The sequence below is a fragment of the Cervus elaphus genome, chromosome 33, assembly GCF_910594005.1.
Source record: "Cervus elaphus chromosome 33, mCerEla1.1, whole genome shotgun sequence".
Classification (NCBI taxonomy): Eukaryota; Metazoa; Chordata; class Mammalia; order Artiodactyla; family Cervidae; genus Cervus; species Cervus elaphus.
Window position 1 is genome coordinate 66,545,871 of NC_057847.1, and position 144,179 is coordinate 66,690,049.

General features: G+C 40.1%; 1 protein-coding gene across 1 annotated transcript; it reads left to right on the forward strand.

The window, feature by feature from the left end:
* Positions 1–15,771: 15,771 nt before the first annotated feature.
* On the forward strand, positions 15,772–65,994 carry ACTR3 (actin related protein 3). Its single transcript, XM_043894060.1, has 12 exons — positions 15,772–16,202; positions 40,545–40,600; positions 44,110–44,234; positions 49,841–49,951; positions 52,903–52,998; positions 54,425–54,532; positions 57,182–57,325; positions 58,948–59,121; positions 59,555–59,647; positions 59,797–59,922; positions 63,122–63,205; positions 64,770–65,994. Exons 1-12 carry the CDS (start codon positions 16,159–16,161, stop codon positions 64,863–64,865), a joined length of 1,257 nt encoding a protein of 418 aa, XP_043749995.1. The 5' UTR covers positions 15,772–16,158; the 3' UTR covers positions 64,866–65,994.
* The last annotated feature ends 78,185 nt before the right edge of the window (positions 65,995–144,179 follow it).

The following is a 144,179-nucleotide window of genomic DNA, read 5'->3' on the forward strand; positions in this document are numbered from 1 at the left end:
GTCTGTTTCTCTTACTGCACTTTGACTCTTCAGGGGTGGGACTGCAAATTACTCATCTCTTTAATCTTAAGAGTCCAGCCTTGTTCCTGATTCATAACAGGGACATAACAAATAAATGAATAGACTAATGAGTGAGCAGAATTCTGGTTTTACTATGGTAGAAATTGGCTGTGTATAGATCATTTCTCTTTATGAACTGAATAATTATATATCTTTCAACAGAATACTATTAAGCAAAGCTAGCAGAAGCTCATCAGCATTTGAGATAAAATGGAAATCAATAAATGCTACTACAAAAAATATAATGATTGCTCTCCATGTGCAGGATTGAGGGAATCATTAAACATTTAGATGAATGTAATGTTTGGCAGATGTCCAGTGTTTTTTATTTTTCATTTGCCTTTGTGTTCATTTATAGGCTGGCAATATAAATACTGGAGAAGAAAAAGGGCAACCCACCCCAGCATTCTTGCCTGGAGAATCCCATGGACAGAGGAGCCTGGTGGGCTACAGTCCATGGGATCACAAAGAGTCGGACATGACTGAGTGACTAAACCAATATAAACACAAACATGCAATTCATCTCTTCCTTTTTTTGGCAAAGTCAAAAATATTTTTCGGTGTATTTATATTTTTTCGGCTTTTAGTTGGTAGTATTTTTGCTTCAATGAACATACCATGAACCCCCAACCACTAAGGAAGACACTGACAGTTTTATCAGTTTATAATTCAATGCAAATGCAATTTTTAATGGACTTCATTTGTTTTTTTCTTGCCTTACACTCATTCTCTGGGTAATAAATGTGTATTTTTCCCTTTGTGACTACTCCTCCTCCACTTTCTGTACACGTGGTTCTTTTTGGTGGAACTGTTTGGGGATGGGGGACATGTGACCCAGGCTTGGCCAGCTGGAGTCACAGTGAAGAGCTTAGGGAAGACGCCCGGTCCAAGGCAGCCAAGGAGAGTTAGTTAGTCCTAGTTCCTTCGAGAAGACTATTGGAAAAGATGCACTCCCTGCAGTGGGACTGATACACTGTTAGAACACAAGCCATTTTTGCCACTGTGTGAGTAAAGCTGCCTAAGAATGAAGCCAACATGATAACAAGCAAAGCCAAAAGAGAAAGAGAGGCAATTTCTGATGATGCTTTTGAACCTTTGCATCCAGCTGTGACTAAACCATTTACTGCTTGAGATTTATACTTAGTTGAGCTCTACTCACTCTAAAGAAAAAAAAAAATCCTTTTTATTCTTAAACTGGCTTGAGTTTGCATTCTCTCATTTACTATCATATGTGTCTTGATCATAAGACACTATATCTGATTTGATAGCATCACTGAACTTATTATACAAGAATTGTGTGGATTTTCAATAAAGCTCTTCTCTTCTGTGAATCTCTAGAGATATACTTAAGTAGAAGTAATCTACCAGTTTGTTGTCAGATCTTAAATAAATCATTTAATTCTCTGTACTTCAGCTTCCTCATTTGCTAAACTGGGGAGTTATACAAAGTCCCTTCTGTAAAATTATTATTCTATGGAAAAAACACTGACACAATGTTAGAGCAACTGACTGCTATTGAGGATCATAATTCTCCAACCACAAATGCTGCCATGGCATACAGTAAGTGTCAGGGGCTGCAGTAGGCGGAGGGTAGAGAAAGAAGAAAGTCCGATAAACTTCATTTTGGATAAACCCCAAACAGTCAAATAATTCATTATTTATCACAGTATCATTATTAGCTTCTTCTGTAATTGGGAGATGAGTTCCAGAAATGTGAGCACTGTCACAGGTTGTCACATTTACCAAAGGATGAAAACAGATGTATCAGGGAAAAAAATGCGTTCATAATTCAGTTTCTTCTCATCAAACTGGAACCAAATGCCCAGTTTTGGATTGAGAGAAGCCTAAACATTTTTCAAATATGTGTTTTGAAGAGATGGCAATGCCTGAGACAAACGTAGGAAAAAAGCAATGACTATTTAAAAACCTGGTCTGCTCTAAAACCAGAAGCAGTCTTAATAGAAACCAACATAATACGTTAAACTAAATGTAATTACACAGTGGGTTACATTGCAACTTCAAAGAACTCAGAATGCACTTCTTTTTATTTTTCACTTAAAAAATAATCAAGGTTCCATTTCCTGAAACATTTTTTTCTCATGTGCATGTGTTTACATGACTTCCTATTCATCCACACCTAACAAAAATCACTGCAACCTACAATGTGTTTGTGTTTTCTCTCTCAAATTTGTATTTTTAGTTTTAGGTGTTAATACGCAATGATCTGCTCCTAAGACACATTGAACTTGCTCAGGTTGAATTATCCTAAAAGTTTTCTATGACTATGTTGTGATATTTGCATTGGATTTCCAAGTTGGGTAACTCAGCAATTTTCCTCCTGCCTTATTAGATTTTTCTTAAATTACAAAAATTATTGTATATTCAGTGTAATCAGACAGAAAATAGACAGTTATACCAAAAGTTACAATTAAAAATTTAATCTTCATTCAATCTCATCTGTTAGGTCTCCATTGCTTCACGTGCAACTTTCTATATAGTTTCTGTTTATACCACATATAAACATATACATACACAGGGCTCATCCTTCCTTCCTTTCTCCCTCCCTTAATCCTCCCTTTTCCCCACCCAGTTTTCCAAATATTGGATCCCACTACAAATCAATGGCCACAAACTAGCAGCCCACAGTCAGGGAGAATGTTTTGTTGGCAAAACATTAGGGAAATTTAACATGAACAATCTGGACACCCATTCCTATGTGGTGATGATATTATTGATGCTGCACAGGCTTTCTAATTTAACATGGTCCGTTCCAGTCCCTATTATTCACGCCTCTAATAATCCACCTTTTTACATTACTGGCCTATCACCTATAAGCATTTGAATTTATATCCTCCTGGTATTACTTACCAACTTGCTTTTTGCATTTAACATTATGTCATAGTATTACTGATTAGAATAAAATTCAGTTGCCTATAACTGAAAATGCCAAATGATAGCAGCTTAAATCCTACTGGTTTCTCTTTTTCACATGTAAAATAAGTCTGGAAGTGTGTGGGCCACAGCTTAGATGGCACTTCAGAGTCATAAGTGACCTGAGTGCCTCCTATTTTTCCTTTCCACCTTCCTTGGGACCTGGCTTCTAGTCTCAATCTTAGTTTATCATCCCTACTAGCTAAGAACTCTAGTCATTTGATCTGTGTTACAGGCAGTAGAAAACTGGAGGGCAAAACCAGAATGGTGCGTCTCCTGAGTCAGTATTGCTTAAAGGCATTTTCCAGAAGTCCCGCTCAAATACTTTCACTTAGATCTCATGAGCCATAACGACCACACAGCCACACCCAGCTACATAGGAGGTGGAGAAATGTCCTTGACTGGGAACACAGGCACCAGAATAAGATCCGGGTACTGCTATCAAGGAGAAAACAAAAATATCAACCTCTGCTCCATATCCCTGCAGGTTAGTACAGACATACGGCCGAGACTGTCAGGGTCCCTCAAGATCCAGGTGCCTCTTCTTTTAAGTTAAGAGAAATTTCAGCTTTAACCTGGTCACAGAGGTACTTCAAATGAAGGCTATATTTCTAGCTCTTTAAAGTTTTAAACAATACTTCATGATCATAACCTTCTCTCCCTCCATCATCAGAGCTTTTATTTTTTTAGGATTCACCAAATGGGACTCCTAAGACTAACTTAAGCAGAGTTTAAGTTGGTTTTTTTTTTTTCAGCTTATTTTTAATTGGAGGATAATTGCTTTACAATGTTGTGTTGGTTTCTGCCATACAAAAATATGAATCAGCCATAAGTATATATACATACATACACACACATATATATATACACATTCATATCCCCTTCCACTTGAACGTCCCTCCCACCCCCTACCCCATCCCACTCCTCCAGGCTGTCACAGAGCACTGGGCTGAGCTCCCCTGAAGTTTAAGTTTTAACAGATACTGGTGGTTCATTTTGCAGGAGGCTATGGCGATTCATTTTCAAGAACTGACACAATTTTAGAGCAACTGACATACACTGTTCAATACATATCCATTTTCCTATACATTCTCAGCACTGGATTTTTTTTTTTTTTCCTCTTTTTAAATGTTGTGAATCATGGCTGAAAAATGGTATCTGTCATTGTTTGATTTGTGGTTCCCTTACTGTCAGCAATGAAAAGCCTCTTTGTCTATGTTAACTGTCCACTTAAATTTCTTCTGCAGGGAATTTGTGTTAAAACACTTTGCCAATGTTTCTGTTGGATTATTTGCCTTGTTCTTACCATTTGACTTTGTCACACATGATATAAATATTTTTCTAATCCCATAATTTCTAAAAAAAATCTTTAGCCACTGGAAAAATTATGTAACCAAACCTTTCCATGAATGGTGATGGATTTCTACTTTTACTTAAGAAAACATCTCTTCCACTTTCAGATTATTTCCCTAAATTTTCTTCTGATTTTCTAATATACTTATATTTTTATCTTTATTATCCAACTCATCCAGTCAACTATTTGTTGACCACTTATTATATGCTAGGTCCTCTTCAAATTCTAGTGGGGATGTTTTCCTAGTTGGTAAAGATGGACAATAATGCAATGAACTGATATAAAACATGAAGCATCTCACCATAGAATTAAAACATGGTGATGTGGTAGGGTGAGGCAGGCTATTTCAGACTGAGTGACCAAGAAAAGCTTCTCTGAGGAGATAAGATATAAACTGATCAGGAATAACTACTGATTAGGAGAGAAGATGAAGGTGGGAATGGCCTTGGGATGTGTGAAGAGGTGGAAGGCTGATGTAGCCAATGGCTCAAGGAGAGGAGAAAAATTTGAGAGGGAGGCAGGAATCAGAACATGGTGGGCTTAGCAAGCCAAATAGGAGTAAAGATTTTATCCTACATTGAGGATTTATAGTCCATATGGACTTTGTTTTTATATGTAATATGGTATGTGTGTAGGGAGAGTCTAACAGTGATTCTCTTTCAAATGGAGAGTTCTATTTTAAATAAACTATTCATCATTTGCAGGTGGTGGTGGGAACTAGGGTGATATTCTACAGAATCTCACCCCATTTCAAACACTGTACAAATAACATTACTAAATGAAATAGTTGTTCAATTGAAATTAAACATAGAATGAGTGTAGTTTTTGTTTTGTGTTGTTTTGCATTTTTTTTTCTTTTTTTGTTCTGGTTGTTGTTTTGGATTTTGGCCATGCAAAGTGGCAAGCAGGATCTTAATTCCCTGACCAGGGAATGAACTCATGACCCCTGCAGTGGGAGTGCTGATTCCTAACTAACCACTGCATCATCACGAAAGTCCCCATGAGCATATAATGTTTTTATCTCAGGGATGTGACTCTTCAACAAATTGTTCTAGAACTACTTTCTAGAAACATGGTCAGAAGCAGTTTTTAAGTCATCTCAAGTTAGTACAGTTCAGTTGCTCAGTCACGTCCAACTCTTTGCGACCCCATGGACTGCAGCATGCCAGGCTTCCCAGTCCATCAACAACTTCTGAAGCCTGCTCAAATTCACATCCATTGAGTTGGTGATGCCATCCAACCATCTCATACTATGTCATCCCCTTCTCCTCCTGCCCTCAATCTTGCCCAGCATCAGGGTCTTTTCCAATGAGTCAGTTTTTTGCATCAGGTGGCCAATGTATTGGAGCTTCAGCTTCAGCATCAGTCCTTCCAATGAATATTCAGGACAGATTTCCTTTACAATTGATTGGTTTGATCTCCTTGCAGTCCAAGGGACTCTCAAGAGTCTTCTCCAACACCAGAGGTCAAAAGCATCAATTCTTTCATGTTCAGCTTTCTTTAGGGCCCAGCCAACAAATCCATACATGACTAACGGAAAAACCACAGCTTTGACTAGATGAGCCCTTGTAAGCAAAGCAATGCCTCTGTTTTTTAATATGCTGTCTAGGTTGGTCATAGCTTTTCCTCCAAGGAGCAAGCATCTTTTAATTTAATGGCTGCAGTCACCACCTGCAGTGGTTTTGGAGACAAAGAAAATAGTCTGTTACTATTTCCATTGTTTCCCCATCTATTTGCCATGACGTGATGGGACTGGATGCCATGATCTTAGTTTTCTGAATGTTTAGCTTTAAGCCAACTTTTTCACTCTCTTCTTTCACTTTCATCAAGCGGCTCTTTAGTTCTTCTTCGCTTTCTGCCATAAGAATGGTGTCATTTGCATATCTGAGGTTATTGATATTTCTTCCGGAAATCTTGATTCCAGCTTGTGCTTCACCAGCCTGGCATTTCACATGTTATACTCTGCGTGTAAGTTAAATAAGCGGGTGACAATACACAGTCTTGACGTACTCATTTCCCAATTCAGAACCAGTCCATTGTTCCATGTCTGGTTCTAACTGTTGCTTCTTGACCTGCATACAGATTTCTCAGGAAGTAGGTAAGCTGGTCTGGTATTCCCATCTCTTGAAGAATTTGTCACAGTTTGTTGTGTATCACAGAGTCAAAGGCTTTGGCATAGACAATAAAGCAGATGTTTTTTCTGGAACTCTCTTGCTTTTTCTATGATTCAAAGGATGTTTGCATTTTGATCTCTGACTCCTCTGCCTTTTCTAAATCCAGCTTGAACATCTGGAAGTTCTCAGTTCATGTACTTTTGAAGCATAGCTTGGAGGATTTTGAGCATTACTTTGCTAGTGTGTGAGATAAGTGCAATTGTGCAGTAGTTTAAACATTTTTGGCATTGCCTTTCTTTGGAATTGGAATGAAAACTGACCTTTTCCAGTCCTGTGGCCACTGCTGAGTTTTCCAGATTTGATGGCATATTGAGTGTAGCACTTTCATAGCATCATCTTTTAGGACTTGAAATAGCTCAACTGAAATTCCATCACCTCCACTAGCTTTCTTTGTAGTGATGCTTCCTAAGGCCTATCTGACTTCACATTCCAGGATGCCTGGCTCTAGGTGAGTGATCATACCATCGTGGTTATCTGGATCATGAAGATCTTTTTTGGATAGCTCTTCTATGTATTCTTGCAACCTCTCCTTAATATCTTCTGCTTCTGTTAGGTCCATACAGTTTCTGTCCTTTATTGTGCCCATCTTTGTATGAAATGTTCCCTCGGTATCTCTAATTTCCTTGAAGAGATCTCTAGTCTTTCCCATTCTATTGTTTTCCTCTGTTTCATTGCACTGATCACTGAGGAAGGCTTTTTTACTTCCCCTTACTATTCTTGGGAACTCTGCATTCAGAAGGGTATATCTTTCCTTTTCTTCTTTGCCTTTTGCTTCTCTTGTTTTCTCAGCTATTTGTAAGTCCCCTCAAGACAACCATTTTGCCTTTTTGCATTTCTTTTTCTTGAAGATGGTTTTGATCACCACCTCCTGTAGAATGTCACGAACCTCTGTCCATAGTTCTTCAGGCACTCTATCAAATCTAATCCCTTGAATCTATTTGTCATTTCCACTGTATAATTGTAAGGGATTTGATTTAGGTCATACCTGAACCGTCTAGTGGTTCTCCCCACTTTCTTCAATCTACGTCTGAATTTTGCAATAAGGTGTTCATAATCTGAGCCACATTCAGCTCTTGGTCTTGCTTTCACTGACTGTATAGTGCTTCTCTATCTAAGGCTGCAAAGAATATAATCAATCTGATTTCAGTGTTGACCATCTGGTGATGTCCAAGTGTAGAGTCATCCATTGTGTTGTCGGAAGACGGTGTTTGCTATGACCAGTGCAGTCTCTCGGCAAAACTGTTAGCCTTTGCCCTGCTTCATTTTGTACTCTAAGGCCAAACCTGCCTGTTACTCCAGGTATCTCTTGGCTTCCTACTTTTGCATTCCAGTCCCTATGTTGAAAAGCCCATCTTTTTTTGGTGTTAGTTCTAGAAGGTCTTGTAGGTCTTCATAGAACTGCTCAACTTCAGCTTCTTCAGCATTACTGGTTGGGGCATAGACTTGGATTACTGTGATATTGAATGGTTGGCCTTAGAAATGAACAGAGATCATTCTGTCATTTTTGAGATTGCATCCAAGTGCTGCCTTTTGGACTCTTTTGTTGACTATGAGGGTTACTCCATTTCTTCTAAGGGATTCTTGCCCACAGTAGTAGAATAATGGTCATCTGAATTAAATTCGCCCATTCCAGTCCATTTTAGCTTGCTGATTCCTAAAATGTCGATGTTCACTCTTGCCATCTCCTGTTTGACCACTTCCAATTTGCCTTGATTCATGGATCTAACATTCCAGATTCCTATGCAATATTGCTCTTTACAGTGTTGGACTTTGCTTTTATCACCAGTCACACCCACAAATGGGTGCTGTTTTTGCTTCAGCTCCATCTCTTCATTCTTTCTGGAATTATTTCTCCACTGATCTCCAGTAGCATACTGGGCACCTGTCGACCTGGGGAGTTCATCTTTCAGTGTCATACGCTTTTGCCTTTTTGTACTGTTCATGGGGTTCTCAAAGCAAGAATACTTAAGTGGTTTGTCATTTCCTTCTCCAGTAGACTATGTTTTTGTCAGAACTCTCCACCATGAGCTGTCTGTTTTGGGTGGCCCTACAGAGCATGGCTCATAGTTTCATTGTGTTAGACAAGACTGTGGTCCATGTGAGCAGTTTGGCTAGTTTTCTGATTGTGATTTTCATTCTGTCTGCCCTCTGATGAATAAGATGCTTATTGATGCTTCCCAATGGGAGAGACTGACTGTGGGGGAAACTGGGTCTTGTTTACTGGGCAGGGGCATGCTCAGTACATCTTTAATCTAGTTTTCTGTTGATTGGTGGGGCTGTGTTCCCTCTCTTTTGTTTGACCTGAGGCCAAACTGTCAATCCACGCCCCCATTGAGACTCCTGGACACTCACAGGCAAGCCTAGCTTGGTCTCTTGTGGGCACACTGCTCCTTTTTCCTGGTGCACACTAGGTTTTGTTCGTGCCCTCCAAGAGTCTGTTTCCCCAGTCCTGTGGGAAGTTCTGTACTCAAATCCCACTGCCCTCCAAAGTCAAATTCCCTTTGTCTTCTCCTTCCCTTTGCCTGATCCCAGGTTATAAATTTGTTTTGGGCCCTAGAACTTTCTTAACATTGTGAGAATTTCTTTGGTATAATTGCCCTGCGGTTTGTGGGTTGTCTGCTCGGCGACTCTATGGTGGGGCTAATGGCAACCTCCTCCAAGAGGGCTTATGCCACATGCTGCATGATCCAGGTCTGCTGGAGCCAGAGCTCCTGTCCCCATGGCAGGGCACTGTTGACCTGTGCCTCTGGGCAAGATATGCAAACACTCAAGGGCCAAGATTTGCCACCAAGGAAGATATTTAAAGGAATGTGCAACAGGCTCTGAAGGCAAGGCTGAAGGAAACCTTCTAAAAATATTTTGGATGATGGTAGCTTTAAAAGAGTAAGCAGACAGGCCCCAAGATGACTTCTGTGAAAAGGGGGACAAACTTTAAAACTTTAGGTCTCTACATTGAAGAAAGTAGAGAAAACCACTAGACCATTCAGATGTGACCTAAATCAAATCCCTGATGACTATACGGTGGAAGTGAGAAATAGATTTAAGGGACTAGATCTGATAGACAGAGTGCCTGATGAACTATGGACAGAGGTTCATGACATTGTACAGGAGACTGGAAGCAAGACCACCCCCAAGAAAAAAAAATGCAAAAAGCAAAATGGCTGTCTGAGGAGGTCTTACAAATAGCTGTGAAAAGAAGGGATGTGAAAAGCAAAGAAGAAAAGGAAGGATATACCCATTTGAACACAGAGTTCCAAAGAACAGGAAGGAGAGATAAGAAAGCCTTTCTCAGTGATCAGTGCAAAGAAATAGAGGAAACAACAGAATGGGAAAGACTAGATATCTCTTCAAGAAAATTAGACATACCAAGGGAATATTTCATGCAAAGATGGGCTCAATAATGGTCAGAAATGGTATGGACCTAACAGAAGCAGAAGATATTAAGAAGAGGTGGCAAAAAAACACAGAAGAACTGTACAAAAAAGATCTTCATGACCCAGACAATCACGATGGTGTGCTCACTCACCTAGAGCCAGACAGCCTATAATATGAAGTCAAGTGGGCCTTAGGAAGCATCACTATGATCAACGCTAGTGGATGTGATGGAATTCCGGTTTAACTATTTCAAATCCTGAAAGATGATGCTGTGAAAGTGCTGCACTCAATATGCTAGCAACTTTGGAAAACTCAGCAGTGGCCACAGGACTGGAGAAGGTCAGTTTTCATTCCAATTCCCAAGAAAGGCAATGCCAAAGAATGTTCAAACTACCTCACAATTGCAGTCATCTCACACGCTAGTAAAGTAATGCTTTAAATTCTCCAAGCCAGGCTTCAGCAATACATGAACCGTGAACTTCCAGATGTTCAAGCTGGTTTTAGAAAAGGCTGAGGAACCAGAGATCAAATTGCCAACATATGATGGATCATTGAAAAACCAAGAGAGTTCCAGAAAAACATCTATTTCTGCTTTATTGACTATGCCAAAGCATTTGACTGTATGGATCAAAATAAACTGTGGAAAATTCTGAAAGAAATCACAATACCAGACCACCTGACCTGCCTCTTGAGAAACCTGTATGCAGGTCAGGAAGCAACAGTTAGAACTGGACATGGAACAACAGACTGGTTCCAAATAGGAAAAGGAGTACATCAAGGCTGTATAATTATCACACTGCTTATTTAACTTATATGCAGAGTACCTCATGAGAAACACTGGGCTGGAAGAAGCACAAGCTGGAATCAATATTGCTGGGAGAAATATCAATAACCTCAGATATGCAGATGACACCACCCTTATGGTAGAAAGTGAAGAGGAACTAAAGAGCCTCTTGATGAAAGTGAAAGAGGACAATGAAAAAGTTGGCTTAAAGCTTAACATACAGAAAACTAAGATCATGGCATCCAGTCCCATCACATCATTGCAAATAGCTGGGCAAACAGTGGAAACAGTAGTTGACTTTATTTTTCTGGGCTCCAAAATCACCTCAGATGGTGATTGTAGCCATGAAATTAAGACACTTACTCCTTGGAAGGAAAGTTATGACCAACCTAGACAGCATATTAAAAATGCGAGACATCACTTTGTCAACAAAGGTCCATCTAGTCAAGGTTATGGTTTTTCCAGTGGTCATGTATGGATGTGAGAGTTGGACTATAAAGAAAGCTGAGCGCCGAATAATTGATGCTTTTGAACTGTGGTGCTGGAGAAGATTCTTGAGAGTCCCTTGGATTGCAAGGAGATCCAAACAGTTCATCCTAAAGGAGATCAGTCTTGGGTGTTCATTGGAAGGACTGATGATGAAGCTGAAACTCCAATACTTTGGCCACCTGCTGAGAAGAGCTGACTCATTAGAAAAGATTCTGATGCTGGGTATGATTGAGGGCAGAAGGAGAAGGGGATGACAGAGGATGAGATGGTTGGATGGCATCACCGACTCAATGGACATGGGTTTGGGTGGACTCTGGGAGTTGGTGATGGACAGGGAGGACTGGCATGCTGCGGTTCATGGGGTCACAAAGAGTCAGACATGAGTGAGCGACTGAACTGAACTGAAATGAAGTAATAAGTAAAAGAGTCATTACTTTATAATTCAACCATATTCCTTTTGATCTTTTCATATAGTTGTTTTATAATTTGCAACATGCTTTTTAAAAATTTATGCTTTACAACAACTCTGTGAGTTAGATATTCCTATCATTTTTAAAGATGAAGAAACAGATTAACTTAAGAAGCTGACATTCAAGTCTCTTATTCCAAGGTCAGTGCTCTCTCTACACACTAAGCTATCTAAGGTCACACAACTTGAGAAAGGAGAAGCCACAGTTCATAGCCATCATCCCCTATGACCACTATGCTGCATGGGCATCTTGACCATTTACCTATCTGCCTTAATCAATGCTCCCTATAGATTTGATTGGTCTGACAATTTGCAAATAGTCACCTGTGCAACAAGTACCCAAGTTAATTAAAAAAAAAATTATTGTTTCCCACTTTAAAATAATGGAAATGGAGTGCCATGAATTTCTTGGGACGTTTTAAGATTCAGAGACATTTCCTAAATTTATATTAAAGAACAGAAATGGCCTAGGAAATATGGCAACCTGTAACCTGTATAAGCAGTCAAAATTAAACAATGCTTGTGGTATTATAACTGGAGAGTCCTGAAAAGGAGTCAGAACTGGGTTCTTGGTCTGAACTCTGTTCCCTAGTTTCCCTAAGATATTGGGAAAATCATTTAAACTCTCTGGGCTTCTGCATCACTTAGGGCTCTTAAATTTATCCAAGTAATGGAAACTGACTGCTGCTATCCTGGGCAAAAGGGGATTTATTGGCAGGATACTGTAAGATGGACAAATGTTTAAAAGGCTAGGAACTGGGTTTGGAAACTGACAAGAACAAAGCACCCGGTTGACCTGAACTAAAAGGAAAACCAGGGTACTAACAGGCAGCAATGAATTTAGGGCAGTCAAACAAACGCCACCCATCCACCACTACTTTCCTTTTCATATCGATCAAGAATCATCCCCAAGAGGCCTTCTAGCTCTGACATCCTCTGCTTCTCAGTATTTGGAGAAGAGTAAGCAGGAAGAGGGGTGCATATGCAAACAGGGTGGTCAGAAATGCTTTGGCCGGATATGCCCCAGAAGGTTCTGCATAGCAAAGAAGGCTGAGCCACCACAGCGGTACAGACGCTGACCAATGTGGCAGGCAGCAAGGAGGAAGTGGAAAGGGTCTTAAGCAGGCAAAGCGTTTGGGTAGGCGAGTTATGAGGAACCTCCACAAGTGACACTTTTCACAAGTGCTGGGAACTGAAACACTTCTAACAAGTCACTCCATTTACAGACGAGGGACAAGTTTTGACTGTGAAAGAGACTGCAGCAGGTTTCCTCACGTCTATGGAATGAGATACAGTAACTACCATGAACATGAAGTTCATATTTGAATGTAATACACCAGTAAACATTAAAGTCGCTTGAATAAACATTGAAAATGGGTAGCCCGTGGGTCAGATATGGTCTTTAAAAAATTAGTTACCAACAGATAAAAATACAGGTATTTCCAACTTTTCTTGACAAAAAGGGAGGTTTTGGCAACACAAGGCCTACATTTTTACATAGCAACAATTTTCTACTGTCTTCTGTGGGCGCTCCATGTTGCCGCACCCTCCTCATAGCCCTCTTCACTTATAAGGCTGCCTGCCTGGACCATGGGAGCATTCTAGTTTCTGAACACTGAGGTAATTACTTCCTGACAACCCACGCCAGCATCTTGGTCAGCCATTTTGAGGATCTATCTCTGCGGGCTTCCCTGAGCAGAACTTCCTTGAGTTCAGGTTCCAAACCTCTGTTCTTGAGACCCCTTTGCTAAGATCCCTTTAGTCTAGACATACTACTTGTCATCCTGGAAACAATCATTTGCTCTACCCCAACCAAACCACATCTTCGTCTTCTGCCAGGGCCAATCTTCAGGCATCTGCTCTCCCCCCAAACCTTAAATACTTGATGGTGGGAAAGGCAGCAAAGAATCCTCATATACCATCTTCTATGCATAGTGAAAAAACATAAGGCACCTGAACAAAGAACCACTTCTGTTTGACTTCTTGGAATATAATCTCTGAGGAAAGCTGCCCCTGAGGATTATTTATTTGTTTGTTTATTTCATATGAGTAGCTGTGGATGTGCTGGGCACCAGTGGGTGGTAACGATGATGACGCCCCTTAGTAAGTCTCCTTTGTACACATCCAATCCCATCTGGATGCTACTCCTCACATTTTCTATCTCTTAATGCCAACATCATATATGCTACATAAGCATTCACTTCACTCTTAACTTTGTAGAATCCATTCTTCACAAAGCAGGCAGAACATTTCTTAAGTCTCTGAGGGATTCCAAGTTGCTTTTAGGCTAAAGTTTAAGATGCTTTAAGAAGTCTACAAATCCTCACATCATTTAATTCCTATCTCAGGCTTTACCTCCCATCTGTCTTCTTCCCTGGCTCACTTCATTTTGAACACTTGGGCCTTCTTTAACTTGGTGGAAGAAAAAAAGCTCATTCTCACCTCAAGGCCTTGACTCTTGCTGTTCTCACTTCCTGGAGGGCTCCCCTTCTTCCTCACTCTCGCCCCTATCTCCTACCATCTTCCAGCCCTCAGTTTTTAAATGCTTCCCTGATAGCCCACTTGGTAAAGAATCTGCCTGTAATGTAGGAGACCCCAGTTCCATTCCTGGGTCAGGAAGATCCCTGGAGAAAGGATAGGCTACCCACTCCAGTATTCTTGGGCTTTCCTCCTGGTTCAGCTGGTAAAAGAATCCGCCTGCAATGCGGGAGACCTGGGTTCACTCCCTGGGTTGGGAAAATACCCTGGAGAAGGGAAAAGGCTACCCCCTCCAGTATCCTGGCCTAGAGAATTCCATGAACTGTATAGTCCATGGGGTCACAAAGAGTCGGACACAACTGAGTGACTTTCACTTTTGTCAGAGAAGCCTCTGCTACCTTTTGCTTTCCTCCCATTCACTCACCCCTCCTCCCCATTTCTCAGAGCCCTCTGCTTTATACTTTCTATTGCTCTTAATACAATTTGTATGTTTCTCCACTAAACTGTAAACTCTAAAGCACCGAGAACTTATCCATTTTGTGCCTACTGAATATTAACGGTCAATATTGTCCCTGCCTTAATAGAATGGGTGAGCAATTCTTATTTGCCAAATGAATGAAAAGTTTAAATTCCATTGCCCAGGTTGGTCTAACACCACTCTATGTGATCTTCTAGAGTAATCAGACATCCTTTCTTAGGAAAAATATTTTTATTTCGGTCACCTATAAGTGAATCCACCTGGTTTATCGGAAGATAAACCAGAAGAGAAAAAAGCTATTAACATTATAGGTCTCCCAGGTGAGGGGAGGTCCCAGACTAGGAACTGGGTAGAAATGCAAATTAGCAGGCCTCACTCCAGACCTAATCAGAGAACTCAAGGGGGTACGGTCCAGCATTCTGTGCTTTAACAAGCCTTCCACGGAATTCTGACGCACACTTTGAGAAGTTTAAATGCCATTGTTCTAGGCTTTCTAGTTTTGAATTTTCTTTTGTAATTAAAAATTCTGGTCCGTAATCCTTGGTTTCATCCTGCAACGAGTATCTTAAACTACTCCGGAGAGTACTTTTTTCGCCTCATTCATAGCCACCAAAGGCTTATTTGTGTAAGGTATTTACCTGTACATTCCTGTGAGGTGTGCCTTCCTCGTGGGCACAGGCCTGCCCTCCGGTTGGCCTACAATCTAACCCTTGTGGTAACACTTGTAACGTGCCACGTTGTAACAATGCACAAGTGTAACTGAAGAAAAAAAAAACCCTAAAAACAGTACCAAGGCACAAGAGCCACGGCGCAAGCCTTTGTTCCTCTCTCCTCCAACTGCTCACCCTCCGTCTGATATCGCTCTTTTCCAACCAGAAAAGGAGCCGCTCAAGTTATAAAAACGGATGGGCGCCGCTGACAAGGTTTTCAATGAGGCCGTTTTCCCCGGAGCACCGGACGATAGTTGGGGCTGTGGAATGCGGTTCCAACGCTTCCTTAACCTAGCACAGAAGTAACTGCAACTAAAAACCCCTTCCAGCTTCAGAAGGAGAATTGGAGGCTCGGGCAGACCTCCCCGCCCCTACCTGGAGAACACCCGAAGTGGACTACCTCACCTTCGGAATGGGAGCGGCAGCCGGCGGCGCACCTCACTGCGCATGCTCTCTCGCCCCGCCCGCTCGGAGGCCGGAAGGGGGAGCGCTCGAGGCCTAGGCCTGGCCCGGCCGGGGCGTCGGCACCGGCGGCCATCTTGGCTTCCCGGGGAAAGGCGGTGTGAGGGGAAGAAGTTGTAGGGTGGGGGCAGGAGTGAGGAGGAGGGGAGAGAGAGGGGGAGGAGGCCGCGGCGGGGCAGGGCGGGGACTGCCTGCCTGCCCGGGTTGCGGAAGTGGTAGCCGCTGACCGAGCCTGCTGCTCCTTCGCTACTGCTTCGGCTTCCCGGCTCCCCCCCAGACGGAGAGGGTGGCCAGGCCGTGGATGGTCAGATAGCTTCTACCTCCCGCCGCCCATCCCTGGCCCCAACCGGCACGGAGCAGACGGCGGCAGCAGCAGCAGCAGGCGAGGAGGAAGATGGCGGGACGGCTGCCGGCCTGTGTGGTGGACTGTGGCACGGGGTAAGGGGGCTGATGGGCGGGGGTGGGGAAACTGAGGCGGAGGCAGGAAAATGGCGGGGCCGGGAGATGAATGGAGCGGCAAGGTGCCGCCGCCGGCTGTGTCAGCCCGGGCCGCGCCGGGTGGCGAGGGGTGGGGCCCGCAGTCAGGGCCTCCCTCATCCCCCGCGCTTCACCCTCTGGGAGCCGGGCGGGGGCGCGGGGCCCAGAACCCCCCCGGGAGCGGCTTCCTCCGCGCGACCTCCCCCCGTCCTTCCCCCACCGCGGTGGGCAGCGCCGCCCGAGGGGCTGCGGGGACGGTCGCCTCCCCGGGGCCCGCGGTCGCGTGGGGGTGGTCGTCGAGCCCCGCGCAGCCGACCCTCCTTTGCCCCGGTGCCCCTTCCTGCCCGTGGGTTTGGAGACCGAGGGGAATGGAGCGCGGGGACCGGCAGGGCAAAGGAGCGAGAAAAGAGAAGCGCTCCTTGTAGGTTTTGCAAGATTGCTGTGACAACATTGTATCGGGGTGTGGGTGGGGAAAAGGAAGAATCGGACCCTGAAAATGGGAACCTAGATCGGGGCTTTCATTGGACCACCCACCTCCTCTTCCTTTTCGACTCCCGGTCTTTTCCATCTCCCACTACGTTCCTACCGGCCAACCAAGTCACATTTTAATTTGAGAGAAAGATGTCATGTGTTACTTCTCTTGCCTCAAAAAAGTCCCCCAGTGAGCAAGCGCGCTGCAACTTCCTTAGTTTTGTCAAAGCCGCTTCCTGCTTTCAGTCTTTTATACCCTTATAAGGTAGTTTTTCGTTTCCAACCTGAACACATCTTATTAGAACTTTCAGAATCAAGCAGTTTTCAAATAGGCTGAGTTACTGGTGCTAGGTATGAATTTCTGTGAACTTAAAAAAATATATTTGCGTTGTACGGAGAGGAAGGAAGGGAAGCACCCAGAAAAATTAAGTTGTATACGGTCATTCTGTGACCATGTCTTAAGGAGAGAAGGAAGGTAATAGAGTTGTAAAGGGAGGTACTTGCTTTTCAAGGAGTTGTTTATTATAGATCTGCAGTGTAGTTTACTAAAGTATAGAATGGTGTGGAAGTGGTCGTTCCTTTTGTATTAACAGGCGTTTTAGAGAGTTATAGCACACTTTATTCTAACGTAGAAAATATTGCCTATGTTTTAATGCAGAGTGACTGCTTTATGTTTCAATATTGGAAGTATTTTCTTTGGTGCTTGTGAATGCCGTGCTGATTACTTTTCCAATTCCCCAAATTTTGGTGGGGGGTTATGAGAACTGGATTGTTAGCCTTTCCCTTCCCTTTTTACTCTTTAGCAAACTATTGTTACTTAAAGGATGGTATACTCCTTACTCAATTTGCTCTGTGTGAAATTTCTCTATAATCCTCAGGATCATACCTTTATGAAAGTGTGGCAGTTTGTAAAGTCCCAGCCGTGCAGAAGGAAACAACCGATTTATTAATATAATAAAAAACCAGTGTCGTTTAGCCATGAAACTTCTATGTAACTTTTTGATAGATGGCTGATTAAAGTTATTTTTCTTGATCCAGTTTTATTTCCTTGAACCAGTATGTTTTTTTTTCGCCTTCCTTCTTAGTCCAGTTGGTGAGTAGTTTTATGTTAGGGTCAGTTTTAAAATTAGATTTGGCAGCTTGACTGAGAAAGAATTTTCAAGTATGTTTTGTTACAGTGAAAAATATTGCTATATAGTTAATATTCTATGCTTTAGTAATTATTGCCTTGTCAATAAAATTAGTGTAGATAATTGTTGCCCTAATAAATAGTATGGTAATATCTTAAGTAAGGTGTTAACTTTTTCTTATTTAATTTTTTCCCTTTTGAAATACAATTTTGATTATGTTTGATTTAGTATGCTGGGTATTTCATTGAGGTTAACTATCCTTAAGTGACCTCTTTCTGATAGGGCAGCCTTGCATTTAAAACACAGACTGAGTGATGAGGAGGTGTGGGGGAGAGGGGTTCAATCTATACTTAGAATGCTGCCATGCTTAGTTGTTGAGTTGTGTGGGACTCTTTGCGACCCCATGGACTGTAGCCTGCCAGGATCCTCTGTCCATGGAATTTTCCAGGCAAGAATACTGGAGTGAATTGCCGTTTCCTACTCCAGGGGATTTTCCCCACCCAGGGATCTAACCTGTGTCTCCTGAATTGGCAGACAGATTCTTTACCACTGAGCCACCTGGGAAGCCCCTTATACTTAGAATGTTTTTGCTTTAATGATCAGTTATTGATTATATTACTACATTAGCTTTGTCTCATAGGGAGAGGTTGCTGGACAGTCATGATTTAAATGGAACAGATTAATAAGAGTTCTTCTTACTTTTTTGTACCATCTGTCACTGTCTGAAATTCCACCTTTAGAGATCCATTTATTTATTTGTTTATTTTTAATTTGATTGCCCATGCGGAATGTGAAGTCTTAGTGTTCCCTGAGCAGGGATCGAACTCTTGCTCCCTGCATTGGAAACTCAGAGTGTTAACCAGCAGGGAAGTTCCAGATATACACTTATTGTGGTTTTCAGAAGGCATTTTGGTCTTTCTTGTTGCCTATTAATACAAATCCTGGAAAGTACACCTTCAACTTTAATAGCGTTTAGAAGATAGCTCATTGAAATTGGACCTTTGATAAACATCTATAAATAAGCCCTTAATAGTTTTATGTTCCAGAGTACTGTAGTTTTCCAGATGCAAATTATGCACCTACAATGTGTGTGTGCTTTTGTATTTTAGAGAATGCATTCATCAACCACAATTACTCATTTACATAAGTGAAAAATTGTAATGAATTCAGATGCTCATTATATAAGATAAGCATTTCATTTCATTATATAAGATAAATAAAAGGTGATGAAAAGAATGGCTGTCATTTCATTATATAAGGTAAGCAAAAGGTGATGAAAAGAATCGCTGTCTGTGAAATTTGGTGGGCTTAGGTAAGAAAAGCTGTGAAAGTTAGGAAACAATGACATTTAATCCCCAAATTTAGAGACCCTTCAGTGATCCTTTATTTCAGCATAAGATAAAGAATCACCCAAGCACAGATCGTAAAAGAAAGTAACTCCTTTTAAAAACAATTTAGAAAAAATATACTTCTTTCATATAGATACCATGTCTGCATACTTTTGGGTGGAATCTGTATTGGAATAGATCTGTAAAATAATCTGTAAAATAAAATTTGGGGACAAATTATTATTGATAGAGCGGGTTGCTTAAGAACTAAGGTGCGGACTCAAATGGGCTACCAGTGGTGAGGAAAACTTTTTTTTTAAAGCATTTAAAAACTATTGTAATATTTGTAAAGTTAAGATTATACTAAGTTATCTTTTGCATATTCTCCCCCAGAATTCTTCAACATTGAAGCCATATAAAAGAACTCCTTACATGCTTCTATTTTGTTATAGCTGTTTGCAGAGCTGTGCATTGTGAAATTTCTTTCCCCTTTAATGTCTTTCCTTTTTCTTTTTTCCTAATAAATACTGTATTGGTAAATTATTTCCATTAGCAGAGTTGTTATAGTCTTATTGTACATATATCCAGCTCTTGGATATATTCAGATCTAGAGTCAATTAAGCAGTTTTCCTAGTTGAGTTAAACTTGGCAATCTTGAAATGAAAGCATAAGTATTTTGTTGGAGTTGGTGGATGAGGAGCTTATATTCATCTTGTAGTCACGTTCTAGCTATTAGTACAGATAGGGTGCTCATGTTTGAGAGCAGTGAGGAAGAGCTGAGTGGGTGGGAGAAAATATAATTGGGAAGTCCATGTTTCTTACATAAATTCTGTATGTAGTATGTAACAACAACGCTCTTTTTCCAGTTGTCTTGAAGGGCAGAAACAGTCACAGTATCTAGTTGTTACCAAAACATTGATTAAAATTCTTACTACTTCATCCGTCTTGTTTTGCATGCTGTTTGCAGTAAATATAACAGACATGCTCCTGTTGAAAAATCATATTCTTACTTGGTCTTGTCTAAAATCCTTTCCATTCCTTCCAGTCTTCTTCTGCCTGCCAATTTTGTGTTGGAATATTGACTTTGGATTGGGTACATGTTGTATCCAATGAACTTTTCAGCCTTATTGTAAAAGAGTTTGGAAATTTTACTTTTAAGCACAGAAGGGAAAGATCCCTTAGTGGAGGATCTGTTGGTCAGGCTTTTTACTTATTTAATCTTGTGACAGCTATTTTTACCTCATCTTACAAGTGAGAAAATAGGATAGAGAATTTACTTTTTTGATATTATGTAGTTAAGTGTGAGAGTTGCTGTTTGTATTTAAGTTTATTTTATTTATTTATTTGTATTTAAGCCCCATGTTCTTTCTGTTAATACTGTGGGGACTCCTCTTAGGAACTATGCACATTGATTATTTGCATTAGTAAAGTTAACTCTATTTTTGCTTAAAGTAATCTTATTTAAAAAATCCTAGCCTTACTAATTAGAGAAACCTTTCTGTGCAAATCTGACTCACTTTAGATTTTTTTCTGGATATGTGAATTCCCTGACTTTTTTTTTTTTTTTGACACTTTGTTTTAGAAATGATTAAATTTAATCTCCAGAAAAAATTTACTCTCCAGGTTTTGTTTATCAGGAAATACTACAGTTAACATTTACCAAGAATTATGTATCAAGTGCTGTGCTAAATGTTCTGTGTTATCTCATTTACTTTTAATATTGGCTTGAGAAGTATTGCCTCCGTTTTTAGACTGGAAAATGTAGGTTTAGAGAAGTTAAACTACTTGACCCGAGGTATTGTAGCAAATACTTGTAGTAGAGACATTGTACTATGTAAGTCTCCTTACATAGAGGATGAGCTTTTGACAATTTTGAATCATTTAGATATTTTTTAAAAGGGAAATATATGTTGTTAAAAAGGCAGAAAGCAGTGTAACTTAAGGATTACTTGCATAGGGGGAAAAAGTGGTGTTGTCATATCAAGGCTAACTATATTAGCAGGGGGCTTTCCTGGTGACTCAGTGGTAAAGAATCTGCTTGCAGTGCCGGAGTCTCGGGTTCAGTATTCTTCCCGGGAGGGTCCTATGGACGAGGAGCATGGCAGGAGCATGGCGGTCTACAGTCCATAGGGTCGCAAAGATCCCACATGACTGAGCGACTAACACTTAAATACTTAGCAAGTTAGAAGCTCTTGGAATTATAATGAAAATGTGTAGTAAATCAGCTCTCAAGAGTCTTAATGAGACAAGAGTGAAAAATCATTAAAAAGAAATTCTAGGAGCTTTGCTGGTGGTCCAGTGGTTAAGAATCTGCCTTCCAGTGCAGAGCATTTGGGTTTCTAACCCTAGTTGGGGAACTAAGATCCCACATGCCTTAAGCCAACTACCGTGCCCTTGTGCCACAGTTAAAGATCTCACAGCCATAAGTAAATAAATATTTTTTTAAAAAGGAATTTAGAGGATGTATAAGACTGCACTCAATCAAATGTTAAGATATTTCCTTTTCTGGCAGTAGTAATTCCTGTCTTAGAGGTTAGTAAGGAAAGAAAGATTATTGTGGTCAGGATGAGTCGAGGAACTTGTAGAGAAGATACGATATAAAATTCTCCTTTAAGAATTTCGATTGAGGCAGGGGAAGGAAAATCATATATAGTACAGAGGGGGGAGAGCTGTTTGTGTTTAGTCCTCTTAGCATATGTTGCACCACTTCCCCTACCTTATGAGTTGAAGTCTGTAATAACAGTGCAGATCTAGATTATGTAAGCGAAAAGGTACTAACATTTATTGAGCTCTTCTTGTGTACCAGGTGTTCATTATATAGCAGGAAAGCTTTGATCAAAATAATTTTACTTGATAGGGCATAGTAATCTAGTACACAGATGAGTGAATGTTGAAAATAGAGTTTTTAGAGTATTTCTGGAATGGAATTTAGTTGGATCAGGTGTAGAGGAGATATTTGGGGTGAACTTACTGGACTTGCTGCATAGTAGGAATCTGAATCGTTGTTGAATGAATGAATGAATTAATTTAAATGAGTGAATGAGCAATAATTAAGGGTATGGTTTTTAAAAAGTGCATCAGAAACGCCTTTTGCCCAGTGGTTCAGAATCTTACAGGTTGGGCCTAGGAGCATTTATTTAAATAGGCTCCCTGTGTGATTTTTAAGCACCCCTCTCAATACCTGCTTTGCAGGTATTCTGGAATAGGGTGTTGGGAGTAGGAATGGAGGAGAGATCAATTTGGTAAAAGTTGTTGCTTTTGTTTGTACTTTCTTTTGGCAGTTATATTGTTTTGTATGTTTTATTTATGGTTAGCAAGGGCTTTGTACTCAGAGCTATTTTTGAGTTCAAGCTCTACCATTTTCTAGCTGTGTGACCTTGTACACTTCAGATTCTACAGATACTGTTTTTGTCAGTTGGAGATCGTAGTATCTTACGGGTTTTTGTTTTTTTGAGATAATGCATGAAGATGGTTCAACCCAGTGCTTGGCACGTAGTAAGAGTTCAGTACATTGTAATCATTACAGTTTTCAGTTCGCTCTCTTTTTTTTATTGGATTGAAAGATTCTTAAGGAAAGGAGCACATTGTCTTATGCTTCTTATTTCCTGCAGGCTTTGTCTACCATATATTTTTGCTCAGTCACAATATTTTTGTTGATTTGAAAGATGGAGGTATAGTTAGGGCTTGGCAGTTGTTTCTAGTGTATTGTCAACAGGAATCAATGAAGATTTCAGATTATGAGTTTTGAGTGGGACATGAAGGAGTTGGTTTTAAGAAGCTGAGTAAGGTTGAAATTTGGATTTGTGAGCCATAATTGGAAATGTTCTAAGAGAATTTAGAAATATAGGAACTTCAGGAATGAAGGTGGGGATTTGGCAGTAACCATTATAATTTTTAAATTGAAGCTAATAAGATGAAAATTCAAAGAGAATAGAAAGGTTGAATATTTATCTTCTTTTTTAAAAAAAATCTTGGATATGTGGTCTGGCTTCTTGAACATCACAAAAAGAAGAATAAGAGAGCTCTGTGGTTTGACATGATGAGTGATCTCATCCCACTTCTTAAGAGGCAAAGTGCTTAGAAGAGTTTAGCTCAAGGTGGGCTAAATTTTCCTCCACAGTGTTTCTCCTAGTCCAGAGTGCTCTCATCTGGGATGGTTAAAATGTTTCTTTAGGCAATATATTTTTTGAAACAAAATTCCCTTGTAATAAAAGCATTGGAATGCTCACCTGCAGTTCTTTTGGAACTTGTAGCCTCTTTTATGATACTGTGGTCTGTGATAGCCACTAACATAGAGGTAGGAGCAAAGCAGTTAAGTAATAGCATTACATTAACATGCTTTCTAGCTTACCAAGACCTTAATAATTCATGAATTATTAAGGAATGGTGCAAGATAGGGTGATGTCATTGGATTAATGTTTTAAATTTGGCTCTTAAGTGTGGTACCGATTAATACTATTTTGTGTGTTGCTTGTTTTATGTCTTTGTGCTTGGTCACTCAGTTGTTTCTGACTCTGCAGCCCCATAGGCTGTAGCCCGCCAGGCTCCTCTGTCCACAGAATTTTCCAGGCAAGAGTACTGGAGCAAGTTGCCATTTCCTGCTCCAAGGGATCTTCCCAACATAGGGATTGAACCCGCATCTGTTGTGACTCCTGCATTGGCAGACAGATTCTTTGCCACTAGCACCACCAAGAAAGTGCTTTATATCTTTATGTGTGCCTTTATATCATAAAATATATAAAAGGTGCCTACATAACTAATTTAATACCAGTGAAGAAAGACAAATAGTATCTTAATTTTTTTCAAAGAACAAAATTTTATGGAATTTTAATAATTTTCTTTCAAAAGCTTTCCAAACTGTTCATTTAAACACAAGTCATTCTTATATACTGCTTGCAACCCGGAAAGGGAACAGCCTTGGATATATATGATCACATATATTCTTTTTCATTCCTACTCCTTCTCTCCTTCCTACCTATAAGCCATACCACAAAGAATATTTTCTTCAACTGTTCTAATGCTGAGCGTTTTATCTTGAAACATTCTCCTTGAAGGCTTCTTGTCGTTTGTGAAAACACGATACTTTTGAGAAGGATGTCTTTAACACTTTTTCAGTTATAGTAATTAGTATGAATGAAAGGTTGCTAGAAGGAGGGTACGTCTTCATAAGGGGAACTAGTATGCAAAATACCTTACAGTTTAGAGTTGGTTTGGAAGCTGCATAAAAATATAAACTATGTTTTTAATATTGGTCTATGATAAAACACAAATGTTTGCTTACTTAAAGTTTTAGAGTTCATTATAATTAAATACAGTGCACTTTTTCTTCTGCTATAAGCATTTTAAAAATTAGGTTATTTTGAGGCTATAAAAATAGTATTTAATGTGTATTTGTAACGCTTTGCTTACACTTTAGTAAATTAAGAAAAGTGCCTAATTACACAGAATTTTGGAGCTGAAAAAGACTTTGAAAAATAATTTAATCCACTCATTATTTACAAATTAAACAGAGGCCCAGAGTTGAGAAATGTCTTTCAAGGCCCTTGTAAGCGTATTATTTCTGAGATAATTTTTTATAACAGTTTCAGAAACCTTGCTAAATGGGTACTATTTATACTTATCTTTTTATTTTTTTTATTTATTTATTTATTTTTTTTATACTCATCTTTTTAAAGATAAGGAATGTGAGGTATGGTGAGCTTAAGTAACTTGCTCAGTTAAGTAGTAGTCTAGAGTTTGAGCCCTGTGGCAGTCTGACTCCAGGGCCCACTGCTCTACTACCCTAACTTGGGATGTATTCAACAGGGATAGTTAAATTGTTAACCCAGTTTTTTTAAAAGTGTTCTTAAGCTACATATTTAGAAAAATAAATTTCCACTTTTATTTCTTTATTAAAAAATTTTAAAGGATACTATGTATTTATTTGTGGTTTTGCTGGGTCATCGTTGCTACTTGGGGACTTTCCTAGTTTCGGCGAGTGGGGGCTATTCCATCGGCCCGGGCTTCTCACTGCGGTGGCTTCTCTCGTTGCAGAGCACAGGCTCTCGGCACATGGGCTTCAACAGTTGGGGCTGCTCTGCTCCAGAATGTGGGCGCAGTAGTGTGGTGCACGGGCTTAAGTCACCTGCGGCGTGTGGAATCCTTCTGGACCAGGGATCTAAGTGGTGTCCCCTCTCCACTGTACAAGCAGGGATGTCCTGAATTTCTGCTTTAGAACTGCATTTTTTGGTGAGGGAGATAGGACTGTGCTGGGTCTTCCTTGCAGGGCACAGGCTTTCCCTACTTACGGCCCAAGAGGGTTCCTTTAGTTGCAGTGTACAGGCAGAGTTGCCCTCTGCATCTGGGGTCTTAATTCCCTGATCAGGGATCTAACCCCATGTACTCTGCATTGAAAGCTGGATTCTTAACCACTGGACTGCCAGGAATGTCCCAGAACTGCTAATTTTGAACAAATATGAAATATATAGGGAGGTCTTTGTGATACCAGTTCATTGATTTTTACTAACCAGAAACACATGTAAATTTACATAGCATGGAATTATTTATTTAGCCTCATGAATAATATAAGGACATATATCATATTTAACATAATAAAAGTGACAATTGTTGGTTAATACAGGACAGCTCAATTAAGGAAATGATGTCTAATTACATGTAACTTTAAAATGAAGATGAGCATATTTGTTAAGCTGCAATTTTAAGGTAAATAATTGTTGCATTTAAAAAGTCCTTCCTCACTAATGATGGCATAAAACACAGAAATGAAACGGTTGAACCTAAGAGTAAAACTAGCCTTAGAATATAGAACTATAAAAATGATTTTTGTATCAGACTCAGAGGACTTAATAATGTATATTAGGAATACAGTCTTAGGAGTAAAGTTTATAATCATAAGACAGTAAATGGTGGACATTTCACTCATGACTTTTTGATTCTATGGCCCTTGTTCTTACCTCCCTACTAGTTTAAAGGTATTAAGTTTTAGACCTAGAAGAATTGAAAGAATATTTCTGTTGATATTTAGGAGTCCAGATTCTTCCAATCAATGGTCTTGTACGTGTTTTTGTGTCAGGTTAAATAGTGACTTTCATGTAGTGAGAACAGCATTGGAGGAGATTGGAAATGCTCTTTAAATAATTACTAGTTATCTTTATAGCTAACATTCCCTGTGAACTAGATATTACCTTCTTGTTCTGAAAGTTCCTTAACACTACAAGTATGAAGAAAACTATAGCTAAGCTGAGAATTGAGATATTATGAACTTTGACATTGGGATTCATTTGTATACCTCTTTATTCATTTAAAATTGGAAAATTATTTGTTTATTTTGCAAAAATCTCTATGTGTGTGCTTTACTTTGTTATAACATGTTAAGGGTGGAAGCTGATCATTCATACTGAGGTAAAATTCTTTCAACTTTAAATTAATGGTTCTCACTACCAAGAAATTTTGGAAAACGGATTGTACTAAGTTATTAAGTTTCTTTGCATGCTAAAGTTCTAGGGTCTAGGGTCTTATTTGTTTTGCTGTATGGTTTAGAACTGTTGAAACATTTAGAGTTAAAACTACTGTTGTTTCTCCCTTATGTAGTCTATAGAGTCAAATACACCACACTTAGTACAATAAATTCAGTTTATTCTTTTCTGGAATAATTTTTGTCCTAGCTTTCTATGCATTTCATTTTTGAAATGTGGTTTTTTTCAAAGATTCTCTTTAATATTCTCATTTAATGGTTTAATGTCAGCAACTAATTGAGATCTTTAAGTAGTTTTTGCTGTGATATGTTTTTCAAATCAAAAAAAACTATTGTATTAAGTAAAAATGGTACTTTGTCAACTAATGCTTTAAATAAGGAAACAAGAATTTGTAGAATTAAAAGTAATACCCAACACGTTGGGGTGCTGCTGCTTTTATATTACAAGCATCACTGATTTTACTGTTTAAAAATATTCTTTCATAAATAAATTTATTCCTTTTAGGAAGATATAGTGAGTAATATAAATATATCCCTATTTATCAGAATCATTACCTGGTAAAATTTTGTATTTGTTTCATCTCTTTGATTTTTAAGACTAAGAGAACATTATAAATGACTCTCCTCAAGCCCACTTTTCCCCTGCCCAGAAGCGTTTAGGACTACAATAAATTAGCCATTTTTTATATAAAATATTTTTTTTTTTGCTGTTCATTTCTATCAGTCCAGGTCTTCCCTCCCTCCTGACTTGATTACATTTCCATTACTGCTCTTCTAGTCACTTTGATATAATTTCAAAAGTGCTTTTGAACTCTCTCTCTTACTGTATTCCTTTCTCAAAGCAGTTTCTAACCTTGCTGCTCAAAACCAGCATTATAGATTTTTTCTCATTGCCACTGCAGTCCAGGGAGATTTTCTGTGTATTTAACTTGCTTCCTGGGACCACAAAGGGAAAAATTTGGTTTAATTTTTCAGAGTATTATATTGCCCTTATCAGTTTCATAAATTTAATATAGCTTTGTCTTTTTCATTTTATGGTCTCTTTAAAAATCATTTAGAAATGACACTTTCTTTTTCTAAGTATAGGAAAGCTTAAAGAATAAGAGTCATGATTTCACTACCCAGGTAACCCAGTGACATGTTTTAAATTAAAGTAATATATATTCCTGTCTGTGTGTGAATTATCTCTGGAATACATAAATGATTGATTCTTAGGGTAGCAACGGACTGGTTAGTAGATAGGCCTTGTAGGGAAGCTTTTTGTGTGGTAGAGATACTAACTTTAGTACTTCTTGTTTTATTTATTAAAATTTTTATCATGTGCTAGTGTAACGTATTCAGAAATTCTTCTAAAAATAATTTATGTGCATGGTTAGACTATTTAAGACAAGTGTTAATTTGAAAAACAAAATTCTGACATACTGCTATCTGTAGGTAATCAGACTTTACTATTTCTTCTGTAGACTTTCAGAAGAAAACGTGTATATATATTCTAGCACTATATAATAGAATTATTCTTGATGTGTAGTTTTATTTCTACTCTACATGTATATGTAAATTTTTGTTTACACTTGGCATAAATACTTGACATGAAAATATCAGGGTATTCACAACATGTATTTTTCCCTGTTTAGAACTAGGTTTGAAAGTATTTTTGAGACATTTTAAAGTAACAGTGTAATGTAATTAACACTAAAATACACACACGTACATGCACAGGCACATACATACACACACACCATTTATTAAGAAAGGAAGGCTTTAGGACTCGACTAATTTTGCCTGGGAATAATCCTGTGAAAATCAAATGTGTCCAAAAGGACTGATGAAAATGGAAGATTTGAAAAGGACCTCTGAAGAAAGAAATGATTAGGATAAAACAAAAACAACAGTGAAAAGAGGATGGAGCATTTATAAGTGCTAGGGTTTATGTTTCTGTTCCCAAATACAGTTTTCAAGACTTTCTAATAGTTTTTCTTTCTGCTTCAGACATAACAGAGTGTATTGCAGGAGTTGAGGATTAAGAAAGTGAACTGTGGGTATCGAGATGAGTCTGAGAAGGTAAATAGTCATCAGATCATACATAGCATGTTGGGGAGTAGTCTTCAAACCAGTGAAATTCATTGAGGTGTTCTAAAAAGCAGAGCCTTGGTTTTTTGTACTGTTAATTCATGTGTGTGTGCAAGTCGCTCAGCTGTTCCCAGCTCTTTGCAACCGCATGGACTATACAGTCCATGGAATTCTCCAGGCCAGAATACTGGAGTGGGTAGTCTTTCCCTTCTCCAGGGGATCGTCCCAACTCAGGGCTCAATCTCAGGTCTTCCCCGTTGCAGGCGGATTCTTTACCAGCTGAGCCACAAGGGAAGCCACTGTTAATCCATGCTTGACATTTAACTGTTAATAGGCACATGCATTTAAGACTGTTATGTCTTCTTGATGAATTTATCCCTATATTATCAAAAATTTCTCTTTATTTCTGGTATTACTCTTTTTCTTAAAAGTTTCATTTGATGTTAATATAGCCACTTCAGACTTATGCTTACTATTTGCCTTTCATCCATCTTTTTTCATTCTCCATCTTTACATTTAAAGTGTGTACCATGCAGACAATATATAGTTGGGGCTCCCTCCCTCCCTCTTTCTTCCTTTCTTCTGTTCCTTTTTCTTTCATCTGTTCTGATTGTCTATCCCCTTTAATTGGAGAATATAGTCTATTACATTTAATTTAGCAATTAGTATAGTTGGATTTGGGTATGCCATTTTATTTTTCACTTAGAGTGAATAATGTAAAACTTTATGCAGAGTAGAACCCGTGCATCTCTGTAGATCTATCAATACTGACTCTCTTGCCATTCCCTCTACCCTACTGTCCTTTTATGGTATAGTTATCATAGATGTTACATCTACATATATAACCCCACAAGACAATTTAATTTTTGCTTTAAATACTCAAACGTATGTCAAAAAATTAAGCAGAAAAAAGTCCCATTTACCTGTTTACCATTTCTGATGTTTTTCATTAATACCACAGTTTCCCCTCTGTTGTCATTTCCCCTCAGTCTGAAGAACTTTCTTTAGCTCAGGTTTGATGGCAATAGTTTTTCTTTTACTAGAAAAATGTCTTTATTTCACTTTCATTGTTAAAGGATATTTTTACTCTTAAAGATTTCTGGGTTGACTGTTTTTGTACCTTTTTCAGACTTAAGGAATATTACTTTACTGTTTTTGACTTCCATAGTTTCTCATAAGAAGGTGCTGGTAATTTGAATTTTTTGTTCCTGTTAATGGAGTGTTTTTCTCTGGCTGCTTTTAAGATTTTTTTTTATCTTTGATTTTTAGTAGTTTGATTATGACATCCCTAAGGTTTCTCTGTGGTTTTTTTTTGTGTGTGTTTCTCCCCTCCCTCTCTCTTACCCATCCTTCTTCTTCCCACCCTTCCAAGAACTTCATTGTGTCACCTTTCATTCTTTGTTCCCTAAGTCTTGGAGGTCTATTCTTTTCTCTTTGTGTCTATCTTTTTAATGTTTTTCCTCTCTCTTTTCAGATTGGATAATTTTTACTCATCTGCCTTCAAGTTCACTGATTATGTCCTCTGTTGCCTCTACTTTGCTTTGCTTATTCAGAGAACTTTTTGTACCTGGCATTGCATTTTTCAGTTCTTTAATTTCCATTTGCTCTTTTTGCAGTTTTAGAGTTTCTTTGCTATTTATTATCAGTCATTGCTACTTCATTGTGATAGTCACAGCTGCTTTCATGGCTTTATCTGATAATTCTGACATTGGATTATTTCATCTTGTGTTGAGTGTCTTTTCCTTGGAAAATGGGTTACATTTTTCTGGTTCTTCTTATTAATAGAATAATTTTGGTGTGTATGAACTAACCAACCTTTTTTTATTTGTTCTCTTGTTGATGAATATATGCTTTACTCCAGTTTTGGGCTGTTAATAATAATGCTCTTGTGAACAAATGTGCACATATCTTTGTGTGGACGTATGTTTTTATTTTTCTTGGGTATATACCTAGAAGTAGAATTGCTGGATCATATGGTAAATGAATGTTTAACTGTTTTCTAAAGTAGCTATTTACAAATGATTTTGATTTTCTGTCATTTCAACTAGAAATGTATGAAATTTATTTCAGTGTACTTTTAATTTGCTTTTCTTTTTTTAAGCCCCATGGAGTTGAGCATCTTTTTGTTTGTAGCCATTTATATTTCTCAAGTGGTTAGTGTCTTTCACCTTCCCTTCCTTTATCTCCTTCTCCTTTCTCCCCCTTGTCGTCAGGGTTTAGTCCAAGGCTTTGTTCCGTTCCAGCGGGTCTTCATGTCTGTCGGGCCACACAGCTTTGGTTACTGTAACCTGTAAGTGTGAAATCAGGAAGTGTGAGCCCTCCAACTTTGTTCTTTTTCAGGATTGTTTTAGCAATTCATAGTCCCTTGAGATTGCATGTGAATTTTAGAATAGATTTTCTATTTCTCCCCCTAAAATTGTTGGAATTTTGATAGCAATCACATGGATCTGTAGATGGACTTGAGTAAATAACTTGCTATTGTGCAAGTTTGGCCTATGTCTGAGTCCTGTACCAAATAATGTTATCCAGATGGCAAATTTAAGAAAAATCCAAGCTGTTTAATCTCATGTCTGTCTGAAGGAAGATTTTTTTCTGAAGGTGTTACCGAGCAGTGAAGCCAAATGAACGGAAACATCGAGTTTGGAGCAGAGAAAGGTTTATTACAGGACCATGCAAGGAGACTGGCACCTTGTGCCCCCCAAACCCTGAATTCCTTGAAAGGTTTAAGGAAAACACTTTTAAAGGCAAAGTGATGGAGTGGTGTGTTGGCCTCTGTTCACATACATGAGGTTATTTCTGTAAGCCTCTAATAAGACAAAGATTTCTGCAACTTTTTATCTCTGTATGAATAAGGAGGTATTATACTCTAAAAGGTCAAAGAAGCCTTGAGAATCGGTTATCCTGTATATTTCAGATTATAGGCAACATTTTCTTTTTACAAAAGTGCGGAGCTAGCATGACTAAGCATAGGCAACAGAGCACAAAGGTTAAATAAAGTATATAAAAGGAACAGCTCTAATATGGAGTCAGATTTGTTGTTCCCTGTTACAAGGGAAGTTTAGAAAGATTTTGATGTGTGTATGTGTGTGAATGTTTGAAATTTAGTATAATTCTATAATTTAGTTAACTATTATTTTCCTAACATGCTTAATTATATAAGTGACTTTTTGAACACCCCAAAAAATTAGTAGAAATGTGCAAGGGCTGTGGAAAAATAAAGTGTCCTGACAGAATCTATGAATTCAAAGCAAAAATTTACCTTGTAAATGTAAGGTTAGAAATGGTTTGCTGTGATATTTGGTCAGTATTAGTTTTTAAGTCTAAGGAACAGTATTATAACTAAGAGAGGAACATGTGTATGCTTAGAGAAATTATTTTTTTTTCAAACTTTTAATTTTTTATTTTGTTTTGGGTCAAGAGAAATTCTTAATGTGAAAAAGTTTGATTTGAAATATTTACCATAAAAATTGAACTCTGCATGTATTAATGAAAAAACCAAGAACTTTTTAATTTAAATAAACTGATCACGTCCTTAATTTATAAAGTGTTTAAGTTATCAAAGGCCAATTAACTGTGAGAAACGAGTTTCTTTAAGGAAAAAAATGAGAGAGAAACTCTTTTGCCATCTACTTATACAGTGTTTCTTCTCTGTGGTGACTATGGAGAATTTTGACAGCTCATTATAAAAATACCTTAAATCAGTCATTTCAAGTTATCAGTTCAGTTCAGTTGCTCAATCGTGTCTGACTCTGCGACCCCATGAACCACAGCACGCCAGGCCTCCTGGTCCATCACCAACTCCCAGAGTCCACCCAAGCCCATGTCCATTGAGTTGGCGATGCCATCCAACCATCTCATTCTCTGTCGTCCTCTTCTCCTCCTGCCCTCAATCTTTCCCAGCATCAGAGTCTTTTCAAATGAGTCAGCTCTTCGAATCAGGTGGGCAAAATACTGGAGTTTCAGCTTCAACATCAGTCCTTCCAATGAACACCCAGGACTGATCTCCTTTAGGATGGACTGATTGGATCTCCTTGCAGTCCAAGGGACTCTCAAGAGTCTTCTCCAACACCACAGTTCAAAAGCATCAATTCTTCTGCGCTCAGCTTTCTTTATAGTCCAACTCTCACATCCATACATGACCACTGGAAAAACCGTAACGTTGACTAGACAGACCTTTGTTGGCAAAGTAATGTCTCTGCTTTTTAATATGCTCTCTATGTTGGTCATAACTTTCCTTCCAAGGAGTAAGCATCTTTTAATTTCATGACTGCATTCACCATCTGCAGTGATTTTGGAGCCCAGAAAAATAAAGTCAGCCATTGTTTCTCCATCTATTTGCCATGAAGTGATGGGACCGGATGCCATCATCTTAGTTTTCTGAATGTTGAGCTTTAAGGCAACTTTTTCACTCTCCTCTTTCACTTTCATCAAGAGGCTCTTTAATTCCTCTTCACTTTCTGCCATAAGGGAGGTGTCATCTGCATATCTGAGGTTATTGATATTTCTCCCAGCAGTCTTGAGTCCAGCTTGTGCTTCTTCCAGCCTAGCGTTTCTCATGATGTACTCTGCATATAAATTAAATAAGCAGGGTGACAATAAACAGCCTTGACGTACTCCTTTTCCTATTTGGAACTAGTCTGTTGTTCCATGCCACTTCTGTTTCTTCCTGACCTGCATACAGGTTTCTCAAGAGGCAGGTCAGGTGGTCTGGTATTCCCATCTCTTTCAGAATTTTCCAGTTTATTGATCCACACAGTCAAAGGCTTTGGCATAGTCAATAAAGCAGAACCTGATAATATTTAATATTAAGTTAGGTTAATGAAAAGCTAGTTTAAATTTGAAAGCTCTAAACAAATTTAGTATTTAGACTCTTTCCTAATTTTTTTCTTATATTTATATAAAGAAAATTTAAGTGAAGTTTTAAAGCAAACCTCTTAATAGCTATATTCTCAAATCCACTCCAGTTTATTTATATGTGCTTTATAAATATTACCGTATCTTGTATGCATTGATACGTAAAGGGTTGGAAAGCTTTTTAGATGCTAAACAACTTGTAAAATTATGTAAACTAGGACACTTCCCCTTAAATTTCTTAAAAATGGGTGAAAATATTGTCCTCTATGATGATCATCAAATATTATTATATAGTGGTCTATATATAGTGTATCTAGACTAGATGATTTTGTTCTTTGGGGGTATTATTTAAATCCAGGGCAGTAGAACATTGTGTGTGTATGTTCAGTTGCTCGGTCATGTCCTACCATTTGCCACCCCATGGACTGTAGCCCCCAAGCCCCCCAGGCTCCTCTGTCCATGGAATTTTTCAGGTAAGAATACTGGAGTGGGTTGCCATTTCCTACTCCAAGTAGAACATTAGTAAATGTTTTGGCTGCTGTTCCCCCCATTCCCCCAGATAAAAAATTATTTTGCTAGATTGTTTTAAATTTAATAGAAATGATTAAATGTTATGGTGTATCCATATAGTTGATATCTTGTCTGTAGTTACCTTCATGTTTTGGGGAAGAACATACTTGTTTTGATTATGTCTTGACTTTTGTATTAAGTTTATTATATCCTTATTTCAGTGTTTGTTTTGAGAGTAGATATTGCTCAACCTAGGGAATTTTACTTTGACCAAGAATGGAGTATTGATTTACCTGGTGAACTTGTTAAATGAAAGTTTCTTATGGTAATGTGGTTTCTACTTCAAGTTTCTTACTGTTACTCTTGGGGAATGGTATTTACACACATAAAAATAGCATAGGCTTGTATATATGTTCATCAAGTGGTTGAGAGAAGGAGTTTATTGAAGGAAAGGATGACTCTTAGTTAAAATGATCAGGAAAGGCTTCATGGAAGACTCCTAAGCTGTGATCTGAGGTTTTTGAGAGGGTGCAGTGGAGCACAGATAATATGTGAGGGTGAATGTGCAAGTCATGTAGGGGAAGATAATGGGTACAGTGGGCTTTGAGTTGGGTTCATGGAAGCAAGTGATGGGAGACACTTTTAAAGTTGAATTGAGGATTATTTTGGAGAATCTTAATGCTTAGCTGAAGGAATCAGAGTCATAATTTTTTATGACCTTATGAACAATTTAAAGCAAATCATTTTATAGACACAGAAACAAGTTTTTAATCTTGTGGGCCTTAGAGCCTCATTTGAAGATTTTTGTTAGGCAGTGCCTTTTTAGGGAGATTATCCTCCTTTGTCAGGGTCATAGAACTGGAAGGAAGTCATTCTGTTTTGTTAGGGTACTGTTGTGTATAATTGCTTGGACAGCTTTGGGAATAAAATGGAAGGGACTGGATGAAAGAATAATTAGTATTCATTTTTCCACTGTGTTGGTAAGACAGTAGTGTCTTTTAGGGTGTTATAGCCTCAGGCAGCTTTAGACTGACTTGTTTTAACCAAGTCTTTGTTTTGATAAGGTTAAAGTAGTTATCTGTTCACTGTGGATGGGGTGGGACAAGGTATACTGTTGGCCCTCTTCCTTTCAGTGTCATGGTAGCCTCTACTTTATCCAGTACTGCTTCCCAGGTGGTGCACTGGTAAAGAATCCGCCTGTCAATGCAGGAGGTGTAAGAGAGGTGGGTTCGATTCCCTGGGTCGGGAATATCCCCTGGAGTAGGAAATGTCAACCCACTCCAATATTCTTGCCTGCAAAATTCCATGGACAGAGGAGCCTGCCAGGCTACCATCTGTGGGGTCACAAAATGACTGAGTGACTGAGCACACACATACCCTCTTACTTCAAGTAGGGTACCATTAGCTTCAGTGAGTTCAGTGGGAACAGACTGTTTATATTAGTTGATGGTGGTTTTGTGCGTTTGAATAATTCTAATTCTTTTGTACCCAAACTAGAGAGGGTGTGAGCAGGTGGTTCAGTCATGCTGACCTCCATCTATTCAGTTCAGTTGCTCAGTCGTGTCCGACTCTTTGCAACCCCATGAATCGCAGCACAGTAGGACTCCCTGTCCATCAGCAACTCCCGGAGTCCACCCAAACCCATGTCCATCGAGTCGGTGATGCCACCCAGCCATCTCATCCTCTGTAGTCCCATTCTCCTGCCCCAAATCCTTCCCAGCATTAGGGTCTTTTCCAGCGAGACAACTCTTCACACGAGGTGGCCAGAGTATTGGAGTTTCAGCTTCAACATCAGTCCTTCCAGTGAACACCCAGGACTGATCTCCAAGAGAAGTGAGAAGCAAAGGAGAAAAGGAAAGATATTCCCATCTGAATGCAGAGTTCCAAAGAATAGCAAGGAGAGATAAAAAAGCCTTCCTCAGCGATCAGTGCAAAGAAATAGAGGAAAACAACAGAATGGGAAAGAGTAGGGATCTCTTCAAGAAAAGTAGAGATACCAAGGGAACACTTATGCAAAGATGGGCTCGCTAATGGACAGAAATGGTATGGACCTAACAGAAGCAGAAGATATTAAGAAGATGTGGCAAAAATACACAGAAGAACTGTACAGAAAAGATCTTCATGACTCAGATAATCACAATAGTGTGATCACTCACCTAGAGCCAGACATCTTGGAGTGTGAGGTCAAGTGGGCCTTCGAAAGCATCACTATGAACAAAGCTAATGGAGGTGATGGAATTCCTGTTGAGCTATTTCAAATCCTAAAAGATGATGCTGTGAAAGTGCTGCACTCAATATGCCAGCAAATTTGAAAAACTCAGCAGTGGCCACAGGACTGGAAAAGGTCAGTTTTCATTCCAATCCCAAAGAAAGGCAATGCCAAAGGATGCTTGAACTACCACACAATTGCACTCATCTCACACGCTAGTAAAGTATTGCTCAAAATTCTCCAAGCCAGGCTTCAGCGATACGTGAACCGTGAACTTCCAGATGTTCAAGCTGGTTTTAGAAAAGGCAGAGGAACCAGAGATCAAATTGCCAACATCCGCTGGATCATCGAAAAAACAAGAGAGTTCCAGAAAAATATCTATTTCTGCTTTGTTGACTATGCCAAAGCCTTTGACTGTGTGGATCACAATAAACTGTGGAAAATTCTTAAAGAGATGGGAATACCAGACCCTCTGACCTGTCTCTTGAGAAACCTGTATGCAGGTCAGGAAGCAACAGTTAGAACTGGACCTGGAACAACAGACTGGTTCCAAATAGGAAAAGGACCTCCATCTATTGCAGGAGTTCTATTCTATCACAGTTGAAGGTTTTACATTAAGAAGAGACTGACTTGGAAGTATAAAAAATGGGGGCACTAGCCCTCTACTGCAACCCACACTCTTGTCTGTGGAGTATGTTTTTCCCAGGGCCAGTCTTGCCTTATGAGATGTCTCACAATCTGTCTGTGGAGTATGTTCTCTCTAAATAAATCCACTTCTTACCTTTAAAAAAAAAAGGGGGCAGTGAAAGGGTTGAAAAAGCAGATATAAGAACTAATCTGAAAAATCTTCTACAGACTGACTTTCATTTATGGATACGGGGATAATTTGTACCATAGTGATAAGCCGAAGAATTGATGCTTTTGAACTGTGATATTGGAGAAGACTCTTGAGAGTCCCTTGAACTGTGAGGAGATCCAACCAGTCCATCTAAAGGAGATCAGTCCTGGGTGTTCATTGGAAGGACTGATGTTGAAGCTGAAACTCCAATACTTTGGCCACCTGATTGGAAGAGCTGACTCATTGGAAAAGACCCTGATGCTGGGAAGGATTGACTGCAGGAGGAGAAGGGGACGATAGAAGATGAGATGGTTGAATGGCATCACCGACTCAATAGACATGGGTTTGGGTGGACTCCAGGAGTTGGTGATGGACAGGGAGGCCTGGCGTGCTGCGGTTCATGGGGTCGCAAAGAGCTGGACATGACTGAGCGACTGAACTGAACTGATAAGTATTTAAAAGTTCAAATATCTGCATGGCCTTTATCTGATTATTGGGGAATGGAAAATTTGGAGAGAATGCATGAAAAGAGTAATTGGAGTTGACATGGTTTAAGTGTGTCCTTTATGCCAGGTGCTGTGCTCAATGGTTTACCTTGTTCTCCTGTTAAATACCCTGAACAGTCAGTCTTGAGTTACTGCTGTTTATTTTACAAATGAAGGAATCAAGACTTAGGAATTATTAGTAAATGATACTTGTACTCAGAAGGGCAGAGGTAATCAACTATGTGGGAGGTTGTGAAAATTTTCCTGGAAAAGCATTGGCATTTAACCTGAAACAGTGTTAATAGTGGCTCTGTGGCACGGCATGAGTTGGTCTTTTTGGAAATTGTTTGTATTTTTATGGTTTGGTAGTGTGGCGTTCTGTCAGGGCTGCTGGAAGATGTTGTCAGAAGCCAAATATTAAAGGGGGTCTTTTGTATGTCTAGCAAAGAAGTTTTATTTATTTTTATAGCGTGTACAGTATGGAATTTTTGTACAGTTGGTCAGTGGAGCAGTATCTCATTTTGAACAGTTTATGTTTTCCCCTTATTTTTAATGTTTTAGTCTGTTAGCACTCTCAGATCTTGAACTTAATTTTGGGGCTAAAATGTACCCCAAAGAGAGATCCTCCCATCATACTAAAAAATATTTCTGCTGAAACTATTAGAATCCAATAATATCACAGTAATTTACCTGCCTACTGTTTAGCAGTGTGTTTGAATATGGAGTCAAACTCTATCTGTGGAGTGTGTTTCTCAAAATATCATAATGTAAATACTTTCTTTTTAAAGCCTGCTTATAGATAACAGGTTTTTCCTTATAGCCAAAAAGTGTCCAGCTGTCTCCTAAGTAGCCCCCAACATGCTGCTTGTGGAAGCTCCGCTTTTCTAGCCATCCTTGTTGTTATTTTGTTAATGTAAGACGTTGTTTAGTCTCTCTATCGCGTCCAACTCTTTTGGTGACTGTATGGACTGTAGCTGGCCAGGCTTCTCTGTGCATGGGATTTCCCAGGCAAGAATACTGGAGTGGGTTGCCATTTCCTTCTACAGCGGATCTTGCCGACCCCGGGATTGAACCTATGTCTCCTGCATTGGCAGGCGGATTCTTTACTGCTGAGCCACCAGTGAAGCCATTGTAAGACTGTAGGTTGACTCTATTATGGCAAACACTATAAAATTTATACTTTTTTTTGAATAGTAATGAATTCAAATGGTATGAAATACTATGTGATAAAAAAATCTTTTTTACCCTTGCCTGTTACTTAGTTCTGTTCTCTAGAGACAACCAAAATTATGAATTTCTTTATACTCTTCCAGAGATATTCTGTGCTTATACAGCCAAATATGTTTTACCTGTACCCTTTACTTTTTTACAAATGTCACATTGTTCGGTACCTTGATTTTGTTCAGTTAACAAAAGCATTTTGGAGATTGTTCCATATCTATACATAAAGAGCTTTTTCAATCACTTTTTTAATAGCTAACTAATATTCTGTCTTTTAAACATAGCATATTTAATTAGTTTCTCATTTGATGGCTCTTTATTTTCACTTTTGCTATTATAAGCAAGATGGTCATGAAACACCTTATTGTATGTTATTTTGTACATTGTGAATATCCCAAATAGGATCAGTTTCCAGAAGTGCAGTTTCTCATGAAAAGCTATGTGTACTCAGTTTCTCAGTTGTGTCCAACTCTTTGTGACCCCATAGACTCTAGCCCTCTAGACTCCTCTGTCCATGGCATTTTCCAGGCAAGAATACTGGAGTGGGTTGCCATTTCCTCCTCCAGGGGATCTTCCTGACCCACTCCTGCATTGGGAGGCAAATTCTTTACCACTGAGCCACCTGGGAAGAAACAGGGGACACAGAAAGACCCTAAAGCCCCATAGACTCCTTCTCAGTTTTAATGACTTGTAGCCAGGTAGCCAGTTGCCTAGCTTTATAAAAAGTAAGATTGTAGTTACTAGCTGCCAGCAGATACTGTTTTGATAATGTCCAGTGGCATTCAAGCCTGACGCATCTCAAAATTCAGCTTGTTAGCAATGCAAAGACTAGTCTGAAATTATACCCGTTGTGTCACCTCGTTATTTCCTTGGATGTCTGAACCATAGTTACTCTATTTTGACTTTTAATATTTTTCTTATTAGCCAAAGCAGATATCATCTTTAACAGTGTTAATGTTTCTCTGTGTATGAGAAGATGCAGGAATTGGGACTCATAAAATCTTTTCCTGACGATATCCAACTCTCTGAAGGCTTGTTCTGCCAGTTTTTCCAGAGCACAGAGTGCCTGATTCCTGATCTCCACTCTAATCTCCTTTCAGTGGTGTTGAAGGTCAGCAGCTGCAGTGGCCATGATTTAATCTTTGTAGAGGTAGATGGCAGTTGCCAGTTTCCAGTTGGCAGGGTCCCTTCGGGTCATAAATCTGACCATGGTTTGAGGGTGCCGTTTGGTCCTGTTGTGCTGAGACTGCTCATTCCCAGGTCTGGCAGGGATGTTGCTTATAGGCCACTCCGTGTGCTCTGCTGGACTAGGTCATAGAACAGTATCCGAAATTCTCTGAACCACCTGTATTACTGGCCTCTTGATCCAGGAAAATAGTCCCTCTTGTTGCTTCTTCCCGTATCTAGAGTTACACTGTTAAAATCATTGATCTCATATGGAACTATATATTATTTTATCAGAGGCTTAATCACCCATTTGGTGATACAAGAGACAGCAGTTTTGTAAAACAGTTGAAATACAAATAATAAATAAAAGCTATGGGTACTTAACAATTTCGAAAGTAGAAATGTTTAAATGAATTGAAGCTATGGGATTTTGTATAGTATTTACCCAGAATGGACTCTTACTTTATAACAAATAGAAATCTAAGAATTAATTCATAATTGCCAAGATATTAGTGAAATACTTATAAAATTCTTTTTGTTTTTCAGGTATACAAAACTAGGATATGCTGGAAATACGGAACCACAGTTTATCATCCCTTCCTGTAAGTATTTCTTTTAAGTCACAAATAAGCTGACTTAATATCTTTTTCTTGATAAAGTAAAAAAGAAAAACATAATCATTTCAACACTGTAAGATTTAGTCCTTTAGAAACATGATTTGCCAAGTTCTAAGTGTAGCCTCATTTCTGTACCTCTGAACGTTTATTTCAGATCTCTTTTTAGCTCTTCGTTTACTATATCTATGAAATACCTTTTTTTTTTTTTTTTTTTTTTAAAATATATGTTTATTTATTTATTTGACTGCATGAGGTCTTAGTTACAGCACATGGGATCTTGTTCCCTGACCAGGGTTTGAACTCGGGCCCCCTGCATTGGAAGCACAGAGTCTTAGCCACTGAACCACCAGGGAAGTCCCCTATGAAATACCTTTTTAAAGACAAAAATGAATGAGCTGGGAATCCGCTTTGAAGATATTGTTACTAATAATGTGTGTGTTACTGTTAAGTACAAAGACCATCCTTTGATTTGTGCTCATGATTTTTGCAGGGCTTGTGCTTGTTGACATCCTTAACAAAAGCCCATGCTTCAAAATAAGGATGGCATCTCATCTTTAGTGATGCAGACTTCAGCTGTTCTCTAATACTTTATAACCTTACTTAGGTTATTTTTGTTCTGTCTTATTTTTGTTAACTTCGCTTTAACTGACTGTCCAGTTTCAATAATTTATCTTTCAGATGTTTTTAAAAAATACTCTCTGACTTGGTTTGTTTGTGCTCTTATTTGTTAGCCTGGTCTATGTATCTGGTCCTTGATGGACATATTTTGGACATCTGACTTTTAGACAGTTCACCTTCTGCACATTATATAGTAGCATTTCTCACCTACCTGACCTACCACCAGGTTAAGGCTTTAGCATATCAGACAACAAACTTTTTAAGCCATTCCTTGGTGGTGCTAACTCGTAGGTGGTTTAATTTTGGAAGTATTTGTGTGACTGAATATTTTTGTGTATTCCTACTGATTTATGAAAATGAGAAGGAAATAGAAAGATAAACATGCAGAGAATAGTGAAAGCAGCTTAGGATTCAGAGTCTGTAATTTTGAGAGCAAGGTAGAAATCACTAGACTTGCCTGAACTACAGATCTCTGGACTCGACTGGGCACCCATCGGACATGAACGAGTAGTTTTGTTGTTTATGTATGGCAAGAACAAAGTTAAATGTGTGAAGATGTGTCAAAATTATCTCTAAAGGGGGAGCTATTATATATTTCTTTCATTCTCTAGAAACAGACCTGTTTGACTTTTGCACTTCTGATAAACTTTTGATATATTTCTCTAAGGATTGATTATCTGAATTTAGGCTGTGTTACCTAAATCTAATGCTTCAATACATGGAATGGCTTTTAGGTGACACTGATGAAATAACTTATCCATAGGAATATAGTGGTGTTGATTTGTAGTACTGTTGTTCTTAACCTTGATTCAAGCATATTTGTTATCTACATGGAAGGACAGGTTTGCTTTTTTTCATTTTCGTCCCAACTTTACATATCAATATATTGATAGTTTGTTTAAGATTTTGATGACAAATATTGGCTCTGTTGCTGACTAAAATAGAGTACTTTTGCAAACTAGTACTTGACGTTAGTTATGTTTGAGTTTAGTTTTATACCATGTGTATGCTTATATTAAGTTTCCCAAGGCTGCTAAGGCAAAGTACCAAAAACCAGGTGGCTTAAAACAACAGAAGCTTGTAGTACTGGCAGCAAGAAGTCCGAAATCAAGGTGTCAGTGGGGCCATGATCTTGCTGACAGCTCTAGGGGAGAAGTCTCCTTGGCTCTTAAAGCTTCTGGTGTCTCCTGACAGTCCTTGGCATTCCTTGGCTTGTATATGCATCACTCCAGTCACATAGCTAACCCTATGTGTCTTCACATTGTTTTTCTTCTGTACATGGATATGCCCAAATTTTGTATTTTTATAAGAACTCCAGTCATTGAATTGTAGCCCATCCTAATCTCATTTTAACTTGAAAGACCCTATTTCCAAATAAGGTCACATTCTGAGGTAGTAAGTATTAGGACCTAAATATATCTTTTTGGGGGCACACAACTCAACCCATAAGATGCTGATTTTGCAATTTCTTATTTTGTAATCTTTTATAAGGCATTGTGTTATGATTAAAACATTTATTTCAGGAGATTCCTGATGTGTTAACTCTGATTCTTGCAAAATTTATTTTTGCTTATATTCTTAAGTGCTGTATTAAGTCTTAGTTGAAAGCCTGTATAATTTTGATATTTTAAACCTTTGGTTCTCATCACCGTTGTATCCTTTCTCTATTTCATCTCTCTGCCAAAATTTGCAATTTTAGTTTTCATTGTCTTATGAGAGGTTGTACCATGTTAAAAATCCATTTGTGTATGAAAGAAAAGATTTTTGATTGTGGAGTTTTTTTTCACCCAACTAGTTTTAATGCTGCAGGTATAGTTTTATAATGAGCAGATATAATCATTGCCACTGGTGAACACAGATATTTGATCTGGAAAACCTGTGGATATGGTTCAAAATTATTTTCATAATCTTTGTCTTTTAGGAAGTTTGTAGTGACGCATCTGGATATCTGTGTGCATTTTGCTAGAGAAGCAGCATTTAGAAGTAGATTAGATTTAGAATTTCCTTCAGTATTTTCTACATACCTTATTAAGGATATAAATTGTTATTAACTGAAAGTGTAACTGTTTGAATGGCCCATCAGCTTATGTGCGTGCATGTTTTTGTTTTTTGTTTTAATTTTTGGCCACTCCTCATGTAGTATCTGACCAGGGGGTGCACCCATGCAGTAGAAGAGCTGAGTCTTAACCACAGGACCACCAGGAAAGTCTCCATGCAGATATTTTGAATGAAGAGCTGTTTAATTTGAAGGATTTAGACATTTACAACTTAGTTGAGAAATTAATAAGTTTTAGGTCTAAACTGTGTGCTAGTTTTTGAAATTATATAAGGAGATTGCTGGGGGTTTTACCTGAATGATTTGAAATTTCCCTTTTTATATGTGGATTAAAGTTTAACAGGTCCTTATGCCAGTGTTAAAACTAAGCTAGTTCATAGTGCAAACAGGATAGAAATATGAAAAAAGTTTAAAAAAAGTATTTCCCCATGCAATTTTCCTACTTTTATTACTGGTTTTCAATTTTTTGTTTCTGATTGTCCAGCAAACCTGTGTTGACTTGGTGGAATTACAGTGTTACTCAGATGAAAATAGAGCTTACATAGTTTTTAAAAACATAACTGAAACATTCCCACAGCAGTATTTCTCTTTTGGGGGCTTTTTATATTTGAGGCCTTGTTTCTGGGTAGAAGTTGAGATTTCATTATATTAAAGGAATTTTTTCATTTTTTAATTAATGAACTTTTTGCTTTAATTTAGCAGTTAAATATATTAGATCATATTCTATGTAATAATACTTTATTATGAAAAAATACAAGTGAAAAATTTGTCTCACTTGAAAAAAAGTTTTTGACATGCATAAATAACTTCTGTTTTAAAGGTATTGCTATTAAGGAGTCAGCAAAAGTGGGCGATCAAGCTCAAAGGAGGGTGATGAAAGGTGTTGATGACCTAGACTTCTTCATTGGTGATGAAGCAATAGAAAAACCTACATATGCAACAAAGGTATATTTTTATGATTTGTGTAATTATAAATAACATTTTATTTAAAAAAATTAGTTCGTTTAGTAATTTTGCCACTCAGTTACAGGATTAATACTCTCAGCCTCTTCACAGTAGAAATTTCTTCTTCCCTTGTGACTTGTTCCAACCTTGCTTTAACTGTATTATTCCCCCCCGCCCCAAGAGGAATATTTTAGCTCCTTCAAGTAACTGGTATTTACTTTTTCAGTCTCAGAATCATCAGTGTGATTGTCTTTCTCTTGCCTCCACATTATCACACCTGGAAATACTTCCCATCTTTATTCAAACCTCCACTATTTTTCTCCTGTTGAAGCCTGTGTCATCTGAAAGTGCACTCTTTTATCTTTTTCTCTTTCTTGTTTGTTCCCTACCCATCTTCCTCCTGCTCCTTATTTATTGAGATATAAATTGCATACTGTAAAATAGGTAAGGCTTAGTTATAGTTAAAAACAATTTTAGTGACTGTAATCATAAAAGTTCAGGATGGAGAACAAATCTAGTAACCCAGGTACCTTCCTTGTGTCTACTCTCAGAGTCACTATCCCCACCTGCACCAAAAGGTAGACACTATTCAAATTCACTTTGCCTGATTTGCACATTTCTTCCTTTATACGTCTGTTCTTCCCTTCTCATAATTTATTCATTAACAAAAAAACTACCATGAGACAAGTGCTCGGGCCTGGTGCACTGGGAAGACCCAGAGGAATCGGGTGGAGAAGGAGGCGGGAGGGGGGATCGGGATGGGGAATACATGTAAATCCATGGCTGATTCATGTCAATGTATGACAAAAACCACTACAATATTGTAGAGTAATTAGCCTCCAACTAATAAAAATAAATGGGAAAAAAAAAAAGAGAGAAGAAAAAAAAAAAAACTACCATGTATAAACAACTTTAAAGTGCTGAGATTAAATAAGAAAAATGACTTTCCTGACTTCAAGACTATTGTAATGGGGTGGAAAGAAAGGCTTTGAAGAAGTAATTTGAAGTGGTTTGTATTTATACAGATATTTGGTTATACAGATATTTTGTTCTTGGAGCTTATAAACAAGACAGAACTGGAGATAAATATTTGGAAGATATTAGGGACTTTTGGAAGGGATAAGATTCTCGAGGGGTAGGCCTAGCACAGAGCTTGGTCAATGCACCATTGAGATTTGGATGGAGGAGGAAAGCCTACAAAGGATTCTGAAAAGGCATAGTTAGACTGGGTAGACAGGAAGGAGCGATAACAGTGTGGAATGCTGCTATCAAGTGATCCAGAGCCCATACATTACTTGCTGTCTTTAGCTGCAAGGATATTATTTGTAACCTTAATAAGAATAGTTTTAGAAGAGTAATGAGCCTGGATTGAAAGTATAGGTTGGATTGTGAATGGTCAGCAAAGTAGGCCAGGAAAAATTAAAGGATTAATCCTGTGAGGTTTGGCTTTGATTGGGAAGGAGAAATAGATAAGTTGTGGGCATAAGATGGAAGAGACGTTTAAATGCTTAAATGCTAATGTGAGAGAATCATTAGAAAAAGACATCAAAGTTACAGGAAAGGCAGACTGTAATACAGGTCGATGACAAAGCTAGAGGGATGGAATCCAGAGCACAGATGATCTACTTCATACATGGAGGATCTCTTAAATTATAAAAAATTGAAAAAGAAAAAGAAGTAAGTGTGGAATCAGTTTTACAGATTTGGTGAGGAAAGTCAGTTTGGCTTCCTGACTGTTAGCTCCTGCTTTCCTTGTGAAACACATGATGACATTTTCTCTACTGCTCAGGAAATAGGGGGGGAAAGTGAAGTCTGAGTGATGGGGAGAATATTTAAAATCATCAATGTTGAGAGTAAAAATGAAGAGTGGGGAAACATCAGCTTGCCAAGTATATTTATGTCCATTTGGGAATAGTAGCTATGAATTCTTAGTTTTATCAGCCAGTTCTGTGTGATTTGTATGATCAGCATTCTGGATATAGGTTAAGTTTAGGGTAGGATCATGCCAAGTTGTGTTTTGGTAGATGGAATGACAAAAGGAAATATGAGCAGAGTAAAGGGGCTCAAAATCTAAACTGTGTGTTGTGAAGGGGGATGGGTTTTGGCTAGAGAAAAAGTATACTAGAGAGAGATGTAGTAAGGTGCTGGAGTATGCTAGAAGGATAAGAAGTTGTGATCAGAGAGGGGGTGTATTTGCATTTCAGAAATTTAGAGATGATAATGATACTAAGATCTAGACTGGCCAAAATGGAAAAGACACCTTCAGAGGTGGTGAAGTCGGTGAACTGAGAGGCCAGAGTTCCTCTGCATTGATTCTATTCTCTTAATACACTTTCAGGTCTACAAGATGCAACAGGCACACCCAAATGACAAAACTTCTTACATTCCTGCCTTCTTTCCTCAGCATTTTAGCTGTTGTTTTATTTTCCTCTTTGTTGTTTTAAAAGCAAACTTATTTTGATAAGCTCTTTGTTAAATCCAGTTATATCTTGGATATAATTGTCTTGGTCTTTCTTGATTTGTCTTTCTTTTTTTTTTTTCCCCATTTATTTTTATTAGTTGGAGGCTAATTACTTTACAGTATTGTAGTGGTTTTTGCCATACATTGACATGAATCAGCCATGGATTTACATGTATTCCCCATCCCGATCTCCCCCCCCACCTCCCTCCCCATCCCATCCCTCTGGGTCTTCCCAGTGCACCAGCCCTGAGCACTTGTCTCATGCATCCAACCTGGGCTGGTGATCTGTTTCACCCTTGATAGTATACTTGTTTCAATGCTGTTCTCTCTGAACATCCCACCTTCGCCTTCTCCCACAGAGTCTAAAAGTCTGTTCTGTACATCTTTCATAAGATTACTCTGCTGGCTCTCTTCCTAACATAGGCAATTTTTGTTATTTGTTACTGTTCATTTTTTCCCCTGTACTGTCACTGGTTCTTCTTCCTTTGCCTACTACTCAAATATCAGTATTTTCCAGGTACTGCCCTTGATTCTCTCTTATTTAAGACCTTTTGTAGATGATCTCATCCACACCTTCATCTGCAGGCACGGCCTAGATCTCTACCCAATTCCTTGACCTGATTTCCAGCTGCCTACTGTCACCTACCTAATCTCTGGCTTTTGAATTTAATATATTCAAAACAAAATTTTTTATATATACTCCACCCTTGCTTATTCCAAGATAAGGCAAAATACATTTTTGGTATCTTGGTTGATTATAGATCCTTTTCATCCTGATTTCATAGTTAGAAACCTGTTGATATCTTTGTGAGTTTTTTCTCACAGTGACAGAAACCTTCAGTCTGGCCTAACATCATTTACAGCACAACTGGGGCTCTTATTCTCTTTTGTTCTTTTAATATTCAGTTCAGCTTTCCCAGTGCTACTATGATTATCTTCTTAAAAATCAAAGCTATTTTTGTTTACCCTGATAGAAAATTTCTACTGATGTTCTATTTCTTATAGAGTAAAACACCAATACAAAGCAAGTAATAGTTTTTGAGAACCTGGTCCCCTTCATCTAGAAGCAGTCTACTTATCTACACCCCTTTCCCTAAAGGCACAGGTATTTTTCATTGATAACTGTTGTGTTTGTATATTATGCAGTGTTTGTACATATTTTTTGCTATTCTCTATTTACATTTTCTTCTACCTCCCACTCTGAAAACAAAATTAACAAGGTTGCTCCTTTAAGACCCAGCTTAGATACGACCTCCTCAGTCATAGAGAAGTAGGAGCCTTCATATTTTCTCTCTGAAGGCAAGTTGTTCATCTTGTCCTAGGTACTTTATTTCTTTAAAAGCTAATAGTGTATTGTTTGTGTCTGTTATATTTCTTTCATTAGATAGATTCTTATGACAGGATGTTCATGTCCTTAGCATTTGTGCCAATGATTCATAGTAGGTGCACAATAATAGATGATGAATAAATGAATATATATCATCTAGAACATTAAAATATGTAAACTTCCAGTAATGTTATAAAATGAATGATGTAATAAGTACATCTCTTTCCTTTCCTAAAGCAAAGTGAGGAGTTCAGTTCAGTTGCTCAGTCGTGTCTGGCTCTGCAACTCCATGGACTGCTGCACGCGAGGCCTCCCTGTCCATCACCAGCTCCCAGAGTTTACTCAAACTCACGACCATTGATTTGGTGATGCCATGCAACCATCTCATCCTCTGTCATCCCCTTCTCCTCCCACTTTCAATCTTTCCCAGTATCAGGGTCTTTTCCAATGAGACAGTGAGGAGTAGAAGTTATTTTTTAAGTGTAATGCTTTAAGAAGTATCTATTAGAAGGCTTTGGTGAAATGTGGTTATTAAAAATGAATAGATAAGAGGTTTAATGATGACTAAATGACAGTAGGATATTTTCTTCGTTAATAAATTGAGCCTTAGGTACTGAGTGTATATTTATACTATGCATGGAACTATATTTTAAAAAATGTTTTCTTTTATAAAATTTTGGAAGAGTTTTGCCTAAGCTTTTACTTTGCTTGTTTAAGGAATTCTTCATATATTCAGAATACTAATTTTTGCTTTAGATTTATCTGTTGTGAAACTGTTTTATTGCAGAGGTTCACAAACTTTCTTAGTGCCTTTAGTGTTTCAGTAAAAGTTTTGACAGTTTTTTGTCACTTAGAAGGATTTGTAACAGTCTGTTGAGTAGCAACTGTAGCTACTTGAAAAAAAAAATGACACTTCTTTGAAAGGAAAATATTTTTGTTTAATTATTAGTTAGTTACTATTAGGATGCATGTGCATATCAGGTAGGTCAGTTTCTCACACCTGGAATTAGATTTTGTATCACCATCCTCATTTCTTAATTTGCTTTTTTATATTTCTTATTTTATGGATTTTTGGGGGGAGAGAGATTTAATTTTTATCATAGCAACTGCTGGTAATCCAGTTTTTCAAAGAAGTGATGTTACTGACTGATGTTGAAACTGTACTGTTTTAAACTAGTAGATATGTAGTGTCAAACTGATTCTGAGTATCACCAAATTTCCCTGGAAAATTGAAAGTACTTGCGATGTCTTTTTGAATTTTCTGTAGTTCTGCCAGGTTGAGTTTTGAAACTGAGTCTATACAGATATGTATGACTTGTCTTACAAAATTTTGCTTGCTTGATTTACGATTATTGTTGCTATTTACTTACCAGCTGTTTTTTATATATTAGACACACAACAAATATTTGTGAGAGCTAATAAAGAGTAAGCAAGTTGTCATAACCTGTAATTTTCACAAGCTGAATTTTAATGGGGTATGTTTCTATTATATAATTTTCAAAAATCCAGAAAGATTTTTGAAATGCAATCTTTCATCTAGATTGAATAGTTTTTAATATTTTGACATATTTGCATTATTTTTTTTTAATAGAAACATCTGAAAATATGTAGAAATCATTTCCTTTATCTCTAGTTAAGTATGCATCTTCTAATGATCTGTGTGTCATTACACCTAAGAAATGCTTCCCTCTTCTAATATTTTTGGTATTACTATTATTAATATCAAATAATAATTAGATATTGTTTTATATTAATAAATATCAAAATTTTGATATTAATAAAGATTTAATTCCTGTTTTTTTTTTTTTGTTTTAATAGTGGCCAATCCGCCATGGTATAGTTGAAGATTGGGATTTGATGGAAAGGTTTATGGAGCAAGTGATCTTTAAATATTTAAGGGCAGAACCTGAAGATCATTATTTTCTTTTGGTAAGCACAATTTGTAATTTCAGTGAGGAAATTTTTGAAGAAGCTTAATGAGAATGTTTTCATTACATCTGTACTCAATAGGCTATAATTTATTTGTCATGTATCTAAAAACATTGTGATAAATCTGGATCATTTTTAGTATCTTTAACGTATATTTGAGGGGAAAAAGTTGGAAACATGGCACTTTTTTTTTTTATTAAACAGCGGGTATGATTTCATTTGTGATTCTTGCTAATAAAATATGTAATTTAATTTTTAAACTTTTTTATCAAAGCAATGCATGTTTATAACTTTAAAAATTTAAGTGCTATGGATTTAACTTTATAAAACAGCACTTTCCTTCCTCACCTCTCCCTACTCTTAAACCCTTGATCCCCCAGAGGCACACGCTTTAAAATTTTAGAGTTTTTCCTGATAGTTTTCTTATGTATTTCTTCTACTTTTTGTTTGTTATTTTAAATATTAGATACTATAATTTCCTACTAGGAAAGATGAGTATTTTGTTCTTTTCCTTTTGTCCCCCCTCCTTAACACAACATCCTTATCGTCTTCCTCTTTCTGTGATATAGTTATATCATAATTTTGGGTAAAATTAATATTTTTTATTATGGTGACTGTATACACATAAATATGTGAATATACATATACATAAAGTTCAAAGAACCTTGCATTGAGCACCTGCAGTCTAGACTCAGCAATCAATTTTACTGTAATTGTCTTAGAACATCTGTTTATTTGGTTATCTTTCTATTACTCCATCTTACTTTTTAAATCACTGCAAAGAGTTGCAGATTGAGTCATTTCGCCCCTAACTACTTTAGCATACATTCTCATCAACTAGGGGCTTCCCGTATGGCTCAGCTGGTAAAGAATCCGCCTGCAATGTGAAAGACCTGGGTTCAATCCCTGGGTTGGGAAGATCCCCTGGAGAAGGGAAAGGCTACCCACTCCAGTATTCTGGCCTGGAGAATTCCATGGACTGTACAGTCCATGGGGTTTCAAAGAGTCAGACACGACTGAGCGACTTACATGTCATCAACTAGAGTTTATTACTGTTTACATTTTTTTCTTTTATATAAAACTTACATTCTTTAAAATCACACATCTTAACCCTACCATTTTATTGGTTTGACCTGGCATTGGCAAACTTTGTCTAAAGGTAGATAGGAAAGATTTTTGGCTTTGTGAACCATGTGGTGTCTGTTGCATCTGCTTAGCTCTGCTGTTGTAGTAGGAAAGCCACCATACGCAGTACTTAAAGGAGTGGCTGTGGCTGTGTTCCAGTCAACTTATTTACAAAAAGAAGGGTAGCCTGGATTTGGCCTGCAGGATTAATGATGTCTTAATCCTTGCCCTTCTCTGGTTTTGACAGATGCATATGTCTGTGTAGCCCAAACCCTTATCAGAATACAGAACATTAATTACTGTTAAGCTGCAAATTATCTCGTGCCCTTTTCCACTTAATCCCTACCCCCATCTCTTGGAGGCAACCCTTGTTCCAATTTTTTTCCCCACACATAGACGTTTTCCTTATTTTTGAGTTTCATATAAATGGAATTGTATAAGATGTGCTCTTTGGTAAGACTTCACTCACCGTGATCTTGAAGCTCATGCGTGTTGTTGGATTTGCTGGGTCATACTCTGTTTTGTACTCACTGCCCATTTCCCTGTTGAAAATCACCTGGGCTGTTCCAAGTTTGTGATAGTTAGGAATATTTTGGATATTGTGAATGTTCTTATACAAGTCTTTTGTGAACATGTTTTTATTTCTCTTGTGTAAACACCTAGATAAGGAATTGTTGTGTCATAGGATAGCTGTATGATTGATTTTATAGGAAGGTTTCAGAACTTTTCCCAAACGACTGTACCTTTTTGCACACCCACCAACAATGTGTTATTGATCTGGCTACTCTGCGTTCTATCTAACATTTCATATGTGTCAGTCTTTTTAATTTTAGCCATTCTGGTGGGTGTGAGCTTTCTCATTTGGGTTTTCATTTGCATTTTTCTGGTGACTGATAACATTGAGTACTTTTTCATGTGCTTATTAGCTATTTGTATATTTTCCTTGTGAGATCTTCTGATTAAATTTTATTTTGTATAGAATTCTGTTTTTCTTGGAGTGAATAATTTAACTGCCTTGGTTTTTTCAGTTTGCTTAATTTTACACATAACTATTAGTAAATTATCTCCAAATTCTTGAACATAGTCCAGAGCCTTCCTAAATAAGTTTAAATACATCAAGTAGTTTAGAAGTTAAAGGTTTTATGAATGGAAAAAATCTAATCCCAGTTAATTGAAAAAAATTTCTATGGTGTCTTTTAAAATCTAGAACATGATTTTATTTGCAGTGAATTTAAGTTTTATCTGTCTTTCCTTTTGCAAGTTGTGCTCATTAAATTTAAGGAATTTTTCCTTAACTCCAGGTCAAAAAGATAATTCTGTATTTCTTAAGTTTAAGTTTTGCCTTTCAAGTTTAAGTATTTGAGATAACAAAAATAATTGAATAGTCAAATCGACTCATGAGAATATCTTATGTGGTTTCAAGCTTGGTGATATAAAACGATTTAGGTATTCCTGAGGCAAAGGTGAATCATGAAGTTCAGGATTTTGGGTGCTGTTCCTTAGGTCCTTTCTTGCCTCACTGGGATATGTTCTGACCCAGACTTATCCCATAGGTCTCTAAGTGATGTGGTGTATGCAGTCACATAACTTAAACTGAGGAGAACTGTGAAAATATCTCTATTTTATACTCTAGCAGTTACATGTATGTATAGATCTATTTGAATTCTCTAGTTTTTCATTAGCCTATGTGTCTTTGTACCTCTGAGTTTAATGACTTTTATATAAATATAGTGTTTGAAAAATACATTATTTCTCACTTACAAATTGTCTATAAAGTTATCACAGTAATCTGATAATGTCTATTTAAATGTTATTCAATTTCATAGACTGAACCTCCACTGAATACTCCAGAAAACAGGGAATATACTGCTGAAATAATGTTTGAGTCCTTCAATGTTCCTGGCTTGTACATTGCTGTACAGGTAAGCAAGTTTAGATGTCAAAATAAGCATGGCTCTTAAATTTTAAGCTGATTTAATTCAACCTTAAAATATTTGTGTATTTTTCTTAATTTCAAAACATATAGTTTTCTATTGAATTGATAATTTAGAAATCATTAGAGCAATGGAACTGTTTAGTGAGTAAAAGAGAAATGTAGAAGTAAATTGATGGTTTTTGGATAAATTAATAAGGCCTTTCGTAGAACAGAAATAAGGGAACTCATATTTATTCAGAGTTCATGTCAAAAGCTTTGTATACACATTTATTTACCCTTATAACATTCGTTGTGTCCTTCTTTGTAATCTGTTTTGAATTAGTTACCACTACATATGTTTGACCATTGTTGCCATCATGCCCCTCTGTATACTGTATATCATAAATCCCTATAATGTTTTGTCGAATTTAATTTGTGTGAAATTAAATCTGTATGGAACAGTGGAATACTTTCTCTCCCCTGTTAGGAACAGAGCTTACTTCTTACTTGTTTCTTAACCCTGTAGCAAATGTGATCCCTGGCATATCACAAATGCTTAACAAGTATATAAATTATTGTGTAGTTCTGTTAGCCCATAATGATTATGGTGTGATCCAGTGTTAAAGTAAGAGGATGGTCTAGTTACCTTTCTAGATTCCTTTCAGCTATTATATTGCAAGTAGATAAAGCCAGCTTAATACTGTTTTTAATTAATTATCTTGTTTGAGGCTTGGATTTGTATGAAATTTAGTTTTTTTAATTGAACTAGTTACATTAATTTCTTAATTTGTAAATGGAAAAACTTATACTTTATTGCTTATGCCAAGATTTTTTATAGAAAAACATTATTTCATCAACTTTGTTTTCCTAATTAAATCATAGTATTTGGAAGTGTGCAGTGGTCTTTTCTCTGCTCATATAGCTTGTTACATATTCCTGAATGCATGTTGCATTTAGAAAATTTGGAGCTAATCTTTTTTAAGAGTGACACTTGTATATAGCCATCTATGTATTAAATAACTCATGGTTGGTGTCTCTACCTTACTTGCACCTTTGTGTTTGTTATAGGCTAGGCCATATATATATACACAAAGTTTAAGTCCTGTACTGTATTATCTCATGTTAGTCTCCTATATGTTAGTACTGTAGTATCTCATGTTAGTCTTCCACTTTTTTTTTGGCTATAGGAGGAAAATGGCCCTCACTAAAATATGGAAAATTTATAAATATGCCCCTAAAAACTAATGTGAGCCTTTAAGTTGTCTTAATAATATGTAGGATATAAACAATTTTATTGTATAATGTAAGTTAATTCTGTGTATTTTCTTTCCAAAGATACTACGTTTACAATTGAATAAAGTTCTACAATAAAAAAATTTTTCTATTAACTGTTTATTTCATTTTCGTGCCTGCCATGTTTCTTTTTGTCCAAGGCCGTTCTTGCCTTAGCTGCATCTTGGACCTCCAGACAAGTAGGAGAACGGACGTTGACCGGTACGGTAATAGACAGTGGAGACGGTGTCACTCATGTCATCCCTGTGGTAAGGATATTTTACAATTACTGAACAAGATAGCAGTTAACATCTAGCAAGGTTAAATTATATGGATTAATGCCACCTTAAAAAAAAACTTGAAATATTATATTTATTTACTATAATTTGGTCATTGCTCAGCTATAGTAGTGTTTTGCTCACATTATTTGAATTTTGTGAACAAATTCCGTTTTTTTTTTCTTTTTTGCTGTAGGTTTGTACTATAGTTAAAAATAATTAGAAAATTATTAGAAGTTGTTTCCAATTTGTAGTTAGGAAATGATGAATTCTAGTATCTGGAATGGAAATGTGCCTTTCTTTTCTTAAACATGGAATTCAGTTTTCCAGTTTGGATGTATGTTAGCCAGTGAATGTGCTAAGTCACTCAGTCATGTCTGACTCTGCCACCCCACGGACTGTAGCCCGCCAGACTCCTCTGCCCATGGGATTCTCCAGGCAAGAATACTGGAGTGGGTTGCCATTTCCTACTCCACAGCCAGTGAATAGTTTTTCTTATTCTTCTTAATTAACAGATTTCATACTTGTGTTAGCGTTCTACTAAAGTGGCAGTTAGTTGAAAGCACATGACCATCAATGACTTTTGGGGAATTACATTTTTGAATTAAAAAGCTCAAGTTGTGGTTGTGCTTTGCATGGACTTAATCAAGCACATTAAGAAAATTGCATCAGATTGGATTATTTGTGAGAGAAGGCATTTTTCTGCCAAAGCCTTTCTACTACTAATTTTTAACGACAAATTAAATATTTTCATTGTGCCCAATAGATTCAGAGTTATTACTTGGATTCATACTGATCTCTATCGGCTTGGTATATATAGAAATATTTCTCTTTTAAAAATTTTTTATGTTACATTGACTATCATGTAAAGAATGAAATTGTTTTGAACTTTTATTTCTTCATTATTCTTATTCCTCATTTTAATGCACTGGGCAACCTCTGTTGACAATTACATCCTCAGAGTGATTATTAGGTTAGATGTAATAATTCACCCTCCTGATATCATAATAGTTTTAGCAATACTTGCCCTTTTTAAAAAAAAAAAAGAAACTTTTTTGAGATATAATTCACACGCCACACAATTCATTCATTTATAGTGTACAATGCAGTGTTTTTTGTATAAAGTGCATCATTACCAGTCAATTTTAAAACATTTTTATCAGTCTAAAAAGAAACCTTATATATCTTAGCATTTACTCTCCCCCCTTACCTTTAGCCCAGTCTACTTTTTCTGTCTCTATAGTTTTGCTTGTTCTCGATATTTCATATAAATGGAGTTCTACACTAGTACTTCACTTATTATTATTGCCAAATGATATCTTATTGTATGGCTATTCTACATTTTATTGTATTGCATTGGGGGATATTTTAATATCTTGGAAATTAGGGTGTATCTTATAATTTGATAGCTTTTTTTATAATTTAGTTGGCATATTTTTCTTAGTGCTACATATTCTTTTCCTTTTTTTTTTCCCAGAATGGGAACAATAATAGCAACCTGTTTAATAGAACTGTTTTGAGGATTAAATAATGGATACATGTATGCTGCTTAGAGATACATAAAGATTCTTAAATTGTTCATTTAAAATTCTCATTTTAACCTCAAGATCTACGTTGTAGATTATATTATCCTTTAAGGACCTCAGTTTACTTACTTATAAAATGCAAATGAGTTCCTTAACATCACCAAGTAGGTCATGGGGCTAGGATCTGAACTTGCTCTGCCTGACTGCAGTCTTTTCTTAATATCTACACAATTAAGCAATAATATCTTTATCCTTATAATTAATATTGGAGTAGGTAATTTGCAAAAAGAAGCTACCAACTTGGAACAGTTTTATGAAGCATATTAAGAATTGGGTATTCCTGTTATTTTTTCCTGCATTCTTTTGAATTAATGGGAATGTTTTTTATAATTTCATTTTATCTTTTTTACTGACTTAGCTATGCTGTGTATTGGTTTGTTATTGTCATTTGATTTTGGTGAGTTTTGCTGTATAGTTTATAGTAAACATCTCTAACTTACCATAATCTAATAATAATACTCTACCTTTTCATAAAATAACAGTGTTGTTAATGAAATCTAATTTTGTTAGGTTATTTTTATCTGCTTCTGAGTTGTAGAAATTTATGAATTCATTCTGCAAAATTAAATTATTTGGAATTATGATGGTGCATGGACTATCTCAGGCTTAAGTTGGTACCTACTTCACTAGAAAAATGATAGAAAATATGTGTTAATGATCAAATTTCCTACAACGCAATTTAAATTTCTTGCTGAAATTATAGAAAATTTAAACAGTAAATTCCTATTTGAAGTCTGTTATCTAAAACCTTTAATGCTTCTGAAATTCACTATTTCTTTGTTGTTGAATCATTTCAGTCTTTGTTATAAACTCTTACCAGTGGGATAATAAATCTAACTTGCTGGCCATTCTTATTCATGGTGTCTGTACAGTATTGTAAATTCTGTGGTAAGTTAGCTATGAATACAGTTGAGGAATAAAGACTAGAAGCATTTTCTTGGAATGAAGCAATACTTAAGGATACAAACTCAGTAATCTGAGAAATTGATCTTTAGTGATTAGTTTAGGTGATTCTTGAAAACATTGAAAATAACTTGACACTTTTCCCCTCCAGGCTGAAGGGTATGTGATTGGCAGCTGTATTAAGCACATTCCAATCGCAGGACGAGATATCACGTATTTTATTCAGCAGTTGTTGCGAGACCGAGAAGTAGGAATTCCTCCAGAACAATCCTTGGAAACTGCTAAGGCAGTGAAGGTAAAAAATTATGCTGAGAACATAATTCAGTTAGAAATGAAAGTCATGTTTATAATATTAACTGGAAAAATTCTTAAGTCAAGAACAGTAGTTTAACAAAAGCTTTTGTTACCAGTTACAAACCACTATTCTTAATTTATATTTTTTTCTCTGTATTTCTTATAGGAGATTTTGGGGTCTTAGCAACTTGTTGCTTGCTCTCACCACATTTCACATTTGAGAAGACTAACATATAAGGACATTGATACAAACTGACTTCAACATACTTACTGTCTTTAGTAAAATAAATGTAGCATGCCTTGGAGGTACTGTGGGTTCTGTTCTGGCCCACTGTGGGAAAGCGAGTATCACAAAAAAGCAGATCGCACAAATTTTTTGGTTTCCCACTGCATTTAAAGGTTATATTTACACTACAGTCTATTAAGTGGCAATAGCATTATGTCTGTACAATGTATGTACTTTAATTTGGAACCCCATACTTGAATTAAAAAATATTTATTGCTAAAGCATGCTGTCATCTGATAATGCAGATGCCAAATATCTTCAGTTTGTAAAAAATAGATTATTGGCGAAGCACAGTAAAATGGGGTATGTCTGTGATTAGTTCACTTCAGAGTCCTCACATCTCAATTTTCACTGATTTCTTTATTTCTGATTCTAACAGTTAATCAGTTACAACAAAATTTTTGGTGTCATTGATTCATTGGGCTGTAGAATAGTTGCAGTGGTTGGTTCAAATGATATGGCAGATAGAAGAAAAATGTGAAGGCTGTGTAAGGTATTTTAATAATTTGTATGCTACACTAGGGCTTATGCAAAATACCAAAATATTTAGCATTGCTTTTTAAAACTTATCATTTGTCAACATATCTAAAAAATTTCATTTATGTTTTAAATACGTAAAAGCAAAACTTCCCAGGTAAAAATAGTTCCATTGATTTGACAGTCTTTGCATGATTATAGTGTTTTCCTTGCTTATCAGAGGTTAGGAATGAAAGTGAATTTACCACTTCCTACATAGTAAAGGAATTCGTTAATGGTTGCCAAAAGTCACCTCAGAAATTTTATTTACTGAAGCATAGTTGCTCTATAATATATATGTTACAGGTGTACAGCATAGTGAGGCATAGCTTTTAAAGATCATACTTCATTTAAAATACTGGCTATATTCCCTATGTTGTACAATATATCCTTGAAGTTTATTTTATACCTAATAATTTGTACCTCTTACTCTATTATAAATTTGTGTGGTTATGTCAGGTATTTATTTTGCAATTCTTTGTGTATTTTGTTTTCTCTTTTCTTAAATATAAAGTCCTTTGAGTATTGAAACAGTATAAAATTTTGTATGACATTAATGAGTGCTTTCATGAAGTAGCACTGAAATATTAGAAATTGACTCTTTGTTAAGTCTTATTCTATTTGTATGTGAAGCCCAGGAGATGAGCTGTTTATTTGTACTATACATATGATAACATCCTAACATAAAATTTTCTTCATCTTAATTTCTGAATTTTATTTTCTTAAGGTGTTTTTCATTTGATTTTAGTTTACTGAAAATAAATACCATTCTGTTTTGCTTTTCCTAAAACAATGGAGAAAAATTACTTTTTGTTTTCTAGGAGCGCTATAGTTATGTCTGCCCAGACTTAGTAAAAGAATTTAACAAGTATGATACAGATGGATCAAAGTGGATTAAACAGTATACTGGAATCAATGCTATCTCAAAGAAAGAGTTTTCCATTGATGTTGGATATGAGAGATTCTTGGGACCTGAAATTTTTTTTCATCCAGAGGTAAGTTTTTTTTTTAAAGATAGATTTGTTTTGAATTATTCTGCAGAAAATACCAGTCAATAGTATCAGAGTTAATCTCAGGAACTTTCTTTTGAATGCTAAAGTGCTATAGTGAGTAATCTTTACATCAGTGTATATTCTCATCCGCATTGTAAAGTGCTCCCATTTATATAGATTTTTGCCGGGTCATAGTATATGTTTGGCTTTACATTTTTGCTAATCTGATGGTTATGAGATGGTATATGTATGTAATCATTATTTTAATTTTATTTCTTTTGAAATCTCTGATTTCAGTGTCTTTGAGGCAGAGACCAGAATTTATTATTTCTAGAAGTCCTTTTATTTTTGAACTGAAAAGTTTCTTAATTTTTAATTGTGATATTTAAATCAGTAGTGGTCTAATCTCTATCATGTGTCCAACTTAACTTTTCAGTTTGCTAACCCAGACTTTACCCAGCCTATCTCAGAAGTTGTAGATGAAGTAATTCAGAATTGTCCTATTGATGTCAGACGTCCTCTCTACAAGGTCAGTGTTTATAGCAAAGTTGTTATTGTAAGTGACACTTTTAAAAAACGTGTTTATTTTCTCTCTGTTGGTGAATGTAGATTTAAAAACACGTCTAAACTTCTCTTTATGTAAAAGTTCTGTTTATTTATTTTTCTCCACTAATACAGAATATTGTCCTCTCCGGAGGTTCAACCATGTTCAGGGACTTTGGACGTCGCTTGCAAAGAGATTTGAAAAGAACTGTAGATGCCAGACTGAAATTAAGTGAGGAATTGAGTGGTGGTAGATTGAAGGTAGGTTTTCTCAATTATTGGTAGAAAGGTTGAGGGTGCCTTGATTATCATATTGGAAATGTAGAATGTCTGCCAGCTTTCTTTGGAAGGTAAGAGGAGCCTGAGGTATCTAATGAAAAGTGGTTAATTTTATAGATTAATATCCATGATATTCTTGGTCATTCCATCCCTCTAGGATATTACCTATATTTCTGGAAAATACGACAACCCAATGCAGTATTGTTGCCTGGAGAATTCCATGGACAGAGGAGCCTGGTGGGCTACTGTCATGGGGTTGCAGAGTCAGCCATGACTGAGTGATTAGCACTTTCACTTTCATAGCTATGAGAGAGATTTTTTTAATGTTTATCTCACAGATAATTTACATATAGTAGTTTGTTGCATATTCCAGGAATAATATTCTTTATGAGTCTACAAAATATTAAATACCTTTTATAGCAGGACAACAAAGCAGAGTTGAAAGAGAGAGACTGTTGTGTGATTTCACCTGTTTTCACACACTGACTGTCCTCTCCCATAGCAGCCTCATAGCGTGAAATCAGATTGTTGGTACAGCAAAATAACCTTTCAATTTCTGTCCTGTAATTTTGGGTTTGCTGTCAAAAAAAAAAATCAAAATTAACTTCAAATTCTCAGATGACTTCTTTATATATATATATATTTGTAAATATTTATATATTTATATATTTCCAGTAAATTTTGTTTCATTTTCATTATATGTGGGATATTGAAGCAAAACTTTGATTCAGAGGCTATATTACTAAGTAAAACGCATTTACGCAACTTGGAAAATTTCCAAGAATGAGGGCTTCATCCGAGACTACCAGTTACCCAGAATTACTTGAAAGTGGTAAATACAACACCCTGTGGTTTACTGCTGTTTGAAGAATTGCATGATAGCCGACTACTTTCAGCCCCTAAATTTTGATTATCTTTAAACTATCCCTTGGAGTGTACAGTAAAAAGTAGTTGTTTGGTTTGTAATGACTCATTGCAGCTAAATAAAAATGTTTAAAATATTTTAAGTTTCTTACACATTTCTAAGAACTGAGAGATTTTTTTTTTCTCTCAGTGTTGTCAGCACTATGCTAACATATCTAATAATACAGGAAAAATCCTACATACTGGAGTACTCCACCTCCTTCCCTTTTATTTTTACTCAGTAGTTATTTTTATGGATCTTTATAACATCTTTATATATCTGTATTTAAATCTGGCCTTTTTTCCTGTCAATCCGATTTTAAAGGACAGTCAAATAGTTTTTTTTTTAGTAACAAAAAGCCGTATCTTTTTGTGACATATAAATTAAAAAAATTTTTATTCCAAAATAATTTCATACTTTGACGCGGTTGGCAAATTCTAGTAGAATTCCTATATATTCTTCTCCTAGACTTCCAAATTTTAGCATTTTATATTTGCTTTATTTTTCTATTTTTATAAATATATGTATGTATACAAATAGACACATGTATCTTCCTGAACTATTTGAGAGTGACTTGCAAATACAGCCTATTACCCCTAAATTTTAGTGTGTATTTCCTAAAAACAGGCCATTACAATTATCAAAATCAAAACATATATATATATATATTTTTTTTTTATGGTCTAGGATTCAGTCCAGGATCATATGTTTGAATTTGGTTTCATTTCCCTCTTATCTGGAAAAAGTACTCATTTTTTTTGTCTTTTATAAATTTAATATTTTTGAAGACTACAGGCAATTTATTTTGCAGACTGTTTGTCAGTTTGGATTTGTCTGATATTTTCTTAAGATTAGGTTCAGATAATGTATTTTTGACGGTAATAGTTCAGTAGTGATGTTGTATTCTTTTTACTGCATTGTATTGCCAGACGCATGATTTGTTTTTATATGTTAACTTTGATCACCTGGTTAAGTGTGTCAGGTGTCTCTATTATAAAGTTACTGTTTTTTCCTTTATATTTAATAAGAATCTTATAGGATGATACTTTCAGATTAGGTATAACTGCCTTGTTTTTCATCAAAGTCTCAGCCACTGATTTTAACATCTTATTTAGTTATTGCTGTGGTAGTTGCCAAATGGTATTTTGCAAATTCCATTATTTATTCTGTGTTTCATAGTCTCATTTTACTGTAAGAAAGAGTATGTCCTTCCCCCTTATTCATTCATTAATATCCCTGAACTCCTGATTTCTCAGTTATTCTGTAGGCTGTATCATTAATACTGTTATTAAGTTTGATGCTTAAACTTTCTCATATTTGACTAGTAAGAATCCTTCAGAGGTGGCTTTTATTCCTTTTGTTGTGGCCACAGTATTCTGCAGGTACATCCTCACTTTCTGAAATAGCAAGATATTGCAGGTTCATCTTGTACTTGCTCTTCTCCAGTCTTGAAATCAGCCATTTTATTTCAAGGTATCCTTGTTCCTTTTAGTGGAGAATCCTATATACATAAAATAGACAAGCAGCAAGGATTTTACTATATAGCACAGGGAACTGTATTCAGTATCTTACAGTAACTAATGGAAAATAATCTGAAATCTATCTGTGTACCTATATAGATATGAATTACTTTGCTGTACACCCCAAAACTAACACAATATTATAAACCAACTGTACTTCAATTAAAAGAAACCAAGATTTGGACACTAGATATATATTCAATTGTCACTGAGGGGGTCAATGCATCTAGGCCTTGTTGGCAGTCAGATGTGGGTGTGGGTGTGTGTGTAAATGTAGTTCTCTGTAGAAACTAAAAACTACAGATTCATACAGATAATAGAAGTTCCAGAATACTGTAAGGTTCATTCTTATACCTTCCCATATTTGTAATGCTCTTCTGTGAAACCAGCCTTATGTTCGTTTGCTCAATCCTGGAATACATATATAGTAGTTTCAGAATTATTGATCCATGTCACTGTGAGAAATAGACCAACTAATGAAAGTTCAGTGTTTGCTTAGTTTTTAGCTTAAGCCTGAGGGTGTAGTCCTAATACTGTGTTCATGGGTTACCTGGATTAGTTCTTTTCCCATACTTCAGGTGGTTATATTTTTAAAAATTATAAAATTAGCTTAATTTGTTTCTGTTACATTGTTTTGCTCTGTGTACACCCCCACCTCCACATCTTTTTTTATTTGAGTATGTACAACTAAGGTTAAATACTACAGGGATTGTTATATGAGTTTACCACTGAACTGATCTTACTGTATCTTTTATAGCCAAAACCTATTGATGTACAAGTCATTACACACCACATGCAACGATATGCAGTTTGGTTTGGAGGATCTATGCTGGCTTCCACAGTAAGTGAGATGAAGCTTACTTTAAAATTTGACTTTTTTGTTTTAAAGATAAAATAATTTATCAACTTAAACAATTTAGAGGAACAAGAGAAATTTCTTAAATTTTTATATAATATTGCACAGGGAGGTTTTAAAATTGAACACAAATACAGTATTTTTGAAAAGTGGAACTCATTTGGACTTAACTGGTTTTTTTGTTTTGTTTTTTGTTCTTGCTGGACCTTTTGTGAGTGAGCACTTCTTTTAAACATTTATTTAATGTATTTTTTTGGCTGTGCTGAGTCTTCATTGCTGCACGTGGGCTTTCTCTAGTTTCAGCAGCTGGGGGCTGTTCTTCATTGCAGTGCGCAGGTTTCTCCTTGTGGTAGCTTCTTGTTGCAGAGCACAGGCTCTAGGGTGCCAGGACTTCAGTAGTTGCAGCTCATGGGGCCCAGAGCACAGGTGCATGGGCTTAGTTGCCCTGTGGCATGTGGAATCTTCCCGGATCAGGGATAAAACCCATGTCCCCTACTTGGGCAGGCATATTCTTCATCATTGGATCATCAGGGAAGTCCTAGAGTGAGGATTTAAAGCTTATCTGTGGGGAGAACCTTTAGCTCTGTGGTGATACAGGTATCAGAAGGCCATTGTTTTTCCTGTGCAAATATTTTAAAATATTAAGAGTTGCCACATAGGAAGTATGATGTTCTAAACTGAGTCAAGGGAATTAATATACCTCTCCCAAACCAAAACATCTTAAAGTCCCTTTAAAAGATACTTTAATTTTAACATCCTTAGCCTAGTAAATAGTGGTGCTCTACCCTGTAGTGCCTGGAGAAGGAAATGGCAACCCGCTTCAGTATTCTTGCTCGGCAAATCCATGGACGGAGGAGCCTGGCGGGCTGCAGTCCATGATGTCGCAAAGAGTTGTACATGACTGAGCGACTTCACTTTTTTAGCTTTATCCTGTAGTAGACAGTAGCAAATAAAATGTAAGAACTTTTATTTGAATTATTGAAAACTATACAACCTTGGATTTCAATAAAAGCATTTAAAAATAAGAGGTAAAAGTTCTTTTCTTCCTTAATTTGAATTGTCTTCAGTTGTGCTATCTCTATCACCTAGTTGAGTGTGTAACTTTCCCCTTGGAGAAATGAGGTAATAGACTATGGAATAGTCTGTCTATACCAGACCTTCAGTGAGGAAAGCAAGTTTTTGGAACATGACCTGGAATATGTCACCTGTAACTTACATGAATGCTGCTGCTTTTCTTGATTCAATGTACAGTGTGAGAAAGCCACAACAGAATAGTTTGGGCATTTGAGATTCCTCAAAATTGAAAAATTCCAGGAGAAACAGATGTTGAGGAGGGGGATTAGAGAGACTTTTGTCAAATATTCCTTTTCAGTTTTGGTTATAGACTTGGAGCTGATTTTGGGTCACAGTTGTTAGAATTTCAAAGCTTTGTTCAACTACCATGAATGGACTGATAAACGTTTTAGATTTAACATATCTATCTTAAAATTAAAGCATGTTGAAAAGTGGTACAGTTTTGACCTTTCCAAAAATCTGTTTTTATTTTCAGCCTGAGTTCTACCAAGTATGCCACACCAAAAAGGATTATGAAGAAATTGGACCTAGCATTTGTCGTCACAATCCAGTGTTTGGAGTCATGTCGTAAAATTGGCTTCATAGTTTTTGGGGTTAGGGAGGTGGGGAAGAAATAGTCTTTCTGATTACCTGTTTTGTCTGGATGGCTGGTTTTAAACCTGACTTGAAATAATAAGACCAAACATTAATTATACAGGAATATTTTAATAAGTATATCAACATGCGAATGTAGAGGAGAGCCAAAATGATTAAGTGTTTTTCTTTAGATTGAATATTTGAATCTTACGTGTATCAAAAAGAAGTGGGTTTTAGTTCTTTCTGTGCCCTGGTATTTTGTATATTATTGAATTATCCAAGATTTGATGGGATTTATCAGTATGTAGATAGCTCTATAATGCTTGAATTGTACACTTTGAAGTGTGTGCAATGCAAGAGCTTGTTTATATTTCATACTTTTTATACTTTGAGGAAAAAAAGTCAAAGAAAAACTAGTATTTGAGGGTAAAAAAAAGTGACCAAGTAAAGGATAAATACAAAAGTAGCCCGTGAGACTTGGCGCACACACACTCATGGGATCCCAGTTATTGTGAAGTGCTCCCATCCTCCTGTGCCCCCAGTGGTTTTCTCTGCAAGCGCTTTTGGAGCTAAGAAGCTAGTGTCCTGGATTAACTGACGCCTGCTACTGCTTTCTGATTGCTCGCATCCTGTTTTCTTGCTTTAAAGGAAAAGTAAAGACAAGACTGTTGGACCAGAATTGCAGTTCTCTAGTGTCATTTCTTATTAAAAAATGAATAATTTGATTACCCAAATTGGTATATTTAAAGCCTAACACCATTCTAATAAAGGCACAAATTTCTTTTTAATACTTGTTTCAAGCTCTTTAATCTTTATAAGTTAACTAATAAATCTATTTTCTTCAAACCTCTGCAATAGTTCTTTAAAATCTCAACAGTTGGTTAGTAAGCTGACTTTTTTATGTGCTCTAAACAAATAATTGTGAACTTTTAATATGTTGAGTGCTTTCATTTTGATAACTGGATCTCCATTTGATATTTTCATTTGTATAACTCATTTGCAGTCCAAAAATTTTTTTAGTGCCAGTCCCTGACATATCATGGAAAGTTAATTTTCATTACATTTTAAAATATCTGGATCATGAAGAACAAGTGATGAAAATAAATTAAAACTGAATTACCTTTTCTAATGTTTTTTTTTTTTAAGAAGCAGTGTCGTTCCACTTTGTGTTTATATATTTATGTGCTTTTTATTTCTGTTGAAATAATAGAATTCATTGAAATCTCTATATATATGGTAGAAAATTTCTTGTGAGCTTGAAATTTTGCCAGTTATTTATAGAAGACTAAAATGAGAGATGTTTTTATAGGCTTTTAGAACTTAAGCAGTAATACCAGTGAACACTTGAACTTCATTATCCATGAAAATAACACACAGGATTAATGTTAATATATACTTCTGTCCAAAAATTAAACAATTAAAGTGTTTTTGTCTTTGATATAGATTTGAGGAGTAAGCTTTAGTTTTTATTTAGAGTGAATATGGATGTTTAAAATTATATTAGTCATTTATGTGAATCTTAATTCTTTGAGTGTTGGAGTCAGGAACATACTGCATGTTGTAAAGTGGTCATCCTGTCAGGATCAAAGACCTTGTTTTATTTGAAAAAGTATTTCATGAACATTGTAAAAAAAACTGTTGAAGTAGTACCAAAGAGTACATAGTGAAAGATTTCTTTCCTACCCTAGCCTGTCTCATTTTTCTCATCATTACACTCTTAGAATGTCTTTTATGTGCTTGTAATTTTCTGTGCATATAGGAATGATATAGCTCCCTTGTTTTATACAAATAGGAGCTTACTATAAATATTGTTCTGCACTTTGCTTTTTCAAAGATCTTTTGATACAGAACTAAATTAATAAGCATGAAAGATTTTATCCCCCTGGCCCAAAACAGTATTATTATTAGTATTGTCATAACTGTCTTTTCCATCTGAGATGACTGAATAGTAAATAAATAAACTCGAGGGTCAGAAATTTTGTTTTAAGCTTAAACTTGCTTGGGGAAACAAGAAGTCTCTAGCCTTTCCTGTATGTTTCCTGCTGTATAATATGATAGAAACAGTGCTCTTAGGTCCTTTACATCTCTCCTGTCATTGTGTATCATTAATTTATTGCACCCTTGGTTGTATATGTGTAGAGGTTGGCCAAGGTGATTAAAATCTGTAACACCGATATGAGAGACTGCATAAGCATGTTACATTGGAAAAACACCAGATTGAAGCCTGAAGCCAATTGTTGAAATTTTTATTCTAGTATTGCAGATTGATAATACAACTCCTTCAACTTTTTTTGTTGTTGTTATTGTTAAAACATGAAAAAAATGTTTATATAATCAGGGACATATTGTTTGAACTTGCTGGACCTTAATTCAATTAATATAGAAGATAGTAGTGTTATCTGGGGGCTTCCCTGGTGGCTCACCTGGTGAAGAATTACCTGCAATGTGGGAGACCCTGGTTCAATTCCTGGGTTGGGAAGATCCCCTGGAGAAGGGATAGACTACCCACTCCAGTATTCTTGGGCTTCCCTGGTGGCTCAGGCGGTAAAGAATCCCCCCGCGATGCAGGAGATCTGGGTTCAATTCCTGAGTTGCAAAGATCTCCTGGAAGAAGGCATGGCAACCCACTCCAGTATTCTTGCCTGGAGAATCCGCATGGACAGAGGAGCCTGGCAGGCTGTGGTCCATGGGGTCGCAAAGAGTTGGACACAACTGAGTGACTAAGCATAGCACAGCACAGTGTTACCTGGATTAACAATGCAGTTTTTATGAGTTGTGAGACTATAGCCTAGTCGTTTTGATTAATTTGTTTGTGGTAGTAAAGATGTTATTAAAGGTCTCCTTTTTGATAGGCAGGACTTTTAATCAATTGGAAATACTAATGGACAGAAATATAATAAATGATGGCTCTCTCTAACATGATGTTTACTCTTTGGTAAGTACAGCTTACCCTTAAAATCAGTAAATGGTGTATACTGCAAGTAATCATCCTGTTCTGATCGATCTTCCTTTTTGATAAGAGATAAGGCAGTTAATCTATTCAGGTCCCTTAATACACATTTTTTGGTTTGTTTTCAAAGCCACTTTAACAAATGGAAATAAATTGTTCTTGCAGTTTCTAGAAATACCTTCAGAAATAAAATGAACTGTGTGGATAATAGGCTGTTATGTTCTCTATTCTTTACTTAATTTCTAGAGAAGTCCTAGAGAATATATCTATAAAAATAAAAACTTTCGGATAACCCTGTAGGTGGTACTAGAGTACTTGTAACAATGTTGAGGAAATTATTTGTAATGTAAAAGCTTATTTGTGTCATTGTAAAGAGTGCTGTTATAAGTACTGGACTTATCTGTCACTAGTGAAGTCCAGTGTATTTCTGGTTTTCTTACCATCCTACTTCTGACTCTTGTGACCCCTGTGCTCCCTGATACTTTGTAATTCATCATCAGTAAGCTTGAGGACCTTGGATAGCCCTTGGCAGTCTCTTCCTTAACTGTTAGCACCAAGAATCTCAGCCTCGGTTAACGGGGACTAAATGTATTAGCTAACATACAAACCAAAATATGTGCCGACTCTAGGAGTGAAGCATTCTCTCATTCATATTGGAATCCTGTGTTTTAGAATATGTTTCTGTGTAATAGCGCTTAGTCTATATAGTTGGCCGGGGACAGAGTTGTTATTGAGAGTTTATAAGAAACTTTCATAGCAAATTCAGAAAATAAAAACTTTATAATTAGTTCCATATCACATCTAGGCTAACCTTAAGCAACAATGTTTAGATCTGCTTGTGAGTATGAAAAGTTTTTAGATGTTAATGGAAAAGGACTTCTGCTACTCACTGTTAATAACACCTCAATACTACATAAATGTTCATCTCTCTTCCACATGTTTCCCCAGCATTCCAGAGTTTTCTTTATTATCTGCTTGGTCTTGATAGAACCTTAACAAAAACAAGTTAAAATCTGGTTGTCTTTGGTATTCTCTATGCCATAACCCAGTTTAACTGATACATTTTTAACTTGGAGCTGAAAGGCAATAACACCTATTTGAATTTAGAATTGCATTAACATTGTTCCAGTGTCACAGGCACAGTAAAAACAAAAAAAACAAAAAAACAAAAATAGAAATGAATGATTTAGAGAAAGGGGCAACTGGGGGAAAAAACCTGAAAGAAGAAAATAAGGAAATTAAAAATTAGGAAGAAGAAAAGTGTTGTTCTTTAGTTTTGATTTAGCAAATTATTATTCTTGTACTGTTTTCCAGCGTTTCTTCACTTTTGGTGATTTTTATATATTACATTTTAAGCTAAGATGCTGAGTCAAAATAGTTTTAGTTTTATTCAAACACTATAATTCATTTATACTCTCTATATAGTGCATCAAATCTGGGGCCTGTAATCTCACAGGCATTTCTTGACTACATACTGTGATTCAGGCAATGCATGAAGGTGAATGGAACATCTACCCTGAGGTCAGAGGCTAATGTATTAGTAAAGATGCTCTCAGAGGAGTGAGGAATATTTTTCCCAGAGTTTTGCGAAATATCATGTTAACTTAGAATTTCTTTTTGTAAAGATGGTGGTGGTGGTAGTAGGTTTTAGGGAAAAAACAGGTGAAGTGGAAAATACACAATATAAGTGTGTTAAGTCACTTCAGTCCTGTCCGACTTTTTGTGATCCTCTGGATTGTAACCCACCAGGCTTCTCTGTCCATGGGACTCTCCAGGCAAAAATACTAGAGTGGGTTGTCATTTTCTTTCTCCAGGGGATCTTCCTGGCCCAGGGATCAAACCTGTGCCTTAGTCTCTTGCATTGGCAGGCAGGTTCTTTACCAACAACCCCAGCCGGGAAGCCCAGTATAAGTGTGGCTGTGGTTTAAAATTAGCTTTCCTGATGGCTCAGAAGGTAAAGAATCTACCTTCAATGCAGGAGACCCAATTTGATCCCTGGAATGGGAAGATCCCCTGGAGAAGGGAATGACTGGCTACCCACTGCAGTATCCTTGCCTGCAGAATTCGTGGACAGAGGAGCCTGGTGGGCTACAGTCCATGGGGTCACAAAGAGTAGGACACGACTGAGTGACTAACACTTTCAGCACTTTATGGTCTAAAATTAGTATTTTATGTGTGCCTGAGATTCTTAAAATACTGATAAATGTTACCCAACAATAGTTGACAAAAGTAAAATCTCACAGTAGGGTTTGTCTTACCCATATGCTCTTTCTAGGGCCTTACAGTATTGCCTGGCACATTGTGGTGGTTAGGTGGCTGCATCTGGTAGATGAATGAAGAAAAGCCGTTTTTCACTTTGAAATTAAAACTTGAGTTACTTGAGTATATAGCTTTTTTCCTTAAAAAATATCTGTATCAGAAAACTTAAGACTGAATTATTAATGTTTTTTAATGCCAGTAGTTTTTGCCTTAAAAATAAAGCAGTGACATTTTACATAAAACAGTGGGGAATTATTTAAGTGATCAAATTTTCTGAAGTAGATCTTTAGTAATTCCTTAACTAGGTCTTTGATCATTTTGAAATCTCTGATGTAAATGACCATGTCTCTGAAAATCATCGCATTGTACAAGGCTAATTGAAATGCCCTGAAATGTTTTGTAGCATTCAAAATCGACAGTAAAAAATACCACTGATTTCTAGCTCTGGTTTTTATTGATCAGTTATGATTGTTCAAATTTCATTTTAAACCAATTTATTTAGAGGTGATGATTTCAAAATTGCCTCCATTTTCAATTAATAAGTCAGTGGTATGGTAGGCTGTTAATGTCTTGGAGGTTTATTAGAAAGTTAATACTGGAATTAAAACCACACAATCTTTCTCTTATTGGCCATACATGGTATCATTCCCAAACAAATTCTTAAGAATCCTTTGTTCAGAAGGCTGGGCAGTTAAAAACATCTGAGACTTGTTTTTGGTGCCATGATGCTTAGCTGGGATGTCACATACATTCATGAGATGATGGAAGGACTTCACAGGGCACTTTGTATTGAAATACTACTGGTCTTTCCTGAGATCCTGAAAGAAGAATAAGATTTTGGTAGTTGGAGAGTAGATGGGGAAGATGTTTTAGTTACAGAAGAAACAGCCTGTGAAACGATTAGTAGTTGGGCAAAGAGTGAGCGTGTGATTGTAGATAAGTTTGAAGAGTGGGGCATAAGATGAGAAGGTGTTTCCTTCAAACACTGACTGACTTAAAAGTTGATGCAGTTAAGGTTGATATCACACCCAAATTGACATCAGCATCACTGGGGAATTTTCAGAGTTTGGTCTACTTAAACTTGTATTTTACAGATGAGGAAACACACTGACTGTGAGACCACTTCAGTAGTGGCAGGATAGGACTTGTTGGTAATATTTGTTTATATTGAATAGCGTATGGTTTTTTTTCCCAAAATTTATTTGGCAACCTTGCTTAGCCTCTTAGACTCATTCTCTTGGGAGAGCTCATACCAGCATTCTTGTGCTAGAGGATGTTTACAAGAGGAAGGTGTTAAATGACTTAATGTCTACCAAGTCATGCATGATGCCCATAGTTACCAGGCCAAAGGGCTTAATGAATAGCAAGAGCCTAAAACTCAGGATGTCTATCTGAGACTGGATTAAATGTTAAGAGGCAGTGGTCTTTAAAAAGAAAGTAAAGGGCACTTCATATACAGAACGACCTTTGGAATCTTAAACTGTCCCAATATAGGTGAGGTGGCATATTTGAGCTCTTAAACATTTTGGCCATGTATCTCTCAAATGCTAAATTTATGTACCATATTTCAGCTCTCACTAATACTGAAATTAGCTGGGAAAGATTGAGGGCAGGAGGAGAAGGGGACGACAGAGCATTAGATGGTTGGATGGCATCACCGACTCAATGGACATGGGTTTGGGTGGACTCTGGGAGTTGGTGATGGACAGGGAGACCTGGCGTGCTGCGGTTCATGGGGTCGCAAAGAGTCGGACATGACTGAGCAACTGAACTGAATACTGAAATTTAAATTTGTCAGTGGCATAACTGGATTTTTATTAATTAGTACCTGAACTGGTTTTAAAAACAGCATTTTTAGGCTACAAATAAAAGTGAAGTTTATGATAATGTTAAGAAGTTACCATGGCATGTGGGAAGTGCTCAAATATTTCTTGAAAAAAGATCTGGTTCAAAAAGGACTTGTGGAAATGATATTTCTGATCTTGTCACTGTTTTGATCCAGTAATTTAAAAGAATACTTATGATGCAGGCAGGGGGATATCTATTTTAAAAATAGGTCACAAATTTGGCACAAATTAAAAATTTACCTATCCATTTATAGCTGTCTTTAAAATTCATCCTTTGCAAGATGAGTCATTGAAAAAGTAGTTCAACCCTTATATGTATGTATATTTTATATTTTAATAACTTCAAGGATTTGCTAATGATTCCACATTTGGATTGCATTTGAGTTGTATGTCTGAATTCATCCGTCACTGATACGTCTAAAAAAATACATATATGGTTATTTGATCTGAGCAGTACTATTTTCCTACCTAATTTTCTTATTCACCTTTATAAAATGGAAGTTACAACTCTGCACATTATTCCTTAGGGCATTGGAAGAATGAATTAAATGGTTTTAAGTACTTTTTCCCCAAGGAGAAAGATATGACTTCCTAAACCCCACGTAGGAGACTACATTTAATCTTTAGCATTTTTATATTCTTGAAATTGAAGGTACTACTTGTTTTTACCTATTTCACAAAGAAGACACATGACTTAAAAGACATTTAACAGATGGAAGGAGTAGCAGAGGTAGCTTTTGAGTTTAGTCTTTCAATCCATCCACTAGATGTCTCTCTTTTCTCCATTAATAAATGAATATATTTCAATTAGATTTGCTGCTGTCGAGCAGTTTGGACCTGGGTTATACAAAAAACACATTTGCTGTCCCATTTAAAGGATGCCATTTTCAGCATGACTTTTAAAAATGAAATATTCTTTAGGCTGTTTAATTGTTCAGAGTGTGATTTATTCTGCAGTACTAGTTTGGAACATTCTGTATGCTAAATACTGTTCAAGATGCAGGGGCTATAATAGCAAAACAGAAGTGGTGTTTGCTACCTGAGACTCTTCTTTAAGGTTAAAGGCTTTGTTCAATTTCTCTTTAGTGATGTAGATCATTGGAAAAATGCCAAGTTAATTGCAAAGTCAAAGAAATCTAAGATTGGTTACATATCATGTTACAAAGACATGATTTGTTAATTTCTTTAATACATGCAGACTTGAGACACCCACCAATGTAAGTTTTCTAAGGTTAATATATAAAGAGTAAATGAAGGTTTCTTACCAGAAAAAAAATGAAAAATTACCTCCATTTAGCAACATGTGATCAAAAGCTCCTTGAGGTGGTATGTTTTACCATTAAAATGAACTTTGGATGACAACAGCATGAATTAGTTTGGCCATTTGCCCTTCCTATTTAGTCTGATCTGAGGTACTGTGCTTTGGCCTCAGGATTGTGATTTCAGCTTTATATTCCAGAATATATTCAAGGTATGTATACCCTTTTCTGGACATTGGTTAGTCCTTTACAACAGAAAATCTCAACCTTTTTTTTTTTTTTTTAACTGACTGAAGTCATCAAATTACAAGAACTAGGGATTTATGGTGTTCTGGGACCAGGGGCTATGTGCTCTGTGTCACCTCCATTCTTGGCAAGATCATTTCCCATTCCCCAGCAGCTTACCTCCTCGGGCCCTTTATATTCTCAAAATGAGCACCAATAGTAAAAGGAGATGATTAAAGTTCCTTCAGTATTAATAAGTGGCCTTGGGCCATGTTAGCCTCAGTAGCAAAGAAATGAACTGAAGTTATACTTTATCAAAGAAGCATTTTTATTTCCTTATATGTTAGGTTTTCTCCCAGCCCTTCCTCATGAAATGTGCAAGGTGAACTCCAGTAGCGCAAGCCTAAAGCTAACTCTTAAAAGAATGCTTTATTGTGAGTTTGAGGGATGGCACTTCAGATTGAGATAGAGCTACCTGAGGTTTAATGCAAATGTTTTGCAAAGTGGAATAAATGCCCGTGTATTGTCTTGACAGTACATAGACATTAGGATTTTAAGTGACCTTGAGATACTCTGGAGAAAGAACTTGCGCACTGCACCAGGCAGGAGACCCCTGGCTCCGGGACACAGCTGCAGCAATACATGTCTCTTGTCACTCCCGACGTCAAGAAGGGGCTCCACAAATTGAAAACAGTCTCTTATGGGGAGAGGCCTTGCTGACATCTGTCATCACTTCTGCCTCTGAACATTTGTCTGTTCTGAGATCGGGGCCAGTTGCCCTAGATGTGGCTGGTCAACAGGACATGGTAGGACGTCAGCACTGTGCTTAGTCGCTCAGTCATGTCCAACTTTGCAACCCCGTGGACTGTAGCCCACCAGACAACTTTGTCCATGGGTATTCTACAGGCAAGAATGCTGGCGTGGTTTGCCATGCCCTCCTCCAGGGGGTCTTCCCCATCCAGGGATTGAGTCCAGGTCTCCCACATTGCAGGTAGATTCTTTACCATCTGAACCACCAGGAAAGTCCAGAACATCAGTAAGGAAGTCTTATGCTCACCACATTCTAGTATATTTACCCTAGAATTACTAAACTCAGAAATTCTAGTGCCATTTCTTTATAGGTATGCAGACAGCATGTCTTGTGAACGACAGCTTTTTGTACTGTTTGCTGGTTTACACCTACCAGACCAATTTATAGACAAGCCCTACCAGTGTGTTAACATTTCATGATGCAGTGAGTGGAAAGTGTTCTTGAGACACAAAAAGCCTTAAGAGTGACTTGAAACAGTTTGGTGGTGGTTTCAGGGGCTCTGAAGAGCTCCAGCACCATAGTCCTTTATATCTCAGCACAGAAAGAATTCAGCAAGAGGCAAAGTGATAGATAAATGATTTATTAGAATAGGGCACTTGTGAGGCTTAAAAGTGGGTGGGTGAGAGGATGCGGTGCTCCGAGAACTTAACTGGGCTACAGTTTTATAACCAAAGGAAAAGTGGGGAGGGGGAGAAAAACAACTTTTTTTGAGTAGATGTCATGCTTCCATCGTCAGTGCCTCCTGCAGGTTGAGCCGGGAGGTTTTCTTGTCCCTACATGGTCAAGCTAAGACCACAAATTATTGTTTCTTATGTGTGCAGACAGCATGTCCTAGGCATCATTAACTTAGCCCACTGGGCAGGATGTGGGGCTCATGCCACCATTGTGTTACTGTTGGGGCATGTTTCGTGCTTTGTGGTTTTGCTGCTAAGCAAGCCTGCTTGGTTTTGTGGTTAAGCAAACCTACTTTGTTGAGTGATGGGTAATGTACAGGAGTTTCCCATATATAATATATATAGTCCTGTATATATAGCAGACTGTGCTGGGTCTTCATTGCTGCATGTGGGCTTTCTTTAGTAATGGCCAGTGAGGGCTACTCTTGCGCTGCGCAAGCTTTTCATTGTGGTGGCTTCTCTTGTGGAGCCAGGCTCTATCTGCGAGGGCTTCAGGGTTGCAGCACATGGACTCAGTAGTTGCAGAGTGCAGGCTTAGTTGCTCTGAAGCATGTAGATTCTTCCTGGACCAGGGTCAAACCCATGTCCCCTGCATTGGCAGGAGAATTCTTACCCACTATACCACCAGGGAAGTCCTCCTGCATTTTTTTACTTAACAGTCTTCTAGTGGGTTTAACCATTTATTCACCTACTTTGTCCCTTTACTCTGTCCCTATCACATTGGGGTAAGAACAGGTTTCCACTCCATGTGGTCTCATTCTCTGTAATGGGTGTGATTATCTAATGATGACACATTGGAGCTGAGATGATGTGATATACATCATTTGAGCAATAAAAATAGGCTATGCCTTTTCAAGCAATTAATGTGTGTCTAGGGTAGGATAAGACAGGAAGAAAAGGCTGATTACTGTCCCCATTCATAAAAAGAGCAAAATCTTAAATGTTGCAGGTTTGAAAGTATCACCTTATTCATGTGAGCAGGTTTTACACAGAAGGCTAACCCGATTCCTAGCTGCCTATTTCCTTTGAGATAGAAATGTGAGGAAGAGGATGCCACAATACCTTAGATTTCAAACTTGGGGAAAGTCTCAAGGAAATAGCTAAGATGTGAAACTTCTTTGATTCAATGTGTAAAGTGTTTATTTTTTAAATGTCTTGTTACACTTTACACATTGAATCAAAGAAGTTTCACATCTTAGCTATTTCCTTGAGACTTTCACCAAGACTTTCCTCACATTTCTATCTTTGTATAAAGTACAAATTACCCAGATAGTGAGGCGCTGTGCAGTTGAAGCTTTCTGTAGCTCCATCTGTCTAAATGTCAGTGGATAGATGAATTTGTCATAATGTGTGGTAAGTGCAAATAAGCCCCCTGTTAGTAGTATCACTAGAGATAAAATCGATACACAGGAACTCAAAGAGGTGATAAGCTGTCAGATTGCCCTCTAAGGAAATACAGAATGTCATTTGTAGCTGAAAATGTGCAGAAGTAAATGCACAATTTCTCTCTCCAACCTGATTTGTTTTTCAAACCTCCGTGTATTTACTTTTGTTCATTCACCACTTTGGTTGAAATAAACCTTTAATTAAAAACAGCTTAGGAAAACCACTGACGGCATTAATAGATCTCAACACAACAGCAGCGCAACAACAGTCTGAATTCACTGACTTGCCTTCCAGGCGGGCCTTGCCCTTTCTGTAGAGGCTGGTGGAGAAGCTGAAGTCTCTCGCTCTCAGTGGCTGCTGGGAGATCTATGTCCTTGATCTACTTAAAGTAACACTTTTCCTTGAAACTTGGGTATTCAAGGATTCATAAAACCAGCAGAAGTAAGAAGTAATAAACCTTCTGGGTAACCAGAAAGGATTGGGTAAAAGCCCACATTATGACCCCTCACTCTTTCCTCATGGTTGTGCCCTAAAATTCATGCTTACCTGACACGTGGTTCTGAAACCTCTCTGTTCTAGTGTTTCGTCCCTAATTAGTGTTAATATATTAGATTTTGAGTTAGTGTTCCTGTCCCCACCTTCCTCTGGACTTACTGGGTTGTTGATGAAGCCTGATCACTTCAGTGATGTACATCTGGAGCGGTTTTCTGTTTTCCCACTGCCGGCAGGGGAAGGAACCAGGAAGGAGTCTGTCCCAGTGTTTGCTGTTACACTCACTGGTGTAGTGCACTGTGTATGTGAAAAATAATGAAGATTCCTAGTCATGATCCTAAGCTGCTTAGGCTTTGATAATTTTTCCACAGAAAGATTCAATTCTGTTCAATAAGTATTTAAAAAAAAAAGTTGAAAAAGGAAAGTGTAAAAGATAATGTTTAAAGGATTGTTTGCTACCTGAAAAATGAGGTTGACAAGTAGTTGAGAATATGACTACTGAGAATTCCTGGGCAGTTCAGTGGTTAGGACTTTGTGCTCTCACTGCCCAGGGGATGGGTTCAATCCCTAGTTGGGGAACTAAGATCCCACAAGCTGTGAGACATGGCCAAATTAAAGAACAGCCAGGGCTTCCCTGGTAGCTCAATGGTAAGGAATCTGTCTGCCAATGCAGAAGACATGGGTTTGATCCCTGGCCTGGGAAGATCCCACATGCTGTGGAGCACCAAAGCCCATGTGCTACAACTATCGAGCCTGTGCTCTGGAGCCCAGGAGCTGCAACTACTGAGCCCATATGCCACAATTTCTGAAGCCTGAGGGCCCTAAAGCCCATGCTCTGCAACAAAAGAAGCCACTGCAATGAAGCCTGCACACTGCAATGAGGAATAACCCCTGCTTCCCACAACTAGAGAAAAGCTCCCTCAGCAATGAAGACCCAGCACAGCCAGAAACAAATAAAATTACAATTTTTTTTTTAAAGACAAAGACTACTATGCGTTGATCACCAACTCTGTGCTAGGCAGTGTTTTGGATTGTCATCGTTCAGTCGCTCAGTCACGTCCAGCTCTTTGTGACCCCACGGACTGCAGCACGATAGGCCTCCCTGTCCTTCACCATCTCCCGGAGTTTGCTCAAACTCATGTCCATTGAGTTGGTGATGCCACTGAAACATTTCACCCTCTGTCATCCCCTTCTCCTGCCCTCAGTCTTTCCCAGCATCAGGGTCTTTTCCAATGAGTTGGCTCTTAGAATCAAGTGGCTGGAGCTTCAGCTTCAGCATCAGCCCTTCCAATGAGTATTCAGGGTTGATTTCCTTTAGGATTGACTAGTTTGATCTCCCTGCAATCCAAGGGACTCAAAGAGTCTTCTCCAGTGTTTTGGATACTTGACACTTAATCCTCACAGTCACTCCATGATTTGGGCGTCACTGACTCCATTTATAAAGAAGAAAAATGAAGCTTAGCAAGGACGAAAGACTTGACCAAGGCAGGCTCCATTTGGATACAAGTAACAGAAAAATCAAATTCAAATAGATTAAATAAATAAGAATATCACCTTGTGTGGAAGCAATCTATAGGTAAGTAGCTCCAGGAGTGATTAACCTGATAGTCCACTGGAATCATCTGGAACCCCATTTTCCCCATCTTTCTGTTGTGCCATTCTTAGCAGGAGATTCTGTGTTCTGGCTCTCTTCCTGTGGTTGACAGTGAATAGTTGCTGTTTCAGGCCTCTTATCCAGACATCATCACATCCAGCAGCAGAAGAGACAGCTCATCCTGGATCGTCTTTTTTAAGAAAAAGGGCAATTTCCTACATGCCTCCCAGAAGAGTTCCCCTTACGTGTTCCATGGTCAGAATTACAGCACGTGTCCATACTAAGTGGATTTCAGTGTTTGACTTAGTGAGAGCAAGTGGAAGAGTGTGTCTCCCTGAGACAAATCAGGCTACATGGAAGGGGAGTGTGTGCACATTTCAGATCTCTGGGTACACAGTCAACAATGTCTGCTCCCCTCAGGGCAGAGCAGGGACCTATCCCAAAGCCTGTGCATGCCTCACGTATTCCCCAAACTCACATGTGCATAAATGCTTCCTGTGTCTGGCTCTTATGAAAAATGTGGCTGGAGCAGATCCCAGTGTTTAAGAGATTTACACTTGTAATTACACCTGGGTTAGATAAGTATTGACATTTGTTCACTTTCTCTGAACATTGGCCAAATGTTGTGTGGAGCAACCGTGGTATTGAAGTGTGTGACCTCCTGGAAACAAGACAACGTAACTCCTCTGACTGGTTTTAACAGTCTCTTCTTACAGAATGTCCCTCTCACTGTCTCCTTCGTGAGGAGTAGCTGTGGGCTCATGAGTTTGAGAAGGCAGACAGATTGAGGAGGCCCTTGAATTTCATTCAGGCCAAGGGATGCTTTTCTGTAAGGAACCTGGAGTCACTGAAGACTTTAGCCAGAAAAAGACATGTGTATGTGCTAAGGCGCTTGAGTCGTGTCCGACTCTGTGTGACCCTATGGACTACAGACTGCCGGGCTCCTCTGTCCATGGGATTTTCTGTGCAAGAATACTGAAGTGGGTTGCCATTTCCTCCTCCAGGGGTTCTTCTCAACTCAGGGATCAAACCTGTGTCTCCTGCATTGGCAGGCAGATTCTTTACCACTGACCCACCTGGGAAGCCCATACTTGTTCTAGAATTTCACATAACTAGAATCCTGCAGCTTTCACTCAGCACTCTATATGTGAGACCCCTCCACATTGTTGGGTGTATCAGCATTCATTTTTGGTCCTGTGTTACTTTTGTGTTGTTGAATAGTATTCCACCTCTTTATTTTGTAACTTGTCCCCTGCCTCTCCTCCTCTTTTCTTGGAAGCAGCTCCTTCTTCTCCTTGTTCCCTTCAAAAGCATTAAGTGTGCTGTCTCCAATAAAAGCCAGAAAGGTTTTTATTAGAGGCAAGGATGTACAAAGTGTTTGGCTGTCTTCATGGAATAGAAGAGGGAAATGGCAACATAAAAACAGACAAGTTAATCTCAATAAATTAGGCTGCCACTTAATTCTCCAGAAAAGAGCCAGCTCGATCTTAAGTTAGAGAGGAGCCTGGGAACAAGCTCAAGGGAGTGGTTATGAAAGCTGGTGCAGAGCGGGTCTCTGCGGAGCTCCATGCATCATTAGACCGGGCAGAGGTGGAGGAAGGACCATGCTGAGTAGTGTAGCCTGGGTGGTGTTGGAGATGACTGGGTTGGGGGTGAGGAGGCAGGGTGAGAGGGTGGATTTGGACTCAAGCTCCTAGGAGAGGACTTCCCTTGTACAGTGGTACAATGGATGAGAATTCATTCACCTGCTAATGCAGGAGACATGAGTTCGATCCCTGGTCCAGGAAGATCCCACATGCCATGGAGCAGCTGAGCCTGTGCACCACAACTACTGAACCTGAATTCTAGACCCAGTGGGCTGCAACTCTGGAAGCCCATGTGCCATGGGCCTAGAGCCCAAACTACGCAGCAAGAGAAGTGACCACAATGAAAACCCTGCACACAGCAACTAGAGAAAGCCTGCATGCAGCAGCGAAGACCCAGCCCAGCCAAAATTAAATAAAAGGAATTGAAAAGTTCCCAGAAGAGGTAAGAGCAAATAGGATGGAAAGAAAGAGGGGGCAGGTTAAGCCTGGAGAAAAATGATGGCTGGGTCCTCTTCTTGGAAAGCAACAAAGCAGGAGAGGAAGAGTGACATATTCCTGGGTGCAGATAGTGCAGCCCCAGCTCCAAAGCCTGTCCTCAGCATGACACGGCTCCTTCAGAGGTTTTTTTTGTTCTACCTACTCTGAACAGCTGAAGTTGATAAAAGGTCCTGCTTCAGGTTCAAGGAGGTTGGATTTCAGTGCAGCACATGTAGAGAAGGCCTCTCCCAACTGCCCAGGGCTAGACAGTAGAGATCACTCTCCCCAGAGTCAGTCTGTAGCCTGTCTATCATGTGGTGCCGGATGGCAGCAAGCCCTAAGTTAGGAACCACACTATGATGTGTTATCAAGAGACAATAGACACACATTCTTTGATCAGATCAACCAGGGATGGAATTACCTGGCTCTACCAATTGCGATTAACATTGGCTGCAAAGATTGGCAAGATGAACCTGGGAAATGCCAGCCTTTGAATTCAGGAGCCCTTCTGGTTTGTAATCATTATCAGAATTGTATCTGCAGCACAAAAGGGGCTCCTAGCCGACCGAATGGGCTTCACAATGAATGTGATGCTACAAGTGTAGAGTTTGCTCCAGCCAGAGTGCTTCTGTACTTCTTGAATGCATGCCAGTTGGGGATACAGGGAGGCAGTGATGCTGTGATGTTTTTACTTGACCCCAGGATCCTGGTTGTGTTCTGGAGGGTTGCAGTTGCCAGAAATCTGGCCACGTCTGAAAACAGATGTATATTTTTTAAAACCCTAGCAAGTGTTCTCAGCATGGGCAGTTAACAGGCTCAAATATACACAGATTAAAATATTCATAAGTATACTTTTGACTTTCTAGGCAGAGGATACTGGTCTAAGACTGGTCTGCTCTGCTCATTTACATTGTAGAGACTTCCTTATCTGATATTACAGATTTTATCATTGATACTTCTAGGAAAAACTGGCATTTCCCACCTCTCTTACCCATAACCCGTGGATCTTAGGGCTTTTTGTCATTTCTTTGTGAAAGGAGTGGCCCCACTCTAGTATTCTTGCCTGGAGAATCCATGGACAGAGGAGCCTGGTGGGCTACATACAGTCCACGGGGTTGCAAAGAATCAGACATGACTGAGTGACTACCACTTTCACTGTCTGCTAACCAGTGCCTCGCCTCCTGTGGATGCTGTAGCCATTAACCTACAGAAGAATAAAGGATACGTCTAGGAGGCTATCTTTCTGGAAGATGTCTGTACTCAACGACACTAGTTTCTGTAAAAGTTTAGAAGTCAACTCCTAAAATTCTATCAGTGCCCAGAGAGTGGGGAGAACTAAAAACTGGAGCCTGTAAGAGTGTGTCCTCAGCAGTGTCTGCCTCCCTTCTCTCCTGCTGCCTTTCTGGGTTTTTTTTTTTGATATGTAAAGTCTCTCTGCCTGGAGGCGGATGGGTCCCCTGCTGAGCGCCTGGAAATGTGCTCCAGGCCTCTGAGAACTTGTCCTCTGACAGATGGTGGCAAATTAAACTGGCAATTGAAAAAAGAGCATTTCCAGGCCCTCTGCTGGGGAAGTGATTCCAGAGAGGGAGAGGCAGGGAGGACACAGAACTGAAAGTGGCCAAAAAACATTTGGTGCTCGGCAGCATTAATTTGGCCAATAAGCACTTCCTGAATGCCTATGTAGGAAGAGCTGCTCCAGGCACTAGAGGAAAAGCAGAAATCACAAAGACCGAGTCCTGTCCTTTATCTAGAAAGACTGACAGCACCTGGAGGAGTGCAGGGACAACTCTAGGAACGAAGGCTTCTCTAAGGGTGAACGGAAAACCGCAGCCTACCACCCTACAACAACGTGGTACTGTGTGTTGGTGGGTAGGTCCTGAATACACAAAGAGGAAGAGAGAAACAAGATTCCAGGGTTGGAGATGACACGTGGCAATCTTCTCAATTTAAAGGTTGGGAGGGACTTCCCTGGTGGTCAGTGGCTAAGACACAGTCCTCCCAATTCAGTGGGCTCTGGGTTCGATCCCTGGTCAAGAAACTAGATCCTGCATGCTACAACGAAGACCCAGCACAACCAAATAAATTAACTTAAAAAAAAAAAAAGGTGGGGAAACCAAACCCTCTTCTCAGCCACATGGAGTGGTTTGTTCAAGGTCAAAGTCACTCAGTTATCTGGTACTCAGTGATTATTACTACTACTCCGACTGGTAGTACTCATACCGTAAGTAATAGTACTAATAATGCCATGAATGAGAGTGGTAATAACAGAGCTACTAATAGCTAAGATTGCAGAGCACTCACTGTGTACCAGCCACTATCCTAGGTGCTTTGGGTGTACTACCTAACTGAATTGTCACAGCTGGTTATGTTGTTTTTCACCTCCATTTCACAGATGGAGAAACGGAGGCAGAGGAGTACAAGGAGCTTGCCCAAAGTCATAGAACCAGAAGGTGGTGGAAATGCGATCTGCCCCAGGCAGCTGGGCTGCACAACATGTACTCTTCATTTCTGAGCCACAGGGCCCCTCGGTCCAAGGCTCCTGGTCCAGACCTTCTCATCTAGCGCTCCTAGTCCTTGAACTGGGCATGTAAGGCACCGAGCAGTCATTGAGCAAGGGACTGACATGACAGAAGAGATATTGAGAGTTGGTTTGTGTGGTTTCGATGGTCTGGGTGGAGTAGGGAAGAAATGGAGAAGGGAGACCAAGGAAAAGACTGTCTAGATATAGCTGAACATCTGGGCCACAGTAGGAATAGAGAAGATTGCACTGGACAAGAATGATTAGTTAGCCATCACTCAACTCACAATAAGAATTAGCCAGTCCAGTGGCTTATCCTCTTAGAAGACAAAACTCTGACCTGTAGAAGGAGGGAATGGAGAGAAGGTGAAGGACCAAAAAGGGGAGAAGTAGTACAGTAAAGAGAAGGGGCAGAGAGCAAAGGTAGAAATGGAGTGAATATTGATGGCATGCCCCCTATTTCTCACTTTTAGATCCTGGTTTTGAGGGGATGGTTTAATTTACTTTACATAATGCCTGTGGCCATTTCTCATTATAGGGTAAGAAAGAACAGAATGAGAAAGGTGTGATCTCCTAGCGCAGGTGTCCCCTGCCTCCAGGGTCTAATGCCTGATGATCTGAGGAGGAGTTGATGTAACAATAATAGAAATAAAGTGCACAATAAATGTAATGCACTTGAATCATCCTGAAAGCAAACCACCCCCCACCCTGAGTCCGTAGAAAAACTGTCTTCCATGAAACCAGTCCCGGGTGCCCAAAAGGTTGGGGACCACTGCCCTAGTGGGCACAGACCTTAACAACGGAATAAACATCATGTTAGGAAATGAAAAGCACACACCCTGGAGCCCAGCTGCCTGGGGCCACCTCAGTTCCAGACAAACACCAGCTGGTTTTCAGTGATTGGGGACACCCTCAGGGAAGGACTTGTTATCCTCCCCCAGCCCCTTGTTGGGAGGTCTGCAGCTGACAGCCTGCAGCTGTAGAGGGCTTCCTTGTCCCAGGCCTTGCCTTTGCCTGGAGACCCTCACCCAGTGACTGACAGATACAAAGGTATAAAGACTGGGACATCTTGGCCCAAAGTGGGCAACCCTGACAGGCAGTCTACACTCCAACCTTTTGGGCACCCAGGACTGGTTTCGTGGAAGACAGTTTTTCTACGGACTCGGGATGGGTGGTGGTTTGCTTTCAGGATGATTCAAGTGCATTACATTTTTTTGTGCACCTTATTTCTGTTATTATTACATCAACTCCTCCTCAGATCATCAAGCATTAGACCCTGGAGGCAGGGGACACCTGCGCTAGGAGAGCACATCTTTCTCATTCTGTTCTGTCTTACCCTCATGCAATGAGAAATGGACACAGGCATTATGTAAAGTAAATTAAACCATCCCCTCAAAACCAGGATCTATAAGTGAGAAACAGGGGGGATGCCATCAATATTCACTCCATTTCTACTTTTGCTCTCTGCCCCTTCTCTTTACTGTACTACTTCTCCCCTTTTTGGTCCTTCACTTCTCTCCATTCCCTCCTTCTACAGGTCATAGTTTTGTTTTCTAAGAGGATAAGCCACTGGATTGGCAGCTGAGACTGATCCTGGGCCGTATAGAAGCTCAGCTCTCCATTTACCCAGTCCTGCCTCTGCCCCTCCCAGAGCTTGCCCACTAAACTTCAGAGGCACTTCCTGGGGACACAGGGACCCTCAGAGAAGCCTCTGACTGCCTCGTCTGCCACCCATTGTGGCCTGACTGCTGTGATGGGGGGTAGGTGTCTCCTTCCTGCATCACCACGCACTTTCTCCCCCAAACCGTTTACATCGTGGAAGATGATTGGAGAAAACCTGCTTTTCGGGCAGGCAGAGGTGTAGCACCTCCCTTGCTAGAACCTTCAGACAGGCCTGGGCAGTATGGTTTAACTCATTGTTGATCATGGATATTATATAGAGTATAGAATCGCTCAGATTTTTGGATTAGAAGTAATTTTTTATCTGTGTGCAGCCTCAGACTCCCCCAGGCGAACTCAGAGCTGCTCAGGATCTACTGATAGATGGTCAGACTGTGTGTGTGTGTGTGTGTGTGTGTGTGTGTGTGTGTGAACCACAAATAACCACAGAGCACAGGCAGGACGTCTCCGCAGCAGACTCTGCTCTGGGCTGGCGTCTGCTTGCAGCTGGCCAGTCTTGGTCGCCTTCCTGTTCACGACGTGGCAGCAGTTGCCCGTCAGCACCCGAGTCCACCTCACCACAGATCTAGTTGCACCAGTTCATGATTTCTGAATACCGATTTCCAATCCCAAATGCCAGGAGGGAGAGAATCTGCCTGCCTTCCTTGAGTGACATGGCCATCCCGGTTCAACAACTGTGGCCGGGGTCTGGTGGACAAGCGTGCCAGAACCCCGCACCTTCACTGGGGGCGCAGAACCTAAGAGAAAGGGGCTGAGGTGAGCTGGGGAGAGGACCCCTCCTGCCCGCTGCAGAATGATTAACTATATATAATATGTGAATCTGTCCTCGGAGGGTTGAACAAGGGATGACTAGATTTCTCAAGATATTTACAACTCTCAGAGATGAATGCCCATGATAAAGAGAAGCAGAATTATAGGTCAGGAGGAACAGAATAGACAATGAACAGCTATTTGATTTATAGCTGTCCCTGCTTACCCATGAGGGGATACCTTCCAAGACCCCCACTGGATGCCCAAAACTGTAGACAGTAAGTTCTGAAATCTAATATGATGTTTTTCCTGTACATGCATTAAAATGTTAATCGCTCAGTCGTGTCCGACTCTTTGGGACCCCATGCATTGTAGCCCCAGGCTCCTCTGTCCATGGAATTCTCCAGGCAAGAACACAGGAGCGGGTAGCCATTACCTTCTTCAGGGGATTTTCCCAACCCAGGGATGCAATTCAGGTATCATGTATTGCAGGCAGATTCTTTACCATCTGAGTCACAGGGAAGCCCCATACCTGTAATAAAGTTTAATTTATAAATTAGACACAATGAGAGATTAACAACAATAACTACTAATAAAATACAATTACATAATATACTGCAATAAAAGTTATGTGAATGTAATCTCTCTCAAAATATCTTACTGTACAAATTGAATGCCTCTTCCATCTTAACTAGGCACTTAGTGGCTCTAACTTCTGCAGTTTGAGGTGTGACAGCAAAAGGAGCATGGATTCCTTTTTCCTTTCTCACAATTTCACAGATAGATTTGTTCTTTCCGTAGCTGTCAGCAACCTCCGCATATGATTTTTCCCACTTTCCTCACTAAGTCGAAAACTTTCTCCTTTTCACTTAAAGACAGCACTTCAGTCTTTGGTATATCCACCCGAATCGCCAGCCTCACCACTCTTGCATTTTGGGGCCATTACTTAATAAAAGCGACCTGAACTCAAGCCCCAGGATATCACAGCTGTTGATCTGATACACAGCCTGCTACGCAGTAACCAATGGGTGGATGCGCTGGGCCTAGAGCTGATGCGCTTCTGGGCGGGACTTAAAACTTCGCGAGATTTCATCAGGCTGCTCAGCAGTGCGTGGTTTAAAACGTGAGGATTGTTTGTTTCTGGATTTGCTATTTAATATTTCCTGTTCATGGTTGACCGTGGGTAATGGAAACCTCCGAGAGCCAACCTTCAGGTAAGGGGGCGGCTGTCATTGTAAACTGGACAGAGGAGGCCGCGAGACACTCGTTTGGTGCTTCTGATTGGCTCCGAGAATAGCGGTATGCGGCGTTAGATATTTAAGGGAGTGGATCTGTATTTGGGTGATGAGCTGTCGTTAAGTCTCGGAGTGACGTTTCCATTGGCATTCTGTCGGGCCAGCTGCCCTCAGATGCTCCTTTGCAAACACTGGACGTGAGCAGTTTCTCCAATATCCACCAGATGGTACCTTCTTACCAGAAATTAGGTTTCAGGCTGAGGAACTCCTCGTGGTTTTTCTGCCCTGCAGACACGCTACAGACTTCAGACGCCTGTCAGCTACAGTGGAAACACGAAAAGTCAGAAAGAATGAATCCCGGGGCAAAGGAGGGTAGGGGAGCCTGTAATAGTTTTATTTTCAAGAATATGAAAAAGAAGTCTAGTGTTCTTTTTGTGGTGGGGCAGCTGCTTGTGGAGCGTGGACCAGAGTCGTTGCAAAGGTCACGTGTGAGTTGAGGGCTGCGGGGTGAGCCCCCCGAGAGGATCGGAGCCTCCCATGATGCCCCTGCGTCACCCCATGAGTTGCCAAGCGCCTTTTGCTGGCGTTTCTCTGAAATTATAACCGGTCGCCGTGTTAAGAAGAGCCTTTGTTAGAGAGACTTCTCAGTTCCTTCGGCACTTTTAATCCCCACCCCTGGGTGGTTTAGCATCCCTGGACTGGGGAAGGTCATGGTGTTTACTGCAGGGTGATGATTCTGTCCTGGTGCCTAATACTTTCCTGCTTGTAGCACTGAGAGCAAAGCAAAATCATATGGTCCGTGATCCTGATTGACTGAAATGTTCACCCCAGTGAAAACAGACCTTCACACATGTTCAGTGAGCTGGGCGGTCAAATGGAGCAGTGGGATACCATTTCTTTGTAATATTTATTTTTTATTTACTTATTTGTTTGGATGCACCTAGTCTTAGTTGCAGCACACAGGATCTTCCATCTTCCTTGCGGCCTGGGGGGGTCTTCTAGTGGGGAATACGGGGATCTGTAGCTGTGGCGTTTGAACTCTCAATTGTGGCACATGGCACCTCGTCCCTGACCAGGGATGGAACCCGGGCCCCCTGCATTGGGAGTGCAGAGTCTTAGCCACTGGACCACCAGGGAAGTCCCAGTATTTTCAAATTATGAGTCACTTTATTGCTGGTATTTTCTTAGCAGACCCCCTTGCTCCATGTAGCCAGAGGGGGGTGTGTCAGGAAAGGCAGAGTGCTGGAGAAAAGGGCTCTTTTCGTGGCTTTTGAGTTTCAGAAGTTTAGGTCTTCCCTGATAGACTTGGGAGCGCAGGTGGTAAATAGACACGGTGGTCCCAGGTAGGTAAGAGAGAGGGGAGGGGTGTCGGGTGACGAGAGGGGGCGCTGGTGTGCCTGAAGCCAGGGAGGCCCCCTGCTCTCATCTACCCTCAGCCAAGTTCCCCGGGGAGGGCTGGGCTTGTGGGAGCTCAGGGTGAATGAGTCTGAGGGTGAGTGTGAGGGTCTCAGAGCAGAGAGGGCTGTCCCCTCATCCCAGAGCAGAGGGCCACAGAGATTCAGGTGACTTGGAGAGGCACAGAAGCAGCAGGGACCCCCGAGGCTGCCGAGAGGTCCGCTATGGCCAGGGCATTCAGGCCCACCTCTGCCTGCCTGCCAAAGCCTCTTGCCTTTCCTTATCATTTCTCTGCTTCCTGCTACTTGCCTGATATTTTCGTCAAACTGAACTGGGCCCTGTGCCCCGGGCTTTCTGCTCGGGCCCTTGGGTCAGGCTGTATCTTGACTGAAACAGGTCTTTCCTTTCTTGTTTCCTGTCAAAACCTGACCCTTTATTCCAGGCCCAGCTCATGAAGCCTTTCCAAGTCTTTCCAAAACCAGCTGTCAGCTCTTTTCCAACTCTGGCAATCGCCTTGGAGTATTTTTGCAGGCAGCCTCTTGGCATTTGGTATTCCTTTGAGTCCCCGCGGCACCCGTGGTAGGTCCCAGCCAAGGTCTGTGGGTTCGTGGGTGTGATCAGTGCTGAAAGTAGTGCTTTATTCCACATGCACTGTGGATAGTACCTCTTGAGGTGTGACGGAAGCAGACCTTTATGATTTGGGGAGGCATTTCGTGCTCTGGCTGCTCTGGTCCTCTGGATGGAAAGCTCTGTTATCAGGGCCAGAATATCATAGTACTTATGGGTTCAACCTGTGACTTTCCAGAGCTGAGGGAGGAATAATCACTGGGGCCTTCTGTCTGAGAACCTGGTCCTCTTGCTCTGGGGGTGGCTCTTCTGTCTCCCTAGTAAGCACACGGGCATCATCGAGCCCCTTGGGTGGCCTGATTTCAGCACCTTGCTAACTGCCTTTCATTCCCAGATCTGCTGATGCCTGAAACCCTTAAGCTGGCCACACACATCTGTGTTCTAAGATCCGAGATTGAACATGGAAGGCAGGCTTTTCTGGGTGAGGGAAAGAGTGATTTAAATTTTCACTGAGGTCTAAGCTGCTGATAGCAGCTTTTTTCCTGAGAATGGCTTTCCACTAGGAGGAGGAGGGTGGGCTGGGAGAGAGCCCTCAGCTGGCCTGTTGACCAGGAATGGAGTTGGCAGGAAGAACAGAGCAGTGAGTGGTGGGAAAGGAGGCCGGGGATCCAAAGATGAAGTTTATCTCCCTACCCCCTTTTTATGTCCTGGGCCCTGTCTCATTCTGACGTTCTACAGAAATAGATCTCTGACTTTTGATTTCATAAACCTAAAAAGTATTTTTCTAAAATCATTTGAGAATACCAGAAGGTTACCATTATTTATTTGATTAAATAAGAATGTTAACAATAAAAAAACCTCTACTACATATTGTTGCCATCATTTCATAAAAGAAAGGAGGTTTTAATGATAAAATATGTATTGGGAGAGACAATCTCAGATCAAAGTGTATTCCTTCAAATTGAATGAATACCTTTACAGAAAAAAAAAAAAAAGACCACTTTGCCTCTATCTGTCTCCCTTTGCTGTGGGCCCAGGAAAATGTTAGCAGGGTCTGGCATCCGGGTTTTTGAGAATCGCATCCATCCTGGTTCTGAACCCCAACCATGGTTTACAGTTCAAGACACCATGCTGCCCCCTGGTGGTCCAAAGGAGTAACTGTAGCAGCTAAAAAGGGCTCAATATATTACTATTTAGGGCCTCCTCCTGTTGATTGGGCTTCTCTGGTGGCTCAGAGGTTAAAGCGTCTGCCTCCAATGAGGGAGACCCGAGCTTGATCCCTGGGTCGGGAAGATCCCCTGGAGAAGGAAATGGTAACCCACTCCAGTATTCTTGCCTGGAGAATCCCATGGACGGAAGAGCCTGGTAGGCTACAGTCCACGGGGTCGCAAAGAGTCGGACACGACTGAGCGACTTCACTTTCAGCCTGTTGATTGCCGTATGTTTATTTCACCAACAAGTCACTAAGGGTGGGGCTGGGTAGGACAGGGTCACATGAAGATGAAGAGAGCCAGGCCCTTAATACCAAGGAACTTAATATGACGACACTGACGTTTCAGACAAAAGTTAGCAAAAATGTTTGGATTTGTGTGTTGAAACATCTAGTCTCTACCAAGGTGGTTTGACTTCAACTCTGAGTCCAGAGGCCCAGGGTAGTCACCAACCCCTGTGTGGTGGCATGCAGTTGATCTGTCAGCATCCGAGCAGCGCTGTGACCTAGGGTCCAGTGGCCACCTTGAGCTTGATCTCCATCTCCACTGAGAAGCCTAAGCCCGCAGGGGCTGAAGAATCTGGAAACTGACAGCGCTGACTTGTGTAGACATGGTGTTTCTTGCACAACATTCCTGCTTCCAGCTCCTCCGTGTCTGTTTTTTCTTTTTTTGTCACACTGCGTGGCAGGTGGGATCTTAGGACCCAGACCAGGGATTGAACTCATGCCCCCTGCATTGGAAGTGCAGATTCTTAACCACTGGGCCACCAGGGAAGTCCTGTTCCTCAGTGTCTAAGTCCTACTTAATAGGCCATCCCCAGGTCAGACAAGCCCACCTTTCTCCTGAAGTCTTCTGTGCCTCCTCCAAACCCACAATGACCTCTCTGCCCCCGGACTAATCAGGACTACTCTCTACCATCATTTTTTTTCTCTTATTTTCTTTCCCAAGTAGACAAGTGATTCCTGGATGGCTGAGGCAGTGTTTTATCAGTTTTCTCTCCGTCTCTGCTTCTCAAATAACATCTCAGAGCTTTTAATTTTCTCTTTTATTATGTAGAAGAGCTGCCTACTTCCTTTCAAATATTAGGGCTGCACTTAAGACTAATCAAAATATTTTTCATCAAAGATGAGAAATTAAGTCATTTTGGGCAATTGGGCTATAACAAACAATCCCTAAGTCTCTGTGGCTTAAATTAATGGAAGTTTTTTCTTCCTAATGCTACGTGGCCCGTGCAGGTCATTTGGGAGTAGGGTTGCTAAAATTAACAAGGAAAATACAGGACGACCAGCTAAATTTGAATTTCAAATGATCAGTCTGTTTTTTTTTCTTTTAATGTAAGTATGTCTCCAGAAATGCATACTGAAAATTATTATTATAATTAATTGAAGTTCAAATTTAACTGAATACCCTGTATCTTATCTGGTAACCCTACTTGGACTTACCTGTTGAGGTTTTCTGTTGTTCTGGTAATATCCCAGTCTTGGCTTCCTAATTACATGAGGAAGAGATTGGGAGTGACATTGGGAAGGATGAGAGGATGAAAGAGGTGTTACCCCCCCCCCCCCCACCCCACAGTCCATTCTACAAAACAGGACTGAGGCTCAGGTATTGAGTAGATTAAAGAGGGCTGTAAATTCTTTGCTACTCATCCCCTTGAATCTGGGCCAGCCTTAGTGGTCCAACAGAATGTGACTGAAGTGACACTCCATAACTTGTGAGGCTTGGTCAGAAGAAGCCTTGAAGGTCCTGCCTCTGTCTCTTGGGACACAACCTCCAAGCCCCAGCTGACTGTTAGGAGTCTGAGACCCTGAGACCACCTTGAGCTGCTCCAGTTGACAGTCCAGCTGAGCTCAGCTTTTCAGCCGTTCACACCAAGGCCCCCCAGGTGTGGGTGAAGCTGTCTTGGACCCTCCAGTTCATCCTGCATGTGTGCGTGTATGCAAAGTCACCTCACTTGTATCAGACTCTTTGTGACTCTGTGGACCATAGCCTTCCAGGCTTCTCTGTTCATGGGATTTTCCAGGCAAGAATACTGGAGTGGGTTGCCATGACCTCCTCCAGGGGATCGTCGCAATCCAGGGATTGAACCCGCATCTTTTAGGTCTCCTGCATTGGCAGGAGGGTTCTTTACCACTAGTGCCACCTGGGAAGACTTCAGTTCATCCTACTCACCATCTAAATACCACAGACTGGTCTCAGTTGATGCCATGAGGACCTGAAACATCCCTTAGCTAAAACTTGGCCTGAATTCTCAACCCACACAGTCACAAGATATAATAATATGGCTATTGTCTTAAAGGCACTGAGGTAATGAAGCAGATAATAGACACTTAACACTCACTCTCAGGTACCTGATTTTCTTTTCCCTTTTCCCAATCCTTCATATTGTGTGCCTGGATGCTATAACCAGATTTCACCTGTGAGGAGGCACGGTTAGCCTGGGATCTCCATCTTCAACAGAGATGGTCCAGATAAACTCTTCTTTTAAGTAGAGTTTGGTCTATACTGAAGGTACAACTTTGTTGTCAGCTTAAATCCAATAAGTAATCAATCCAGTGTTGAGTAAGCATCTCCATGGGGAGGAAAATGTGCTGGACTGTGATGGAAGAAGACTCTCTCTGTACATATCATGTAAAACACCTCACTGCAGTTTAGCAAGTACACACGCATGCACGCTAAGTCACTTCAGTCGTGTTTGACTCTTTGTGACTCTATGGACTGTACTCACATGCTTAATTAACTTGCTTTTTACTGTTACCTTGTGAGGCAAATATCATTTTATTACACTGAGAAGTTAACTGAAACCAGGTCACATAAGCAGTAAGTGCCAGAGATGGGATTTGAACCAAGACTTACCCACAGTTCAGATCTCCTATTTACTTGCTGATAAACGGGAGACCCCAGGTTCATTTCCAGCAGTGCCTTAACTGAGCATTCCAGCTCTTTTGGGCTTCCCTGGTGGCTCAGATGGTAAAGACTCTACCTGCAATGCAGGAGACCTGAGTCGGGAAGATACCCCGGAGAAGGAAACGGCTACCCTCTCAGTATTCTTGCCTGGTGAATCCCATGGACAGAGGAGCTTGATGGGCTACAGTCCATGGGTTTGCAAAGAGTCAAACATGACTGAGCGACTAACACTTTCACTTTACCCACCGATTATTTTCCATGATGTGAAAGCCTTAAAAGACAGATGCAAACCTTCATTCTACAAATAAGAAGATTGAGAACTGGGAAGAAATAGTATCACTGCTGTGCTTTATCACTAACCACAAATCTCTGGCTAGGAACACTCCAGCCTGGCCTCAAAGGCTCCCTCGAATGTAGACCAGAGATGTGTTGAATGAATGTCTTCAGAACCGTTGCCTTACGAGGGGTGACGGAGAAGATGAGATCTCCACTGACATTTCTTGTGTGTTCCCAAGGAACATGAGCACTTAGTCATTCTGTTTAGCTCCTGGCTGGGGGAATGTGGGAGCTATAATTAGGCTGATGAACAGTTCGTGAGCAAAGGGCTGGAATGGTAACAAGAGCTTTTGGGAGAGAGCATCCTCCCACAAAACCATCCACCCCTGTGATCTGGGATGGGTCACAGTTTCATCTTTGCCCCAGAGCATGGAAAGGCAGAAAAACAATAAGTTGGTGGTGCTGTTTCTGAATCATAAGTTACTCAAAACACCGTTCCTGGCTTGTTCAGGATGTGTCAGTCTGCCAGGGTGTCCAGATCCATGTCAGCATTGGTCAGCAGCCTGGGGAACAGTGAGGAGGCCAGCGTGGAACATGAACTAGGTACAGACAGAGAGGGACCCTGTGTGACCTGGACGAGAATTCTGAATGGAGTCAGACACTCTGAAGTTGAAGGCTCTCTGGAGATTAAGTATTTATGAAGCACTTTGTGTCCACAAAGTGAATTTCAATCCTTTCTCATCTAAAAACACAATATCACTGGTGACACATGTATTTGTGTTATGGCTAATACCCCAAACTTGAACTGCTGCCTGTAAAAAGGGGGGCGTTTTCATGCACCTGAGATCTATTTTTAATGCTATTGTGAAGGAAGAACAGGAATTTTGGACACATATACGTGAGTCTTGGTCCGGACCCATCATGAAGTGGGTTGCCATACCTTCTCCAGGGGGTCTTCCCAACCCAGGGATTGAACCCGGGTGTCTTGCATTGCCAGCAGACTCTTTACCATCTGAGCCGCCAGGGAGGCTTCGGTCATTACCATGCAAACCTGTAGGTTTCTCGTATGGCGCTTGTGGAAGTTCTGGCTCTCCGGTTGACAGGCAGCTGTGCGAGGTGGTTTCCTTGGCTGAACCTCTGGTAATGCTTCCTCTTCATTCCACAGCTGGTTGGTTGGCCTTTGTGTAGTGCCTTGTGTTTGAGATGACCAGATGACTGGGCTGACGGTGATCGTGAATATGTGTGGCTGAGAAAACCACACCAATTAATTTTCATCTAGAACACTGCTTTGCATTGTAGCAGTTGAAGCTGTTTGCAAAACCCCGGGGCTGGTTGCGGCTCTTTCTAAAATTACCAAGAAGACTCCAAGAAGTGTGCCTGCATTTGTTTTCCTCTAACTGTTCAAATGACCCCATTTATAGATAGACTTCTCTCCTTAATCTAGCTTCTCTCTGCAATTGTCTAAAATACTGCGTTGCTTTTTAGTTAGATTTGTTGAACATAGGCGCCCCTGGTGACTCAATGGTAAAGCATCTGCCTGCTAATGTAGGAGACATGAGTTTGATCCCTGGGCCAGGAAAATCCCCTGGAGAAGTAAATGGCACCCCACTGCAGTATTCTTGCCCAGGAAATCCCATGGCCGGAGAAGCCTGGTGGGCTATAGTCTATGGGGTCGCAGAAGAGCCAGACATGACTGAGCGACTGCACAACCAGCCACAACAACAACAGTTGACCATAGTAGCTAAAAAGAATTTTCTAGACCGTCTGGTACAAACCTCTTATTCTTCTGGTGAAGGGACTGAGATTCTGAAAGGTTAAAAGGATCTGGAATCCATGTTTTCCAAAACCCCCTTCTGCTGTGTATTTCGGAACCTCATGCTGTTGGATGTTGTTATATGTGTTCCCCCAGCTCCACAGAATGCTTCTTCTGTTGGACTTTTCTACACTCCACAGCATGCCTTGTACAGGGTTCATCCACAGCACAGTCAATTGGCAGTTGACTGGTAATGGCTGCCAGGAGAGCCCCATTGAGGAGGAGGCAGTAGGAACCTCTCAGGCTGGAGAAACTGGTCAAGATTCTCCCGAGATGTGACCTCTACCAAGAGGACTTGAACACCCCAGCTCCAGTGCCTCTCCTCCTCCATCTTCTCCCACACTCATCTGCTTTCCTTGCTTGTCTTCCTCTCACCTCGCATTATCTGAAATACTCTTTCTTGTCTGTTGCCTTCTTCTCCCATTAGAATATAAGCTCCAAGGGACTGCCAGTGGTTAGGACTCTGCGCTTCCCCTGCAGGAGACACAGGTTCGATCCCTGGTTGGGGAACTAAGATCCCATAAGCCGTGCAGTGCAGCCAAAAAAGAAAAAAACTCCTGTAGGGCAGGGATCATGTTTACCTCGTCCACTGCATATCTGCCGTGCCAGTCAGAGTGCTGACATTAGGAAATGCTTAGTGAATACTCGTGGAAGGGATGGCCAAATGCCATAGTTGATTAGAGAGGTCTGTTACAGGTAGTGGAGGGACCAGTCATGATATCAGTACCAAGCTTTTGTTATCACAGGATTGGTTAATAATGGCCAAACAATTCTGGATGCGGAACTGGTTTCCTTCTGACAGCCAGTTTGATTCTAATCCATCTCCTGATGACCAGTTATTAGGTACTCTGGAAATAGGAATTTGTTTTCATCACTAATAAGAATTTAAAAGGAGAATGCACATTTTCTGCTGTTATCTCCTTTTCTCAAGAGTATAATAGTGTCATATTCATCATAGAACATCTCTGACATAACACAGTTCTTTGCACAATAAGTATTTATTCACTGACCATTTCTGTTTTTCCAGTGTCCTTTTTAGAGGGACTTTCAACCTTCTTGTGAACCTAGAATAGCTTCACCAGGGACACCCTACATGGTACACAGTACATAGGGCCCATTGATGTGACTGATTGAGACTCAGATGTGTAAAGCATGAGCAGGGTGCAGGTAAATATCCAAATTAAACTGTTCTAAAGCAGGGTGAGCAGCGTCCATTACTTTCACACTGAATATTGGCTGTTCTCATCCATCCCCTCCTGCAAGTCAATATCTGAAATTGGCTAGTGTGAGGAAGGAGAGGTTTGAGAAAAATAAAAGACCAAAGAGAGATTTAGAGCTTAAATATATTTGGAATTCATCTCTCTTTCTTTTTATCTCCTTTTAAAAAAACTGTGGTACATATGAAAGCATTTGTAGCAGGTAGAGGTTTTCAGAAATTGGCTCTTTTTTTAACCCAGTCAATACTGTTGTTTCATGTCAAAACCAAGACATGATTCAGTGCCCTGGTAAATCTGATTTAATATTCCCTAGGACTCTGGGGTTGTGTGCCATCTATACTCCTAAATTTGATGGTGTCAATATGAGCTGACATTTAATTATTTGCATAGCCTATTTAAAATTAAAATAGCAACAGACTCGGAGTTCTTTTCAAGCTTTAATACACTCTCCTTTTAAAAATATATTTTTCATAAATTACTGTGCTGTCTGGCAGGCCATCACATTCTTTAGTTCCTGTAATAAAAGGGGAATGGTGCTATGTCGGTGTGAAATGTGAAACGTGGAGGAGAACACAGTAGTTAAACAAGAGTGGACACTGATCAAGTCCATTAATCAAAGCGCCTTTTAAACCTCTGCACATTGAAAACACTAGCATCCAGGGATTGATTAAAGAGGAAATAGAAAATGGCAGAAGAGGCCCAATAGCTGCCCAGGCAGGTCACATCTGAGAGCCTCTGATGAACAGAATGTTGCTTTCAGTGGGATTTGTTTTCCCTGGGTTATCTATTGAAGTGTATTTGCTAAGAAACAGTGGGTCTGAGCTACAGTGTCTCCTTCTCATGACTATAGCAAAATCACCAAATCAACATTACAGAGGCTTGCAAAACTCTTCAGATCAGCATCTTATGTTTTTCTATCATCAGATTACTCTCATGACATCCATGTCACATGAATAACTTCTCTAGTCTTTTAATTGCCCCATTCCAGTGTCCCATATCCAAGGCCACAAGGATTCCTTAGCATTTTTGAAGGATACTTTAATTTTTTTAAATTGAAAAAATGTTTATTGATGTGGACAATTTTTAGTCTTTATTGAATTTGTTACAATATTGCTTCTGTTTTTCTGTTTTGTTTTTTTGGCCTTGAAGCATGTGGGATCTTAGCTTTCTGACCAGGGATTGAACCCAAACCCCCTGCACTGGAAGGCAAAGTTTTACCACTGGCCTACTAGGGAAGTCCTGAAGGGATATTTTAACCTTGGAGGTGGTTGTCGTTGGTGCCATCTTGTCATTCTTTGTTGTTGTTGTGTCACTCAGTTGTGTCCAGCTCTTTGCCACCACAAGGACTCCCTGTCCTTCACTACCTCCTGGAGTTTGCTCAGACTCATGTCCACGGAGTTGGTGAGGCTATCCAACCATTTCATCCTCTGTTACCCCCTTCTCCTCCTGCCCTCAGACATTCTTTGGTTTGTTCATTATTTTATTCACCAACTCACTCGAACATATGTATTGAACATTATGTCTAAACACAGAATCACATGTGAGAAGAAAGGCAAAAAGATGTCATGACTGTTCTCTGGGTGCTTACTGTATGGTGGAGAGAGAGGTCAACATTTACTGTATAACACAGCGAGGTCTGGCTCCCCCAGGCTCTCTGCGGTACAACGGGAGCAAGGAGAAAGCAGCTCTGAAGTCTCCACGGGTGGGGCAGGGGAGGGGTCTCAGGGAAGTTCTCAGGGAAGAGAGGAGTTGGGGGTTTGGAAGCACAGTGTGAGCAAACGCACGTGCAAGGGAGTGGAGGCAACAGAACACGGCTTGCTCAAAACAGCAAGTACAGCAAGAGTGAGTGAGAATGAAGCATTTGGGTGTGGGCAGGCAGGTAGGAGCCGGGTTGTAGAAGATCCCTATGTCAGGTGATAAGGAAAAGTCATCCCAGGATTTCCAGTGGGTGAGATGCACTGGATTTCCATGTTGGAAAGACCATTCTGCGGCTGCATGGACGATGGGTGGGAGTCAGGAGAGACTTGAGCAACAGAGATAACTAGAAGCTGAGCCCTAATCTGTGAGAGAAATGGCTAGAACATGAGCTACTAAGAGGAGTGGCAAAGGGAATTTGAGATATGTTCTAGAAATCTCCAGGGCTAATGTGAATGAGGCCAGATATGGTGAGAAGGAGAATTTTAACTTGTTCCAAGGTTGCTTTTACTTTAATCTGCTCACAGAACCTCAGGGAGGCAGATGATATGCCGTTTGTGATTTTAGGATGAAGGAAGGTCTCCCATGGCCTCCCTTGTTTCTAGACGTGTCCTGTATTTTGGATGTTTGGGCAGCCAGTGTGGTGAAATGTCTGCCAAGTCAGAGAGGCCAAAGGCTGTGGGTTTCATGACCCAGGACACGTTGGCATCTAGAACCACTGCTAGCTTCATGCAAGGCCAGTCACACTAGGGTCTCAATTCTGGGTCCTGAGATTCTGAATGGAGTGGTTTCCCCCTTTTCATACATGTTTTGTTTTTCCTTATCCTAAAGTGAGGCTGGAGATGGGTAGCAATTTTAGGATATTTGAGTTTGAGCTGTGTGTGGGCCTCATGGAAGATTTGGGTCTGGAGTTGGAGCCTGAGTCATCATTGAGACTTTAGAAAAAGATGGGGTGGAAAGCACTGCTATATGTGAATGATGGAGAATGTGCAAGGCATCAGGACAGAGCCCCGGAAAATATTCGTATTTAATCAGAAGAAGAGGAATGTTATGGACCGAGTATTTGTGCTCCCTACCCTCGCCCCCAAATTCATATGTTGAAAGTCTATCTCCCACTGTGCTGGTATTTAAAGATGGGGCCCTTGAGGGTGGGGTTGTCATGATGGCGTTAAGTGGCCTTGTAAGAAGGAAAACAGAGAAAGCTATCTCTGCCCTCCAAGTATATACACCCAGAAAAGAATGAAGGCACACAGAGAAGATGCCCTCTCAAGCCAGGAAGATCAGTCTCACCAGGAACTGAGTCAGCCCGCACATTGCTTGGACGTCCAGCCTCTCGAACCATGAGAAATAAACTTCTGCTGTTTAAGCCCCTCAGTCTAGGGTATTTCGTTATGACTTGCTAATGTGTGCTAAGTCACTTAAGTCATGTCCGACTTTTTGCGACCCTATGAGCTGTAGCCCGCCAGCCTCTTCTGTTCATGGGATTCTCCAGGCAAAACTACCAGGGTGGATTGCTGTGTCCATCTCCAGGGGTTCTTCCTGGCCCAGGGATCGAACCCACGTGTCTTATGTTTCCTGCGTTGGCAGGTGGGTTCTTTACCACTAGCACCATGTGGGAAGCCCCCTTTGTTATGGGTCAAGCTAAAACAAGGAGGCTAAGAAAAAGAATAAAAGCATGATGAAAAGGCTAAAGGGAGAAGCCTTCCTGAAGGTAACTTCATAGAGGTCAGGGATTAGACAGATTTAGGAAGAAACAGTTCTCTAGCTATGTCAGTGAGATCCACATCACAGATGTCTGCTGGGCTCTGTCTGTTTTAGGCTTAAAGCCTTGTGCCGTCCACGTGTGCATGACATGTGGCTCTTGCAAGTAGGATAAACTGATTAAGAAAAGTGTAAAGTGTATTTCCTTCTTGGTTGTACCCATTATGATCACCAACAAAGTTTTGATTAAAATTTTATGGCTTTTTTTTCCATATTGCAACTGTAGCAACTGTTCATTATAGGAAAAACAGAAAATTTGGATTCGGATAAAGAAAAACAAGATACATTAAAAAAAATCTTTCATATTATTATCATCTAGAGAAACTGCTTATAAAATTTCAGTTTGGCATACATATTCATATATAGATGGATATGTGTATATATATATTAATGTATGTATTATATAAATACAATGGGATTATATTATTTTGTAATCTTTTTTCAACATAATGAACTCATTTGATACCAACAAATATTTCTCCACAGAATAATTTTTTAGATGGTTGTGACCAATCTCATACAGTTGGACATTTAGATTGCTATTATAAATGATATTGTAATGACTATCCTTATAGCCCCAAATTAATTCACATTCTTAATTAGTTCCTTTGGTTAACTTCCTTAAAGTAGAATTGTAGGGTCAAAAGTGGTCATGGTTTAAAGAGAGCACAAGAGTGTCCCCATGTTGGTGTGCTCTGTGTATGAAATATGGAGAAATATTCTTTTAAGTCAGAATTGGTTGAGTGTGACTAATTTGTCACCATTTTGGGGGGAGACTTACATGCAGTTTGCCATGCATATTGGTATAAATATAAATTCAACTCTATAGCAAATTATGATGGCAACTTTTGATTCTTTTACAGTGAGAAAGTGGCTCAGTTCAGTCGCTTAGTCATGTCTGACTCTTTGCAACCCCATGGAATGTAGCACTCCAGGCCTCCCTGTCCATCACTAACTCCCAGAGTTTACTCAAACTCATATCCATTGAGTTGGTGATGCCATCCAACCATCTCATCCTCTGTCGTCCCCTTCCCACCATCAATCTTTCCCAGCATCAGAGTCTTTTCAAGTGAGTCAGTTCTTCGCATCAGAAAAGTATTGGAGTTTCAGCTTCAGCATCAGTCCTTCCAATGAATATTCGGGACTGATTTCCTTTAGGATGAACTGGTTGGATCTCCTTGCTGTCCAAGGGACTCTCAAGAGTCTTCTTCAACACCACAGTTCAAAAGCATCAATTCTTTGGTGCTCAGCTTTCTTTATAGTCCAACTCTCACATCCATACATGACTACTGGGAAAACCATAGCTTTGACTAGACAGACCTTTGTTGGCAAAGTAATGTCTCTGTTTTTTAATATGCTGTCTAGGTTGGTCATAACTTTTCTTCCAAGGACCAAGCGTCTTTTAATTTCATGGCTTCAGTAACCATTGGCAGTGATTTAGGAGCCCAAGAAAATAAAGTCCCTCACTGTTTCCACTGTTTCCCCAACTATTTGCCATGAAGTGATGGGACAGGATGCCATGATCTTAGTTTTCTGAGTGTTGAGTTTTAAGCCAACTTTTTCACTGTCCTCTTTCACTTTCATCAAGAGACTCTTTAGTTCTTATTTTCTGCCATAAGGGTGGTGTTATCTGCATATCTGAGGTTACTTATATTTCTTTGGGCAATCTTGATTCCAGTTTGTGCTTCATCCAGCCCAGCATTTCTCATGATGTACTCTGCATATAAGTTAAATAAGCAGGGTGACAATATACAGCCTTGACATACTCTTTTCCCTATTTGGAACCAGTCTGTTGTTCCATGTCCAGTTCTAACTGTTGCTTCCTGACCTGCATACAGATGTCTCAGGAGACAGGTCAGCTGGTCTGTTATTCCCGTCTCTTGAAAAATTTTCCACAGTTTGCTGTGATCCACACAGTCAGAGGCTTTGGCGTAGTCAATAAATCAGAAGTAGATGTTTTTCTGGAACTCTCTTGCTTTTTTGATGATCGAACAGATGTTGGCAATTTGACCTCTGGTTCCTCTGTCTTTTCTAAAGCCAGCTTGAACATCTGGAAGTTCACGGTTCACGTATTGCTGAAGCCTGGCTTGAAGAATTTTTAGCATTTCTTTACTAGTGTGTGAGATGAGTGCAACTGTGCGGTAGTTTGAGCATTCTTTGGCATTGCTTTTCTTTGAGATTGGATTGAAAACTGACCTTTTCCAGCTTTTCCTGTGGCCACTGCTGAATTTTCCAGATTTGCTGGCATGTTGAGTGCAGCACTTTCACAGGATCATCTTTTAGGATTTGAAATAGCTCAACTGGAATTCCATCACCTCCACTTGATTTGTTCGTAGTCACACTTCCTAAGGCCTACTTGACTTCACATTCCAGGATGTCTGGCTCTAGGTGAGTGATCATACTGTCTTGATTATCTGGGTCAGGAAGATCTTTTTTGTATAATTCTTCTGTGTATTCTTGCCACCTCTTCTTAATATCTTCTGCTTTTGTTAGGTCCATACCTTTTCTGTCCTTTATTGTGCCCATCTTTGCATGAAATGTTCCCTTGGTATCTCTAATTTTCTTGAAGAGATCTCTAGTCTTTCCCATTCTGTTGCTTTCCTCTATTTCTTTGCATTGATCACTGAGGAAGGCTTTCTTATCTCTCCTTGCTATTCTTTGGAACTCTGCATTCAAATGGGTATATCTTTCCTTTTATCCTTTGCCTTTCGCTTCTCTTCTTTTCACAGTTATTTGTAAGGTTTCCTCAGAGAACCATTTTGCCTTTTTGCATTTCTTTTTCTTGGGGATGGTCCTGATCGCTGCATCCTGTGCAGTGTCATGACCCTCTGTCCATAGTTCATCAGGCACTCTTATCAGATCTAATCCCTTGAATCTGTTTCTCATTTATATTGTATAATCATCAGGGATTTGATTAAGGTCATACCTGAATGGTCTAGTGGTTTTCCCTACTTTCTTCAGTTTAAGTCTGCATTTGGCAATAAGGAGTTCGTGATCTGAGCTACAGTCAGCTCCCAGTCTTGTTTTTGCTGATTGTATAGAGCTTCTCTATAAAGAAAGTGGATAGAACCCCATAATCAGTGGGAATAAGAAAGCAGCCTTTTAGGCTATTTTGTATAGTTTTTCTGCTTATCCACATACTGCAGTGATTTGTGCTAAATTCTTAATATTTACTTGTTTACTTGTCCAAAGTTCTGTCTAAAGGAATTGAGTTTTTCTTAACTAATTTCAATGGAAGATTTTTATTGCTTGCTAGGTGCCTGCTTTTCTACTGATGAGCAATGGCTCTGTGAGGTGTGTCCTCTGTCTTTCTGGGGAGAAGTGCTATGCTCTGTGAGGTGGTGCATGATTTTGGGGACTGTGGTGGTCAAGGAACATTTTATTTGTTTTCATCAGTTTTTATTGGAGTAGAGTTGCTTTGCCATGTCGTGTTAGTTTTCTGCAGTACAACAAAGTGAATCAGCTAGATGTGTACACATATCCCCTCTTTTTTTTGGATTTCCTTCCCTAGTAGGTCACCACAGAGCCACTGCATAGAGTTCCCCAGGGTATACAGTAGGTTCTCATTAGATTATCTATTTTATGCATAGTATCAATACACTTTAAATTGGTTCTACTGGAAAGAGGTCCATCGAGGTGGCAGTCTGAACTGAAAATGGACCCTTCTTGTGCTGTACTGCAGTGACTTCCCATGGAGAGCTTAGCACATGACTCTGTAACCACTTCATGTGTTCCCGAAGTGGACACTTACCAAGAACCCACCAGGTACCAGGCACGCGTTGATGGCACTTACAGGCCAAACAAATAACACTTCTGTCCATGTGAAGCTTCCATTCTTGTAGGGGATTCAGACAGAAAGGGTATAAACAGTAACCAAGGTAATATCGCGTAATTTTATTTTGTTGAAGTAGTGTTGGTTTAAAATATTGTGTTTGTTTCAGGTGTATAGCATAAGGATTCACCTTTTTTGCTATATTCCATTAAATGTTCTTATAAGATATTACGTGTGTGCATGCTCAAGTGTGTCTGATTCTTTGTGACCCCCATGCACTGTAGCCCACCAGCCTCCTCTGTCCATGGGACTTTCCAGGCAAGAGTGGGTTGCCATTTCCTCCTCTAGGGGATCTTCCCAACCCAAAGATCTAACCCAAGTATCCTGTGTCTCCTGTATTGGCAGGCAGATTCTTTACCACTGCACCACCTGTGAAGCCCATTTTAAGATATTGAGTATAATTAATTCCTCATGCTATACAGTAAATCCTTGTCGTTTACCTATTCATGTACAGTAGTTTGTATCTGTTAATCCCACACTCCTAATTTGTCCTGCTCACCCTCCCTGTCCTCATTGAATATCACACAGGCTTAAATATCATGGTGACAATAGAACTGACTCGTGCAGTAAGTGTAGCAGAGGTAATGGTGGTAGGGACACACCATTGGGTTGGCCGAGGAGGTGATGTTTGAGTTGAAAACTGGGTAAGGAGAAGAAACCAACTTTGGAAAGATTTTTAACTTTGGAGTGTTAATGGAGAAGAGTGTTTAATGGAAAAGAACAGAAGTGCAAGACTCCCTGGGGGGGCAGTTCTAAGATGGTGGAGGAATAGGACAGGGAGACCACTTTCTCCCCCACGAATTCATCAAAAGATCATTTGAACACTGAGCAAATTCCACAAAACAACTTCTGAATGCTGGCAGAGGATGCCAGGCACCCAGAAAGGCAGCCCATTGTCTTCAAAAGGAGATAGGACAAAATATGAAAGATAAAGAGAGAGACAAAAGAGTTAAGGATGTAGACTCATCCCGGGGAGGGAGTTGTGAAGGAGGAGAAGTTTTCAAACACCAGGAAACCCTCTCACTGGTGGGTCTGTGGGGATTTTTGGAATCTCAGAGGACAACATAACTGAGAGGAAAAAATAAATAAATAAAACCCACAGATTATGCGCCTAGCCATAACTCCCATCAGAGAAGTAGCCCAGACGCTTGCGTCCACCACCAGCAAGCGGGGGCTGAACGGGGAGGTGTGGTCTGCATTGCTTAGGGTAAGGACTGGGCCTGAATGCCCTGAGGGCAATCTGAGGGAGCTAACGTGAGATAGCAGCCTAAACTGTGGGACAGCCAGAGAGGAAGGAGAAAGAAAGAGAGAGAGAGAGAACTTTCCTGCAAAAATCTCTAACCTAAGGCACTGCCCGGCCTGCTCACAGAACAAAGGACTGAGTGAATACCAGAGGAGAGCTAGCCGGCTGTGGACCAGCCCATCCTCTACCAGAGGCAGAGAGGCAGGTGGGCAACAGCCAGAGTCAGTGAGGGGCAAACTCGGCCCGAGAGATGGCATCCTCTACCCAACTGCGAGCAGGCTCCCAACTGCTAACCAAGTCTTCCTGGGATCCTGGACGGTTGACATCTGCCAGGAGGGTCACAGCCAGAGATCAGCTCCCCAGAGGAGACACACGGCACACCTGAGACAGCGCTCCCGCTGTGCACCCAGGGAACTGAGCGGCTGGGACTGGGGAGGTGATAAGACACACCGCCCCACCTGGGGAGAGCGTGCTTACCAAGCACCTGGTTGCCTGAGCTGCTCAGACCTGAGAAGGGCACAAAATGCAGTCCCAACCAACTCTGCGCCTCTGGGGAGTACCCGAGAACCTGAACGTGAGTGGCTTAGACCTGGAAAGTGCACGCAACCCACGGCTCGCTTTAGACAGTTCCCCTGCAGAACAACCTGGAACCTGAGCAGTGTAGACCTGGAAGGCACACACGCCATGAGTGGGGGCAAACCCAGTGTGGCCCAGACAATGCGAGCACTCCCCCCACACACCAGTGAGATTTGTTTGCAATGCTCCTTCCTCCCCACAGCACAGCTGAACAAGTGAGCCTAGATAAGTGACTACCTCCGCCCCCTTGTTTCAGGGTGGAAATTAGACACAGAAGAGACTTGCAAACAGAAGAAGCCAAAATAAACAGAGGGAACCACTTGGGAAGTGACAAGTGCAACAGATGAAAACCTGGAGTTAGCACCAACTACATTGGAAGGGACCTATAGACCTCAAGAAGTATAAGCTGTAACACGGAACTATCTGAAACTGAACTGACCCCGCACTGCCCACAACAGCTCCAGAGAAATTGCTAGATATATTTTACTGTTATCATTAAAAAATTTTTTTTAATTAAAAAATTTAAAACCCTTTATTACTCCTTTAATTTTCATTTTTATAACCTACTATTACCTTCCCCAAAATATGCTATTTTTAAAGCAAATTTCATATATATTTTTTATAATTTTTGTGATTTGTTTTTTTTAATATTGTAGTTTTGAGAGTCTAACCTCTACTCTAGCTTTTTAATCTTTGCTTTTTTGTATTTGTTATCAATTTTGTAGCTTTAAGAATCCAATCTTCAGTACCCATTTTTACTTAGGATTGTGATTACTGGCTTGATTGCCCTCTTCCCCTTTTGACTCTCCTTTTTCTCCCCCAGGTTTCCTATATCTCCTCCCTCCCCCTTCTCTTCTCTACCCAACACTGTGAATCTGTTTGGGTATTCTGGGCTGTGGAGAACACTTAGGGAACTGATTACTGGCTAGATCTGTCTCTCTCCTTTTGACTCCCCCTCTTCTCCTCCTGGTCACCTCTAACTCCTTCCTCCCTCTTCTCTATGTAACTCTGTGAACCTCTCTGGGTGTTTCAGGCTGTGAAGAACACATAGGGAATTGATTACTGGCTAGATAGCGCTCTCCTTTTTTGATTCCCCCTCTTCTCCTTCTGGCCACCTCTATCTCCCTCCTCCCTCTTCTCTTCTCCACGTAATGCTGTGAACCTCTCTGGGTGTCCCTCACTTTGGAGAATCTTTTCTGCATTAACCTAGATGTTTTATTACCAGTGCAGTATGGATGGAGAAGTCTTGAGGCTGCTGTAAGAATAAGACTGAAAACCAGAGGCAGGAGGCTTAAATCCAGAACTTGAGAACACCAGAAAACTCCTGACTCCAGGGAACATTAATTGACAAGAGCTCATCCAAAAGCCTCCATACCTACACTGAAACCAAGCTCCACCCAAGAACCAACAAGTTCCAGAGCAAGACATACCACGCTAATTCTCTAGCAACACAGGAACATAGCACTGAGCATTAATATACAGGCTGCCCAAAGTCACACCAAACCCATAGACATCTCAAAACTCACTACTGGACACTTCATTGCACTCCAGAGAGAAGAAATCCAGTTCCACCCAAGAGAACACCGACACAAGCTTCCCTAACTGGGGTCAAGCCACTCGTTCAACCCCAACCACAGGGAGGAACCTCCACAATAAAAAGGAGCCACAAACTTCCAGCATACAGAAAGGCCACCCCAAACACAGCAATCTAAACAAGATGAAAAGGCAGAGAAATATTCAGCAGGTAAAGGAACACGATAAGTGCCCACCAAACCACACAAAAGAGGAGGAGATAGGGAGTCTACCTAAAAAAGAACTCGGAATAATGATAGTAAAAATGATCCAAAATGTTGAAAACAAAATGGAATTACAGATAAATAGTCTGGAGACAAGGACTGAGAAGATTCAAGAAAAGTTTAACAAGGACCTAGAAGAGATAAAAAAGAGTCAATCAATAATGAATAATGCAATAAATGAGATAAAAAAACACTCTGGAGGGAACCAACAGTAGAATAATGGAGGCAGAAGTTAAGTGAGGTGAAAGATAGAATGGTGGAAATAAATGAAGCAGAGAGGAAAAAAGAAAAAAGAAAAGAAATGAGGACAACCTCAGGGACTTCTGGGACAATGTAAAATGCCCCAACATTCGAATCATAGGAGTCCCAGAAGAAGACGAAAAGAAGGGCCATGAGAAAATGCTTCAGGAGATAATAGCTGAAAACTTGCCTAAAATGGGGAAGGAAATAGGCACCCAAGTTCAAGAAACCCACAGAGTCCCAGACAGGATGAACCCAAGGTGAGACACCCCAAGACCCATTTTAATCAAATTAATGAAAATCAAAAACAAAGAACAAATATTAAAAGCAGCAAGGGAAAAACAATAAATAACACACAAGGGGATTCCCATAAGGATAGCAGCTGATCTTTCAATTGAAACTCTTCAGGCCAGAAGGGAATGGCAGGACATACTTAAAGTGATGAAAGAGAAAAACCTACAATCCAGATTACTCTACCCAGCAAGGATCTCACTCAGATATGAAGTAGAAATCAGAAGCTTTACAGACAACTAAAGGCTGAGAGAATTCAGCACCGCCAAACCAGCTCTTCAACAAATGCTAAAGAATCTTCTCTAGACAGGAAACACAGAAAAGGTGTATAAACTCGAACCCAAAACCACAAAGTAGATGGCAACAGGATCATACTTATCAATAATTACCTTAAATGTAAATGAGTTGAATGCCCCAACCAAAAGACAAAGACTGGCCACATGGATACAAAAACAAGACCCCTGTATATGCTGTCTACAAGAGACCCACCTCAAACCTAGGGACACATACAGACTGAAAGTTAAGGGCTGGAAAAACATATTTCATGCAAATGGAGACTGAAAGAAAGCTGGAGTAGCAAGACTCATATCAGATAAAGTAGACTTGAAATAAAGGCTGTGAAAAGAGACAAAGAAGGATACTACATGATGATCAAAGGGTCAATCCAAGAAGAAGATATAACAATTATAAATATATATGTACCCAACATAGGAGCACCACAATATGTAAAGCAAATGCTAACAAGTATGAAAGGGGCAATTAATTGTAACACAATAATAGTGGGAGACTTTAATACCCGACTCAAACCTATGGATAGATCAACTAAACAGAAAATTAGCAAGGAAACACAAACTTTAAATAATACAATGGACCAGTTAGACCTAATTTATACCTATAGGACATTTCACCCAAAAACAGTGAATTTCACCTTTTTCTCAAGTGCACACGGAACCTTCTCCAGGATAGATCACATCCTGGGCCATAAATCTAGCCTTGGTAAATTCAAAATACTTGAAATCATTCCAAGAATCTTTTCTGATCACAATGCAGTAAGATTAGATGTCAACTACAGGAAAAAAACTATTAAAAATACAAACATATGGAGACTAAACAACACGCTTCTGAATAACCAACAAATCACAGAAGAAATCAAAATATGCATAGAAACAAATGAAAATGAAAACACAACAACCCAAAACCTATCAGTTCAGTTCAGTTCACTATGGGATTCAGTAAAAGCAGTGCTAAGAGGAAGGTTCATAGCTAACAAGCTTACCTCAAGAAACCAGAGAAAAGTCAAATAAATAACCTAACTCTACACCTAAAGCAACTAGAAAAAGAAGAAATGAAGAACCCCGGGGTTAGTAGAAGGAAAGAAATCATAAAAATTAGGGCAGAAATAAATGAAAACGAAACAAAGTAGGCCATAGCAAAAATCAATAAAGCTAAAAGCTAGTTCTTTGAAAAGATAAACAAAATAGACAAACCATTAGCCAGACTCATCAAGAAAAAAAAGAAGAATAAAACTGACACAATTAGAAATGAAAATGGAAAAATCACAACAGACAACAGAGAACTATAAAGGATCATAAGAGACTACTGTCAACAACTATATGGCAATAAAATGGACAACTTGGAAGAAATGGACAAATTCTTCTAAAAGTATAACTTTCCAAAACTGAACCAGGAAGAAATAGAAAATCTTAGCAGATGCATCAGAAGCACGGAAATCAAAACTGTAATCAGAAATCTTCCAGTGAATAAAAGTCCAGGACCAGACGACTTCACAGCTGAATTCTAACAAAAATTTAGAAAATAGCTAACACCTATCCTACTCAAACTCTTCCAGAAAATTGCAGAGGAAGGTAAACTTCCAAACTCATTCTATGAGGCCACCATCACCCTAGTACCAAAACCAGGCAAAGATGCCACAAAAAAAAAAAAAAAAAAAAGAAAGAAAATTACAGGCCAATATCACTGATGAACATAGATGCAAAAATCCTTAACAAAATCCTAGCAAACAGAATCCAACAACATATTAAAAAGATCATACATCATGACCAAGTGGGCTTTATCCCAGGGATGCAAGGATTCTTTAATATCTGCAAATCAGTCAATGAGATACACCACATCAACAAATTGAAAGATAAAAATCATATGGTTATCACAATAGATGCAGAGAAAGCCTTTGACAAAATTCAACATCCATTTATGATAAAAAACCCTCCAGAAAGCAGGAATAGAAGGAACATACCTCAACATAATAAAAGCCATATATGAGAAACCCACAACAAAAATTATCCTCAGTGATGAAAAACTGAAAGCATTTCCCCTAAACTCAGGAATAAGACAAGGGTGCCCACTCTCACCACTACTATTCAACATAGTTTTGGAAGTTTTAGCCACAACAATCAGAGAAGAAAAAGAAATAAAAGGAATCCAGATTGGAAAAGAAGAAGTAAAGCTCTCACTGTTTGCAGATGACATGAACCTCTACATAGAAAACCCTAAAGATTTCACCAGAAAATTACTAGAGCTAATCAATAAATATAGTAAAGTTGCAGGATATAAAATTAACACACAGAAATCCCTTACATTCCCATACACTAACAATGGGAAAACTGAAAGGGAAATTAAGGAAACAATTCCATTCACCATTGCAATGAAAAGAATAAAATACTTAGGAATAAATCTACCTAAAGAATCAAAAGACCTATAGATAGAAACCTATAAAACACTGATGAAAGAAATCAAAGAGGACACAAATAGATGGAGAAATATACCATGGTTAGTGATTGGAAGAATCAATATAATGAAAATGAGTACACTATGCAAAGCAATCTATAGATTCAATGCAATCCCTATCAAGCTACCAACGATATTTTTCAGATAACTAGAATAAATAATTTCACAATTTGTATGGAAATACAAAATACCTCGAATAGCCAAAGCAATCTTGAGAAAGAAGACTGGAACTGGAGGAATCAACTTGCCTGACTTCAGACTATACTACAAAGGTACAGTCATCAAAATAGTGTGGTACTGGCACAAAGATAGAAATATATATCAATGGAACAAAATAGAAAGCTCAGAGATAAGTCCATGTACCTATGGACACCTTCTCTTTGACAAAGGAGGCAAGAATATACAGTGGAGAAAAGACAATCTCTTTAACAAGTGGTTCTGGGAAAACTGGTCAACCACTTGTAAAAGAATGAAACTAGAACACTTTCTAACACCAAATACAAAAAGAAACTCAAAATGGAGTAAAGATCTAAATGTAAGACCAGAAACTATAAAACTCCTAGAGGAAAACATAGGCAAAACACTCTCTGACATAAATTATAGCAGGATCCTCTATGACCCACCTCCCAGAGTAATGGAAATAAAAGCAAAAATAAACAAATGGGACCTAATTAAACTTGAAAGCTTTTGCACAACAAAGGAAACTATATGCAAGGTGAAAAGACTGCCTTTAGAATGGGAGAAAATAATAGCAAATGAAGCAACTGATGAAGAATTAATCTAAAAAATATACAAGCAGCTCCTGCAGCTCAATTCCAGAAAAATAAACGACCCAATAAAAAAATGGGCAAAAGAATTAAACAGACATTTCTCCGAAGAAGACATACAGATGGCTAACAAACACATGGAAAGATGCTCAACATCATTCATTATCAAAGAAATGCAAATCAAAACCACAATGAGGTACCACCTCACGCTGGCAGAATGGCTGCTATCCAAAAGTCTATAAGCAATAAATGCTGGAGAGTGTGAGGAGACAAAGGAACCCTCTTATGCTATTGGTGGGAATGCAAACTAGTACAGCCACTATGGAGAACAGTGTGGAGATTCCTTAAAAAACTGGAAATAGAACTGCCATACGACCCTGCAATTCCCGGGCATACACACCGAGGAAACCAGAATTTAAAAAGACACGTGTACCCCAATGTTCATCCCAGCACTGTTTATAATAGCCAGGACATGGAAGCAACCTAGATGCCCATCAGCAGACGAATGGATAAGAAAGCTGTGGTACATATACACAATAGAATATATACTCAGCCATTAAAAGCATTTGAACCAGTTCTAATGAGGTGGGTGAAACTGGAGCCTATTATACAGAGTGAAGCAAGTCAGAAAGAAAAACACCAATACAGTATACTAACGCATATATATTCAATTTAGAAAGATGGTAACAATGACCCTATATTCAAGACAGCAAAAGAGACACAGATGTAAAGAACAGTCTTTTGGACTCTGTCGGAGAAGGCAAGGGTGGGATGATTTGAGAGGGTAGCGTTGAAACATGTATATTATCATATGTGAAGCGAATCTCTGGTCCAGGTTTGATGCATGAGACAGGGTGCTCAGGGCTGGTGCACTGGGATGACCTTGACGGGTGGGATGGGGATGGAGGTGGGAGGGGGGGGTTCTGGATGGGGAACACATGTGTGCCTGTGGCTGATTCATGTCAATGTATGGCAAAAACCACTACAATATTGTAAAGTAATTAGCCTCCAATTAAAATAAATAATTAATTAAAAAAAAAAAAGACTCCTCAGGGGGCAAGTTGGGTGTGTTTGAGACATAGAAAGAAAGCCAGGTTGGCTGGGGCAGAGTGAGTGGGCAGAGGGTGGTCAGAGATGAGCTGGAGGGGCAGGTAGGGAGAGTTGCTATGGAGCCTTTGGGTTCATGTTAAGGAAACTGGATGCTTTGAATTGGGATAAGATACTTCACTGTGCTTAGGCAGGAGAGTGGCCTGTCTGTTTGGCATTGTGGGAAGTGAATCACAGAAGGGAATTTAGCAGAAGGCAAGGGGGCAGAGAGCTCTCTTGTCATAGAAAACAAGGAATTTTTAGAAAGAGGGAATACTAAACTGTGCCAAATTCTTCTGAGAGGATGAGTGAGATGAGAATGGAAAAACATCTTTTTGATTTTGCAAGATGGCGATCATCAAGGACTTGGACAGGAGAGTCTTCATTTCAGAGATCAGGATAGAGAACTGATCAGAGTGGTTGAGGGAGAAAGATTCCCTGGGAAGAGACTGAAATGAAGAAGATCTGAGCTTGTAGATGGCCACACAGCGAAAGATAGAAGTAAGGCAGGAGGATAAACAAGGGATTAAGGGAAACTGCTTGCCGAGTGGGGGTGACCCTCCTGGCCCCTTGCCTTTCCCAGCAACCGGCATGCAGGCAGTCATACCTCCAGGCCTGCATTCTTATGTATGCAGACTTCTGCCTGGAGACATCATCTAGGGTGAGATAGGAGAACTCCAGACACTAATATTCGAGAAACCACAATAGAGGAGTCCCACTCTCCTCTCCCTGACCGTACAGTGTGTTCAGCAGTTAGCATACTGCACCCCTGCAGTTTCCAATCATGTTTTAGGGCTGCACTTTTAAACAAGAACTGGGCTTCCTTCGTAGCTCAGATGGTAAAGAATCTACCTGCAGTGAAGGAGACCCAGGTTCAATCCCTGGGTCGGGAAGATCCCCTGGAGGAAGAAATGGCAACCCACTCCAGTATTCTTGCCTGAAAAATCCCATGGACAGAGGAGCCTGGCAGGCTACAGTACAAAGGGTTGCAAAGAATTGGATGTGACTAAGTGACTATCGGGGCTTCCCTGGTGGCTTAGAGGGTAAAGCATCTGCCTGCAATGCAGGAGACCCAGGTTCAATCCCTGAGTTGGGAAGATTCCCCTGGAGAAGGAAATGGCAACTCACTCCAGTACTCTTGCCTGGAAAATCCCATGGACGGAGGAGCCTGGGAGGCTGCAGTCCATGGGATCCCAAAGAGTCGGACACAACTGAGCGACTTCATTTGCAAGTGACTAACACTTTCAGTTTAAACAAGAACAGAAAGCCAGTGAAGAACATGTATTTAAAGTAAACTTCTAGGATGAAACACAGAGAGTGAAATGAGCAGAGGGAAAAAAAGAAAAGAACTCAGAGAAAGCAGACAATGTGGAGATCAGACAGACTTTAAAAGCCTATAATTAATATCTTCAGAAGCATAGGAGAAGATTTTATGTTCATGAAAAAGAATAAGGCAGTATAAAAAGGAACATTCAGAGAAAAAGATAGAAGGTTGGAAATTTAAAATATGCTAGAGACATTGGTATTAAAGCTAAGGAAATCTTTCAGAATGTAAAACATAACAACAAAAAGAGATGAAAAAAGAAAAAGTTAAAAAATTGATATGCTGTGGAAAAATTAAAATTGACAGAAAAAGAAAGCCTCTTAACTCAAGATTTTAAACTATAATAAAATAGAAAATGAAATGGAATGCTCAGTAGTAAATAAAAAGAGAAAAAACATATTTATTGACATAGATATAATTAAATGAAAAATGCACATTAAAAAGAATGTTTTTAAGTATATCATGCAAAACAAAGTGTAGAGGATATATGTCAAAATAAGCATATAAATGGATTGTGAGATTATTGGTTGTATTAGTTAGGGTAAGCTGAACCCAATAGCCAATGGCTCAAACATTTTTAAACAGCTTCACTAAATATAATTCATATACTATACCATTATTTAAAATGTACAATCCAGTGCTTTTTAGTGTATTCATAGATTTGTACAACCATCACCACAGTAAAATTTGAGCATTTTCATTACCTCAAAAGGTAACCTCATACTCTTTTAACTGTTATCCTTCTAACCCTCTAATCGCCAACCTCCCAGTCATAAACAACCATTGATTTGCTTTCTGATGGTAGATTCCCCTATCCTGGAAATTTCATATGAATGAAATAATAGCATATGTGGTCTTTGGTCACTGACTTCTTTCCCTTAGCATAGAATTTTCACAGTTTGTCATGTTGTAGAATTCATCAGCACTTTATTACTTCTTATGGCTGAATAATATTCCATTGTGTGGCTAAACCACATTTTGTTAATTGATTTATCAGTTGATGGATGTTTGGGTTGTTTCTAACTTGGCTTACTATAATGTCACTATAGACATTCATGTATTAAAAATTTTTATGTGGATGGATGTTTTAATTTCTGTTGGTTATATACCTAGAAGTAGAATTGGTGGGTCATACTGTCACTATATTGGATTGTTGGAGGAATTGCCAGATTGTTTACCAAAGTGGCTGCATCATTTTAAATTCCCACCAGCTTCATATTCAAGAAGATCCCAATTTCTCCACTTTCAAATCAACACTTGTTATATGACTTTTTCATTATAGCCATCCTAGTGGGAATGACTAGGTATCTTACTTTGGTTTTAATTTACATTTCCCTGATGACAAATGGTGTTGAATATCTCTGCAAGTTCTTACTGGTTATTTGTGTATCTTCCTAGGAAAAAATGCTTATTCAGAGCCTTTACCTATTTGTAAAGTGAGTTTTTTAAATTATTGAATTCTTTATGAGTAAGAGTTGTTTATATATTCAAGATGCAAGTCCTTTTTAACATATAAGATGTGAAAGTATTTTCTCCCGGTCTGGGGGTTGTCGTTTTTATTTTCTTGGTAGTGTCCTTTGAAGCAGAGAGCTGTTTAATTTTGATGAAGTCTGATTTGTAAGTTTTTTCTCTTGTTGCTTGTCCTTTTGGTGTATCTAAGAATCCTTTGCCAAATCTCAAGTCATGAAGTTTTACTTCTATGTTTTCTTTGAAAAAATGTATAATTCTAGTTTTTACATTTTGGTCTTTGATTTATTTTATTTTCAGTTTAGAATATGATGTGAGGTCAAGTTTTAGTTTAATTCTTTCGCATTTGACCAATCAGTTGTCCCCAGTACTATTTGTTGAAAAGACTATTCTTTCTCCCTTGGATGGTGTTGACACTCTTGTGGAAAATTGGTTAACCAATTGGGTTTACTTCTGGCCTCTCACTTCTATTGCATTGATTTAGATACCAATTAGTACCAATTAGATACCAATTAGTACCAATTAGTCGGAGAAGGTGATGGCAACCCACTCCAGTACTCTTGCCTGGGAAATCCCATGGACGGAGGAGCCTGGTAGACTGTAGTCCATGGGGTCGCGAAGAGTTGGATATGACTGAGTGACTTCACTTTCACGTTTCACTTTCATGCATTGGAGAAGGAAATGACAACCCACTCCATTATTCTTGCCTGGAGAATCCCAGGAATGGCGGAGCCTGGTGGGCTGCCGTCTACGGGGTTGCACAGAGTCAGACACGACTGAAGTGACTTAGCAGCAGCAGCAGTACATCAGTTTCACTTTTTGATTAACATTGCTTTGTAGTAATTGTCAAAACTGAAAAGTGTGAGTCCTCTCATTTGTCTTCCTTTTTCTGCTTTGTATCGGCTATTCTGGGTCACTTGCAATTCCATATGAGTTTCAAATTGCCTTTTAATTTCTGCAAATAAGTTAGCTAGGATTCTGAGTAGATTTTGTTTTGAATTTGTAGTAGATAAGTTTGGGGATTATTACCATCTTCTAAAAAAATTTATTTACTTTAATTGGAGGCTAATTTTACACTTTACAATATTGTAGTGGGTTTTGTATTAAGTCTTCTGGTCCATAAACATGGCATACGTACCCATTTGTTTAGCTGTTCTTTCAATAAACTTTTGTAGTTTTCAGCATGTAAATTTTGTACGTCTTTGTTAATTAATTTGGTGACTGTTTTACTCTTTTTAATGTTATTGTGAACTGTTTTCATAATTTATTTTTGGATAGTTTATTGCAAGTGTGTGAAATGCAGTTTATTTTTGTGTCATTTATCTTGTATTCTGTAACTTTGCCAACAATTTATTTATTAGTTCTAGTAGTCTTTTGGGGCCTCCCAGGTAGTGCTAGTGGTAAAGAGCCTGCCTGCCAATGCAGGAGACCTAAGAGACGCTGGTTCAGTCCCTGGGTTGGGAAGATCCCCTGGAGGAGGTAATGGCAACTTGCTCCAGTACGCTTGCCTGGAAAATCCCATGGACAGAGGAGCATGACAGGCTATGGTCCATAGCATTGCAGAGTCGGATACAACTGAAGCAACTTAGCACACTCAGTAGTTTTCTGGTGATTTCATTAGAGTTTTCTATATACAAAATCATGTCATTTGTGATTAGAGACACTTTTACTTCTTATTTACAATCTGGTTTCCTTTTCTTTCTTTTATGCACTAATTGCTGTTTACAAACTGAATATTTGTGAATATTTGTATCTCCCTAAAATTTGTACATTTAAATCCTAATCCCCAGTGTGATGATATCAGGAGGTAGGGCCTTTGGTAGGTGATCAAGTTATGGGGGCGGAGCCCTCATGAATGAATTGTTGTCCAGTCTCTCAGTCGTGTCCGACTCTTTGCAACCTCAGGCTTCCCTGTCCTTCACTATCTTCTGGAGTTTGCTCAAACTCATGTCCATTGAGTCAATGATGCCATCAAACCATCTCGTCCTCTGTTGCCCCCTTCTCCTCCTGCCCTCAGTCTTTCCAGGCAGCAGGGTCTTTTCCAATGAGTCAGCTCTTTGCATCAGGTGGCCAAAGTACTGGAGTTTTAGCTTCAGCATCAGTCCTTCCAATGAATATTCAGGGTTGATTTCCTTTAGGATTGACTGGTTTGATCTCCTTGCTGTCCAAGGGACTCTCACGAGTCTTCTCCAGAACCACAATGTGAAAACATCAATTCTTTGGTGCTTAGCCTTCTTTATGGTCCAACTCTCACATCTGTACGTGACTACTGGAAAAACCACAGCTTTGACTATGGAGACCTTTGTCAGCAAAGTGATATTTCTGCTTTTTAACACACTGTCTAGGTTTGTCATAGTTTTTTTTTTTCCAGGAAGCGAGCATCTTTTAATTTCATGGCTGGAATTAGTGCCCTTATAAAAGAGACTGTAGAGAGCTCCCTTGCTTTTTTTTCTGTGTGAGAACACAATGAGAAGAGTGGTCCATGTACCAGGAAGCTGTTCTCACCAGACGGAGTCTGTTGGCACCTTGACCTTCGATTTCCCAAGATAAATATTTATTGTTTTTTTTTTTTTTTTAAAAATATTTATTGTTTAAGTCAGCCAGTCCGTGGTATTTTTTGAAATAGAATCTTGAATCACTAATTGCCCTGGATAGAACATCCAGTACAAGGTTGAATAGAAGTGGCCAAGAATGGTCATCCTTGTCTTGTTTCTTATCTTAGGGGTAAAGCTTCCAGTCTTTCACCAGGAAGCATAAAGTTAACCCTGGGATTTTCATAGATACTTGTATCGGGTTGAGGAAATTCCCTTCCATTCTTAGTTAGTTGTATGTTTTTACCCTAAAAGTGTTGGAGTTCGTTAAATGTTTTTCTGTGTCTTTTGAGATGATTGTGTAATGTTTGTTTTTACCTGTATAAGATGTATTACATTAATTATTTTCCAGTGTTAAACCAACTTTTTATCCCTGGAATAAATTCCAGTTGGTTATAAGTTCTTATAGGGAGAGGAAAGAGCTTAGGGGAGTGTACATGGGGGGTTTTGTGGCCCATGCCAGTAAGTAGAACTCACATTAGTGAGTAGAAATGATGTGTCTCACTCACTAATGGAATGTAAGTGTATGCTCAAACTGGAAGGGGTGCTGGGCAATGCAGTTTACCGTGTGCTTTCCCCATGTGGATAGTTTTTCCCATCCCCCCTTTTTTTTAAGTTGAAGTATAGTTGATTTATAATGCTAATTATATGTTGAAATAATTTCTCTATATAATTTCTAGTATATAGCAAAATGATTAAGTATATTTATATACACACATTCTTTTTCATATTCTTTTCCATGTTGGTCTATTACAGGAAATTGAATATAGTTCCCTGTGCATTACAGTAGGACCTTGTTGTTTATCCATTCTTGGTATAATGGTTTGCATCTGCTAGTCCTAAACACCCTCCTTCACCCCTTCCCCCACCTGGAAACCACAAGTCTGTTCTTTCTTTCTGTGAGTCTGTTTCTGTTTCATAGATAGGTTCATTTGTGTAATATTTTAGATTTCACATATAAGTGATATCATATGGTATTTTTGTTTCTCTTTCTGACTTAGTATGATAATCTCTAGGTGCATCGTCACATGAATTCTTTTAATTTTCTCATAGTTTATTTGTATAACTTCCCACAATGAATTTATGTTTATAACACAATACAAATTTAATTCAAAATAGAGACTAGGTAGGCAATGAGAAATCAGAGATAGAATGTATATGAACAACTCTTTCTGAGAAGTTTTGCTGGTGCCATTTCTGGAGGGGAGGACTAGATTAAGAGGAAGTTATTAAACATGGAGATTCTAGCATATTCTTGCAAGCTGAGAATTATCCAAGAGGGAGGAAACAGTTAATAATGAATTTTTGAGTTGGATGCCCTTAAAACCTTTGTAGACTCCCTTTCTAAAAAAAAAAAAAGAAAATTTCAAAATGGTCACCCATTCTATTTCCACTCATTCAGGATTTCAGATATTTTCCTGGAAGACTTGTAAGCAGGAAAAAACAGTGTTTATTGAGCTTGACAACATTAACAAATTATGAAAATTTTCAAAGCTAATTATTGTTTTTTTCTAAAAAATTTCCTTTGACATGCTAATAGTTTCAATTAGGGTCATTAGCTGCAGAAACTCTTAGGTTGCAAAGAACACCAGAGCAACGCACTAATGTGCTGAGTGTGGGTGATTGCTGTTTACCAGTGGACTTTAACATAGAAATGAGACCATCATGCAGCGGGGCTTCTCTCACTAACTTTCATGAAGCTAACCCCAATATCAGACAATCACTCCAGGTGAACCCCAGAGAGCTGTCCTGCCCTCTCCGGCTGGCTGATCCTCGGCACTTTGATCCAAGCACTTCCCTCTGTGAATGTGTCCTTGGCACTCTCACTCTCCTGATCGTCCAGTCCTCTGTTCATTTGCCACCTTGTGTTCAAGTAGCAGGTCTTCACTGGGCACTTTCAGGCCATTTGCTTTCCTGCAGGGCTTCAGCAGTGAATCCCATTGACATGGTCTTGATGGGGAAGATAGGCAAACAGACTGGGAGCTCTCAACTCTAGCAAGAGTGCTCTGATGTGGGGGTAGGGGCAGGGAGGGAGACCCAGAGTGTTGAGGGAATGCAGAAGAGATGTGTCTCATATGCTTCCAGGAGGTGGTGACCCGGTGAGAATATCAGTCACCTTGGATAAATTCCTTTCTCCCACTCCAGTCCGCTCCCAGATGGCACAGTGGTAAAGAATCCTCCTGCCAGTGCCGGAGACATGAGTTTGATCCCTAGGCTGGGAAGATCCCCTGGAGAAGGAAATGGCAACCCACTCCAGTATTCTTGCCTGGAGAATCCCATAGACAGAGGAGCCTGGCAGGCAGTCCATGGGGTCGCGAAGAACTGGACACCATTTAGTGACTAAACCACCACCAGGCCTATACCCACACATAATCATCAGGAAATTCTGTTGCTTTTCCTCTACAATATTTGCCAGATCAGTTCTTTCCTTTCTCTTCCCTTCCTGTGAAAGAAGTTGCTTATAGGAGCCAGGCAGGCCTGGGCATTTCAGCTGTGGGGCCTTGAGCAAGTTAATAAACCCTTCTCCATCCCAGTCTCTAACTGAAAAATGGGGAAAGCAAAACTTCCCTCACAGATATATGTGCTAAGTCACTCAGTTGTGTCCAACTCTTTGTGACCCCGTGGACTGAATCCCACCAGGCTCTTCTGTCCATGGGATTCTCTAGGCAAGAATACTGGAGTGGGTTGTCATGCCTTCCTCCAGGGGATCTTCCCGAGGCAGGGGTCAAACCCGGGTCTCATGTCTCCTGCATAGGCAGGTGGATTCTCTACCACTGAAGCCACCTGGGAAACTATATGATGAAGAACAAACAAGATAATACTTTAAAAACAGCCCCAGGCCTGGCATTTAACAGCTAATCATTCCAGGCTCTTCCTGTGCCTGTAATCTCTTCCTTTGTTTAATATACTCTGCCCACAGCTGCTGAATTTATCTTTCCCTGGCTTTAATCTTATCTCTCCTTTGCTCAAAAACTTTCCTATTCCCCTAGTCTATAGAATAAAGTCTGAATCAGTCAGGAAAGAGGCGCACAGCTAAGGGCTGAGGGGAGAGAGTGTCAGAAAGAGAGCACAGGGGAGAAACCCAGGTCACACAAGCAGTTGGGCACCTGGAAGGCTCCCCAAGAAAGCAATCCCTGAGCTGAGAACTGAAGGATGAACAGAGTTCACTAGGTAAGAAGAGGGGCAGAGGAGGGGGAAGGTGGGAAGAACATTCCAGTCTGGCTGAAGTGCCGAGAGCAGGCAAGAGGTAGGGGAGATGAGCCAGGTGCCTGTCCAGAACACAGAGCCTGGTGGACCAAGCATTTGTCGAATAATTTCCATGTATGAATCACTGGGAGCTATGCCTAAGTTTTAAGCTGTTATTTCTTTAGACATCAATTTTGCTTGACTTTATTTTCTTGGGCTCCAATATCACTGCAGATGATGACTGCAGCCATGGAATTAAAAGATGCTTGCTCTTTGGAAGAAAAGCTGTGACCAACTTAGACAGCATATTGAAAAACAGGGACATCACTTTGCCAACAAAAGTCTGTATAGTCAAAGCTGTGGTTTTTCCAGCAGTCATGTATGGATGTGAGTGTTGGACCATAAAGAAGACTGAGTGCCAGAGAATTGAAGCTTTCAAAGTGTGGTGCTGGAGAAGACTGGAAAGTCCCTTGGACAGCATGGAGATCAAACCAGTCCATCCTAAAGGAAATCAACCCTGAATATTCATTGGAAGGACTGATGTTGAGGCTGAAGTTCCAGTACTCCGGCCATCTGATGTGAAGAACTGACTCACTGGGAAAGTCCCTGATGCTGGAAAAGATTGAGGGCAGGAGTAGAACAGGGCAACAGAGGATGAGACGGTTGGATGGCATCATCGACTCAGTGGACATGAGTTTGAGCAAATTCCAGGAGATAGTGAAGGACAGGGAAGTCTCAGTCCATGGGGTCACAAAGAGTTGGACATGGCTTAGTTACTGAACAATAACAGCAACAGTGACTCATTGAAAGCCATGTGTTAAGTTTTAAACTGTTACTTGTTTAGACATCAATTTTTCTTGTTAAGAAGGACAATTTCTGCATTCTTTACAATAAACATCAAAGGTGCTCAAGAAATTTGACTGATAAAGTGGATGCAATTGTAATTGTAGAAATAGAGGAAAAGAAATCTGGGAGTTGGATTTCCTGATTATGTCTGAGAGTTCATTGAGGTTTCAGCACATATCGGCCACCACAGAGTGTCTGAGGACTGCTGCTGAGATGCATTGTGAGTTGATTTTGCTCTCTGGGACTATACACCTGTGACTAAAATACCCTGCATTTCTCCAGAGTAAGAAAACTCATGCTATCTCAGAGACTCAGACAAAAGGGAATTAAGCTTGCTTGCACGAGAGCCTGGGGACCAAAAAGCTGATGGAAGCTTTTGCAGGTTCTTGGGTCTCTATGGAAACGGGCAGATTCAGGGAAAGTTTCTTTCTTGAAAAGGAGAGTGTTGGCTGCTTCCTTTCCTCTGGACATGCTGAGATGCACGATCCATGAGGTGGCTATCTGCAGGATCACTGCAGAAATGGGGCCGTTTGTACTGTGCCTGCCCACTCGCTCCAGTACACACCCCCAGCAGTGCTTGCTGGGGCTCTGGTACCTGGTGTATCCAGCTGCCATGCAAGGAGCGAGGTCTCAGGAACAGGAGACACGAGCCACAGAACCATGAGCCACGTACCTGGTTCACCCTTGGATCTCTGGGCCTAGGATAGCATCTTACACAAAGTAAGTGCTCAATTAACAAACAAGGTGTGAAAAATGAAAAGGAATGCTAGCCAAGTTCCCAGGTGGCCTTCTTCCCAGAGTTAAAAAGCAAAAACAGACAGCTTAGGCTTCTCACATTTTACGTGCATACTATTAACTGGAAATCTTGTTCTGGTTCAGTAAGTTTGGGGTGCAACCAGAAGTGCTACATTTCTTTCTTTTTTTAAAAAAAATCTTATTGGGGTTGTAGTTGCTTTACAATGTTGTATTAGCTTCTGCTGTACATCAGGGTGATTCAGTTATACATGTACATGTATCTACTCTTCTTAAGATCTCCTTCCTATTTAAGTCGCCACAGAGCGTTGAGTAGAGCTCCCTGTGCTATACGGTAGGTTCTCATTAATTGTCTATTTTATATATAGTGGTGTATAGATGTCAATCCCAACCTCCCGATTCATTCCACCCCCTCTTCTCCACTTGGTGACTATAAATTTGTTTCCTACCTCTATGACTCTATTTCTGCTTTGCAGTGAAGTTCATCTGTACTGTTTGTCTAGATTCCACATATAAGCAATGTTATACGATATTTGTATTTCTCTTTCTGAATTACTTCACTTTGTATGACACTCTCTAGGTCCATCCATGTCACTGAAAATGACATTATTTTGTTTCTTTTTATGCCTGAGTAATAATCCTGAACCCCATGGACAGAGGAGCCTGGGGGTGCTGCGCAGTTCATGGGGTTGCAAAGAGTTGGACATGACTTACTGACTGAACAACAACATTTCATTGTATATATGTAACACATCTTTGCCCATTCCTCTGTTGATGGGTGTCTAGGTTGCTTCTGTGTTCTGACTATTGTAAATGGTGCTGCAATGAACATCAGGGTGCATAGAAGTGCTGCATTTCTCAGGAGCTCCCAGGTGATGCTCCTGCTGCTGGTCCTTGGATCAGCCATTGCATAGTAGGAATATAGATAGAAGAGCTGACTGCAGAGTCAAATTATGTCACTTGCAGCATTTTATAAGTAGTAGGCTGCCTAACTCACCTGAAAGATAAATGTGTGCAGGTTTGAGTTCATGTGCATAAGGCTTGGTATAGTTTTGAAATACTCATTTTCTCTATGCCTGTGAACTTATATGGACATAGAAACTAACCATATGTATTGAAAATCCACACCTAACAGATTGGTGGTCAGTTCAGTAGTAATTTATAGCATATAATTCCAAAAGATTTATAACTATTTCAAAATCATTTAATAGCTGCAGTTTTTTTTTTTTTCACAGCTTCGTTCAACAAATGTTTCTGGAGTATTTATCATAAATCTCTCTCTGGCACTGGAAGGTTCTCTTTTCTCTTCTCCTTGAGTTCCCAGTCTGGTGGGTGAGACAGAGATAAAACAAATAATGGCAGTATAATGTGACGAATTGTCCGCTCTGTCCAGTAGAAGTATAACACAAGCCACAAATGTGATTTAAAATTTTCTAGTAGCCACATGAAAAAAGTAAAAACAAACAGGTGTAATTAATTTTAGTAACATATTTTGTTCAACTCAATATATCCCAAATATCTTCCCTTAAATGTGTAATCAATATGAAAGGTATTAGTGAGATATTTTACATTTTTTGCCTACTAAGCCATCCAAATCTGTTATGTATTTGCCCTGATGGCACATCTCAAGTTGGATCAGCCACACTTCAAGTGCTTCACAGCTCCTGTGGCTGATGACCACAGCATTGGACAGTGCGGGTCTCTACAGTGGGGTATCCAGCACCTTCACTGGAGACTAACACCCCCAGTATTACACCCCCACAGGGTCTGCGGACACTTTGCCCAGTGTCTCCTAACTTCGCTTTCCTCTGGGGGCTGTCCTGAGGATTTAAAGAATGAATAACACATGTCTATGAAGATCTATGATTTGTTCTTATTGTTTCCTCTTTCCCCTTATCCTTAATAACTCCAGCTAACCTTGGGAGTCCTCAGTGAGAAAAATCAGAATAATTTGATCAGTTTTGTTACAATCATTCACAAGTGGTTGTAGATTGGGATTTTGTTTTAATGAAGAAGGGCTGGTGTATGTATATCGCACTCACAGTTAGTTGATCGCTCAGAAATCATTTCTAGGACTTCCCTACAGTCCACTGGTTAGGACTCTGTGCTTTCACTGCTGAGGACACAGGTTCAATCCCTGGTTGGGGAACTAAGAACCAAGATCCCACAAGCTGCGTATGTGTGTGTGCTAAGTCACTTCGGTCATGTCTGATTGTTTTCGACCCTCTGGACTGTAGCCCACCAGGTTTCTCTGTCCATGGGATTTTCCAGGCAAGAATACTGAAGTGGGTTGCCATTTCCTCCTCCAGGAGGTCTTCCTGACCCAGGGATTGAACCTGCATCTCTTATGTCTCCTACATTGGCAGACAGGTTTTTTTTACCACTAGCGCCCACATAAGCTGCATGGTGTGGCAACCACCCCCCCAAAGTAATTCCTAGTTCCCTTTCTCCTGATAGGCTCTTGCTATAGAGGCCAGAGTACCACATATGTGGTACATAGGCTCTTGCTAGTAGAGACCTTGCAAACTAGTTCTGTCCCATCCATTCTTGCATTCTTCCATGAGTGCCTTGGTGGATAACTCATGTGAGGCTCTGTTCCAGTCACTGGGGGGAGGCAGGTTAAAAAGATAAATAGGTATACACTAAGTCCTCTACATACACATCTTCCAGTTGTGAACTTTCAAAGATGTGGATGTGTGTTCCATCGATGTCAGACTCGAGTGGAGCTGCAGCCTGCCTGCCCTCTCGTATTGCTGACAGACTTTAGCTCTACCATCTCCCACCTCCTTGCCCTCCTCTAGTCAGGAACTTTTCTCTCACTCGATGCCAGCCCCTGTATGCCAGCTGCTGTCCTATACCACTGTACTTTTTAGAATACTGTACTGTAAGGTGAAAAGGCTTTCTTATTTTTTGTATGTTTTGTGTGTATTGTTTGTCTGAAAAGTATTATAAACCTTATTACAGTGCAGTACTATATAGTAGAATCATGTTAATTGCGTCCCTAGGCTCAGTTTGTTGGACCTATGAGCAAATTGGACTTTCAGACATGCTCTCAGAATGGAACTCATTCATATGTAGGGGATTTAATGTATATGTTATATATGCTTAGTTGCACAGTCATGTCGGACTCTTTGTGACCCCATGGACTGTAGTCCGTCAGGCTCCTCTGTCCATGGGGATTCTCCAGGCAAGAATACGAGAGGGGGTTGCCATGCCCTCCTCTAGGATATGTTAGATAATGCTATGCAAAAATAGTAAGATAAACCATGGAAAGAAATGGGGAAAGGGAAGTTGGATTTATGAATAGTGTGGTCAGGGAAGATCTCACCTCTAAGATGAAATGTGAACAAAGATTGCAGAAGGTCAGGTAGCCAATTGTATAGTTATCAGAGGAGTAGCATGCCAGGCAGCAGGAAGAGCATGTGCAAAGGCCCTGATGGGGAGGAAAAGGCTGGTCTTGTGGGAGCCAGGGACTTCCCTGGTGGTCCAGTGGTTAAGAATCTGCCTTGCAGTGCAGGGGACATGGTTTCAGTCACTGGTTGGGAAACTAGGACCCCACATGTCGTGGAGCAGCCAAACCCATGAGTTGCAACTACTGCAGCCCATGTGCTCTGGAATCTGTGCCACATCTAGAGAGTCTGTGCGCTGCAACCAAAGATCCCACATACTGCGACGAAGACCGGATACAGCCAAATACATAAATAATAAAAACATAAATACTTAAAAAAACCCAGAAGGAGCCAGTGTGGCTGGAGCAGAGTGGACACAGATTGTTTGGTGGGTAGAGACCACAGATAGAAGGAGATGGCCAGATCATGTGGACTTCACAACCCCTCCAAGGAGTCTGGACTTCTTCCTGTGGTATGAGGGGAAACTACTGGAGTTCAGGGCACAGCAGTAGCATGATCTCATTTTCACTTCAATGTGTTCACTCTGGTTGTTCTATTGAGAAAAGGCAGACAGGGCAAGGAGAAGAAGGTGGAAGAGAAACGAGAATGTAGTGGGGGTGATAAGATGGTAGCTGGGACTGAGGGTGGGAGTGGAAGTAAGGGGAGGCCAATGGGAGACTGCTGGAAGAGGTTTTCATTTCCTAATAGAAAGAGGCAGAATGTGCAGAAGTGGTCTTTCCCCTTTGACTCTTCTTTGTGGATGTGATGAGCTGATTTGCTACAGCCATTTGTGGTCCCAAAAACATCCTGCGATATCAGCCCAGGGCTTTGTCGATTCCCTGAGCCAAGGCCAGTAATTGCCCATCTCCAGATTTCCTGTATTTAGAGATTCAACGAAGCTCTGCTGCCTGCAGCTGGTGGATGTTCTGATGTGGTACCCCCATGGCGTGTGTGTGCTCAGTCGTGTCTCTTTGCAACCCATGTACTGTAGCCTGCCAGAGTTCTCAATCCATGGGATTTCCCAGGCAAGACTACTGGAGTGGGTTGCCATTTCCTCTTCAGGAGATCTTCCCAACCCAGGGATCAAATCTGTATTTCCTTCATTGGCAGGCAGATTCTTTACCACCTGGCCACCTGGGAAGCCCCAATGGCACCCTCCCTTTGCTGTTCCTCTTTGGTAGGACCCCAGGCGTCTGCACAGCCAGATTCGGAGCTGCTCCAAGAAACAAAGGTCCCCTGTGTGATTGCAGGAGGAGAAAGAATTAAAAACGCGTTCTCTCCTAATCCCTGTTCATCCGAGCTAATCTTCAAATGGGCAAAGTAATCAATTCAAGTAATAAATATGGCTTATTCAAAGGGCTGAATAAGTTGCTGGAAGCAATTCCCCAAACTGTGTTTTCCACTGAATAATTGAAATTATGCAAGGGCATGGAAATTTTTCAACAAATAAAATGTCGGAAAATCTATTAAAGATATGTCTGCAAAAATTGAAAAGCCCAACTCAGCAATAAAAAATAAATTACATTGCCATTCTTGCTGTTGCTCCCTTTGGGAAAGAGTGTATTACTACCACTTCATGGACAAATGGAACCAGCGCATTTCAGACTAAATGACTCTCCTGGTTATAAGCATGAGGTTTAGATGACTGGATGGTTCTATACAGAAAAAGAAATAAGAAAAAAAAAATGCCCTGACTTGATGCCACTCATAACATATCTGCTGTTTTGCTTCTTCAATGGAGGTTTTGGGGGTCTGAGTTTTCCATCTGTGGCTCTGAGTGACAGACAACTCAGCCCTGAGATTGTGGAGTTCCTTATGCCATTTAGACCAGCCCTGTGGGATTCAAAGTCCACTAGCATCCCTATTTCTCTTTTTATCTTATCCTGAGTAAAAGCTCAGGGCTCAAAGCAGAGGACACCTCCAAAAAAGCTGCTAGAAACTTGACCAACAGAATGTCATTTTGAACTGTGAATTTAGAGGTGCTCTGAGTATTTTCTCTGCAGTGTGATGCAGCTTTGTGAATTGACTTCAAAATTTGGTTGGGATTATGATCCCATAACGCTCCTGTATTTTCCGTATTGAATTCCAAGCAGCTATTTCATAGCTGGACACCTCTTTAAGTAAAGACCATGTAGCTTAAAACCACATACTCTTTGTCTCTGTTTCTTCCTTTTCCGCTCATTGTTTTTGCTGTAGCTAACAGCACTGGCCTGGATTTTGCTAACTGCCTTGGGCTGGGCAGGTTCTGTGATCTTTTTTCTCCAGATGACACTTAACACCAGGGGTTGCCCATTTCTGTGGACCCGGGCCAACCATGTCTACCTCCAAGCAGATTCATTGCCTGGGAATCTTGGAACAGGGAGATATCATCTCTCCTCACACTGAGTCCCGACCTCCTCCCCACTGAGAACAGTCAGAGCTATGATTTCATTTCTTGAAAGAAGCCGTTGCCTCTGGCCCCAAATTAAGGGGGGAAAAAAATCAATTGCCCACCTCAGTGGCCTGCTGCAGCTTTTGGCAGACTGAGGTGATAACCAGTAGCTGAAGTAAAAAAATAGGCCTGAAGCTACAGCAAGAGCAGCTTCTTCCAAACACAGAGTAAACTTCAACCAGGGTGCCGGACTTCATCCTGTAAACAAGGGAAGTGCGTGAATAAGACCAGGGCTCTTTCTGGGAGTGGGGGCCGGAGTGGGAGAGAGGTGGAGAGTGGTGGCTTTTCTTCCGTGCTGAGAGTGAGTTTACCAAAGATTAGAAAGAGAGCGCCTTTGCTTTTTGTTTCTGTTTGTTTATTTGAAAGTGTGAAAGTGAAGTCGCTCAGCCGTGCCCAACTCTTCTCGACAGTATGGACTGTAGACTGCCAGGCTCCTGCAGCCATGGATGGGATTTCCCAAGCAGGAGTGCTAGAGTGGGTTGCCATTTGCTTCTCCAGGGGGTTTCTTGATCCAGGGATCAAATCCGGGTCTCCTGCACTGCAGGCAGACTCTTGACCGTTTTGGTACAGTGGGTCTTCATTGCTGCATGCGGGCTTTCCCTAGTTGTGGTGCATGGGCTTCTCATCGCGGAGGCCTCTCTCGTTGCGGGACACAGGCTGTGTACACACAGGCTTCAGTATGGTGTGCACGGATTTATTAATTGATCCTCAGCACATGGGATCTCCCTGGAGCAGACATTGAACCTGTGTCCTCTGCATTGGCAGGTGCATTCTGAACCACTGAACCACCAGGGAAGGCTAAGACAGTGTCTTTGTAATAGATGTTTAGATATTGTCTATCTGTCAGATATCAAACCAAGAACTTGTCTATGTTTTAAGTCATTCAGTCCTTAAAAGCACATATCGATGGAGCTAGTTTTTTCACGCCCACTTTATGAATGAGGTAACAGATGCTGAGAGAAGTCAGGGGGCTTGGCCAGGGGCACAGTAGCCAACGCTGCCTCGGGATGTGGAGGCAGGCTGTTAAGAGCATTGCTGTTAGCCTGGACAGGACTGCCGTGAGGGCGGCCCTGTCGGCTTCTGTGGATGCTCACGGTGTGTAGAACCGAGTTTCTGTCTATGTGACCTGAAATTTGCTCTCTAATTCTGGTGTGACACCTCTTCCCTCAATTTCTCTCCCTCTGCTTCATCCCCGCCCCGCCACCCGGTCACCCCTCTGTAAATCATGTCTGTGAGGGATGGCAGTGGCTGCCTTGAAGGGAGAAGTCGCCTCAGGGGCCTTCAGTCTGTGTGTAGTAGGGTGCCTGCTGGGTGCTGTCGTCTGGGCCTGGTGGCCATGGGCCTTGAGCAGTCTCCTGGCTCCCTTGGTTTCTCCCACTCAGAGGGGGCCCAAACTTGGCTTCACCCTTGGTGGTTCAGACAGTGAAGAATATGCCTGCAATGCAGGAGATGGAGGTTTGATCCCTGGGTTGGGAAGATCCCCTGGAGGAGGAAATGGCAACCCACTCCAGTATTCTTGTTGTGAAATCCCATGGACAGAGGAGCCCAGCGGGCTACAGTCTGTGGAGTCACAACTCAGTCAGACACAACTGAGCACATGACAGTTTCTAGGTCCATGCTGCAAATGGCATTAGTTCATTTTTTATGACTGAGTAATATTCCATTATATATATATACACACACACACCAAGATGTTTACTTTTTATTTTCAGTTCAGTTCAGTTCAGTTGCTCAGTCATGTCTGACTCTTTGTGACCATGGACTGCAGCACGCCAGGCCTCCCTGTCTATCACCAACTCCCGGAGTTTACTCAAACTCATCCATCAAGTCATTGCTGCCATCCAACCATCTCATCCTCTGTCATCCCCTTCTCCTCCCACCTTCAATCTTTCCCAGAATCAGAGTCTTTTCAAATGAGTCAGCTCTTCGAATCAGGTAGCCTAAGTATTGGAGTTTCAGCTTCAACATCAGTCCTTCCAATGAATATTCAGGACTGATTTCCTTTAGGATGGACTGGTTGGATCTCCTTGCTGAACACGGGACTCTCAAGAGTCTTCTCCAACACCACAGCTCAAAAACATCAATTCTTTGGCGCTTATCTTTCTTTATAGTCCAACTCTCACACCCATACATGACTACTGGAAAAACCATAGCTTTGATTAGACAGACCTTTGTTGGCGAAGTAATGTCTCTGCTTTTTAATATGTTGTCCAGGTGGTTCATAATTTTTCTTCCAAGGAGCGAGTGTCTTTTAATTTCATGGCTGCAGTTACCATCTGCAGTGATCTTAGAGTCTAAAAAATAAAGTCTGTCAGTGTTTCCACTGTTCCCCATCTATTTGCCATGAAGTGATGGGACCAGATGTCATGATCTTAGTTTTCTAAATGTTGAGCTTTAAGCCAACTTTTTCACTCTCCTCTTTCACTTTCATCAAGAGGCCGTTTAGTTCTTTTTTGCTTTCTGCCATAAGGGTGGTGTTATCTGCATATCTGAGGTTATTAATATTTTTCCCAGCAGTCTTTATTCCAGCTTGTGCTTCATCCAGCCCAGCGTTTCTCATAATGTACTCTGCATATAAGTTAAATAAGCAGGGTGACAATATACAGCCTTGATGTACTCCTTTCCCTATTTGGAACCAGCCTGTTGTTCCATGTCCGGTTCTAACTGTTACTTCCTGACCTGTATACAGATTTCTCAGGAGGCAGGTAACGTGGGCTGGTATTCCCATCTCTTGAAGAATTTCGCACAGTTTGTTGTGATACACAGAGTCAAAGGCTTTGGCATAGTCAATAAAGCAGATGTTTTTCTGGACCTCTCTTGGTTTTCTGATGAGCCAGTGGATGTTGGCAATTTGATCTCTGGTTCCTCTGACTTTTCTAAATCCATCTTGAACATCTGGAAATTCATGGTTCATGTACTGTTGAAGCCTGGCTTGGAGAATTTTGAGCATTACTTTGCTAGCGTGTGAGATGTGTGCAATTGTGTGGTAGTTTGAGCATTCCTCGGCATTGCCTTTCTTTGGGACTGGACTGAAAACAGACCTTTTCCAGTCCTGTGGCCACTGCTGAGTCTTCCGAATTTGCTGGCATATTCTAATGGTCTAATCATCTTCTAATGGTCTTTCTTATCAGTTTAGATGTTTGGAAACTTGGTTCTAAAACTACAAAAGACCCTCTAGCTTTACAGATACTTGGCAGTACTTACAAGGAAGAGTCATGAAAAGAATGGGAATGGCTCCTTACAGTGGAACCCCATTGAACGTGCACTGTTGATGAAGCCCTCAGGATCCCCTAGAGGGTAGTGCCTAGACGGTAGTGTCTAGAGGATAGCTTTCAAAAAGTAATTCGTGTCAAAGAATAAGCAGGACACGGGCAGCCAGACTGCTGTTTCACCAGTTAAGTCATTCAAGTCCTCTTTTTCTAAAAACAATATTTATTTATTTATTTTTGGTTGTGCTGGGTCTTCATTGCTGCATGTGGTCTCAGTGAGCAGGGGCTGTTCTCTAGTTGCAGTGCATGGGCTTTGCATTGTGGTGGCTTCTCTTGTTGCAGAGCATGGGCTCTGGGCACACAGGCTTCAGTAGTTGGCACACAGGCTTCAGTAGTTGTAGCACATGGGCTCAGTAGTTGTGGCACATGGGCTTTAGTTGCCCATGGCATGTGGAATCTTCCCGGACCAGGGATCAAACCCATGTCTCCTGCACTGGCAGGTGGATTCCCATCCAGTGTACCACCAGGGAAATTGTCATTCAAGTACTGTTATCGCCAAGCATTTGGACACAACTCCAGACACAACTGGGGTTTCAAAAAATCGAAGTAAAAACCAAACAATAACAGGGCTTCTCATGTTGGGGAGCAAAGCAGGTGTGGAAGCCACTAACGCTGCCTCTCTGTATTCCCACTTCCCCTGCTTTAGGTGAGCAGGAAGGTTGGACTTCCCTGGCTTCTGAGGATGGGTGTCTCGTGTGATCTTTCTGTCCCTGAGAATGTGATTGGAGGAGGTGCAGGCTGCTTCTGGGTGCAAGTGCCTTAGAGTCAGTGTGAGTTTCTCCACATCCTTGCTTCCTCTTCTGCAGTGGTCAAGTGAGTCGGCGTGTTATGGGGTACAACCAGAGGACAGCTACCTGGAAGGTGCCGGAGCTGCCAGTGTACTTTGGATAACTGAGCAAGAAGCCATCGTTTTAAGCTTTTAAGATGTTTGAGGTTGTCAGTTACTACAGTGGAAACTAGCATAACCTGATGGATATAGAAAGAAACAGACAGCAACATTTAGTGAATAGGGAATATCACTTTACTGAGAGAAGGAGGGAAAAAAGCCTCGATAATCCAAATTCCTGGGTGAAATATTTTGATTTTTTTATTTTTCTGCTTCCTCTCCAGCTTGAGGGAGTTGGTGAAGTGTTAAAAAGCAGATAGGAGGGCTCTGAAAGAGATGAAGAATTAATCTGGATTCATAGATTGAACTGCCAGCCTCTGGGCAACTGAGAGTTGGCTGAATTTGCAAGCTTGGTTTTCTAAAGATATACCTTTTATAATCTTGTCTGAAGTCTTCTTCTGGTTCACTTGTTTTAGTTCTGATGGACTGCATTCAAAAAAAAAAAAAAAGGATTGGAATTCTGTCTTTCAACTAAATAACTTGGTATTTTTTTAAGCTCTTGTTATGTTTGGGCTGATGTATTTTGGCCATCTTCTCAAAAACCTTTTCCTGCTGCTTTTTACTCAGATCAGTTTCCTGGAATTCCTCTGAGCCAACCCTTTACTCTTTCTTTCTTTTCTTTCTTCAGAGGAAAATCTGTTACAAACCAAACATCAGGCCCCAAATCTAAAATTTAGGACTTCTTCTTGTGGAAATGAAGGCTCTGTTGGTCTTCTCAATATGTTTGATTCTATGAGATAGTTATTCTCAGATCCAAGAAACATAAAGTTTTGAAACACAAAGTTCAAAAGCAGGTGTGTGTGTATCGGTTGCTCAGTCGAATCTTGACTCCGTGTAGACATGAACTATAGCCTGCTACGCTCCTCTGTGCATGGAATTTTCCAGGCAAGAATACTGGAGTGGGTTGCCATTTCCTTCTCCAGGGAATCTTCCCAACTCAGGGATCGAACTTGCATCTCTTGTTTCTCCTGGATTGGCAAGTGGATTCTTTACCACTGAGTCACCTGGGAAGCCCTCAAAGGCAGGTAGAAGTAAGTGAAGAGAAAACTCAAAGAAAACTCATTTGTTTGCCTGTTTATTTTTATACCAAGTACTAGTTGAGTTCATTTTCTTTATTTTTAAATTTAATTTTGTATCAGTCATATGCTCATGGGATTTAAGATTATTACTAAGAATATTCAGTAAAAGGTCTCATTCCCACCTCCATCCCTCAGCCACTCAGTGTCCCTCTCCATTATAATTAATTTATACACCTGTACAAATATGTATTATGCATAAGTAAGGACATCTCTCAAATATTCCTATTTTTTCTCTTTTATACAATTTGGTAACATCCTATCCCTCATTATGTTTCTTGCTTTTCTTGCTAATGGTATATCCATCTTGTAGATCTTTCCACAACAGTACATAAGGGGCTTCCTCATTTTTAACATTCCAGTAAGTTCATTTAACCAAATTCTGTACTGATGGGCATTTAGGTTGTTTCTAGTCTTTTCTTCTACAAACCATGCTGTGACGAATAACTGTCCTTAAGTCAGTTTGTGTCTCTGTGAGTATATTCATGGAAATAACTTCTAGAACTATAGTTTCTGGACTGCTGTGTTAGTTTAATGGTGAAGTTAAGGTGTAACTGATGAGACTGCAGAGGGCTCGAAAATATATGATGAGAGTGAGGGGGTTCACTCCCAAACCACAGTTGCTCAGGGCTTAACATCGACAATTGCCCTGAATTCCAAATGTTATCACAGCATACATTCATAAAGTATATTTTTGTGGTAATTGTGTGCCCAGTGCTATGTAGGCAATAAGCAAAATATGTAGGAATGATGCCTCCCTAAGCAACTTGTGAGGCAGGAAGGGTAGTGTGGTTAATTTTATATTTTATGTGTCAATTTGGCTGCACTGTGGTAGTCGTTGTCTGGTTAAATGCTAGTCTAGATAGTACCATAAAGTTTTTTTTTTTTTCTGAATATGATTAATATTTACAATCAGTTGATATTAAGTAAAGCAGATTACTCTCCATCATCTGGATGGGCCTCATCCTATTAGTTGAAGGTCTTAAGAATAAAGACTGAGGTTTCCTGAAGAAGAAAGAATTGTCTTCAAGGTTGCAGCATAGAAACCTTTTTTAAATTTCTACTTTGCTTCCCTGCAGAATTCAGTCTCAAGTATGCAACATCAATTCTTACTTGCATTTCTAGCTTGCTAGCCTGCCTTACAAATTTTAGGCTTGCTAGCCCCCACCATTCTGTCAGCCAATTCCTTAAAATAAACCCCTCTCCATATGCATATGTGTGTATATATATCTCCTGTTGATTCTGTTTCTCTGGAGATCCCTGAGTAATACAGGCAGGAATGATGATCCCCACCCAAGAAATGAGGAAGCAGAGGCTGAGAGGGTTCATATCCCTCTAGAGCATGAACTCTAAAACCAAAGCTCTTTCAGCTGCATTGCAATTTAATTAAAACTCAAAATAGGGTATACACAGTGACAGTCTCATTATAGAATACAAGGCACACCCATCAAGGTGCTTACTATGTCTGTAGACACTGCTTCATGGAAGCCATGGGTTGCAGTGTGAGATCTCCCTGGTTACCTCTGATTGGCGCAGAGACAGCCGTGTGACCCAATGGTAGCCAGACTGCAGACTGACCATTGACCAATACGTTGGCCTGTCATAGAAAGATAACCTGGGCCAGTGACATTCAGTCAGTCAATCCTAAAGGAAATCAACCCTGAATATTCATTGGAAGGATTGCTGCTAAAGCTGAAGCTCCAATACTTTAACCACCTGATGGGAAGAGCTGACTCACTGAAAAAGACCCTGATGCTGGGAAAGATTGAGGGCAGGAGGAGAAAGGGGTGACAGAGGAGGAGATGACTGGATGGCATCACTGACTCAATGCACATGAGTTTGAGCAAATTCTGGGAGATGGTGAAGGACAGGGAAGTCTGGCGTGCTGCAGTCCTTGGGGTCACATGAGTTGGACATGGCTGAGTGACTGAACAACAACAATGACATTAAGGCAGAGGCTGAGTAACGGAGCAGTAAACTGTGGGAGGAGAGGCTGATAGGCTGTGATACAGGAGAAGCAGGGCCGGGCACAGGAAGATGGATGCACACTGCTGTTGTAAGAGAACAGAACACTGACACAAGCGCAGAAGCAAGCCCATCAGGATACGTGGGCAATGGGTGGTGTGGCTGGGCTCCAGAGTTCCCCAGATCCTCATGGTGTGGCAGCCTCAGGGGTATCTTTAAGGCAGACCTACTTGGTCTTCATGAAACTCAACTGAAACTTCTGTGTTTTAGAACTGATTTTTACATTCCTGAAACAGGAGACTTTCAGCAGAATTCTAAAGACAGATCTTGCACAGGCCATTAGAACCAAGAAGTTCAGCCTGGAGTTCTAAGGCTGGAGACAAACTTATCTTGGTTTAACTGAAAGTTAGGAAACCAAGTTGCTCTCATTTTACTAACATCTACATTTTATAGCTAGAGGGGAATTAGTGAACAGTCCGCCCCCCATTCCACCTCCCACCGAGCTTCTGAGATGGGAGAGTAGCAGGAGCTCACCCAGAGCTGCATGGACAGGAAGTCTTTCCACTGCCTCTGCAGCAATGCTTGCAAAACTTCCTGGTTATTTGAGTTCTTTAAACATTTCTCTCTCTCTTAAAACTAATTCTCTTTGGTGGTTTTAGAATTGTATGCATTATAGACTTTTAGGGTCTTGGAAAAAAACAACTCAATCCCTAGGAAATACTTTTTAAGGGCCATATTAGCCCCTAGATGTGTAATAGAACAAAGTAGTTCTTTCTTTTTTTTTTTTTGGCTGTGCCACTTGGCTTGTGGGATCTTAGTTTCCTGACCAGGGATTGAACCCGGGCTCTGGCAGTGAAAGCACTAAGTCCTAATTACTGGACCGTTAGAGAATTCCTTGATAGTTTCTTTAAAAAAAATTTAAAGATAGGGGAAAACTCCTCATATTCCCTGAGAACTGAATAGAACATATCCAGGTGCTAATTTGGAGGTTCAACCAAAACCTGTGACATCCAGTAATGTCATACAATAGGTGTGAAAAACCAGCTCTTGGGAAGGAATTGAGTAAGATGCTTTCATATTTAACATATGAACAATTCTCCTGAAGACATATATTTTTTTGTTTTTAGTAAACTTAATTTTTTTAGAGCTGTTTTAGTTTAACAACAAAATTGAGCAGTAGTCACAGAGAGTTCCGTATACATACAGCTTCCTCTGCTATGCACATCCCTCACCAGAATCCTGCACTTGTTACAATCAATGAATCTACACTGACATATCATCACCCAGAGTCCCTAATATACATTAGGGCACCAGGAGCTTTATTCATAATTGTCAAAACTTAGAAGCAAACAAGATTTCCTTCAGTAGGTGAATGGATAAACTGTGGTACATTCAAACAACGGAATGTTATTCAGTGCTATAAATAAATGAGCCAGCAATCCACAAAAAGACATGGAAGAAACTTAAATGCACATTACTAAGTGAATAAAGCCAGTCTGAAAAGGCTGCATATTACATGATTCTTGCTGTATGATATTCTGGAAAAGGCAAAACTACTTAGAGTCTTAGAGGGTAAGGGAGGGAGAGGTGAATAGGCAGAGCACAAGGGGCTTTCTTAGGACAGTGAAACAGTTCTATGTGATATTAGAATGATGTATACATGCCATTTTACATTGATCAAAGCTCATGAAATATATAAAAACACAATTGTTTTGATCTCTGTAACAGAGAGGTTAAAAAATTTCAGCAGCTTAAATAAACTAGAAGTTTATTTCTCTCTTCTTTATAAATTTAATTTGCCAGTCTGGAACGCCACCATAAGAAGGACCCAGGTTTCATAAGTTTTGTTGCTCTACCATCCTTAAAACACAGCTTCCATCTCATGATCAAGATGGTTGCTCTATCTTCTTCCATCATGACTTTATTGCAATAGATAGAGACTGGTAAATAAAGAGGAAAGGGAGGCAGCCCTTTTCTCTTTAAGGGCATCATCCTGAATTTGCACACAGCACTGCTGCTTACATCTTATTAGCCACAGTTTAGTCATGTGGAGTTTTCCAGGTGGCGCTAGTGTTATAGAAACTGCCTGCCAATGCAGGAGTGGCAGGTTCAATCCGTGGAGTCAGGAAGAGTCACGTGGCTTTGCCTATTGGCGAAGGAGGCTGGGAGATATAGTCTTTAAAGGGGTAGTCGGGTCTTTCACTGCAATCCTGTTAGTATGTAATGCGGAGCGGGCTTCGCATGTGGCTCAGTGGTAAAGAATCCGCCTGCCAATGCAGGAGATGCAGGAGATGTTACTTCAATCCCGTGGTCAGGAAGATCCCCTGGAAAAGGAAATGGCAACTCACTCCAGTATTCTTGCCTGGGAAAACCCATGGACAGAGGAGTCTTGCGCGTTATAGTCCATGGGGTTGCCAAGAGTCGGACATGACTGAGCATCCAGGCATGTAATATGGAGAAAATATATCCTGAGGGCTAACTATCAGCTCTGCCACAGGGCCCAAGGCACTGCTTGCCTACTTTCTTTTTCACATTTGAGAATGATCAGAAAGTTGATAGTTATTGTTAATAAATATTGAAAATTCTCACAACTGTGAAAAAGCAGTTTTAGGTACTTTGGGAATACAAAAAGGAGTAAGAACCACTCTCTGTTCTCAAAATATTTACTCTCCAGTTGTCAAGTCATACATTGCAATAATTAAGAATAAAAATGTATATAAGTTAAAGAAAATTCCCATAGCGCTCTTTTTCTGAATTACCATGTAGGTGGCTTTAATGGATTAATTTTTTCTATTTTAATTGGAGGATAATTGCTTTACAGTACTGTGGTGGTCTTTGCCATACATCAACACAAAGTCAGTCATAATTATATATATGCCCTTCCTCTTGAGCGTCTCTCCCCACCCCGTTCCACCCCTCTCAGCCATCACAGAGCGCCAGCCTGGGCTCCTTATATTATACAGCAGCTTCCTGCTAATTATCTGTTTTACACATGATCGTGTATATGTGTCAATGCTACTTTCTCAGTTTGTGAAGACCAGAAACTATAGAACTCTTAGAGGATTGATTTTATTATCACTATAACCTGCATAAATTGTGCAACACCTCAAAGCTTGGTTTGGACAGGGTGTTATGTTCAAGTAAGCAATATGTTGGTCACAAGGTTATAAAAATACCTCAACTATTTACTCACATTCTTACTGAAATGGAAAAGAAGCCTGTGTCTTCTTAAGACACAGTAGCCTCTTTTAGGATAATTTTTCCTCCCATCACTGCTCCTTTTAATAGCTTTTGCCATTCTGACTGGTGTGAGGTGATACCTCATTGTAGTTTTGATTTGTATTTCTCTAATAATTAGTGATACTGAGCATCTTCTCATGTACCTCTTGGCCATCTGTATGTCTTCTTTGGAGAAATGTCTATTTAGGTCATTTTTTTTGATTGGGTTGTTTGTTTTTTGATATAGTTCCATGAGCTGTTTGTATATTTTGAAGATTAATTATTTATCCTGTTGTAAATATTTTCTCCCTTCGCTATGGTTGTTTTTTTTTTATCATCTTGCTTATGGCTTTCTTTGCTGTGAAAAAGCCTTTAAGTTTATGTAGAGAATGGACATGTGGACACAGGTGGAGTGGGATGAACTGGGAGGTTAGGACTGTCGTGTATACACTACCGTGTATAAAACAGACTGCCAGTGGGAAGCTGCCCCATGGTTCAGGGAGCTCAGCTGGGTGCTCTGTGATGGCCTCTGTGTGGGGCTGGGGGCTGGGAGGAAGGTGCAAGCAGGAAGAGATACATGTATACGTAAGCTGATTCACTTCATTTTACAACAGAAACTAATACAACATTGTAATGCAGCTTTACTCCAATAAAAACATGGTTTTTGCCCCCTGTAAATCCTTATCTTCTACTCTCATTTCCCTATTCCTGAAACCCATCTCCTGACAGTTGTAAGCATAATGGCTCTCTTGATTTTCCCTTTTGCCCTGTCCAGAACCTTCATACTGACAGCCCAGGAGCTGACCTGACTTGTGAGAATTCTTCCCTCTTAGATGCCACAGTGAAGAGTCACACATACATTTTTGGTCCCTGTTTCACAATAATATTTTTGCCTCTGTAAAATAGTGAGAATATTGACACTAGATATGAGTTTCAACCTTGGAACATTTCCAGAGCGTTTCTCCATTGCCCTCTGAGATTGAGCAAGGCATAGCATGGGCTTCCCTGTGGCTCGGTGGTAGAGAACCCACCTGCCAATGCAGGAGACGTGGATTCAATCCCTGGGTCAGGAAGACCCCTCAGAGAAGGAAATGGCAGCCTATTCTAGAATTCTTGCCTGGGAAATCCCATGGACGGAGGAGTTTGGAATGCTACAGTCCAGGGGGTCACAAAAGAGTCGGACACAACTTAGCCATTAAACAAAAACAACAAACAATAAGACATGGGGCAAAATATCCTGGGCTAAGGGGTGGGGCGAGGAGATCCACCCCCACTGGATGCCTTGTTTTGGAAAAGTCACTGAACACTAGGATTATTTGATTCCTTAACCTGTAAAATAAGAGAGATGGATTAGCTGGACCTTTGAGGTCTCTGATTGTATAATTAGTGGCATCCCAAGTAATCCAGGCCTCGGTGAGGGCAGGCATTGAGTGGAGGAGAGGGCTTGTCACTTCTGTGTGGCCAGAACAAGGCAACACAGCTAGAGAAAGCTCTCCTTGCTCACGTGATTTTCAGTTCAAGTGCAGAATGTTTGGTGCTATATTGAACCATGAAACACATCAATGATTGTTAATCAGTCTATAACAAAGATAAGAATATGTTAGCAGTTTGAAAGGAAAGTTCATTTACCCTGCACTCTTTGACTGTCATAGCTCACTTTTCTCTGCATTCTTTTCTTTTCTTTTGGTTAATCTTTACCACACAACTGCAGCTAGTGATTCCTAATGTGGATATGGGTTTCCCGTGGCACTCTTTGGATGCGTGGCAAGTAGCAGGGACTGTTGTTGTGAGTACGTGAGATGCTCACGTGTCTATCAACGTAACACGTTGTGTTAACTTTCCTGTGGCAGTGTCACCTTGGGCTTTGTATTTTGGCAACAGTTATACTGAGATGTACTTCACGTATCATAGAATTCACCCGATTAAAAACGTCTAACTCAGTGCTTTTCAGTATATTCTCAGAGTCACATAATCATCGCCACAATCAATTTTAAAATATTTCCATCACCCCCAAAAGAAACCCTGTACCCATTAGCAATCACTTGCCACTGCCCTTTTCCACAGCCCCTGGCAACCACTAATCTACTTTCTGTCTTTATGGGTTTGCCTATTTGGGGCATTTCACATCAATGGAATCTTACACTGTGTGCTCCCTTGAGATGGGCTGCTTTTACTCAGCACAGTGTCTTCACCGTTCACCGTATTATAGAATGTATCAGCACTTCAGTCCCTTTGGTAGTCAAATGGTATTCTATTGTATGGATATAGTGCATTTTGTTATCCCCTGCTCGGGGACCATAGTTTCCTTTTCCCCTCTGTCTTCTCAAACTTAGTCTGAAGATTTTGCTAAAAAATGTGATGATTCAAAAAAGTTGCTGGATAGGAAGCCCACTGTAGTTTCCTTCTCTAAATCTATTTATATGCAGAGTGGCGGGGCACCCCCAAACCGTGTGGTGAAATCCCACATTAAAGCTGGTTGATCCCAGTTAAGAACATGAGACTTTGAGTCAGACAGCCTCGTGTGGAATTTTGGTTTTACCACTTTATCTCAGGCAACACAGTCTCTTTAAGCCTCGGTATTCTCATCTTCAGTGTTAAAGAATGTCTCAGTGGGAAAGAACCTGCCTCGCGATGCAGGAGCCACAGAAGAAGTGAGTTTGATCTCTGGGTTGAAAAGATCCCCTAGTGGAGGAAATGGCAACCTGCTCGATTATTCTTGCCTGGGAAATCCCATGGACAGAGGAGCCTGGTGGGCTACAGTCCATAGGGTTGCAGAGTGGGACACGACTGACGTGACTTAGCACACACACATGCACATATTCTCATCTTCAAAATGAGAATTATATTGGGACTCCTGAGAAATCTGTATGCAGGTCAAGAAGCAACAGTTAGAACTGGACATGGAACAACAGACTGGTTCCTAATTGGGGAAGGAGTATGTCAAGGCTGTATATTGTCACCCTGCTTATTTAACTTATATGCAGAGTACATCATGTGAAATGCTGGGCTCGATGAAGCACAAGCTTCAAGATTGCTGGGAGAAATATCAATAACCGCAGATATGCAGATGACACCACCCTTATGGCAGAAAGTGAAGAAGAACTAAACAGCCTCTTGATGAAAGAGGACAGTGAAAATTGGCTTAAAGCTCAACATTCAGAAAACTAAGATCATGGCATCCAGTCCCATCACTTCATGGCTAATAGATGGGGAAACAGTGGAAGACTTTTATTTTGGGGGTCTCCAAAATTACTGTAGATGGTGACTGCAGCCATGAAATTAAAAGACACTTACTCCTTGGAAGGAAAGTTATGACCAACCTAGACAGCATATTAAAAAGCAGAGACATTACTTTGCCAACAAAGGTCTGTCTAGTCAGAACTATAGTTTTTCCAGTAGTCATGTATGGATGTAAGAATTGGACTATAAAGAAAGCTGAGCACCAAAGAATTGATGCTTTTGAACTGTGGTGTTGGAGAAGACTCCTGAGAGTCCCTTGGACTGCAAGGACGTCCAACCAGTCCATCCTAAAGGAAATCAGTCGTGAATATTGATTGGAAGGACTGATGCTGAAGCGGAAACTGCAATATGCTGGCCACCTGATACAAAGAACTGACTCACTAGAAAAGACCCTGATGCTGAGAAAGACTGAAGGTGGGAGGAGAAGGGGACAACAGAGGATGAGATGGTTGGATGGCATCACTGACTTGATAGACATGAGTTTGAGTAAGCTCCGGGAGTTGGTGATGGACAGGGAGGCCTGGTGTGCTGCAGTCCATGTGGTTGCAAAGAGTCAGACACGACTGAGCGACTGAACTGACTGACTGATCAGTGAAAGAGACTACTAGTCAGCCCTTATATCATTGTCACTTCCAAGGTGATAGAAGCCCAATTTTTTGGCGAGGCGTCGGGCTCCCCAGTATGGAAACTGCCTTTCTTAGCTCTTCCTTGAGTTCTTCTTAGTCTCTACCTTCTGGCAAGCAAATGATATGCAAGCAAAAACATCTTTTAGTAGCTTTTAAGAGCCTTCTTTTAAAGACATGGCACATACCTCTTTCCCTTTTTAACTTTGCCTTGTCTTCCATAGTGTTCCCTGGAAGCTGATGCTATAATCTTGGACCAAAGATCAAAGTCAAGAATAGCTACAAGAGAGAATTTGGTTCCTGAGTGGGAGACTGCATTTACAGAACCTCAGTGTGTGGCACAGGATGAGCTGAAGTGGTCAGGTAGTGAGGGGAAATACACAGATATTGCTGGCTAAGAAGCTGGTGAGCTTCTGGTTTTGTGGTGGCAAAACGTTTAGTAAAAACTCTTGCCTGAGTTCACTGGGAGATGGAACAGGGGTAGTATTCAGGAACAGGTGGAAAAATTTTACAATGTTGGGTGTGTTGACTGTTTCTTGACACTTTTGCCATAAGAGGGCTGAGCTCTGGCCAGGGTTAGAAGTCTGTAGGCATTGCTGGAAGTGAGCACAGCTCTGCTAAAATAGGACTCTACCGTGTCTTGCAATCTTAAGTTGAAGGAGAGCTTGATGATTGGGGACCAGGGGCTGAAAGTGCCAATGCATCTGTGTCCAAAGCCAAAGTGGTCAGTGGTGACTCTGAAGGGGCAGCTTTGCCTGGACAGAAACTTTGGGCTGCAGGCTCTTCTTAAGAATAATCTATGAAGAGCTCTCTGCATCTCCACAAGCAAAGGAAAGTAATGGACAAAGATCAGACCGGGTGTTGCCTTCTCTCTAAAGCCTGCTGTCTCCGATGGCTTCAAGACAGCCACTATGAGGATGAAAGGAAGGGTGTGGAACACCGAGGCCAGTGATGGAAGATCAGGGGCAGGCACACTGCTGATGCGCAGGCAAGTCTGACCTGCCGCTGGTTTCTGTATGACCCTGACCTTAAGACAGGTGGAAAAAATGTCAGTATGTGCTCTCTCTAATATTCTGTAAGTACCTACATAATACTTCTGATTTTGTGTTTTGGCCCATTAAGCCCCATGTGTTTATTCTCTAGCCTTTTTATAAGAAAAGTGCCAACCTTTGGACTGGTATCGTGGGCATATATGAGGTCTTAGACCCAAAGTTGTGTGTGTGCTGGTTGCTAGTCATGTCTGACTCTGTGACCCCTGGACTATAACCCTGCCAGGCTCCTCTGTCCGTGGGATTCTCCAGGCAGTAATACTGGAGTGGGTTGTCATGCCCTCCTCCAGGAACTGAAGGAGATTCATCCCAACCCAGGGATTGAACTTGCATTACAGGTGGATTCTTTACTGCTGATCCACTAGGGAAGTCCATACACAGAGTGACTGCAGGCAAATAAACAAGAAACTTGGCAAAATTTGGGGGGATTTTATTGTTTTAAGTCACTATTACCTTGACCTGCAAAATTCTGGCATCATTCAAGCCTGGAAGCAATGCTGCTGATCCCAAACCTGTGTGAGCAGGAGGTGGGTGGTCAGCCTCTAAAAGGAGCACACCCTCCAGGGCCCGCCTCACCCTCCAACGACAGGACAGGGGGCCAGCAGCCAATGTAGTCTGTGGCCTGAGATGAGGCCTGCACAGTGCTTACCTTGTGGATTTGATGAAGGACAAGTGGGCCAGTGGCTGCTCTGTGTTTCCTGAGTCCTTTTCCCCTAGCAGGAGGTTTTATTTACCACTGTTGAGACTTACTCCATCATCCCATACTGTGTGGGTGTGTCCTTCAGTTGATAGGTCACTGAGCTCCAAGGAGCCATACATTTCCTGGTGGACTGG

Bases quoted from the DNA above. Each gene is read 5' to 3' on its own strand.
- ACTR3 (XM_043894060.1), top strand. From the start codon at position 16,159: ATGGCGGGACGGCTGCCGGCCTGTGTGGTGGACTGTGGCACGGG. The intron at 49,952-52,902 runs GTAAGCACAATT...TCAATTTCATAG, and splicing joins AAGATCATTATTTTCTTTTG to ACTGAACCTCCACTGAATAC. The intron at 59,122-59,554 runs GTAAGTTTTTTT...TTAACTTTTCAG, and splicing joins AAATTTTTTTTCATCCAGAG to TTTGCTAACCCAGACTTTAC.